General features: G+C 34.9%; 13 protein-coding genes across 16 annotated transcripts; 7 read left to right on the top strand and 6 right to left on the bottom strand.

The window, feature by feature from the left end:
- The first annotated feature begins 5,171 nt into the window (after window positions 1-5,171).
- Window positions 5,172-11,034, top strand: LOC132187333 (Mitochondrial substrate carrier family protein). The gene is made up of 10 exons (XM_059601618.2): window positions 5,172-5,408; window positions 5,892-5,966; window positions 6,147-6,272; window positions 7,197-7,256; window positions 7,387-7,557; window positions 8,921-9,020; window positions 9,212-9,303; window positions 9,416-9,565; window positions 10,306-10,361; window positions 10,550-11,034. The coding sequence occupies exons 1-10, from the start codon at window positions 5,172-5,174 to the stop codon at window positions 10,680-10,682; spliced, it is 1,200 nt and encodes a 399-aa protein (XP_059457601.2). The 3' UTR covers window positions 10,683-11,034.
- A 76-nt stretch (window positions 11,035-11,110) lies between these two features.
- On the bottom strand, window positions 11,111-11,890 carry LOC132187334 (arabinogalactan protein 41). Its single transcript, XM_059601619.2, has 2 exons — window positions 11,564-11,890; window positions 11,111-11,374 (listed from the first exon to the last, which is right to left on the bottom strand). The coding sequence occupies exons 1-2, from the start codon at window positions 11,697-11,699 to the stop codon at window positions 11,271-11,273; spliced, it is 240 nt and encodes a 79-aa protein (XP_059457602.2). The 5' UTR covers window positions 11,700-11,890; the 3' UTR covers window positions 11,111-11,270.
- Window positions 11,891-13,530: 1,640 nt separating this feature from the next.
- Window positions 13,531-20,136, bottom strand: LOC132187556 (tubulin gamma-1 chain). Of its 2 annotated transcripts, none has more exons than XM_059601903.2 (12): window positions 19,767-20,136; window positions 18,891-19,091; window positions 18,207-18,318; window positions 17,369-17,769; window positions 17,012-17,065; window positions 16,834-16,938; window positions 16,014-16,088; window positions 15,863-15,907; window positions 15,517-15,645; window positions 15,121-15,225; window positions 14,933-15,045; window positions 13,531-14,048 (listed from the first exon to the last, which is right to left on the bottom strand). In XM_059601903.2, exons 1-11 carry the CDS (start codon window positions 19,893-19,895, stop codon window positions 14,977-14,979), a joined length of 1,425 nt encoding a protein of 474 aa, XP_059457886.1. In that variant the 5' UTR covers window positions 19,896-20,136; the 3' UTR covers window positions 13,531-14,048; window positions 14,933-14,976. The 2 variants fall into 2 exon arrangements, with proteins under 2 accessions (XP_059457886.1, XP_059457887.1); XM_059601904.2 differs by having other exon boundaries at window positions 14,929-15,045.
- An 8,181-nt stretch (window positions 20,137-28,317) lies between these two features.
- Window positions 28,318-30,549, top strand: LOC132188576 (uncharacterized). Its single transcript, XM_059603073.2, has 2 exons — window positions 28,318-30,214; window positions 30,360-30,549. Exons 1-2 carry the CDS (start codon window positions 28,318-28,320, stop codon window positions 30,518-30,520), a joined length of 2,058 nt encoding a protein of 685 aa, XP_059459056.2. The 3' UTR covers window positions 30,521-30,549.
- A 1,286-nt stretch (window positions 30,550-31,835) lies between these two features.
- Window positions 31,836-32,513, top strand: LOC132186141 (uncharacterized). The gene is made up of 3 exons (XM_059599968.2): window positions 31,836-31,844; window positions 32,039-32,345; window positions 32,448-32,513. Exons 2-3 carry the CDS (start codon window positions 32,044-32,046, stop codon window positions 32,464-32,466), a joined length of 321 nt encoding a protein of 106 aa, XP_059455951.1. The 5' UTR covers window positions 31,836-31,844; window positions 32,039-32,043; the 3' UTR covers window positions 32,467-32,513.
- A 251-nt stretch (window positions 32,514-32,764) lies between these two features.
- ADNT1 (adenine nucleotide transporter 1) lies at window positions 32,765-40,303 on the bottom strand. 2 transcript variants are annotated; one of them, XM_059600927.2, is made up of 8 exons: window positions 39,932-40,303; window positions 38,755-38,803; window positions 38,492-38,655; window positions 37,951-37,988; window positions 36,678-36,787; window positions 36,290-36,403; window positions 35,204-35,551; window positions 32,765-33,177 (listed from the first exon to the last, which is right to left on the bottom strand). In XM_059600927.2, the coding sequence occupies exons 1-8, from the start codon at window positions 40,084-40,086 to the stop codon at window positions 33,094-33,096; spliced, it is 1,062 nt and encodes a 353-aa protein (XP_059456910.1). In that variant the 5' UTR covers window positions 40,087-40,303; the 3' UTR covers window positions 32,765-33,093. The 2 variants fall into 2 exon arrangements, with proteins under 2 accessions (XP_059456910.1, XP_059456909.1); XM_059600926.2 differs by having other exon boundaries at window positions 36,678-36,790.
- A 28,112-nt stretch (window positions 40,304-68,415) lies between these two features.
- Window positions 68,416-73,872, top strand: JAR1 (Auxin-responsive GH3 family protein). Of its 2 annotated transcripts, none has more exons than XM_059600554.2 (5): window positions 68,416-68,668; window positions 69,971-70,279; window positions 70,358-70,459; window positions 70,753-71,561; window positions 73,241-73,872. In XM_059600554.2, exons 2-5 carry the CDS (start codon window positions 69,987-69,989, stop codon window positions 73,777-73,779), a joined length of 1,743 nt encoding a protein of 580 aa, XP_059456537.2. In that variant the 5' UTR covers window positions 68,416-68,668; window positions 69,971-69,986; the 3' UTR covers window positions 73,780-73,872. The 2 variants fall into 2 exon arrangements, with proteins under 2 accessions (XP_059456537.2, XP_088373859.1); XM_088517733.1 differs by lacking the exon at window positions 68,416-68,668 and adding an exon at window positions 69,042-69,336.
- Window positions 73,873-81,285: 7,413 nt separating this feature from the next.
- Window positions 81,286-87,372, top strand: LOC132186330 (uncharacterized). Its single transcript, XM_059600245.2, has 5 exons — window positions 81,286-82,081; window positions 82,654-84,967; window positions 85,502-85,562; window positions 85,664-85,887; window positions 86,905-87,372. Exons 1-5 carry the CDS (start codon window positions 81,967-81,969, stop codon window positions 86,966-86,968), a joined length of 2,778 nt encoding a protein of 925 aa, XP_059456228.2. The 5' UTR covers window positions 81,286-81,966; the 3' UTR covers window positions 86,969-87,372.
- A 3,884-nt stretch (window positions 87,373-91,256) lies between these two features.
- Window positions 91,257-94,944, top strand: TBL26 (TRICHOME BIREFRINGENCE-LIKE 26). The gene is made up of 3 exons (XM_059600247.2): window positions 91,257-91,665; window positions 92,151-92,434; window positions 93,861-94,944. The coding sequence occupies exons 1-3, from the start codon at window positions 91,407-91,409 to the stop codon at window positions 94,644-94,646; spliced, it is 1,329 nt and encodes a 442-aa protein (XP_059456230.2). The 5' UTR covers window positions 91,257-91,406; the 3' UTR covers window positions 94,647-94,944.
- Window positions 94,945-99,100: 4,156 nt separating this feature from the next.
- LOC132187351 (hydroquinone glucosyltransferase) lies at window positions 99,101-100,691 on the bottom strand. The gene is given in 2 exon segments (XM_059601640.2): window positions 99,101-99,489; window positions 99,492-100,691. Coding segments are annotated over 2 exon segments (1,416 nt in total). The 5' UTR covers window positions 100,617-100,691; the 3' UTR covers window positions 99,101-99,198.
- Window positions 100,692-112,437: 11,746 nt separating this feature from the next.
- LOC132188221 (hydroquinone glucosyltransferase) lies at window positions 112,438-114,180 on the top strand. The gene has a single exon (XM_059602630.2). It carries the CDS (start codon window positions 112,603-112,605, stop codon window positions 114,016-114,018), a length of 1,416 nt encoding a protein of 471 aa, XP_059458613.2. The 5' UTR covers window positions 112,438-112,602; the 3' UTR covers window positions 114,019-114,180.
- Window positions 114,181-127,837: 13,657 nt separating this feature from the next.
- LOC132186978 (putative WRKY transcription factor 53) lies at window positions 127,838-130,569 on the bottom strand. The gene is made up of 3 exons (XM_059601109.2): window positions 129,856-130,569; window positions 129,633-129,761; window positions 127,838-128,826 (listed from the first exon to the last, which is right to left on the bottom strand). Exons 1-3 carry the CDS (start codon window positions 130,149-130,151, stop codon window positions 128,184-128,186), a joined length of 1,068 nt encoding a protein of 355 aa, XP_059457092.2. The 5' UTR covers window positions 130,152-130,569; the 3' UTR covers window positions 127,838-128,183.
- A 10,531-nt stretch (window positions 130,570-141,100) lies between these two features.
- On the bottom strand, window positions 141,101-142,278 carry LOC132188321 (transcription factor CPC). The gene is made up of 3 exons (XM_059602744.2): window positions 142,060-142,278; window positions 141,666-141,753; window positions 141,101-141,371 (listed from the first exon to the last, which is right to left on the bottom strand). The coding sequence occupies exons 1-3, from the start codon at window positions 142,268-142,270 to the stop codon at window positions 141,248-141,250; spliced, it is 423 nt and encodes a 140-aa protein (XP_059458727.1). The 5' UTR covers window positions 142,271-142,278; the 3' UTR covers window positions 141,101-141,247.
- Between the last annotated feature and the right edge of the window lie 326 nt (window positions 142,279-142,604).

Raw genomic sequence — 142,604 nt, forward strand, 5'->3', positions numbered from 1 at the left:
CAGTTTGAATATGATGAATTAAGAAACAAAAGTTTCTTTTTTTTGAATAAATTTGTCTGACATACTATTTGAAGTAACATGTGATGCACTATTCCGATACAGGTTTGTTTATTTATGTTTCTTTTTTTTGAATAAATTTGTCCGACATACTATTTGAACTAACATGTGATGTACTATTTCGATACAGGTTTTGTTTATTTATGTATTTTGGGTTATATTTTTATTGTTTTTAATTTTAAAAAGTATTTTAATGTGACATAAATATAAAATTTATTTTTATGTGTTTGAGAAAAAAAAAATGTTTAACAAACATAGTCATAATAAATTTGTCAAGCTTATTTACCAATTTAGAAGGACGAAGTGTAAGGTAGAGTGAAAAAAAAAAAAAAAAAAAAAAAAAAACTAAGGAAGAATACTCTAAGTATGGTTATGAATTATGATTAATGTTTTGTAATTTCTGTTTAGTTTAGGAAGTGTTAATAACGAATAAGTTAACTGCTGATTTATACTTTTTCATTGTTATCAATTAATTGCTTGTATGTAATATTTTATTCTAACCTTTGATTGTAATCAAAGATTCTTATCAACCCTTAATCACGGTCAATCCCAACTTAAGGATTCGGCCTTGATTATAAATTTATAGAAGATATTATTAGTAGTTTCTATGTTGTGAGTTGTGTTGATTTTTTTTTTGTAAATTAAGTATTTTATTGAATTGATGGGATAATGTCCATCAGTCGTTAATTTTTGTTTTCTTAACAAAGGTTGATCAAATAGTTGATAAACATTATCATATTAATTTAGTTATATGCGAGTGAAATAAAAATTGAATATATAACATTATTATAACATAAAATAAAAGTTTAAAATATAGCATTTCAAAGTATCAGCAAAATAAGGGCAATAACTTTCTTTGCTACCAGAGTGGGGGAGGGAGTAATGACTCCCTCCTCCCCGTCCCCTTTCTCTTTCACCTTCCATTTTCTCGCCTGTACCGTAGATTAATTAGGGCGTGTGTGTCAATGGTCCTCGAGGTGCTTTTAGCGGTACGTAGTTGGCTGGCAATTGCTTGTGGAACGCGTGAGAGTGTGTTGAGTTTTTGTTATTATATTTTTGTTGTTTTAAATAAAAATGTATTATCTCTAGATCTATTTTTAGTAGTGATTTATGGGGTGAAATTTTATTCATTATCTTAGGTTTTGATTTCACGAATCCTTAAGAATAAGGGAATTGGTTTTCGATCGGTCTTTTGTTTTCTTATGATTCATTTTCTGAAAACAAACCATACACCGATGACGGAGGAGTTATCAAGCATAAAGATTAATTGTCGTTATGGTAAAGGCAGTAAAAAAGATTGTGATTGATAAAGCACTAATAGCAGAAATAAAAAAAATAAAAAAAAAAAAAAATTAAAAAAAAAACCAGGGAATTAAGGACATGGCAGCGGATAGAAATGTGATTCGTCAAAATTTGCTGTAAATCTGAAACTAATTGAGATAGTGGCTTTTTTATAAATATTGTCTTATAATAGCCCGATAGACTATTGTCTATGTTATAGATAATGTTTGAATTGTAAAGATTCTAAATTTTTTTTTTTTTAAAAAAAAAAACCTTTCTTTGCTACCTGGCCTGGGTGCATCAAAGATTCATAGTTCGTCACACGCCAAATGTTCCAAAAGCCACCATGCTCCACGTGTGATCCATGCAGGTGCACCATGCCAACCAACATCATTGACCACCGACTCCCAACTTCACCCAAATACCCCGGCCGGCCTTGATAAAATAACCCCCAAAGGCCAAAATTAACCATCATACAATATTACACCGAAATGTTAAAGCTAGCACGTAGGCTTATAAAGGCTAAAACTATATGTAGTTTATAATATGAGTTCATGCCCGATTGCAGAGCAATATATAGGGCAAATTATATGTACATGGATGGATCATATTTGCTTGAACATGTATTTGGGAAGTTTAAGGTTGTCTAATTACCTGTCCAAATAAGTAGAACCCGCTTATACACTCACATACATAGTGGTTTTTGTTTGAAAAATATTTTGAAGGGGCATATATAAAAGTGAAATAATTTTGAATTTTTCTATTAAAAATGAAACATAAAGATACAAAAATTACTACAATATTCCTTGATCGCTTAAGAGTTTAAAGTCAACCTTCGAACATTGAATTTTTCGTTATTTTTAATTTGTTATTTTTCAAAAATCCACTTCTAAACTATATATTTTTATGAAATATGCGAAATGCAATAGTAGTTAAAGATATTAAGTAAGAAAAGTGGCTCTTGGGAGCTTGGGACAGAGGTGATACACAAAGAATTCAAAGGTTCTTCCAACATAAAGGACAGGAAGCATGTATTACCAAGAAAATCAAAAAGAAAAAGGGATTGGAAAATAACATTAAAACTTCAAAGTACTGAAAAGTGGAAAGAGTGTGAAGGAACAAGGAAGATATATACTCCGAAATACCCATAAAATCACAAGGCAGACTAATTACCTTTTGACTCCCTTGAATCTTGATCACTCACAAAAAAAAAGAAAAAAAAAAAAAAAAAAAAAAAAAGACTCCCTTGATCATGTGAATAGCATGTGGCTTCTGCTCTCAAACTTACGCTTATTGGGTCTGAGTGGGCCACGTAAATCTACTCAGAATAATGACAAATGAGCCCAACAGAGATCTTCAATAGTCATGGAATTTAATTCAATTTATAGTAAGGTATAATGCTGTTTGCTTACAACCTAGTATTAATTTATTGTCAACCTTAACAGGTAGGGTCATAAAGCCCATTTCACCTACCGACAGAATACAGAATAAAATAAATGTTATCAATCTAATGGGTCCTAAGTTGATGCGTATTCAATGGGATTTTTTTTTTTTTTTTATGTAAAAAAATGTTATTATCTCAAAATTTACCGACCGAACAAAAACAAAAAACTTCATGCCCTCTTCCATTCCCTTTGATTGTTTTCTCTTTTTTTTCTTTACAGGAAGAAAGAGCATGATGGTGTTTGGTGTCGTTGAATTTCGTCGTGAATTGAAAATGGTGTGGTCCTAGCTGCGCGGCAACGCTCCGGCCCGATGGCCCAGATGAATAGAGAGGGACACCAACCAGGCTGGGCCCAGATACTGTTCCAATCATTCCCTGTAACAACTTATGTTAAAGTCGTGCTTATGTTTGAGTATACATCGAAAAAAACATAAAGTAAAATAACATAGAAAAAATTTGTGAAAGTATATTTTGGAGAAAAAGAAGGGTTTAAGGGGTTCGACCTTATAGGTATATAGTATATACAAAGCTCAGAAAAGTCGCATCTTATTATATTGACTTGTTTATAAGAATTCCACAAGGCAAACATGATAGATAACAAAATAACTCTTACATATTGATTGGACATATTCTATCTTTGGTTATTGAGGGACATTAACACAATTGACAGTTTGAGGAAGACATTGACATTGAAGTGTAATTTGAGGAGAGTATCTGTAATATTTTTTATTTTTTTATTTTTACCTATTAACTGTTGATGATGTAGTCTTTGGATTCTCAATAGATAGCGGCGATGAAAGAGAAAAAATCCCTACAGGTCACATAGAAAATTGACTTTTTAAGATATTTGGTAAGAGATATACTAGATTCTAATAAAAACTCTATATTTTGCTCATAAAAGCCTGAAAAATGTTAAGGTCACAACATAAATCTAACTAATGGCCAACTTCTCTCCTACGTGTCATTTAAAAAGAAAAAATTGATAGAGAGGATTTTGGGATTCTGAAAATTTGGGAAAAAAGACAATTTATTTGGTTTAAAATTCAATTTTTTTTTATACGTAGGAGAGAAGTTGGCCATGAGTTGGGTTTGTGTTGTGTCCGTATCAAACCTCTAAAAGCCTATGTGGCAAGATGCCACATCATTTTATTTTTGTTTTGTCTTTTTTCCTCCACAAAAAAAATTATGTGGTATCTTATCACATGGACTTTTATAAACAAAATGTGTAGTTTTTATTAGATTGAAGCATTTCTCATTTGCTAAGGACTGATACCAAGATTCCTGCTTTAATTAGGTTTGTCTTTCTTTTTAGTGGTGGAGACTGCCCAGGCGTCTCAAAACTCTGGGCTGGCCCCCGCTAATATATTTGGGCTTTTCTCTCTAAATTGTTTTCATTTTTTTAAGATTCAGACCAAAAAAATAATATTTGAATAGGCCCAAATCTCCCATGTTTTCAACCAATACCCAAACCAAAAACATTTGTTTAGTTCTTTGCACTTCACGCTTCACTGAAGCAGTCAAGCTTCTCATTTCTCAAAAAACAACTTCTTTATTTGTACTAGTCTCAATAATTTTTAATTGTTTGGAGAGTCGTGATTGAGTTGCCCTTTGCCCACTCTTTATTTTTATTATTTATGTTGTAATTTTTCTTTTCTTTCCTTTGATTTGAGTATTAAAAAAAAAAAAAAAAAAGTTGAACCAAGAAAAAAAAAACATGTCTTTATTTCTTTACGGAAAATATCAAACTCATTTATGAGACCTTCCAAATTCATACCCCTTTGTAAAGACATATCCAAACTATCACATTTCAAATTGATGTTAATAATTTAGAAATTGGATATGCATGTAAGTTTCTGCTAAGTCTTTAATGGGTAGTTCAATCATTCATAAATCACGCTTTATGAAATAGAGGTTATTAGTTCGAATCCCCATCATTTTTTCTTGTGTGAACATATAAAAAAATAAAAAAATAATTCTGCTAGGAATTTTCATTGGATTGTTTAAGAAAAAAAAGAAGAGGTTGATAGATCACAAGCAGTGAGATGAAATGGTACACGTGAGATGACACGCATTTCTTTGGCGCTTTCGGTTCCACGCCACGAATCGCAAGACTATTATCTCTCCCAATTTCCCACGCAACATTATGAAATGAGAGAGGGAGAGAGCCTAGAGACGCCAACCAACCCTCCTTCTATTCCTCTGCTCCGACTATAACCGCCTCACTTTTCCTTCCTCGAACAATCAAATTAATCACACTTTTTGTTTGTCTTCTTCTCATAACTATTACCCCCTCAAGTAACCGCAATCCCACTACTGTAAAAGCTAACAAACGAAGCCCTTCAGTACCGAAAGTCATAGAAAACAATTTTTTTTTTTTGAGGAAATTGGAATGGTGGGCTCAAGGCAGAATCTACCTTCGTGGATAAGTGCAGCTGCTGCGAATAGGGTTGATTTTGAAGGAAACGTTTCGTCTATGACGGAAACGACGCTCAAGGAGGGTTCTTCTTCTTCTTCTTCTGAAAAGGGTCTCTCTGACGTTAATTTGGGCTTTGGAGAGAGGGCTTTCTCTGCCGCCGGCGCAGCTGTCCTCTCTGCAATCCTCGTTAACCCTCTTGATGTCGCCAAGGTTTTCAATTTTTACGATACCCATTTGTTAATTGCTTCATACTTTGAACGCTTTTATATACTGCTCTGTATTTTTTTTACCGGTATTTTAATCATTTTTGTCTTCTCTACTGTGATTGATTTTGTATTGGTTGTCTCTCCCATTATATATTTTTGTTCGAGTCATTTTTTTTAATAAAGAATTTAAGTTTGAGAGTTAATTGATGAGGGCATGCTTGTGCATTTTATTCGTTCCTAGTTCTCCCTTGTCTTATATATTAGTGGAGCTGTTCTATTGAGGATAGCCAACATCATTTGTAATAATCTGTCATGTCATGTTCAAACTGGTTTTGACCATTTAGAGTTTCATGCAGCATTTGTCATATCACAAATTTTGTGTGTAAAGAATTTCTAGTCTTTTCAAACATTATTGAATTTGTGGTTTTTATGATAGTTATTGATGGGTATTATCCATTTTTGACACGTTAACTCTTCTAACTTCCAGATAAGGTTGCAAGCGCAGGCTGCCGGAGTTCCTTATCAGGGGCTGTGTCGTATAGCATGTTTTGACACAAACACGGTATGTGTACAGCTTGTTTGTGATTCTTTACTTGCACAAATTTTAGATTAGGAGAATAATCAATCTTGATTTCCTCGCAAGAATGGAAAGGGACTGTGAAACTTTACTGTAAGTTACTTGTCTGCAAGTTTCTTGTGGTTGTCTTACTGTCTTGTAAATTTTTTGAGCTGTTTCTTTTAGATGCTTCCGGATTGGAGATGTTCTATATCATCTACACGTGCAGTTGTTGGTTCTGAACCAGTGTGCTCTCCAGAGTGTAATCAGTATAAAGGAGCAATGGATGTTTTATACAAAGTCATACGTCAGGTTGGTGGACTTATGAACTTATCACGTACGTGTATCTTGCCAATTTTTCTCAAAAACGGAAGTTATGTAAGTTTCAAAATGTTTCCGATGTACTTTCTAAATGATTAAAAGCGATAAGGTTGTATTTACTTTTCAAGGAGAAGACTTCTGTATGTCTACCCAAACAAATCAGTTTTTTGCAATCAGTAGAGAAGGTGATTGCTTAATGCTCCGGATCTGTTCTTGATAAATTAAAGCATCATTAGGTTTTTATGGAGCTCACTGCTTAAAATTATAAAGGGTAGAAAAATAGAAGTTAATTACATATGTCGGGATTTCTTCAGTTTGTGCTACTTTTCCAAGTCTGTAGCCTTTGCAGTAGCTTTATGGGTGTTACATACCAGATAAGTTTTTGATGTCAGTATCGAGGAAAATTGTATTTAAAACAATATCATTAGCGCCTTGTAGCACGTATGGCACTTATAATAAGGTTTCTTATGACATAATGCTGTTAAGATCATCTGACACTTATAATAAGGTTTCTTATGACATAATGCTGTTAGGTTTTTATGGAGCTCACTGCTTAAAATTAAAAAGGGTAGAAAAATAGAAGTTAATTACATATGTCGGGATTTCTTCAGTTTGTGCTACTTTTCTAAGTTTCTAGCCTTTGCAGTAGCTTTTTGGGTGTTACATACCAGATAAGTTTTTGATGTCAGTATCGAGGAAAATTGTATTTAAAACAATATCATTAGTGCCTTGTAGCACGTATGACACTTATAATAAGGTTTCTTATGACAAAATGCTGTTAAGATCGTCTGTCTATGTCTTTTAGATAGGCCTGTTATGTCCAGATTAAAGATGTAAATGTAAATCTGTATGATCACCTGTGTTTTGTGAGCAAATCATTTATCACAACGGGCTTCAAGGAGTGAATTTGTGCAGGAAGGATTCACTAAGCTGTGGAGAGGCACGTCTGCAAGCATAGTGTTGGCTGTGCCAACCGTAAGTCTCTCTTAGCTAGGAATTTTGCTTTATGGTTTCTTCTCAGATCCATGCGTTGGAGATGCAAGCTATTCTTTGCATCTTTCATATGCTATCTTGCTGAAGACCATTCTTTGTAATTGACAACCAGGTAGGCATCTACTTGCCTTGTTATGACATTTTCCGCAATTTAATGGATGATTTTACAACTCGGAGCGCGCCCAACTTGACTCCATATGTCCCATTAGTTGCAGGCTCAGTTGCACGCTCATTGGCTTGTGTTTCTTGTTACCCTGTTGAACTGGCAAGGACCCGCATGCAGGTAAGTTGTATTGTATATAGTGTAGTATTTGAACATTTCAGCGAAACCTAAGAGATTGGTTTATTGGTTTTAATGAGTTTGTCAACAAAACGTCTTTTCGTCATGAGTAACTACACAATGATGAAAGTTAGAATTTGGGAGTATGCTTATCTTTCACTCCTTGTACCTATTAAATGTGTAGGGAGATTGACTTGCTCTATATAACACAAAGGATCCGGCTTCTATGCGGTAGTGAAAACTACCGCATAGATGCTGTTGTAGGAAACGGTACCGTTTTGGTTAAAAAGTAAGTCACTTTTATGAAACCCACTACGTGAGTTCACGCTGTCACAGACGGCAAGTATTTGAAACGTCACACAGCAACACTGCAACTCCATTTGTGTTAAGGAGAAAGGAAGGGGATGAAGGAGAAGAAGATACATGATCTCTCCGGTAGACTGGTTCGGCTGTTGCAGTAGGCTTCATAACAACTCCATTTTGTGCCATCAACAGGTTGTGATTGGGTGGCCAGGTCCAACCCAGGAGCTTGGTTGATTGTTCAGCTTGATGTTTGCAGGCCCGAGTGATAGCAGCCATGGGAAAGCTTGAGGCATGTCGTGAACGTGGCATCAGAGATTCTGTCTGTTACAGATTAAGAGGGTGCAGCTTCTCATGTCAAAGATATTTATCAATGCTGAAAAGGGAGGAGAATTTTTCAAAGATACTTGCAAAAGTTGTTTGCCTCAATTACAGCTTGCGAGAAAGCAATTTGCCCTGGCATGACTTGGGGGAGGGTAGTTTCTTTGGAAATTAAAGCAAGTTTCAGAAAATCCCAAAATGGTGCTTCAGTAGAATTGTTGAAACTTAGTTGCCCATGTTTCCGTTTGCCGCAGCTCTGATGTTTAACCCAAGTTCGATGTGAAGCAACAGCCGAACCAGTTTACCGGAGAGATCATGTATCTTCTTCTCCTTCCACCCCTTCCTTTCTCCTTAACACAAATGGAGTTGCTGTGTGACGTTTCAAATACTTGCCGTCTGTGACAGCGTGAACTCACGTAGTGGGTTTCATAAAAGTGACTTACTTTTTAATCAAAACGGTACCGTTTCCTATAACAGCATCTATGCGGTAGTTTTCACTACCGCATAGAAGCCGGATCCTAACACAAAAACCAAAAAGAAAGAAAAGAAAAAGAAAGGAATAAAGGAATAAAACATTAGTATTTGGATTACTAATATTGATTCATTATAATTTGGTTTATTTGCTTAAACCATCTCATACCCCTTAACAAATTTTGGATGAACTGCTCTATGTTAACTGGCTTCGTATGGATAATCCCCTCTGATTTATGCTTTTCATTCTTGTCTTATCTTCTTCCTAATATAGGCCTTTAAAGAAACCCAAACTGGCGTGAAGTCTGCTGGAGTCTGGAAGACACTGCTTGGGGTCATCAACCCAGTGAAAAGTACAAACCTACTACAAAACTGTAAGCGTTTTTGTTGAGTTCTGTCTCTCCTCTCCTCTTATATAATTTGATTTGTAGTTGATGTTAAACAAGCTGATGTGGTGACCTGGTAATCCTATAAATGAAAAGTTCAAGGGATGGTGAAAGTTATATTTGCATACTTCTCTGTTTCTCTTTGATCAGAAATATGAACAGCATTCTCTTTTTAACAGTGCAAAACTATCGTGTCTTGTGGACTGGCCTTGGAGCACAACTTGCCCGTGATGTTCCTTTCTCTGCAATCTGCTGGTCAACCCTTGAGCCGGTGAGATATCATTTCTTTCAAACATTTCAATGGATCCTTATGGTCTCTTGTTTTCTCTTGCTCCTGCATGTAAATCCAACTCATTTACACTTTCTCTTGCTGCTTTGTGGAGATCCGGAGAAGAATTCTTGAACTGGCTGGTGATCAAGCCAGTGCAGCCAGCATCCTTGGGGCAAACTTTTCCGCTGGTTTTGTGGCAGGAAGTCTTGCAGCTGCTGCTACATGTCCACTAGATGTGGCAAAAACCCGAAGACAGATAGAGGTTTTTTCTCCAAACCAATCTTCATTTACTTGCATCTACCTTTACCCCCTCCCCCTTCCCCCCTTTATGCTTCTTTCCCTTTTCTTGTCTTTTGAAAATGTAAAGAGAAATTAAGTACACACCCAACCACCACATGCAATTGCATTTATAAGTCTGATGACGATTGAAGAGCTCCACAAGCCGTTGTCAACCTCTACTGAGATTTGAGGGTTTGCATATGCTAAATGACATATACTGGGTATGGATCCAACATTTGGCAGGTCGTAAGTAAAATAGTGCAATGTATGGCCATTAGCTTCTAGTAACGAAATTTTTTACGTGTTACAAAGTTGTCTGATGACATCTTATAGGTTTAAAAACTGTTCCTGTCATATCCGGTATATTCAACGCTTACAGGTATGCAAGTAATGGCATGTCATCAATCTCGGCTGAGGGTTGCCTTAGATTCCCCTGCCTTCTCCGGGGATAAGGATGAAATTGAAGGCATCAGAAGGAGATAGATGCTGAAATTTTGACTATCTGCAAAATTACTTTTTGTGCGTCCGCAGTTGAAAATTTTCTTTAATTCAACTACATATGCAACCGTCTCTTTCCGCTCTGTTTTACAAGTGAAATGGTTTATTTATTATTACTTTTTTTTTTCTGTAACAAATAACAGAATTTCCTTGCGCAAAATATAATTAGACTATTTCTATGTTTTGGCTGCTAATATAGTTTCCTTTTGTTGTAAATTTTATAAGGATCCTGCAAGGGCATTAAAGATGAACACTAGAAAGACATTGCTGGAAATTTGGAGGTATTGTAATGTATGATACAAATGTATAGAGATCAGTGATTCCTTTTCATATAGCAACCAAAATGTCCTTTTATCTGAACGTGGCATGATTCCTTCAAAAAAAACATGTTCCTATATCACTGTTTATCTTGATAGGCAAAATTGCTGCTGCACCATATAGTGACCTGAAAACGTTTTACTTGGATCAGGGGTGGTGGAATGAAGGGACTATTTACCGGAATTGGTCCCCGTGTCGGCCGTGCCGGACCCTCTGTTGGCATAGTTGTCTCCTTTTATGAAGTTGTCAAGTATGCTTTACACCATAGACACCTAACTCAATGATCTAGGAGAGAGACGCGCTCAAGTGATTGTTACAATTTTTGGGGATTGTGTTTTTCCTTTTACAAAAGCCTACTGTCCTTATCCTTGAAAGGGTAAAGTTCAGTTACACAAGAAAGAAGACTGATTGATCTTCCTGCCATCGCAGGATGTCATGGCATGAGAGCCAACAACTTTGGCAACAATAAAATTTGTTTATGAAGCCTGGAAAATACCCAGCCATGATTTTCATTTTTCGTTTTACACTTACAAAAGCCTGATGTTTCAGCGTTGTAACAGAAACTCTCTTCATTGTAAGAGGTGTAGAACCACTGTTATCTATTGCAGTTGTCTTTCAAATATTTAGTTTCGTTCATATCACTAGTTCGATATGTTAAAAGATGTAGTAATATACAAAGAAAGGGATTTAAGAAAAGATAACGAGAAACATATCATTCACCAAAACAATGAAATTTCATTCAATTAAATTTTCCAAAACATGAAAAAAGAAAAAGAACAAAATAAAAAAATCCCCCCAAGATCATTTCTATATGCACAAATGAAATCCATTTCCAAGCCCTGCATCAACCCTTCTAAAACCTAAACGACAGTCTAAAAGAGGCCGTAGGAAGAGGCGTCAAGAGGGTGGATGAGGTACGTGAGCACCAGCGCCACGAGCATCAGCACGTATGCAATCCCTTGGTCAATCGAAGTCCCTGTACCAAAAACGTCAACAGCTCCATCAGTACAAAGAGGGAGGAAATTGAGAACATAACAACGCCGCAGCCAAGAGTGAAACGGAAATATTCATCCACAACAAGTCTAAAAGAAAAAGAAAAATGAAACAAAGACAATGTCCAAGGTTTCAGATCTAAGCGAAAGAGATCGAGCAGGGTTTAGTTTACCATCGCTGGTAGGGGCAGGTGCAGGAGCTGGCGACTGGGCCTCAACTACGGCCTGGGAAAGAATGGCGAACAGTAGACCAAAGATCCCCACCACTCCGATAACAGCCATTGAAGAAGATGAAAAAGAACCTGCCATTTTCTCTCCTCTTAAGAAAAAAACTGAGAATTACACAAACAACAAACAGCTTCACAACGAGAGAGAGAGAGAGAGAGAGAGAGAGAGAGAGAGAATGATTGTGACTTGTGAAGGTGCGCAGGAGAGAGTATCCTTATATAGAGGACGCTTGGTATCCGTTAAAAACAACGAGAGGAAACCGGCAGGCCACTATGGGTGTATCCCCCGCAAACAATGAAATAATATTTGATGGTTTCGTTTGTTAATATTTTTTTAAAAAAAAAAAATTGGGTCCACATTATGCAATGCCATGTGGTGGTTACCTGTTGGTACAGTCAGGACAGACTGTCAGCCATGTTGTCGCTACGATACTCGGTTCAAAACGCAACGTTGGATTCTATAATCGGAGTCGTGGAGTGGGACCTGGCTGCCACTACAACGGATTTAACGGCTAATATTCGACGTGGTCTCTACTTTGTACTGTAACTCATCATTTGTTTAGCATTTGCATGTTGGCGTGTTCAAATTGAATGAATATTCAAACTCAAATATGGAAAATCAATGAACTGTAACGCCTTTTATTTGCTTGATTCAAAAGATTTCCAAATAAATTGATTGGATGTTCGCTGTTTCTTTGAAAATTTAATCAAACAATCACGATACTCTCCTAGCGATAATAAGTAATTTAGAATATAATTTTTTAAGGTTGTTCTTTTCTATAAAGAAAACAAAAAGGGTATAGTCTATATACCCCTTCAAATTATCACTAAATTAATAATGTTCTCCCAAACTTTTAATTGTAACAATATCTTCCCTAAACTACTAAAAATTGTCAATGTTTCCCCAAATGACGAAACTACCCTTAGTAAAAAAAAAAAACTAAAACTTCTAGAAAAAACTTAAAAAAAAAAAAAAAAAAAAATCCAAAGGATGGCAAAATGATTTACCCCAAAAACAAATCATGATTGTTATTGTGTAGCCTAAAAAGAAGATAGTACAAGCTAAAAAGAGAGGAATCACAATATATGACGGTAGTTGCAAATTGCGTTAGACCTAGTCACTCTTTGTCATTTGCCTATACCTAATCAAATAAGAATTTTAAAATTATGTGAATTCAACTCAGTTTTTGTATCATAGGGTTTGAAAAAATGCTACCTACAAAAAGGTACCATTTTACTAGGCACCAAAAAACAATTCATTTCAAAAGACTTTTTCTTTACATTTGAAGAAGAGATGCTTATTTTTTAATAAACTAAAAAAATAATTTTTTGAGCAAAACTTTTTTACAATATAAAGCACAAGAACTAAATAAAAACATACTTGATTCTCGTTAATCACATATCACATTTTTAATGTGTAGCATCTTTCACTAGGATGCAAGAAAGAAATCATGTTAACTCACATAATTTGAGAATTTATAATTTTTTTTTTTTAAAAAAAAATTGTAGTAAATCATAATTTTTTAGAAAATTGTTGTAAATCCTGGTCCACCTCATTGGACAACGTAACCTTAAGCATCGCCGTTGAAACTGACGAAAGTGTTCATTGCCAACCATATCGAAATACGTGATTCCTGGAACTATACAGATAAAAGAACTGTCAATTTGGAACGTCATTTTCGTTCACCTTGCAAAGTTCTTTTTCCCTTGAGCCTTGGCATCCTCAATCAATATATGGTGAATTTGAATTGGCGGAATTGAAAGTTCAAATTCAAACAACGGGAAAAAAACAATGAAGGAAAAAAAGAAGAAAAGAAGCCAGCTTGACATCTTTTTACGTCTTCATTTTCTAATATAGCAGTTGGAAGGCTTTTTGGCTACATTAGACAGACGAACTTTAGCACAGAAAAAGATTAAAAAAACCACACCTTTATAATCTAAAAGTAGGCAAAATAGCCTGTGTTTGAAACAGAAGGTATGGTTTATATAAATAATTTTATAGCTAACATATATTTAATTAATATCTCCAATCCAATCATGAAGAGCCACCACACAACAAGCCACGCTGAAGAAACTAGGTCTCCCACATGGGCCCGTAGCAACACAGTATTTTCTTCAAAACTCCAATACTGCGTATACTTTCTACCCAAAGAAAGCAAAGCATCTACCTAACGCCTAGAAGATTGAGGCCAGAAATCTGGTAAATCCCTTGATTCCAGGAGCATGGACCAACATAATTAGTCTGGCAGACTCAATACAGTGAGATTCTGTAATCTCGGATTTAAATGACAAGTTGAATAATAGACAAAATGGCACCCAAGAAATCATGGCAATACAAATCATTAGATCCTACAGAAAGTAGGAAGAGGTTAATATACAAGTATTCAACTTAACAATCTCTCCCCACGTTCTTCAGTCACGCCACTAAAACCTGCATTAAATTAAAGAAAACCCAGTCACCTTTCAGACTCCAAGAAGTAAAATAGACAAATATCTACACAAATGTAACCATGGACAAATAGAACAGTGCTGGCATCAAAGGGCCAAAAATAATTACTACTAAAGATGAATAATGAATTAAAAAAGTTCAGATTTTTCTTCTCTTTTGTGGCTAGGCCAAACTCCACACCCTAGCATGGGGAACAGGAGCTCCAACAATTAAAATTTATTCAAACATCCCAGAAAAAGGCAGCTGCTTCGTCTTTGTGTCTATACACTGGTGGAGAATGCTAGCCACCATATCTTGGTATAATTATGTTATTGATATTCAAAAAGAAATCATAATTCAAAAAAGAAAAAAGAAAAGAACAAGCACCATATCACTAAAGAGTGTTGCATCACCATTGAAAAAATTGTATTCCATAGATGACAGTGCAGTCTAACTTAGAAGGCAAAAAAGTAATTATGAAAACTCTATCTGCAAGAATACAATGTCAGTTTCTGCTAACTTGTTTCCATCAAATTATTGCCAGTTTCCACTAGAAAGGGAATATTAGCTGAATTGTTTGCATAGCTAGCATCTTGAGTAGCAGTTCAATATTAAGGAAAGAATAAGAATTTTTTTTGATAAGTAAATCAATCTCAAGAAGAAAAAAAAAAAAAAAATGAAGAAAATTAGACATGCAAAATGGCAAGATCCAAAGAGCAGAAAACAGAACTTCTTGGAATGACGGTGAAGAGATCTGCATTGAGGCTTATTTAAGAGGGAACTAGCATTTCAAAAACGAACTGGTGTATGGATGTTCTAGTTTGGGGTTAAATCATGTCTTGGAATCAGTGTCATGATTGAATGTGACTAGAGGGAAAGGTACCTACAAAAACCCCAGAAATTAGGAACTCTAGAAGACAGCTTGATGTGTTCACACTGCTAATTTTGGATCCACTGTTCCACTGGCATTTCCTTCTCCTGTTAGAACTTGGTCTGGATCCTGCCAAAAGAAAAAAACAATCATCAGGAAAATGCAAAATGAACTAAAGGAGGAGTTGAGCTAGCAGGAATCTACCTCCATTCCCCATTTAATGTAATCTGGGGACTCACAGGCCTTGTATTCGTCAACCAAACTCTCAATTATATCTCTTGATTCGTCAAATTCTGAAAGGTCATTGTCCTGTAACAGTTTTAAATTAAATTGAAATAAGATCCACATATAACACCAGAACTCAATAAAGCTGGCACATGCCCAAAGCAGTTACGTATCTATCACCAATATTACTTTCTAGCTACGAAGGTCTTATGGTGACAGGTAATATCCTGCTGCTTCACTATTTTAGGTAGTTCATTGGAAAACGTGAATATAATTTATCAATGAAGTAGAGTAATATTTTCCCATAAAACTTATAAATCGTGACTTTACAAATTAGATCTGAAATGGTACAAAGTTATAACAATGGCAACTCACGGCAAACATTGGGAACTTTCGGTAGTTGTCAAGAAACGCTTGCTTCTTTCTCAACTTCTCATACTGACTTAAACACTTGCTGAAAAGGTGCCGGATACTTGTATGGCTTGCTAGCATAAGACCGCTGACCTATGAAATGCAAAACACACCTTTAATGCACATTTGCTCATTAAAAAAAGTGGGTGTGTGGGGGGGGGGGGGGGGGGGGGGGGGGTGGAAGCCCATGCCCAAAACGGTTCATTAATAAAATTTCAAGTTTAAGAAATTGTATATTCCTGAAAAATTTTAAGAATAAATTATCAACACAAAATAAAACAAAAATTGAAAGACAAGAAATGGAGTTTACCCTATGAGCAGTTTGAACATATGGAGACTTTCTAGACAGAGCAACCTACAAACAAAAAAGAGAGAGATAAAGGATCGTATAATTCCAGATGATAAAGTTCAAAAGATTGGACTGAATGTCAGAAGTAATTGTTTGTACTCAGGAAAGAAACCTGAATGCTTGCAGGGCCCCATTCGATAAAGTTAACAAGCTTTCTTTCACGTATCCTCTGCAAACTTTCATGAACCTGATCACAGAGAAGGCAAACATCAAGATTCAGCAGCATTGAAAACTTCCCAAAAAGTGCCATTTAGAGAAACATGATAACTTACCACTGTATTTATTCCCAAGAACACCACATATTTGAATGAATATTACGCAATATAAGTACTAAGCAATGATCTTTAAATTGATCAAATGACAGGCAAATGGAATTCTCCCCTAGCCCCCCCCCCCCCCCCCCCCAACTTTTTTTTTTTTTTTGTAAAACCATGAAATTACTTTTACTTTCTTGAGTAACCCTGTAAAACAGAATTTATCTAGTAGAAGAAAAAGTTATTTAATTAGTAGAACACTACCATATTAGTTTTGTTATTTTATGTGCTAAAAACATTGATTTAGCATAGAAAGGCTAGATCCAACTAAATTGGTATGAAAGGGTTGGATCTTAAGTCTAAACCTAACATTTATACAAACTTTACAATAGGAGGAAAAGCAGTAAGCACATAATAGTGAATAAAGAGAACCTAGAGTACAGTATATGGCCCCCTAAAAGATATCTACCCTTGCAGACACATTAACTATAATCTATCATACATCAATTTAACATTTTTTTATGGCCAAAAATTATAATGAAAATGAATCTAAGTATAATCCATCCAATAAAAACATATAGCCAGCTTCTCCCTACTCAGTTACTGCTTCATCTTAATTGTTGTAGGGAAATATTCTCACAGAAAAAAAAAAAAATCTGAAGTTGCTGTGAACATTACCTGAGTAGGGTCCACTTCCCCTTGAATGATATTCAATATTGATATATACTTTGCTTGACTAGCCTCTTTTGTTCGAGCATATGAGGAAACCATGATATTCTTTGTCTGCAAAAAATATCTATGTCAATGGAGTGCTAAACCATGCATGGATGGAAAAGTTAAAAGCAAAGAATCTTGCCTGCAGAAGTCTTCTCATAACATCAAGTACAGTGGTTTTACGAATCACATTAGCCTGCCAAGAAAAGATATATTTGCATTATACACAGTGGAAGTATTTCTTTATAAGCATAACCCGCCTAATGCAAAATTATGCTGCATTATGAGACAGTAAAACTATCAAAATGAGAGGAAGAGAACAAGATCAAGTACATAGTAGATTGCTGGCTTGCTCAACTTTAATGATGTCAAATGTTTAAATAGAATTTTTTAACTAACCATGTTTTTTTTTATTTTTTTTACAGAATGGCTAATAATCCATAACATAATTTTCTACAGAGATGATACAAAATAAATAGCAGGCATATCTGAATCTTACCTGCCGCTCCACTGTGAGTGGCGTATATCCTGTCATTAGAAAATGGCATCTTGGGGTTGGAATTAAAGAAGCAAGAAGGCCAACCAAGTCATTGTTCATGTACCCTGGATATCGCAGAGTGGTTGTGCTGGCAGACATTACAGTGGAAACCAAAGAATTAGTCTGAGCAAAGGTAGGATTTGATAGATGTAGACGTTCCACAGCAATTCTATTCAATGCAGTGTTATCCAGAACAACAACACAGTCAGCATTTAATGTCAATCGCTTGAGCGTTAAAAGCGAGTTGTAGGGCTGGACCACCACGTCACTTGTCTCCATCTGATTAGGAAATACACTATATGTCTGAACCAGTTTTTTGCTGTAGCGATCATTTAGAGTTTCCAACAAATATGAGCCCATACCTGCATTATTTTAAGTGAGAGCACTACTCAACAAGTACACAAGCAAGGAAGCACTTTAAGCAGTCATGCACATGCCATCATGCAAATACTACAAAACATGAAGGTAAGTAAAAGATCCCCATCATTGAGACAAAATTTTAACTTGATGACCATAATGATGGTCAAGGTTGTAAGTAATTTCATTTTCTATTCATCTTTAAGATGCTAAGAGCAGTCTGAATTCAGTTCAACTTCAACACAAACAACTAGCAGTTAAGTTCATTCTCCAAATTTGAAATTATGAATCTAATCTTTAGCAACCAATGCCAAAGAATAAATGTCAGATTTTACTTAAATTAGTCAACAATGCTGTAAAAAGAAAGTGTTGTCACCAAACGCACAAAATATCTTTAAACCTTCATTGATATAGAAATGGTAAAGACAGAGAAGTACAGAACCTGAGCCTGTTCCTCCAGCGATAGAGTGGCATAAAACAAAACCCTCAAGACTGTCACTGCCATCTGCTTCTCTATCAATCATGTCCATTATATCCTCTTCAACACCCTTCCCCTGATCAGAAATTAACGATTGTATGAATGATATGAAAAGCAGATCAAATATGCCCTAAACATGCAGGCAAACCCTGAAAGTTTTTAAGCCTATATAAATGGAATTGCACATCATGATCTTTTTTGCAAACTCCAACAGAAAATGATTCTGCAAATGGTTGATGCATGGGTGACATAACAGATATTCTCACCATTAAAGCTTAAATTGGAAGTATGAATATGTGAAACAACAAACTTTAACATCAAAGAAATTGTAGTGTAGTAGAAACGTTTGACTGACAACCATGTATTTTATTAGTGGACACATTGGCCGCTTTTCTCAGCTTCACAAACCTTCACAAAGCACAATGTTTTTCTTCCAACACCGCAAGAACTTCAGCCCATTTACATGAAACTATCATAAAGCTGAATTTTGAAGCATAGATATTACAAATTCAAGAAGAAAATGCATTAAATTGCAAGTATACCAAACACCTAAGCGTAGAGCATCGAGTATACAAAGAACCCTTGAAGCATTGGCCCAGTGTCTAAGAAGACTGTATTAAAACCTACTAGGAAAACCAAGCAACAAACCTGATGGTAACCACTGGCCCAATTATTTCCTGCACCTCCTCCGTGATCTGAAACAAAGATGTTCTCGTGGTTGTAGAGATTTCGGTATTCACTATTTTGGATGCCGTTAATCACTCTGGGCTCCAGGTCAATCAGCAAAGCTCGTGGAATGTAGTGCTGATCATCAGCTTGATAGAAAAAAACATCTTTCCTGTCACCTCCCTGCAGCATTTCAAACTTTAAAATCCTATGTTCAAGATAAAAATGAACCATAATTTACATTATTCGGCATCCAAGTATGCCAAATTACCTCCCATCAGAACCTAAAACAGATGCTCGGTTTATTTTAAAGTGGACTGGAAATAAAATCCTCATCTCATCCTCAATTTTTCCATGGCAACCAAACACAGATAATGTGCCCAACAAAACTAACCCATCCAAGTAAACAATCCGTCCCTGTTTATTATTCTAAAATAAATATATAGGAAAAAAAACAGAATATCAAAGTAGGCTTCCGTTTATTAGCGCAATAAAGCAAAATTATTCCTCAGCTAATCCTAACAAGCCTACTCCGCCTACTTTAGGCGATTTTGAATTGCATTTCCACTCTCCCTTCACAATAAATACATTCTCATGTACATAAACTCTTACTTAAAACACATACGTAGACTCATCATACACAGTTTCGGCGACCTAGCGAGAATTTGGTCTAGTTTGATTAGGCGACATAAAAAAAAATGAAGATCAGGGCAAAAGTTTGGGTTACTTTAAATTAGAATTCCTTACACTCCTGACCAATTCTCTCAGAAGCCAATTAGCGACATGCGTATATACGTGTACTAGTACCATTTCGCATACAGACACAAATAGGCGTATAATGAAGAGAAAGTTAAGGACCTGAGTAGCGAAATCTTCGAGAATGCCATCCTTGCTGATCCCATGCTCCAGGCAGAGCTGCTTCCAGAACTCCATGCCGATCTGGTTCCCGCATTGTCCGACCTGGAGCGTGATGATCTCCCTCGGCATTTTCTTTTCTTTTCCTCTCTCTCGGGCAACTGACTAGGGTTTCAGATCGGAAAGGAAAAGGGAAAGGAAAAAAAAACAGAAGTGGGGATTCTCTTCCTCTTCCGTTGTTTCGCTCTGGCGCGGGGAGATTTTTGAAAGGAGAGGAAATGAGAGGGAAATTAGGAGGAAATGTAGGGAAGTGAATATTAATCCACGGAGATATTTCTGTTTTTGGGTGGCACTGTGAAAACTGAAAAGTAGAGACTACACTCGGTAGGTAGTGTTTGTGCCGGCTTATTATGGTGAGCAGGGAGCGGCTATACCGCGCGGCATGTTTAGGTTAAGGTGGGCCTTTTTGGGCTCCCAAACAGTGAGAGAACTGGGCCTGTCAGAGTGCGTTGGTTAAGTTGGGCTTGTTAAAATTACGCCTTTTTTTTTTCTTTGTTCTTTTCTACGACTCCCAAAAAAAAAATATATATTGTTCTTTTCTTTCTTGTATTTGAATAAACATGTTAGATATATAGTAAAACTAAAATTTCATTATTGAAAAATAAAAAATTATTAAGAATTTTATATTTTTTTATGCATAGCTATTCTTTTGGCATATAATAACAGTGATATCATATCACAATTGTGAAATCCAGTTTTCTCTCCCCCAAATACTACCGCTATAAAGTTTAACTCGTTCTAATGTAAACCCTTTTTCAAAATTTCCCATTTTTAAATATTTAATGTTAATTTATTAAATTAATATTTGAATAGTCTCTTCATGTGTCGATTCAAATTCATCATCAATCAATCAATGAGTAACGCCCAACTTATACTATTGTTCTGATATAATATTAAATTATAGGTTCATCCCAATCTACAATTTGAAATTCTATCCAAAGTTTAGAAGCCGCCCTCATAATGCATAAATCAGGAATAGTAAATAGAAAAGACTAGAAAAAAGTTGGGTTGAAAAGGGTCTCTTGTAAAAGTAACATCGCAAATAAAGTCATAAATATCATACTTGACTTAGGGAGTCACATGAATTGGCCACGTGGGTGCAACCGATTTGATTTGGTATTTCTAACCGTTAACGTAAGTGATATAGTGCTTGAACACATTGCAAGTTGTAATTGAAGGAAGAATGAAAAAGGTGTCATAGCCAAGTGAAATTTCTGACCACATGCATGGTATGATTTCAGAATGTCATTGCAATTGAAATTGACTCGGTAAAAAAGTTTTAGTGGCCAACGAGATTATTCCAGAATTCTACCTAATCCACCCATGCCCAACAAAGTGATGCCAAATACCAGCAAATTTCGTGGTGGAAGGATTGCAGCTTCAAAACATTTGCTCTTCTGTGATGTCACTTGAGATGAGACAATTCCACTCCCTCTTGGAATAGAACCTAAAGATGTGCCGGGTAGCCGCAGTAATTCGTGTTAATGTGTTAAATTCATATCGTATCGAGGTATTTATAATCAACTTATTTAATTAAATTTATGTTGAATAATAAAATTCGTGAATTCTATCAAAAATTTGAATTATGATTTTTTTTTTATTTAATTTGAACTGGAGAATATTTTATTAGTTATAGTAGATGAATATTTTTGTCATCTCGAAAAGTTAAAAAATAAAAATATTCCTCCACTACAACTAATTGAATTTTCTCCAAATTCATTTGAACTGAAAATGACCTTCACTCCAGAACTCCACCCTCTCTTTCCCCAAGCCCACCTCATAATGACAGAATGTTGCAGCTCAACTAAAAACCTATATATATATATATATATATATATATATATATATATATATATGTGTGTGTGTATGTGTGAATTTCGAACTTAGGCTGTCCATTTTCTATTCAATTATCATTGTTCTACCACGTGTTTCACTACTACTAAAATAATAAATATTTATTATTTTATTAGTAGAAAGACACGTGGCAAAATAATAACCTTTGGATAAAAAGTAGACGGCCTAGATCTGAAATTCTAGACACTGAAATTTTCTTATGAATTTCAGTGGATCCAAATCCTTCCAATTTTGTTTCAATTGTTAGGAATAAAATTTTAGGCGCTTCTTGGTCTCATCAAGGAATTATTTTTTTTAACTCATTTTATAAAATTGTCATATTTCTTACCTGCTTTTAATAATAATAATAATAATAATGATTAGTGCTAATATTCATAGAAACCTACATTCATAGAAATGCACACAAGTCCAAAATAAAAGGTATATTTGTATCCTGGGAGCTGATTTAACGAGAAAAGAAAAGGAGAAAAAGAAGAAGAAGAAGAAGAATAGTAATTCTTTATATTTATTTATCTCTTTTTTCATACATAACTAGTTAACAGCATTCAAGTGGCTAAACCATACCCAGATCACGGAAATCACCAAAAAAAGAGAGAAAAATACACCTAAGAAAGCAAACTTTCACATGAAGCATGATGATGATGAGTTGGGTAATTGCCTTAAAATAGAATCTATGATATTAGACAAGAAAGAAATATGATGAAATTCAATATGGCCAGAGGAAGGCTCCCATGGCAAACTTTCTCTTTGCTTCAACATCCCCAGTGATGGGCAGCCCATACTCTTTAAGCAAACAATCGAGCTTCCACTCGGGCATGGTCTCGTAGTCGCTTTTGTTGTACCTGGGATAGTGCAGTGGCATCTGAAACTGCCCGCACCGCTCCCTCCCCTCACTCCCGCCGCCTACGCTCGGAGAAGCCCTGTTTATTGACTCCATATTAATTCTCCACTCCTTTTTTTTTTTCTCACTGCTTTCTTTCTTTCTTTGTTTCTTTTCTCCCCTCTCTTTTATAGTCCCAAAAGTTTGTTGAGCAACTCTATGCTTGGTTTCCGCAATTTGGTGCCCTATTTATAGGGGGAAAAAGACCACCATGGTGCAAGTGGTCCAATTACGCTTATTTTAATTTGGACTCAACTTTCCTTAAAAGTAGAATCCGTTCTCTAAAAGTTACATGTGTCTTTCAAGTTATTGAAAAAGCACATATTACGTGCTTCTCAAGTTCAAAATACACATGTTATTTTTTAAAAAAATTGTTGTCCTTTCAATTTATTAGTTAGAGAAGATTCGATTTTCAACAAAATGTTGCTTAAAAAAGAAACAAAAAAACTAGAATATTCTTTCCGCTCTGATTCGAATAGACTTTGATCTCATAACCAAATAAAAAATAAATAAATGAAAAAATATGCAATATATATATATATATATATATAAAACAAAATAAAACAAAATAAAATCGATGTTCTCAATTTTTCTTTTTTCTTTTTTTTTTTTAATTTTATTTTTATATTTCATAAAATATGATTTAGTGAATTTTAGTATATGCTTTCATAGGGTTTTAGAGATGGAACGAAATGCTATTTTCATGAATGCTTTTGCTACAAGTCCTTAGAATTTCGACTTTTGGTAATGTAATACATGACATTAAAACAAAGGATCAAATTGAAAGCTACATAATATATATGACAAAATAATTCATAATTTTTGCCAAAGAAAGGATCCCATTGCAAACTTTCTCTTCTGGTCAACATCCCCCATGATTGGTAGGCCATACTGTTTGAGCAAACAGTCGAGCTTCCACTCCGGCATGGCCTCGTAGTCGGCTTTGGTGTACCGTGGGTAGTGCAGCGGCATCTGGAAGTGGCCGGGCCACTCCCTTCCGTGCTGCCCGTTCGGAGAAGGCCTAGTCACCGATTCCATTGCCCCCCTCCACCTATATCTTTCTCAATGCTTTAAATCTTTCTTCCTGATATCTCTTTGAAGACTTTGATGAGATCTCTAGGGCAACTATGTTGTGCACTGCTGAGTTATGTCAAATTGGTGACACGTTTATAGTATCGATTATTTGGTGTGGGGTGGACCGTGGAGGAATATTCCCCGGCCAACCGAGCATAGTCGAGGAAGGCATTCAGTATTGCAATTTATTATTGACAGTTATGTTAGTAGTTGATTTCCAAGAGAAATTATGAACACAAGTCTCTCCAACAATAATAATTTAGCATAATAACTTCCCCTACCACCCTTCGAAAATATCGTCAACCTAACTACCCTCCAACGATCTACTATCAAGCTCATTCTCTCTGCAATATTGGGAGCTGAAGATATGAAGGGGACCCTTTAGTCATTTTCTTATTAATTAGTAGGGAAACCTTCAATTTAGGTAACCATTAGAGTCGCTGTGTGTATCAAATGCAATCACCGGTACTTGTACTTCAAGCAGATGCAGTAATCCTGTCCACACATTCACTATGTGGAGTATCAGACATGGCAATGATCCATGATCCATCGCTAAGAGAGCATTCAAATAGTCATCTCCATTATTAAGATATCTTCAACCAACCATTACTAGTGATGAAGAATAAATTGCAGAACCCAAAAGAGATACAGACCACATATGGTGCCTTCACTTACAGGGCCAACTGTCGGTCGTTGGTGGAACGAACCGGCATTAGATGTCAGAGACCCACACAAAATCCTGTGCAAGATTCCTATCTCTTCTTCTTCTTCTTCTTTTTTTTTTTTTTTTTTTTTTTTTTTTTAACTTACCTTTTTTTCGTGTGTGTGTGTGTGTGTGAGGGGGGTGGGGGTTGGTGTGGGGAGAAAGGGAGGGATGGGGAGAGGGGTTCATCGGTTCCTGTCTACTTTTGATGTATTTCAATCTATTTCCTGGATAAGAGAGTGTTCTATTCCTTTAGGTTATTTAAATACTTTAATAATGTTACAATTATTCTTTCTTTTTTTTTTTTTTACACAATTTTTTCATATTCATATGTGATAATTAGATATGAGATGAATCTTTATTAAATTTTGATTTAATAGTAATTATAAAAATCACATATATGTGTGAAAAAATTATATAAAAAAAAAATGAGAGTAAGTATAACATTTCTCTACTCAAAATAAAGAAGCTTATAACAAAAAGCCTACGAGGCATAGCTACCTAACCGTTCATTTTGGCATGAATATAGTACAGGAATTCGTATAGAATTCCCTTCCCAAATTTTTTGGAATTCAAGCAAAAATTGAGATCGAGATTGTAGGGCTCGGGTGTGCCAAGCAACCCCAAGCCGGAACAGCAAGGGATGCCAGGCTCACTTGCCCGCAACATCTGGACTTAGCATCCCTTGATTCCCTTTCCTGAATTTTCTAAAATTCGAGTAAAAAATTCTAGAAGATACTAAGAATAACTTAAGAAAATTCAGGTAAAAAATTCTAGAAGATACTAAGAACTTAACTTCCACCATTAACGCCAGAGTAGATTCAAATTTGACATCATTTCAAACAATTCTAATAAAACCACTCGAGTAGCGAAGCAACCTCAAACTTTTACAATGATATAGTACAGCAATTCCTATAGAATTTCCTTCCCAAATTTTTTGGAATTAGAGCAAAAATTGAGAGATTGTAGGGATCGGGTGTGCCAAGCAACCCCAAGCTGGAACAGCAAGGGATGCAAGGCTCACCTGCCCACCATATCTGGACTTAGCATCCCTTGATTTCCTTTCCTGAATTTTCTAAAATTCGGGTAAAAAATTTTAGAAGATACTAAGAATAACTTAAGAAAATTCGGGTAAAAAATTCTGGTAAAAATTTCTAGACTAAGAAGAACTTAACTTCTACCATTAGCGCCAGAGTTGATTCAAATTTGACATTATTTCAAACAATTCTAATAAAACCACTCGAGTAGCGATGCAACCTCAAACTTTTACGCCAACGACAATCCCATGTGACCTATCCAACCTTAACACACAGCGCCATCATTTCCACAACCCTTTGTAATTGTGGGCGCTACATCACCAGTACCACCATACCATTGCCACATGCCATGCATGCACTTGTCAACCTCTGTGGGCCACGTCAAGCCTGACAAAATCTCTTCACGGACACCATTAATGCTGCATCACTCACAACTATAGGAAATGAAGAAGAAACCATTTTCACACAGCATGAAATTGAAGCCATTGATCGATCTAGAATACACATTAAAGAAGCAAAAGCAAAAACAAAATAGCAACTATTAGGAATTAATATTATAAGAAAATATAACCAATGAGTTTCTTTAATTCAAGTTCCGAAATAAAACTATGTGTAAATTAGCAATTATCCCAAGCAAAATATATCAAGGATACAAGTAGATCGAGGTCAACTAGGTACTCAACAGAAACTTATGAAGAAATGGAAGAAGAGCTCAGAAACTGACAACAGAGAGTAAAAGGAGTTAACCTTTACAATATTCTCAGCACACTTCATCAACCATTAAGCCAATTTCCAATTGGTGCAATCCCTCCGCCACCAACGGATTCTACCACTACGCATGCACATCAATCAAGCGCCTTCATGGCATTCGTTAGAGGTGGTAAAATCAGTCGGTGGGTCGACCTATTTACGATCCGTAATGACTCGAGACCCGTTTAGGGTAAACCCAAACACAACTCGTTTAGCTAACGAGTCAGCACCACCAAAGACACGACACGATAAGTTCGCAGGTCACCCGACATGACCAGCTTAACCTGTTTAGTTTAGTTTAGTTTTTTTTTTAATGAGAGTGATGAGTTGGGTCATAAACGGGCCAATTTATAAACGGGTCATTAACGAGTCCATTAACTTGTTTATCAAAATAAACGGGTCAATTGACCTGTTTAATTATGACCCAAACCCATTAAGGGTTTAAAGAAAAATATATATATATACAAATTGTGTATGGCGGGTCACCCACGACACGACCCGTCAAGAGCAAAATAACGGGTCGACCCGTTTATGACTCAGACCCAGTAATTTTGTGTCGGGTTATGTTAAAATTGCTAGCCTAGCATTCACTGCCACAGTTGACGTCTTCTATTGGTCATGTTAGATCTTCAATTTTCTCACTTCTTCTGCAGCGGATCTCTGCCGTTGGAACCTTAATTCTTTTGGTCTGTATATGGACATTCTCAAATTTGGTTGCAGTTTTTGTTTTGGTGCCTTCCCAACATCGATCCTTTACCGGGTTCCTTTTTGATCACTAGGATGGTGCTTCTCTTCGCTGGATTCGATCCAACCATCCATCTTCATGCCTTAATGCTAATTTCTTTATTGTGGTTTTCCTCTTCGATTGCTGCAATAAGCAAATAAGTGTTGTGATGACAGATTTCTTGGTTTTGCCTCTTCAAATCACCAGTTATGGCGGTCAATCCAATGAGCCGTGTTATTTATTTAACTAATTCCCAATACTTCTTTAGGATCTTTTGCATTGCTGTGATTGTTTTGATGTTGTTATTGGGATGAACATTCCTTTGTTTATTTCATTTTGTCATCCTATTAACCAAATAATTAATGGCCATGGCATATCTATTGGGTGAACAATTTACCATGTCATTCTCACTCCTTATTTCCTACCCTCTTAGGTTTTTTTTTTTTTTTTTTTTTTTTTTTTTTAGAAATGCTAGGATCAATAAATTTCTCATATTTTGCCCATATGTCTTTATAATCAATCATTAGACTTGTAGATTTATGTAGATTTCACATAAGTCAATGGTGAACCTCACAAATTTAATGATTGATTGTAATTAAGAGAATATGAGCAAAATACAAATAACTTATTAACCTCTTAAGTTTTTTTTTTTTTGCACGATGAAGTGTACATGTGGCAGACAGACGTGACGCGACTTCATGTTGACGTATGACATGTTATGTCAATCTAAGTGGCAGATGTGTTGTCAATCATTTAGACGGTAAACTAAAATAAAATTTGATTTTTGCAAACAAGTAAAATCTAAGAAACTAATAGTGGAAATTGAAACTTCAAGAACTAAATTGAAATTACGAAAAAACTTGGGATTAATTTTATTTTATTTTTTTCTAATTTTTATTATGTCGTGTATTAAAAATTGAAATCCGTGATGAACTCCACCCACTTTCCCAATTTCTTTCGTGACTAAAGACCAAACGCGTAGTCAGTTGCAAGGACATACGCTGTCAAAATTTAGTTAAAACGGTTAACTGATCCTTTACTATATTCTAAACCAGAACACCGAAACTCGCGGGAACAGTAATTCTACAACACAGCATCATCCACCGCAACAACAGTTAACCATACTTTCAAACAAACAAACAATTAACACAATTTTCCGGGGAATTTAATTTAATTATTATAATTTTCATAATAGAGGTCAAATATTCCGGGGAAAGAGAGATATACAAATTCCTTTTTTAATTACACTGAATTTGCTAAAAGTTCTGCTTGAATTGCGAGAATCTGGTGGGATTTTGTTTTCCTTGTACAACCCACTAGTTTTCGATTTTCGTAGGTAATTAAGAATACGGTGGGAATCATTTTCAAACTTCTATTTTTTTTTTTTTTTGGGTTGGATTTATCTTTTGTGAATAACCATGGAATTTTATATGTTTTGAATCTTTGACATCAGGGTAGTTCGATCAGGGGAGATGGAGCAATTTCGTCAGATTGGAGAGGTAGTAGGGAGCTTGAAGGCTCTAATGGTTTTCAGAGACAATATCCAAATCAACCCACGTCAGTGCTGTTTATTGCTTGATATCTTCAACTTCGCATACGAATCAATAGCAGAGGAGATGAGACATAGCCTGATATTTGAAGAAAAGCACGTGAAATGGAAAGTTCTTGAGCAGCCTTTGAGAGAACTCCACAAAATATTCAAAGAAGGAGAAGCCTATATCAGGCAGTGCCTGGAAACAAAGGATTGGTGGGCTAAAGCCATTACCCTTTATCAAAACACCGACTGCATTGACTTTCACATCTACAGCTTGCTTTCCTGCATTCCCATTGTCATTGAAGCAATCGAGAATGCGGGAGAGTTATCTGGGTGGGATCAGGATGATATGCAAAAGAAGAGACTCTTTAACATGAACAAATATAAAAAAGAACATAAAGATTTGAAACTTTTCCAGTGGAAATTCGGGAAGCAGTACCTCATCACCCAGGATTTTTGCAATCGATTTGACACTGTTTGGAAGGAAGATAGATGGATTCTTCTAAACAAGCTCCAGGAAAAGAAAACTTTGGGTTCCACAAAGCATGACAAGTGTCTCAGTGATCTTCTTTCGAAAAACATAGATGGGAAACTCTTTCCAACCTCAATCCTTGTCGGGTTTAAGGACTACCATGTGCGGCGGCGGATTGGCAGCGGCAGCCAGTACAAGGAGATCGTATGGTTGGGGGAGAGCTTTGTCATAAGACACTTTCATGGGGATATTGAATCCTTTGTTCCTGAGATTTCTAGACTGTTGTCTCTTTCCCACCCAAACATAATGCAGTTTCTTTGTGGGTTTACCGAGGAGGAAAAGAAAGAGTGTTTTTTGCTTATGGAACTCATGAACAAAGACCTCTCCAGCTACATGAAAGAGATTTCTGGCCCAAGGAAGAGGAATCCATTTTCTCTTCCTGTTGTAGTTGATCTTATGCTTCAAATTGCAAGAGGAATGGAATATCTGCACTCAAAGAAAATCTACCATGGAGATTTGAATCCTTCCAACATTCTTGTCAAAGCAAAAGGCATCTCAGCAGAAGGTAATATGCATGCAAAGGTTTCAGGGTTTGGGCTATCCTCCATTAAACGTGTGAGCCAAAAAAGCTCTTCAAATCAAAATGGAACACTCCCATTCATCTGGCATGCCCCTGAAGTTCTGGAAGAGCAAGAACAGACAAGAAGTAGTACAGCCAATTCCAAGCACACAGAAAAGTCAGACGTGTACAGTTTTGGAATGGTTTGCTTTGAACTCTTGACTGGGAAAGTTCCTTTTGAGGATAGCCATCTTCAAGGAGACAAGATGAGCAGGAACATTAGAGCAGGGGAGAGGCCTCTTTTTCCATTCAATTCACCAAAATACTTGACCAATTTGACAAAGAGATGTTGGCATACTGACCCAAATCAACGGCTGAGCTTCCCATCCATCTGTAGGATTCTTCGCTATATCAAACGGTTCCTTGCATTGAATCCTGACTATAACAGCCAGCCAGACCCACCATTGCCGTTGGTCGATTACTGTGAGATAGAGGCGGCGCTCTTGAGGAAGCTCCCTTTCATGGGAAGTTCTGATCCACCGCCTTTATCACAAATCCCATTTCAGATGTTTGCTTATAGAACTGAGGAGAAGGAGAGAACAAGTGCAAGCCTAAAAGATAATTCAGAATCAGGAAGTGATGGAGGAGCTTCAGCTTATGGGGATGAAAATTTGCCCATGATGGATGATCCAATCTTCTCACCCGCAAACGAAAGCAAGTCATTAGCTTCTTCACCCGACACTGCGAACAAGAAAACCTCATTGTTAAAGAAAACTCCTGATGTAAAAGCAAACAGACAAGCAGGTACTGTGCATGCATCATTATTTTCTCCAGAATAATTTAGAAAATCAGTTAATTGCCAACATTTCATATCCATCTTCCCTTTCTGGAGAATCTGAGATATTTATTTGTTAACATTATCCATTTTCCTGTTAATTTGGTTTCACAGGAACAGCAAAAGGAGGAAGATCCATAAGACCTCCACAGCTGACGGCTTGTGGGCGAAGTGTAAGAATGAGTTCAGAAAGCCAGCCAATGGTGAGTCCAAGAATAAGTCCAAGAATGCGGAGAACATCTTCTGGGCATGGCTCAGAATCCGAATTCTCCTAGACTTCTCCCATGTTACCAAATCATTTGCCTCAACAAAAGCTTCACTCTTTAATTTCAGACATGTGGATCATTGCTAGATCAGAAATATGTACAAAGACAACAGAGTTGGATGGCCAGAAAAGACTCATGCAGCTGATTCGAGCAATTGGCATTTTTGATTAGATTATAAAGATAGCTTTAAAAAGAGGTAGCAATACCTTGCTTTGACTGCTCAGGAAAAAAATATATATGTATATTACTTCTTGCATCAGTATTATTATTTGTTTGAGAAAATTAAGCACAACTTAATGTATAAAGGTTTTTTTTTTTTAATGAATAAATCATTCCATTAAGCTTTGATGAACAAAACACAGCACTACAGCTACTCAAGTTCAGAATTCCCGTTCTCAAGAGGTAGCTCAATCGGCTGGGATCACGCCTAATGAAGCGGAGGTCACAAGTTCGAATCCCTCTCCTCCCTTCTTGTGCAGACATGTCAAAAAAAAAAAAAAAAAAAGAGTTCAGAATTCCCTAAATAAAATGACCCTCCCCAAAGGGAACAACAACCAACATCAAAATAAACAAATACAGCAGAACTACAAACTCATTTGCCTAAAACTGAATTAGGGAATTTACCCCGTACGGAACAAAGAGCCTTATTCAAATCAAAATTTTTAGGCCCATTTTAGATGATACTCTAGTCTTCACATCCCATGAAATTATCTTCAAGGAATATATATATATATTCTTTATCTCATTTTACAAATTAATCATTAAATTTGTGGACTTACGTGAATCTCACACAAATTTATTAATTAATTTATGGAATTTGTAGGATGAAATAAAAAAAATATTGACGTAAATTATTTATCTTCCCAAATATGGGCCTACGCATCGGCCTAAACTCCTACATATAAGGAACAATTTATGATCATCCATTTATACAAAGAAAAAAATGTGGGAGAAATAAAAAAGATGCAGGGTCGTTTGTCTACTTCCATGAATAACAAACAATCTAACTAAATTAACGGTAATTACTCACGGCTAGTTTCTCGTCTCCTACAATATTACCCGCAATTTATTGGCCACTAACGCTCTCTACATTGCAACAGAGGTTTCTCAACCTTCATGGGCTCCGCCCATTTTGAGCCAATGTTTACTTCTTTTTTCTTTTCTTTTTTTCCCCTTTGGGGGATAAATGGGACACAAACGAATAAGTAATACCGGTTTACATAACTGTGAGAAAGGAAATATTCAAGACAAAAAAAATCGTTTATGGAATAACATTTACGCGTGCAGAGGTCATAAATTCAGCCACTTGCTTTGGTTATTCAGTTTTCGCCAGGTTAGTTTCTGTTATCTTTCATGTCCTGATTCGTATGATTCAAGATTTTCTTTTCAGCATCTTTTCTCAGCAACCAAACAGATTCCCATGGAGAACTGCATCGTCTTTTACCAAACAGTATTGTAACGATTTCATGCATTTTTCACGTTTTCTCATTATCGTCACATATTCATAATTCCGGTTGTTGCTGATAGCAAAAATGGCACAGCCTGCGAAGGAAACACATGAAGAAATTGAGATGGTGCAGGAAGAGAAAGTAAATGATGATTGGAACGCGTCTTTTCTGCCTGCGCTGAACCTCCTTATCGTGTTTCTTTCATCAATCTCTTCATCGGAGGAAGAAGGCTTACATTACGTGGAGATCGGAAGGAAAAGTGCAGAAGACGATGAAGCTAAAGCTTGCATATCAGGATTACAAAGCAAAAGGAGCAAAATAAATGGAGTCAAGCTCATGCGGCGAACACCAAGGAATAGGATGCAGACAACTATACGTGATTCCAGGTACAATTTTTTACGTCTTTTACGAAGATTATATAAACAACGAAAGCTGCATTTTTCTTGTTATTTAATATCAAGATTTTGATAATGCCTTCCTCTTACCAGGCATGGCAGAAGAATGTAAAAGAAAATGCATACCAAGAATCAAGAGAAGATCGCCAAGACAGAGAGAAATGTAATTCAATATATTGCATTTTTCTTATTAATATCTTGATAATTTTTTCTATTCATATCGTGTTCTCATAATTGACTATTAAGTTCTTTTGTTTTTCATTTTTCTTGTTAAATTGCCTTTTTTAAGTTAACAACATTATTCATCAGCATTATTCATTTCCATCTCTCCATGCTTGAAAAGTTAGCATCTATATTCATGAATCATCTCCATCTCTAATTAAACAACTGATTTACTGGGAGAGAGGGAGTTCAGGAACACATATCACAGCAAATATACTCAGAAAAAGCTTTCTTAGCTCTGCTAGAAAGGCATGCAAATGCGTTATTGCATTGTCGAAACATTTATTGACACAGAATATCAATGAGAAGCTGAAAGCTACAGCATGTTCATAAGGAAACATTGATAGGAAAACCGAAAACAAGGGAAAACAATATATAAACACAGGCTCAAACGTGCTTCTAACTCATTCTTGGAGAAACCAGAAGGAATAAACTATCCCTAGTTTACCTCTCTCTACCCCCCTTGCCTACAAAAATAGCACAATTGTTCAATAATTATCACGAAGTTCCCCACACTTCAGTCAGAGATTTTGATCTCAACTCCCATAATGTCCTTCAACGTCTCGTATGTCACAAATGCAATTGCTATAGATGGAACTACCTGAACAAGATAGACAGCACATCAAACAATGCCCTAATGCGGAGAAAGATATGTTCATTAAGCTTAATAAGTGAATATCAATTTGATAAACCAACTAAAAGATTTGAATCTTTATCAGCAACATTTAAATAACTTGATTTGAAAGGCAAAAAGTTTATGGCACATCTGAGGAGACAGCAAAAAGGGAAATTGGAAGAAATCCAAGCCTCAAGGTGAAACCAAATTTTAGAGAAATTGGGTAATTGTCCCATAAGGGTCTGGGTTTTACACCTATGACAAATAAGGATCCAAGTTTTTAATTTCAACAATAAGGGGCTGAGATTTTGCCCTATAACAAATAAGTTCAATCTGTCAAATTTTTGTAACAAAGAATCTGCCACTGTCATTTTGTCCACATCAGATCAATAAAATATGCCACATGTATCAAGATCCATATCACCATATCATATATAAGCAATTATGGCAACAAAAAAAAAAAAGAAGGGAATAGATATCTACCCTCCACCCCTGCAAAGGGAGCCGGTGGAGACCAACTGTTGGGATCAATTAGGGTTTTCAAAGCATGGTTGAATGATGGACACATGGGAAAGGTAGGTGACGCGGGTCCTGGTTAATGCATAAAAAGCTGCATCACTCATGTAGTGAGCTACACCCCCAACATTTAATTTCTCTTTTGACGCCCACATACCCTTGCCACGCGTCCATCACTCAACCGTGATTTGAAAACCCTAATTGATCCCAGCCGTTGATCTTTCCTTTACAATATCAGTTTAGATCAGTTGAAGGAAAGATCAACGGCTGGGATCAATTAGGGTTTTCAAAACATGGCTGAATGATGGACGTGTGGAAAAGATAGGTGGCATCAAAGAGAAATGAACTGCTGGGGGCGTGGCTCATTGCATGAGTGACGCATGCCATGCGGACAGGCACATTTAAATTGACCTAAACGAATTTTGAAGAGTTGGGCCCCGTTCACTACCAGTTACTGTTGGTCAACACACAACTTTTAGGCCATTTAAATTCAATTTTTTGATTAATCAAAGCCCATTGTTGTGGGATGTTTAAATTCAGAAGTCAGGTCCAGTTTGTAAGGGGATTTGTTCTGAAGTCTATTTAAAGAGTCCGAGAGGCTGAGAATGACATGGAAAACCTTCTTTGCTTGGTGCTATCGTATTGGAGGCCTGGCTACCTCAAATTAACATATCAGATTTTAATCCTTATTCTAATAAAATTCTCACTTACCTATCGTTCTGATATCCATACTATTATACTATTACAGTTTGAGGCACAACGACTGACCTCAACATAAAAACGCCTTTCACTTTGAACTCTAAACATTAATCATAAAGTTTTACACAACTACTCTACGAGTACTAGGACCCAAATTCGAGGCTACAAAGAATAAATGCCTCCATAAAAGGTATATATCCCGGCACTTCAGGGCCCACATCTAGATGCACATTATGTTGGGCATCCCATGGGCCACAATCTGTAAGACTAGAAGGTTTTGTCCCCAAGAGGTAGCTCAATCGGCTAGGACCACACTTTATGAAGTGGAGGTCACTAGTTTGAATCTCTATTCCCCCCTCTTGTGCGGACATGTCAAAAAAAATAAAAAATAAAATTTGAGGAATTTCCGGAGCACCCAAACTCTAAATCTCTAAAACCCTATCAAACAGTTCAAAACCTCTAAAACAACCCATTATTTTTATGCATAACCCATACACGATGGATACTTGGCTTGCCAGCCAAATAAAAGTTCACGACGACACAGAAATTTCTAGGAGGATTTAGAGTCTCTCTTTTCCCTCCCTTCTGGCAAGTGGATTTTTAGTCCTGAATCTCGATATTTCTCCATTTTTGTAGTGCCACAATCATTCAGTGTCAGGAATAGTGACCAATTAGCCAGGTGAGTTAACATTTCAATTTGGTGATCCAGAGTTCTACTTGAAAGTGTCAAACCAGTTTGACCTAAGGTTATTCCAAAATTTCTTAAAACATAGATCGCAGGTAATAGGAGACTGACCTTCACAGAATTGGGGATCAAACCCTTGTACAATGCCCCAAAGCCCTCATGCCGAACAGTTTTCCTGAATACGTCAATCATACCGGTATATTCGAGTTGGACCTTGCTCCTCCCATCACCAGTGACAACAGAGGCAGCATTATTCCATCCCAACATCTGCATTCGTCGACGTATAACATCAAGAGGATAAGCAACAGTTTGTCCAACAGTTCCAGCAGCAGCCCCACATGCAAGCTTTGTTGGCACACTCAACTCAGAGTCATCACTAACTAGTCCATACGGTTTAGTTTTAATCAACCAAGCCTTTAAAGATTCATACACACCAAAGTTGAGACCCGCATAAGGAATCTGCAAACATAACCGCATATCGTGTTTAGAGAAAGTATCTTCCCAAGGTTACACAAAAATCTGGAAATATAAATTAAAAGCACTAAAAAGAATATGATTAGTTAGTATTAAGCACAAGCAGCGAAGGGAACAAGAATATGTATCCAATATTTGAATTTCCTCTCCCTTCATTAAATTTCATCTTCCCCGGTCACCTCTCAACAGCCGAAGAAAATCTAGACCAGAGTGAGTTTTGACAATTATCCCATAAATAACAACTCAATACAAAAATCCATACCCCCCAAAAGAAAAAAAACAAAAAACAAAAAACAAAAAAAAAAACAAAAACAAAAGAATAGGAAAACAGTTGGGGGAACTGTTGATAACTTTGAGATTTAGAAGATACGAGGCCCTATTAGAAAGCTAAAATAGTAATCAATCAAGATAACCAAACTCAAGGTATACTTGTTCATGTTAAGGCCAAAAGTTTCTTCAGCCAATATTTTTCTTTTGAAGAAAATATAATACAATCATTGGTAGAGGCAAAAAATCTCCACAAGTATAATGTTTACACAATTGTCAAATCAACCAGGACTGTAGCCAAGTAGTAGATGAAGATATTATTAAACCGGCAGACATTTTGGTTTTTCTTTTTGCTGGTTCTATCCTCAAGGATCAAGAACAAGTATATGCAGTCATCCTGGTTGTAGTTATCTGGTCCAAAGTAACAGCCCAAAATATGAACGAAAAAATACTTACAACTCCAATAACAGAAGGAACCCAGCCCTTGTACAAAGCCCGTGGGCCTTCTTCCCGCAACACAGTTGATAGAGCATGTAAAATTCCTCTGTACCGGTAAGGAGACTTATCTGTCTGCAAATATAAGACCCATGAAAAATTTGATACTTAAATGCTAATTACCTATGCATGATACCATAATCCCTACTAATCACCAAAAGAAGGGTACCTTAAATGAAATGAATTTCCATTTATCTTGATAAATAAACTAACAAAAAATTTCCTCTAAAGAACTAAACCACAGCTGTAAATCTCTTTTTGCCGCTTAGTATAGATATTGATGATCCTAGCAGCTTCCATCTTAGAGATAGAGAAAAATAAAATGGATTGGGGTTAGAAGACCAAGTACCTGTACAGTTAGCCTGCCTCGTACCATGTCCATTGGGTAAGTTGCAGACATGCCCATTATTCCAGCAAATGCCCCAGCCCCAAGACGCAAAAGAGGAGTGAGCTCAGCATCTTCTGCAGGAATAACAAGAAAGTGCATTAGATAACTCATATGTCCTCCATCAAGTGCCATCTATCCATTTCTGAATCCTAGGACACACAAAATGAAGTTCATCTGAGTTAGTTTACAATCATGCCTTACTAATGAAGTTCATGTGTAAGCTGTAAGGATAAATTCATCAGTTCCAATTTCTAATATTAGAAGCATATGGAAAGCAAGCTGTCTCAATACATTTAGTAAAGGTGGACACATAAAAGACTCATGACAGTATAAAAAGGAAACACGAGTTCTATTACCATCTATTTGAGATAAAAACATTGACATGACCTAATTTAACCTAATTAAAATGTGGCAAAAAATAACCCAAATGTTGTGTAGTAGCAATGCACATCACATGGTAACTTAACCAATTAGGCAACATGAAAATTGCTAAAATTGCACAGGTAAATTGAAAGCAGCAACACTAGACGACAAAGCATGAACAACCATGTCAACGTAAATGATACCAGAAAAGACTCATAAAACTAGTTTAGCAATTAGAAAATTTTAATTACAGCAAAGCAGCAGCAGAGGTTCCAAAGCACTTTGCAAGTGAAAGATGAAAAACCAAAAGAGCCAAAAAAAAAAACCAAACAATATAAGCAGAGGAAAAAAAAAAGAGAGAACAACCGGTTTCATTCTTCATTTATCCTGGCATAATTATTATTAGTATTATTTGATAAAATTTATCCTGGCATAATTTACACATAATATGTCTAAAGTATAATTCACAGCTAAGCCATAACAAAGTACACAGTTTTAGAAGCCCTTGCAGGCAACAGCTCTGAAGCACTTCTCACATTTAGTAAGCCAATGCATTATAAAATTTAAAATGATGCTAAACGGGATTTCTTTTATGCCTTAATTTTCTTTATTGATTTATTACATGACCATGAAGAAGTGAAGAGGACCCATCTCATAGTTCTTTTACCAGGCACTCGGCCACCCGACAAAAAGAAAGGGGAGACAAATCATTATGTTAAAACAAAGTCTCCCAATGTGTCTAGTTTAGGGATAAACAATTAATAACCCATCAGGTTGACAAAAATGATGGCAAAGATGGACATACCATTGCCAGTTTTTTTTTTTTTTTTTTTTTTTGATAAGTAAAAAAATATTGTATTAGTGGACATACCATTGCCAGTTTGCTGCTGATATAGATGCAAGATTCTCCTGTCAGATAATAATAAGGCAAAAATATTAATCAATTGTCTCCACTAATACAACAAAGTATACATAACTAAAATAGTTACGTACAGTAGATAGGTGGAAGCATGACTCTCTCTTCTTTCCCAGACATACATTAATGAGAAAAGGTTTAAACATGCTCATGATTATATTACTCTGACTCATCATTAAAACTGAAATGGTAGTATAGTTCATCTCATGTTATCATTATTTCAAATAGTTTGATGTGATTTGGCATAGCGAATATAACCAGCAACTTATGACAGCTACATGTTCACAATCAACAGCACCATCAACCAAACTCAACAGACCATGCTTCCCAACAAATTCAGTTTGGCTAAAGAATCTATGTTTCACCCATTTTGCCAACAATACAAAATAAAATTTTAAAAACTGGGCCCCAAACCAAAAGCCAATAACACAATCAAAATCATAAACTACATACCAAGGTAATCAATTCAACATAGAGTTTGTGCAGAAAACTTTACTTTGAAGCGTGCTCATAGCTGAAGAACTTGATCGCAGAGTTTGGTACAATACGTGCACAGTTAGTACCATTTCCTTTGAACATTCCACGAAAACCCTCAGTTCTCCATATGTATTTCAAGCCTTGCATTGTTCCATTATATTTTATGTTATGGGGATTCTGGACCTGTATATTGCCAGAGCTAATTAACGCATCATTGATTTGATATTTATCAGTGTGTCTGTGCATTTGTAAACAAGCTTGAATAACTGAATATAAACCAACCTGTAGCAATATTTTCAACCTTTCCAAAGGAGCAACGGCTGTGCGTGACCTGCATAGACATGAAAACTTTTCGGTCTGTAAAATAAAAAAGGCAGTACCACGGATACAGGAATTGGAAAGGAATGCATAGCATGTTCTTGTAGTTACCAATCAGAAATGCCAATAAGAACAATATAAACTAGTACTAGAAATTTACACTGCAGCAAATTAAAACTTAGTGATGCTATAGACTGCCAAGGCAGCTCAATTTTATAAAAGTTGAATAATTAATCCTCCGCCCTGTAGGAAACACAGTTTTCGGGTCACTTCCTATGGAAAATCACACGGTCCATGGAAAAGTTAGAAAGCAACCAAATTTACAGAGTGGGTAACAAAATCCTTAACAAAATTTTCCCTTCACTGTTTATTTGGTATAAAAGATTCATATTCTAAAAAGTCAAACATGTAGATTGCATCATTTCAGTACACTATATAAATTTTCCAAGCCATCATGTATACAATTGATGAAAACAACTACGTAACACATGCTTAACTCTAGCAATAAACACATTCACAACACAAAAATTTCAAGTCTTCAAGCAAACAGTCAATTACTTCGTAAAGACAAGAAAAATGACAACCACATAGCAACAAAGCAGAGACTAGTAGACCTTATTTCATATGCTTTATATAAATTATAGGATAGTTGTATGAGCCTAACAGGCTCCTTTCTCTCTGAGGTCCAATATGACAACAACAACTAAGATTCAATCCTCGCTTATTTCTTCTCCCACATTCTCAGTAACCAATCAAAATCTTAGATTCAGTTAATTCTCCTACTTCATTCTAGTTCCTATCATACGAGGCTTCTAATGGGAGGAAAAAAAAAAGTCTCTTTTCTTTTCCTTTTTTCTCTTGCAACAACCAGACATTAAAGGTTCAATTTTTAAATTTTGATCACACACCCTCTCACAGCAACCAAAATGTCCAAAAACAAAGAAAACAAGGAAAAGTGCCCGGGAAACTTTACCAGGGATTACTATTTCCATAGTCAAATGAGTACATAAATGAGTATCTAATGAATAAATAAATAAATACGTAACTTTGATTTTTTCAGTAAACAAACAGACCACAAAAGAAATTCCATTTTTAAAAAAGATATCATATGAAAGAAAAGGCAAAGGAAAATACAACTCACACTGCTCCGGCAACTCCACCCGCGAACAGAGACTTGCAAATACTGAAAGCGTAGCTCTGAGCCCTCACGCCCTCTCTCGCCAGCTTCGCCTCTTCCGCCAGATTCACGATCGTCGACACCGCCGATTCGCTCGTCTTCACGTCCTCCGAAGCCATTGCGAGGAGAAGGACAAACAAAAAAAAACCCTTGGAAAAATAAAGAGCGAAAGAAGAAGAAGTCCTCGTCGGGAACCCTACGTCGTCTTCGCGCTCGATCTCAAAGTTTCGCGACGATCAATCGGTTGGGATCTCCAGCGATTATATCAAAAGGCAAGCCTTTCGCATTTCTCTGTGCAGTCGCAGAGTGTGGTAGCGACGGCTCTGAGAGCAGAAAGTGAGGGCTTCACTATGCAATTGCTATTATGTTACGGCGTTTGTTTATTGGGTGAGCATGCGCCACGCGCTCTCTGTGTTTGGTGAGTCACGTTGGGGTTTGGTTTTGTTTGGTTTTGTTCTTTTTTTTTTTTTTTTTTTTTTTAGCAAAAATGGTAAGCTTATCTGGACGTGACCATAGTAGTACCTACTTGTTGAGAACCGCATAAAAGGGGCGTAGATAATAAGCCATTGAACCACCACCCTTGATGGTTTGGTTTTGTTCGATCAATGAGATATTGGTCCTAGCAAATGAGACTATTCTATAAATTTTGTTTTTTTTGTACTTTTGATGGTTTTTTTTTTTTTTTTGTATTTAATGAAATAATAATAATAATAATAATAGATGATAAAATATGGATAATTCCTAAATTTTAGTGATTAATATTTGATACGATATGATAACAAGGGATTTTATCTACAAAACTTGTTGGTATATCTTTGGGTATCTTCAAATTTTTTTTTTTTTAAAAAAAAAAATTATCTTTAAAATTTTCTAGTCATTTTTTTTTTAAAGGAATTTTCTTGTCTTTTACAACCAAAGAAGAGACAATAGAAGATTGCATTTATAATATTTATAAAGAGTAAATAAAATAAAATAAAACAAAAGAAGCATCAATTTCATATTCACCACTCTAGCCAAGTTTTAGAAAGTGTGAATTTGGTTTATATTTGATTTGACCGAAAAAGCTATGACCTTTTGTATTTTATTTTTTTAATCCTTATTTATGAATGTTCCATCCCTCCTAACAATCATTGGCCCTTTTACTATCATCTTACTCGAATATTTTGGCTACGTAAATTGGCTGATTACAAGATTACTTGAAATATTTGGCACTGAATTACAAAAAATATAAAACAATGAAAAATAAATAAAATGAATACTTATAAATGGAAAGGTGTCAGACGCATGTCAATTGACATGGACACCGTCGATCAAACGCTTAAAATATTTCGAACAGGAGGCACCTAATCGTACCGTGTGTTTCCGTGTCCCAGGTCTATAACGGAAACCTAAATCATTTGACGGCGTTTCGCGGTTCATTTTTCATATTGGGTTTGTTTGCCAACCAAAAAATGTTCATTACTATTATCTTAAATTCAACTCTTGGGAACTCACCAACAGCGACAGGTACCTCAATTGGGTAATGTGAAACAAAGCTCACTAGGTACGATCATGTCCCAAAAAAAAAAAAAAAAAAAAAACTCAACTCTTAACAATTTTACTTTTTATATTACATTAATAAGTTATTATTATTATTTTAATAAAAAAAATTTTACTTTTTCCTATCAAACTTTTTTTTTTCTTCACATTAATCAAATCTTGCTATAGATCTATGCCACTAAACAAACAAAGTCCAATGCTAAACAATCCCATTGGTTCAACGGACCATTCGGTTTCTTTTCCTCCGTAAGTGATGGCGTGACTCTCTTCAATTATCGTATGTTTAGAAATTGTTAAAGCTGCCACGTGGTTTTGCTAAAATTTCTGCCAATTGTTCAAATTGTAACATTTTTCCATTTGGCTTAAAATAAACTTTATAACAAAAAATAATAATAATAATAACTCTTTAATTCTTTCCTCCAATTATCTCGCCCCAATTAGGAGGTTCAAATGATTGCATTGAATCAAAAGAAAGTAAGGATGGAGATGGAGGCATCCTCCGCCAACGCTCCAATCAAGTCTCTGAGCTTATCCTCATCTCCCTTTTTACTCGGACTCGCGATTTAGATCTTTCACAATAGAATTCTTATATGTAGTTTCTTTCTATTAGTTTAAAGAAAATGTCAAAAAAATCATAAAATGTCACCTCTAACAGACTCCATCAATCTCTCTTTGACATTAGGATCACTACAGTGCAAGCGATTCAACAAATTATTATAATCCTAAAAAGCGTCACACTCTTTCTCCTATCTCCTCTCATATCTCACGTCTCACGTCTCTCTCTCACTCACCTCTCTTTCTCTCTCTCACACCTCACCAAATGAACAGCAAAAGTACTCAATCATCCCTGCAAGCAAGGATGGAGCCAGGAAGTTTTATGGGAGGGAATCAAAGCAATTTTTTTTTTTTTTTAATCATTGGTACTTAAATACAATGAGGAATTGAGCTTAGAATTGTGTCATACTCTCCAATTAAATGTTTAAATTCTAACAAACAATATTCTCAATATTTAATAACCATAATATCCAAATTACAAGACCACTTAGATTAGAAATTGAGCTTAGAGTACTAACCTCAAAAAGTGCGACCTGCATTGAGTTATTTTGCACCTCATTGATTAACATGATATTCTCATAAGTGACATACAATCCAAGATCAAACTCCAATAAACTTTATGCATTTTTTCTTTTGAAATAGTCAAGTATTGTATTTAATTTTCTCATCATCTACAAATAAATTTACATGATCATTTTGAGTCTTTAGAAAATAAAGAAAAAATATGTGTAGGTTAACAATGAACAAACTCACATGAATAATATAATCATCACATAGACTCTAAGTTAAACATTACACTTTAACCCTATAATTATTATTCTCTTCCTATTCCATTGATCTAGCAACTTACCCCAAATTTATAATACTCATATTCACATACAATAATCAATATGATTATAATATAACATATTAGAACCTAAACCTCATGGGCATCAATTTCCATTGAACTGATGAAAGTTTAGAGTTAATTAACGCTTTAAATGTAATTAACACATCCAATTAGCAATCTTAGTGTTCACATATCAAAAGCCATAATTTAATTCATACTATACAAATTAGGGTTTATGTCCATACTATAAACAATAGAGAAATTAAAGCTTTAAACCCATTAATCCAACAACCCAGATCTTAAATCATGCATAGAAATTAACTACACACAAAAGCCCCTAGTTAATTTTAGGAATTTAGCTTCTTACTAAAATTTCCCAAAATTCGGACCTAATCATTATGATTTCAAACTTGAAATTCAATGGGTAGAACAAAAACTCAAAGATAAACTAGAGATTTCTCAATGGTATTAGTTATAAAAACCCATCAAAATAAAACCCATAAAAAATTCTCATACGGCCATACCAAATCAAGAACCAGAAATCTTTACAAAGAAAAGATCCAAGATTTACATACATACATAAAAGAAAATAACAACAACAAAAAACACAGAAATTTCCAAGTAGCAACAGAAATTTCCAAGTTTCTAAGCCGACATCCAATCTATGAAGGAAAAAATAAAAAATAAAAAATCAACTTTTCAGATTCTTAACCAAATTTTCAAGTCAAACAATAGAAAAATTAACCAAAAGAAAACTCCAAGATTAACCTAAGAAGTAAGAATCAACCGGTGGAGGAGAGTTGGGGGGACCGGGACCTATCAATTTATTTTGGGGGGACCAATATAATATTTTTTTTTTCACACCTTAAAATATCTCTTTTGAGAAAGTGGGGGGGGGGGGGGGGGGGGGGCGGACCATGGCCCCAGCCAGTTCCCCCCTCCCTTCGTCTCTGCCTACAAGGGCTTTCCTCGTGCAATGTAGCAGGGATGGAATTAAAAAGTTTGATTGGGGACCAAGGTATACGAAGAGAAGGGAAAGTAGGGGAGAGGGGGAGTGGCCAAAAAAAATTTTGGGCAAGGGAGGGGCCAATTGGCTTTATATATATATTTTACTACCTATTTATTTATTTATTTTTTTCTGAGGAATTGGGGGTCAAAATTTGTTTTGGGCACGGGCCAATAGGCTTTAAATAATTTTTTTTTTTTACTACCCAAAATATTTTTTCTCAGGAATTTGGGGGGGGGGGGGGGGGGGGGGGGGTGGGGGGTGGGGTGGGGCAATGGCCTACTCAGGTCCCCTAATTCCGTCACTGAGTGGTAGCACTCTGACTCGGCACTGCCGGCACTCGATGAGATTCAATGGTATTCGATGGCACTGAAATTTGCTGAAGATGATGGTTCGTGGGACTGGGGACATCCACCCACTAACTGGCATTCAAAAATAATTTGGTTCCAGTGAGTTATGCAACAAGATTCCGGTGAACTTATTCTTTTGGAGGCCAAGGTCTGTGAGACCCAAAAAAACTAAAAAAGGAAAGAAGCTTCATCAGATGGAAAGGTAGAGTGAAGAAGTCAGGGGGAGATATGTGGTTTGATAGCGAGAAAACGGAGATGAGGGAGATGGAAAGAAAAGAAAAATGTTTTTAGAATAAAGAAAAAATATTATTTTAATCATACGAGAAAAGGTTAAGAGAATTTATTATGGTGTATATTTAAATAGGAAAGCAAAAAATAGTTTTATACAGAAAAAATCAATTGAAAGCTGCTGAGAATACTCTAACGATTAGGTCATTTGCATCAATGATTCAGAAAAGCCATTTCAATTCATATTTGAAAATTATTATTAAAATGTAAAGATCTACCTCATGCTTTATACATCATAAAACACTTTATTTCTCATTTCAAAAAAAAAAAAAAAAAATTTTATTTCTTTAATGATCCGACAAGACAAGGTATAGAATAATTAGCGTTACTAATTACTATTATAAAAATAGTCTATGTCGTTCTCAATCATTAGTTGGCTCCCGCCTGAAACTTTCGAATTTTTTTTTTTTTTTAAGAAATTTATGTCATTTTTCTATTACCTAATATTACTTGGGGTCCCCTTTGAACTTGTTTCAAAAAATAGTAATCAACCAAGATATTGCCTTTTCAATTGTCCCAACCACAAAAATTGCTACTCGTTTATTTATTTAAAGATTTAACTCCTAAAAGAAAAAAAAAAGATTTAACTAAAGAAATAACATTGGATTAATGAGTTTTGTGTAAACTTGTTAGCACTTAGCAGACCATAATTAATTGACACGAGCAATCTAGATTGGGAGATGGTCATTGTGTTAAACTAAACAAAAACATAAAACATATCATTGGTTTATCTGTTCATTTCTTTGGTCTTTTATGGGATATTACCAGAAGAGGTTCTTAATGGGCTAGGTTATGTGATGTTCATATTCTCACAGGCCTAATTTTTTCTTTTAACCAAAACGGGCCAGAAAATAAACTGGGTAAATGACATTATTTTTTGGGCCAGAAATAAATGCTTATATGTAAACATGTCTGTCAAACAATCAATTGGACCGCAGCTCTCATGCCAGGTTAGACTTAAGAGTCATTGTTGTCCACCAAAGCCCATGATTCGAAACATATATATATATAACCATCTTGATAACACTTATTTTCAGCCCCCAATCATAAGCAAAAACATAAAAAGTATACAAAAATAAGTTTGACCAAAATACACTAGATTTTAGAGAGATAAAATCCCTAAAGGGTTAACTTTTTATCTCTAGGTTTAAGTTTTAAATAAAAAAAACAAGTTTTGAGGCATTAGAAACAGGTTTTGGGCATTATAAACAGGCTTTTAGGCATTATAAATAGGTTTTGAGGTATTAGAAACAGGTTTTGGGGCATTAAAAACGGGTTTTGAGACGGGTCACGGCTGGTGGGATTTGAAGCGTTTACCGCCGGCCAGACCCGCGTGGGTCTTGTTGTACCCACACCGTGGGTCTGGCCTAGGTTTTGCTGGCTACGAGTTTTTTTTTCTCTGATTTGGTTTGATTGTTTTCACTTTTATTTTTTACATTTTTCTTAAATTGATGATGTGTCACATAGTAATTGGAGGCTGCAAAATAGGTGTTATCAGGATAGATATGATAGTATGGGTTCTCATATATATATATATATATATATATATATATATATATGCTACTCATCATTAACAAGTGTCAATCTCTAGCATTATTATCGCGCGCGCGCGGGGGAGGGGGGTGGGCTCCCAAAAATTTTAAAAAAGGTTTTTAAATTTTTTTAAAAAAATTTGAATTTTACTTTTAAATTTTTTATTTTTGCACCCAAAAAAAAAATTTGAATTTTACTTTTAAATTTTTTATTTTTGCACCCCAAACTCCAAATGTTAGTGCCCCTTGATTATTGTCTATTGTCTATGTGACACATTTACATATACTTATTTTTTTAAAAAAAAGAAAAAAAAGAAAAGAAAAGAAAAGCAAAGACAAAAAGCAAAGGAACAAAGAGAATGTTAAGAGATGAACACTTTAGTAGTATTTCTTGCTCTATATATATAGGGGAAAAAAAAATCAATAAAACAAAAAACACTTTCCTTAATAGGATTCAAGGCAGAGCCTGTCCATGGTGCGAAAGGGGATCCAAGTAAAAAAGCTACTAGCAGCTCGGCTTGTAGTGGCAAATAAAACCATGGACAATACATAATGAAAGTCTCCTTCAAGAACTAAGTGGCAAATAAAACCATGGACATTTTTGTTTCTTTTGCAAAAAAGCAAAAATTTGGTATAAAATGTGTTGCCAAACGAGCCTTTATTTGTTTAGATGTGGACCTTATAGACAATACTTTTTAATTTTTACTCATTGGAAAGTACTTGTCAAAACACAAACTGAAAATACTTTTCAAAAATTTCTTTTAACAATAAAATAATTCAATAGTAAATATAACGGGGCCATGAATGAAGACAATGAACTATGAAGTAACAATGATAAGTAATCTTGGTAAAAAAAAAAAAGGCTAAAAACAAACGGAATATTGTCATTTGACAAACAAAATAAAAGTGTTTTTGGATACTTTAATTAGAAAGCATTAGTTCATTTACCCTATGGTAATTAAGTGATTAGAAGTGTTGAAATGATGCTTATCACTCAATTATCTTTAATTACCGTCACCAGCAGATTAACCTCCTATATATAATCACAGCAAATATTTTGTTTTTCAGACGTAGGACCCCACAGGGGGGCAAAAACACGTACTCATGGTCTTGGGGTACTAGTCCTTCAAAATTTTAAAAATAACTTAAAATTCTATTTTATTATTTTTTTTTTTTGTAGGATCGATGGACCTTCAAAAGTAATTTTTTTACCCCTAAAAAAAAAAAGAAATTAACTTAAATAGGTTAATAGTAAATATCTTGGTACAATGCATGAAGACGATGAACTATGAAGCAACAATGACGTGGATTCCTTGTAAAAAAGGCTGAAAACAAACGGGAATCTTGACAGACAAAAGTTGTTTGGATTACATTAGAAAGCATTAATCTGTCATAAAAAAGAATTACAGATCCTAATGGACGATTTTGGTTCATTAATTTACCCTGTGCTTATTAAGGTGTTGAAATGAGATGCATCTGACTCAATGATTACTGGTCATTATTAGACTAATTAACCACCTAATTAAGCATAATCGCACACGTGGAAAAACATAAGCTTTGGCCAAAAAGACAAATGTCGCACACTTTTTTCTTTAGGTTTAATGCATGCATGCTTGTGTTTATAGTAAAAGTCCAGTCATTAATTATGAGCAAAACAAATAGGACAAAGTGCAATTAACTAAAGTTATTTAATTGACAGATCAAGATTTTGTGCTAATTAAGAATAATCAACCTTACCATTACATTGCTAATTGGACTCTTTTCTGGCACTTTAAAAAGGTCTAGAAGAACTTTAGAGCCGATAATGTGATCATAATCCGACACTATAATCTGCATATTTTGGACCTTTTATATATGCCACGATTCCGATAAAAATATGTTCACTACCAATCAACTCATTGCATAGTTTTTAACTCAAATAGATTAGTAGTGCTAATTATAGCATCCCATCACGACCAACCCAATTTTCGGACTAATTCCTTGTCTTTGAGAAGTGAATTTTGGACCACCATCTCTCTTTCTGTACCTCTAGCTTGCTTATATGAGAAGCAATCAGGACATTAAGGACTCAAGCCGACTTACACTAATTAGAAATAAGGGTTTTCATTACGGGAGAAACCCATGTCCGTCCTAATGTTTACTAAATTCTTTGGAGATTAACTTGAAACCATTAAACGAGAGAGAATCATATATATATATATACACACACACCATTTTTCTCATAAGCCTAAGCTGATATGAAGAGATAAATTTAATTAGTTAATCAATATTTTATCATTCTCCCTCACCTGTGGGCTCAAACTCTCTTTTAATAAGTGAGGCCCAACACATAGAATATTTAATTTAAATGAGGGTAAATTGACGGAGTCAAGGTTTGATCTCTAGACTTTTAGCTCTAATACCATGTTAAATTACAATTTTTTTCAAAAGCTTAAGCTGATAGGAATACGTAAATTTAATCATTTAATCAATACTTTAACATATATAATATTTGATATACACTAGTCCATCTTTAATTATTAGCAAAAATAACACAAATCCAGTCACCAGACTTGCAAGTTGATCCAGACAATATCAGATTCATCTTATTTTACAAAATAAAGAAAATTCCCCTTTAAGAAATCACCCTAAAATCAAAGGTCCCATCGCAATTCTTTGTCGATGCTCCAAATACAGTCATGATTCAATAATATAAGGTGGATGAACTCATGGAATTAAACTACCTTGTTTTGTCTATGAAAAGAAGGTGCCGAAATCTTTTTCTTTTTTTCTTTTTGACATGCACCCTCGAAGCCACCTCGGGTAACTTCTCAAACAAGTTAAATAGGACAAGATTGTTTGACTTGGTTGGGATTTTTTTCTTGGGTTGTTGGATTAATTCTGTACGTGAAGAACGACTTACATCAATGGTGCACCAACACCTTTCTGTTTTCCTCTTGATTACTAAAAGTTCAAAAGGACAGTATTAATTATTTAATAGTTTAACATCTTTTTTTAATGAATGAAGTTTAATTCATAAAAAATAGTTAATGTAATCATTTAATTAAGTTTTGACGTAGTATGCAAGAAAAGTAAAATAGTAGTTTCAAGTTTCAACACAATCACACTCCTGGATGGGAAGGTTGGGTTGGAAAGATGGATAATATTAGACTTATCCCTCTAATTTGGAAGTTATGTGACAAATTAGGGCATTAAATCATCCCAGGGCCATGTTGCTTTCATGGGTGTGATGAAAGATTAAAAACTCTTTCCCTTGAACAACTACTGAATTATCACAAAGAAAGAAATAGAGGTGCTGTTTGGCAAAGTGCAAACAACAACATTACACAGCACTGTTTATAGTTAAAAAAAATTAAAAAAAGAAAATAATGATTGATATATGAAAGTGAAAAAGTGGTATTGAAAAGTATAAAAAATTTGTTTTGTAGTGATTTTTTTATTTGAATAGTAATAAAAAGTAAATGATGTGATATAAAAGTGAGAATTTTTTGATGTTGGGCCAAACCAAAAAATTTCAAAAATAAAATATTTTTGAGTTTGGCCATTGGGGGTGGCCAAACCACCCCCTAGAAGCCACCCTCAACCGGTCCTTTTGGCCACCCCCATACCTGAGTGGCCAGCCACCCCTTATGGCAAAAATGGGGTGGTTGACTATCCCATATATTTTTATTATTTTTTTATTATTTTGTTTTATATTTTTTTAAAAAAATTTAAATAATACTTTATTATATTTTAATTAGTGAGACACGTAGTAGTTTTTAGACCATTGAATAAGATTCAAGCCAAAACTAAAAAAAAAAATTGATGGACAATTTTCCAACTATTTCTTAGAACCTTGATTGGTATGTGAGAATGTGATATAGTTTAATAAACAAGGCTGTGAGTCACATTGTTTTGAGTGCTAATTAATTAGATGCATTAATAAGTCGAGATTAGGGGGGCCAATTTCTATCTCGTCATTTGAGGCATCTATCTCTTTCAATATTTATATATCTGCTTTGTTTTCAAGCCCTCAATCAATGCAAAGACAAATGTTTCAGCCAAGAAGTACATATCCCCGAGTGATATAGGCGTGTTGCGTCTTGGTTACGGGAGTTAGACATGGGTTTTCAGAATTCAGTGAACGGTGCAAAGCATGGGGGCTTAGGTGGCTGCATAGGGGTTCTGGTTTCAAAGGCTTATCTTTTCCACGGTGGCCACATTTCTATAATTGAAAACAAAAAACAAAAAGAGGAGCTCTATCCTATTCATTTCAAATTCAATTCTCAACTTCTTATAATCTTATCCTTTATATTATATCAATCACTTATTTAAACAAAAAAATTACTACAAAAAAAAAAAAAAATTATACTAAACATTCTTAATTTTTTCTTCATACAATCAAATATTGCTACAATTTCATAAACAAACAAAGTCCAATATCAAACCGCCCCAATAACTACCAAGGCTAAATACCAATAATAGTTAAATTTAATTTATAGTCCCTAGTGAAGCTTTTGCATGGCTATCGGTTGATTTGATCGCTTAATGATAGCTCATAACAACATTGAAGGCCATTTGCTAAACGATTTTGGTTTCAATACTATTCATCTTACTTTTTTATATCACATCAATCATTTTTTATTACTATTCAAATTTAAAAAAAAATAACTACAAAACAATTTTTTTTTTTTTTTTTTTCATTTTTTCATACCAAATATTATTACTTTTTTACTTTTTCAAAAAAAACATTCTTACCTTTTTTTTTTTTTTTTTTTTTTTCATTAATCAATTTTTGTTACATTATCGGACCAAAACCCTTTAACAAACACACTCGAGACTTTTTGCAACTCTTTTAATACAAGTTTTTTTTCAAAAAAAAAACAATTTGAATTAAACTACATAAGTATTATAAAGTGAAATGCTATGAGAATCATATGCATATACTTTAATTTAACAGTGAAAATCATCATTAAATTGTGATTTTTAATACTACGTTGGAGAGTATGCATTTGATTGCATGAGAGTCGATTGGAGACCGAATAACAAAAATACTAAAAGAAATTAAGGACGGTCAAGCCATCTCTTAAGAGCATCTCTAAAAGAATAGTCAAATCTTTAATAATAGTCAAATCTAACAATTATGGGTGTTTTCTCGTCTTCAGCATAATAGATAACTTAACTCTTTTTTCATATAGTGTGAACAATAAATTGGCTTATTAGTCTATTCATTATTCACACTATAAACTTTTATTATTATTTTTTCTCTCACTTTCTCTCTTTTACTCTCTCTCTCTCTCTCCTCCTCCTCTTTCTTTCACAATTCACACTCTCTTCCACACAAAATAATATTTAAAGAAAATAAATAGTAGAATAAATAATTGCTAGAGTGTGTATACAAAAATAAGTAACTAAAGTAAAAATTTGTACTTTTTTGATAATGATTTTGCCTAATTTTGCTGGAGCTAGCCTGGAGACATTCTAAGGTTGTTGGGTTTCTTGAGAGAGTAGCCAGCCACTCTTCACCTTTTGAAAAGGTGGTTTGCGTGATTTGCTCACCCCCCATATCTCTATCATAATAGATGGTCACTCCCTAAAAAGTAGTTGGGATTGTTCGCTACACTCTCACTCTAGCTTAGAGGGATTGGTCACCATTAAAATTTTTCTCTTTTAGGTGATTGATTATTTTCTTTGGTGTGAAAGGGTGGTCGGCCCATGCTAACCACACATTTGGAATGACCAAACATCTTAAGGATCAACCACTTCTAAAACTTATTTTGATTTTTTTTTAGCATTTTTGAATGCTCATGTGACAATCCAAAACGTTCATTTTGGATGAATGAATTGAATAAAACGAATTGCCGGCCACTCAATCCAATATACTTTAACGGTACTTAAAACTTGAATTTGTTAAAATTATTCTAAATTATTTTACTATTATAATATATACCCGTCCCCCACTGACTGAAAATTTTAGAGCATCACCGACCTTTATTCGCATTCCGATAGATTTGCATTTAAGGTCCTTTAATTTATTTTATGGACACGAACATGCATGCATGCTTAACAGCTAATGGGTGACAAAAATGCACATCTTAATTGGTCATAAATCTGTCCTATATGTTTATTATACATTTTCTTACTCAATGTCGTTTGGTTATGTACCTAATTAATGTTGTTTTTTTTGTTTTTTTAATTGCAAGTTGTCTCTTATTCTGGATAGGAAGGAACAAATCTACCACATTGAAAAAAAGGTGGGATGCTGCGGCAGAAAGGGCCAAGAGACTCCATTTTTGTACTTGATTGTAAGCATAAAGAATGCATTATGAACATGCAACAACAACAACAAAGTCATTTTAATTGGTCATTTACATGTCTTTAGCAAATCCAACCACAAACTACGTCTTATTCTTCCCGTAGGCCACAAAAAGAAGAAAAAAATTGACAAAGATTCGAGAAACCCTAAGCCTTGTGAAACCCTAAGCCCCCCTCCAGAGCGCTGCCGCCTCAGGGGAGGAGGGATGCCTGTTGCCTGCATCCCTCCTCCCTTCCTTGCTTCTCGATTTTTGTTTTATGTTTGTTTCTATCTTTGGTGTTTTCTGTTCTGTTGTACTTGTGTTCTCTCTCGGTGGGTACTGCTTTTGGGGGTTTTCACTCAAACTCTTCCCCTCCCTGTTTGTTTGTGTGTGTTGCCGATCTCCTCCGCGCTCGCTTCACTGCTCACCACTTGCTGTCGGGTCTTTTCACGCGCCCTTCCCGCGCCAAGCTTTTTGTGCCACCTTCCGCGGCGGTTTCTGGCCAGCTGGTGATCGGCATCCTCCAGCTGCCGTGACCCGCTTTGAGTGTTTTTCGCATTTATTTTCTTGTTTTGTTGTTTTCTGTTTTGTATTTCCTTTGAGTTTCCCTGTACTTTGTTTTATTTGCTGTAATTTCTTTTCCTGCATTAGTTTTATTGTTCCCTTTATTTTCCTGTATGGTTTTATTTACGCTTGTAATAAGGCTTTCTCCTCCTGCTTTGTTGCGCCCGGTTGCTGCTCGATATTACTGGTCCAAACCTTTGGGTTGTGGATGTGAAATTTATCCTGGTTTTCGAGTCAAGAAGGATGAGTATCGGCTTGTGGGTTTTGCTCTCAAGGCCGAGAAATAAGTATCGGCTTAGGGGTTTTGCCCTCAAGGCCGAGGAATAAGCGTTACCTATGCATTAAATGGTGTCTGTTTGATGCAGATCTGAGTTTTCAACCTGATATTTAGTCATAGGTTAACGGATGTTGTGTTTTGGTTGATTTGGTCTGTTGTTGACGACTGTATCTTTAGCTTTGACTACGATTTATTTTAGAGTTTTTTGCTCTATTTGTAAGAGCTTTAGACTCGCAACTTTTATCAATGAATGAGTATGATATGTAAAAAAAAAAATCTACTTGGAAGGAAAAGAAGACGTACACACGACAAACGACAGTCTACGAGCAAACTTTCTGAAGAACAATTATGAAGTAGAAAAAGGAGGAGCAAATTATGACAAAGTAAATGAAATAGTACTATAGCCCACTGCCCACGTCCCAGACATTACTATACCCTTATATTCTACGACATAGGCAGTTAGGTAAAATGTTATTGACCTCAACCACACTGATCGCAGCCGAAATTTTTTTCAAAGTGGTGGGACATATTTTAAGGTGATAGTTTGACTTTTTAAATGAAAATTCTCAATTCTATTAAATGATGTTACGATGGACATGGGTTAAGCTATGCTCTGGTCAAATTTGAAAGGGTACTTTCTTACCATTTATGTTTCTATGCGATTCTTTTCTATTTTATTCAATTGAACTTAAAATTGTGAATATCAAAAAAAAAAAAAAAAAAAAAGAGAGTTGAAATTATGTTTAGATTGTTTGAAGAATGTAATATATAATAATAATAAATCAAATTAATATATATATATATCGTCCGGTGGCAAACTGGAATTAGAGCTAACAGAAGAATTAAATCTCCACATTTTGACACACAAACTAAACTCAAAATCACACACTAGGTAAAGTCTTAAAGGATCTCATCCTAGGTACTTACTCACTGGGTAAACTTCCTAAACATATCCTTCCTAGACACTATATATATATAAAATGGGGTGATTTTGAATCACCATAGGGGTGGCCAAGCCACCCCCAAGGTGTCTGGGGGTGGCCGAGCCACCCCATAAACCTAATCGGGGGTGGCGCTCAACTAGTTTGGGGGGTGGATCGGCCACCCCGAGACTCTTAGGAGTGGTCCGGTTACCATCCCTAATTTTGTTGATTTTTTTTTTTTTTTTTTTTTAATTTTCTTGATTTTAAAATTTTTTTATTAGTTGGGTTAAAATTTTTTTTTTGAGTAAAATTGAAATATTTTGAGTTGAGTTGTGTTAGTACTATCAAATCAACCTGAAAAAAAGAGAAACAAAATTGAAATAAGTCGGGAAGAATGGGCTTCCCAAACAAGCCCCTCTCTCGCATACGTACCTTTCCTATACTTGTCTAAAAAAACTCAACCACATTTTGTTTGAGCTTCCACGTGGTGCTTGGAGTTGTATGTTCGAGCTTCAAATACTCTAAAAGTGGCTTCGCTTAGTGCTTGAAACAGCTTTTTTTTCTCTTCTTTTAGAACAAAGTAGCTTGCAAACCAAACACCATTAGCCAGGGCGTGCCAAACAGATTTGGGGCCTCCGCACGAAGCGATAAGCCATTTTGGTCGGTTATGAAACATGTCCCAAAAGCGTAAGGTGCGCAGCGCGGCGGCAAATGCCAACGTTTCTCACGTGAGATTGGTCTGGAGTGGTCCTGCATATCTATTAATTAATCCACGTGAAGTAAGCTGTAGAAGTATAGTTTGCCTTTCGCACGACAATTTTTTCGGCTGGAGAAAGCACTATTTATGTTCACATGGAGTGTTGTGTAGGTGTGACACTATGACCCTTTAAAGTTGGGGAAGCTAATAATAATATAATAAAGGCATGCTAGAGTATCGACCTAATTATTTTAATCCTTGATTATGTGTTTGACCTTGAATGAAAAAAAATATTGTTCTTCCATTAGGCATGGAAATTGTTTGTGAGTGCGAGACTTAGTTAATTATGTTTTGGGGTAAAATTCACTTTATCCCTTTAAGTTTTAGGAATTTTTTAATTTAAATCTCAATGTTTAAAAATTGGCAATGTACTCTCTAATGTTTCAAAAATTTTCAATTCATACCCTTCCTTACTAATTTTCATCTAATTGGATGGAAATCATCCAACATGCATCTCACATAAAATTTTGAGATGCCCTTCATTCCAATTTTGCCATTATTAAAACCTATGAAATTACGTAATTACTCTCAATTTCATAGATTTTAATGAGGGTAATTACGTAATTTCATAGGTTTTAATGAAGGCAAAATTGAAATAATTGGCATCAAAATCTCACGTGAGACGCACGTGGGATGATTTCCATCTAATTAAACGGAAATTAGTAACGGAGAGTTTGAATTGAAAATTTTTGAAACATTAGGGGGGTACATTGTCAATTTTTAAATATTGGGATTTGAATTGAAAAACTTCTGAAACTTCAGGAGGGTAAAGTGAATTTTTTCCTATGTTTTAATATTTCACACGAGTGTTTATAGCAAGAGTTCATTTTCACAATAACTATTTCCTTTAATTTCCCTCCCCTTATAATTGGGGTCATAAGGTTAAAAGGCTTAATCGCGGGAAACTCAATCGGTCACAACCTTTTTCCTCTTTTTTTCACATTTCGTGAAATATAATTTTGACCCGTAATCTAATTTTCTTTTTCTTTTTTTGTACATGTTATAAGTAGCCGGCCACTGCATCGCCACCTATCCATCACTTTTTTTTTTCTTTTTTTTTTCGTACGATATGAGGTGGCATTTTATGACTTCTAGCCTTGTTAATGACGTGACAATCAACTTATAAATATGATGTAGCATAGCGGGACGAAGGAACTAATTTGACATAGGATTAAACCTTAAAAATTGATGAATGGTAGTTGATATCATTTAATTTCGACCCAAGTGGCCAAGTTGCTTATGACAAGATCGATCATGAAGAACCTCTCAATCACTTACTACATCGTCAGGTACCGGAAATTAGGTCAAATATATCACACTCACTACTGTATATTGTAATTATCCATGTCACTTCTACATTAAATCTCAATACAACGACAATTTTTTCTTTTCCCATTGAAAGATGACACTGCAATAGAAATTTACACTTGCTTCAGCCTCATATTTTCTATTTTTGCGAAGATGAGTGCTTAACCATTCTTGTGATTGGTATTTGGGTAAAAGAACAGTCCCTAATAAATTTATCGATGACGTCTAATGACGAAATTAACTTAGATCTTCCTCCCCTGTCCTTTTCCATTATTCAATTAAAAAAAAAAAAAAATTACTTAGATCTTGAGCAGTTGCATTTAGCTAGTTCTATAGCAAAAAAATTCTCAAAAAAACTCGACGATTATTCAAAATAGTTAAGGTAAGTGTTTGTAAGTGTTATTTTGGTTTTATCTCTTCTTTGGGAGTAGTGAAAGTGGATAAAATAAAACTAATATTTTAAATTGAATAGTTAAAATACGAAGTCGATATAAATGCTTTGAACAAGTTGGTAGCTAAAATTAAAAAAAAAAAAAGTGTTCTTTAGTTAAATTTTTGCTAAATATTTGCTGAGCGGGATATGAATGCTCACATTTTAGGTAACCAAAATAGCAAATTAATAATAATAAAACTATAGCTTTCAAGAATTGGTGAGCATTGTAACTCAACAATGCATAAGTTAAATTAATAATAATAATAATAAAAATCTCATTTTCTCTCTTATTTGATAATAGTGAAAGTAGAGAAAATATATATATATATATATTAAATGAAATAGTAAAAGTAGATAGTTAAAATGATCATGTAGGTGCTTTGGAAAAGTTTGTAGTTAAAATAGAAAAGCGAAATGTGATATACCACATTTTTATCTTATAACTATCTCACAATGCTGATGTGACGATTCCAATCAACTCTTAAATTATTATTTTTTTAACAATGACTAATCCAAAGGTTGGTTGGGACTACCAAGTTAGTATTGTAGAATAAAAATATATTTATAACATTACTCAATAGAAAAATGAGTTACTTAGCTAAATTTTAGTTATACCTCTAAAAAAGTCCTTAGCAGAAAACATCCCCGCAAGCATATGGTGCAATTATGATTGGCTAAGTGCCATATCATGGCTCGAGGAAGAAGAGGATAAAGCTATTTTGGAATGGAAAATGACTTTTGAATCTTTCATAGCCGCTTGGCACTGAGTTGGAACCAGTTCAATCCACTATCTCCAGCTCATTATTATTATATCAGAAAAGAATAAATATAGTCCCGCCCATTAATTTGCTACATGGCCAATGGCCGCAAAAAGGTTTTTCCTAGCCCTTTTGAGTGCATCACAAGAGGTCGATCGATCATGGCATTTCCTGGCAGCTTCACAGTCTTTGGGGTGGGGGGGAGGGTCGTTAAATAACTTCTTTGAGTTTTTGTCTCTGTTATCCAATTGCTTTCCCTTTATTTATATTAAACCAATGATCATTTTGAGCATATTCTAAGAACCCCAAGAGTTTTCTCTGCATCCAAAACTTTATAATCTTTTTACTAAAGGCCTCCAATAATTGGATTAGACAATGCATTTCTACTATTTTTTGCTCCCTACTCTCATCAATAGAAGTTGGTTTGGCCGCTTCAAGCCAAACATGGGTCCACGTTGGCCTCTAATCAGAAAAAAATTAAGAGGACGAGGAATAATTTTATATTGCCCGTGGACAAGATATTGGGCATATTTATAAAGAATGGGTAACCATTTCCTATAGAACTAGTTTTATGAGATGAGTTAGGCTCACGAATTCCGCCAAAAGCAAATTTTTTTACTTTCTTTCAACAACATCCATATAGAATCCAAATTAGCATAAGTGGCCTGGTCATCTCTATTTATTTATTATTATAATTTTTTTTTATACTCTTTATTGATTACTTTTATATTTGATAGAGCCACGTAAAAAGAACCAAACACTATCTAGGGTGATGGTTCAATGACCCAATTTTTTTTTTTTCAAATTGATTAGTGTAAATTATCTTGGTTTCATTGATGCATTAATATCTAGGTAGAGTTGGATTAAGTTATGGCTCAATCATATATATATATATATATATATATATATATATATATATATAAAAAGAAAAGTCCAAAAAGAAAAATTACGGGTTTGAAAGGAAAAGGATCTTATCATAGACAGAAAAAATTACATCAATAAAATCGGTGGCTCTGCCATTTGGCTTCTTATAACAATATCCCTGTCCAACTCCTCGGACCCCATGTTGTGAAACATTTGCTGGGACATTTGCAAAATAATTTCCCATTTGCAGGAAGGAATTAAGCAGACAGATTAGGTGTCCATGATGAAGGACGTACATTTGATGTCAACAGAGCACTGATATATATATAGCCCAATGATTATATGAAATTATGAATCCAGCACATGTTTCACTCAACCAAAACGTTTTAAGGATAAGCCTCATTGTGAGAAGATCAGCCAATCTCAACATCAAACAGAAACACCATGTGATAAAGATGCTGATAAGGACAAAGGTTAGCTAAAGTTGATTGAGTTGTAGCCTCAGTTCCTATATATATATATATATATATATATATATATATATTTTACTCCTAAAGGTTTCACAACTTTTTTCACTTTTACCTTAAATGTAATCCATCCCTTAGCCATTTTCATCTTCTCTAATAGAAAATAACTTACATATGGCTGCATAAATCAAAGGATATATCCGTTACTAATTTCCTTATTTTATTCTCTGATGTAATGTCGTAATCTTAGCATATCTCTTAAGATCTCTCTTGCAATCAATGCAAAGATAATGAAAAGTATACATTGATCTGAAATATAGTGATCATGGAACGACAACCGCACACAATTTTTTGAGAAGAGTATTTATCTCAAATACTTTTGATCAGTGCAAGATAATGAGAAGTATACATTTAAGTTGTGTGGGTTGGAGTAATTTTAGAAATTTTTCGAGTCTCTCCAAGAATGATGTGACTATTAAAATTACCATTGGGCTTGTAATTGATCGATGTGACTATTAAAATCATCATTCGATCAAAATCTAATAATGATCAATTACGAAAAATCCCAAAACCCTAGCAGAGCTTAAGGAAGTGCCGCATAGCTGAGGGGGAGGGGTTTCTCCCCCTCCCCCCCTCCTCTCTTTTCCCCTCTCTTTCCTTGATCTGTTCCCCCATCCCTTCCCCATTTTCCTTCCTCCCCTCTCTTCCTCGATCTGTGTTTCTTTTATTTTTTGTGTTTGTTTTTGGATTTCACTTTCTTTTCCCTGTTGTTGTTCTTTGTTTGCTTGTTTATTTTTTTTTGCTAGGTGTTTGTTTGGGCACACTTTGTGGGTGCCGCTCATGGGGATTCACTCAAACTTCCCCCCAATTTCTTTGAGTGCACCACCGATCTCCTCCGCGCCAGCTTTGCCGTTTACTGTCTTCTGCTGGTTCTTTTCACGCGTCCCCACCGCGATGTGCTTCCAACGCCATCTACGCATCGGTTTCCGGCAAGCACACGATCGGCTTTTCTTTCGGCTGCTGTCACCCGCCTAGTGTGCTCTTATTTTTAAATTTTTAGTTGTATTGCTTTGATTTTCCCTGTATTTTTCTTATTTTTCTTGCTGCATGTAGTAAGGCCATGCCCTCTTTCTTGATCTCCTCGCTTGTTATTTTGGTCCAGACCCCTGGAGTTGTGGATGTGAACGATATCCTGGCTTTCGGGTTCAGGAGGATGTGTGTCGGCATGGGATACTTTTGATCCCAGGGTCAAGGAATAAGAGCTACCTATGCATTAGTTTGTGTCTGCCTAACGCAGATCTGTTATTCCAACTGAAGATTAGTTATAGGTTAGTGGATGTTTGGCGTCTTTGATGCGTAATCTTTTAGTTACGACTTTGATCTTTTAGCTTCGGCTATGATCTTTCAGAACGTTATGTTCTGTGATTATAAGAGTTTTAATGCTCTTGATTCCTCTATTAATGAGATAAGAATGATTTTCCTTCAAAAAATAAAAAATAAAATAATGATCAATTACAAGTCTAATAGTGATTTTAATAGCCAAATTATTCTTGGAGGGACTTAAGAGGGACACAAGAGGAACTTGTAGCATTTCTCATATGGGTTGGCTTAGAAAAATAAAAATAAAAATTTGTGTGGGTTGAATTTAATTTTCAGCCTATATAAGGTCAACCAAGCTAATAAAAATGAATGAATTTAATAATTTAATTTATATTTTATCAACAAATGTCTGTCGCAGTTCGATTTAAAAGAAAATGCCCCAAAAAACAGTTAAAAAAAAAAAAAAAAAAAAAAAAAGTTGGAGCAAACAAAACCATCCCTTAACCATTTGAGGGTCGCCGGCCACCTCCGTTTGGCCACCCTCAAGGCATTTGCTCTCTTTTTTTCTTTTTTTTTTTCCACGTGACTGCAACAGACGTTTCAAGCAAGAAGGCATCTCATCCGCAACAGACATTTCAAGCTACATTGGAATTTGAATTTCCATATATTCGCATCTTCTTTTTCTTTTTTTTCATAGTGATAGTTTAAAGGAGAAACTTCACTTTGAATTATTGAATTATTACCTATTTGACATGCTCTCTCAAAACTTCAAACTTTTTAATTTGGACCCTGAACTTTTAATTGCAATTAATTTGAACTATTTCATCAATTTTTTTCGTTAAAACATTTAAAAAGATAAAATTACTGTTCAATTTTCTTTTTATTAAAAAAGAAAAAATTGAAAAATTGAAAAAAAAAAAAAAAAAAAAAGGTCACAAGATGGCCCAACGTAGGTCACCTTGTGATTTTTTTAATAATAATTTTTTTAAAAAAATTTTAATTTGAAATTTTATAAAAAAGTCACGGGTATAAATGTTATTATCTAACTTTTAACATTTAAAATCTAACAGATGGATTTAAAATGATAGAAATTGAAAGTTCAGGGATTCAAAATGAAAAATTTTGAAATTTAGGAGAAACATATCAAAACATGTGGTAATTTAAAGATCTAAAGTGAAGTTTTCCTACTTTAAACAAGCATCTCCTCCCTCCTCTCTATGAAATGAACACCTGCTCTGTTTGGTTTTTCCATTTTTTTTTTTTGTTCCTCTTTGATGCTCGCAAGTATTGTTGAGAACCGCGTTGTCGTTTTCACAGACAAAGAAAAAAAGGAGGGGGTTTGTTGTCGTTTTCTCAAAAAGCCATTGACTCTGGTATAGTCCACTAATGCCCAAAATGAATAATACTTTTTTGGCCAAAAATTATTTTTTTCCAAAATCCCCTTGAAGTAATTTTTATTTTCCGATCGAGAACACAATCTCTATAATTTTTATGAAAGCTCTGACGATTTTAATGAATAATTCCTTTTGCTCCACAAAATGTTGGAAGTGGTTGCTGGTGCAGACTCCATAAAAGACGCGTATAATTTGGCATGGGAATTTCTGAGCTCCACAGAATACGAGGTGGTTCCGTTCCGTGTGCGGACTCCGAAAGAGACATGATAATTTGCTATTTGAAAATATAATGGTTTGTATTTGTAATGTCACTTTCGATGAAAATTTTCAATATATTGCGTTTGATCTTCTAAAGATTCTTGCCCAAATTCATAGGTAGCCCCGACAGTAACAGTGTAGACCTGCCAACCATTGGTTGTAAAGACAATTATACTTCGTGTTACAAATAAAATATTGTATATACCTATATGCCGTCACATAGGTCCGACCATCATTTTTCAGTTGAAAATACGTGTTTGGCTTCCTCCTTTTTTTTTTCTCAAAAAAAAAAAAAAAATACGCATACCCCTCAAATTATTTGACACTTTACAATGTTTTTCAAATTTTAAAAATAAAAAATAAAATAAAATTAGAAAACATATATATATATATATAAGTGACCCACCATGCCTAGCCATAGTGGGTCACAAAGACCCACAACTATCGTGATTTTTGTTCTAAAAAAGTAGTTCAATCGGCTGAGGCCACGCTTAAAGAAAGTAAGAAACGAAAATTACTAGTTCGAATCTCTATCCCCCTCTTGTGCAACCATGTCAAAAAAAAAAAAAAAAAAAAAAAAAACAAAACAAAACAAAAAAACGTATGGTGATTTTTCCCTTCTTGAATTTATAAGGGTATTTGTCTTTTTGAGAATTTTTGAAACTTTTTTTTTTTAAATCTTTTTGTGAGATAAAAAAGATAAGATTTAGAAGATATTATGTGTATTTTTCCCTTTCTTTTATTATTATATACACCTACCATGACTAAAGGAAATAGAATGAAAGACTATTTTGATTCATTTTGTAAGCCTAAATCACTAGTAAATGCCATACCATTTTAGTAAAATTATAATACACATACATATTTGGATACTAATATTTGAACAACACAGTTCACTTCTATTTCTTGAAGGAGCCGCTTGCTATTGAAATTGAATAATTGGGGTGGAGTGAGGGGAAATGACAAATGATGTCACATCTAATGTCCATGTTTGCCATAATTTGTAGGAAAGATGCCTCGTTAAAGTTGGATCACTCTGTCTCTTACAAAAAAAATAAATAAATAAAGTTGGATCACTTTTAGTAGAACGGCCGCAAAAGATAGGAAGAATCTTTAGCAGCTTGCCTGTCTTTTTTCTTTTTCTTTTTTGAACAGTGATTAAAAAGAAATTGCCAATCAAGTCCAGTTTTCTCCGTGAAGTACAAAGCAAATTATTCACTTGTGACTCGTGTTTAACTTTTACAACTAGTTCCAACTCAACTTTCGTGCTCTGTCTCTCTCTCTCTCTTTCACTTTCCCCTCCTTTAATTAATTTATTCATGGACTCTAAATTTAATTAATGGCTTTTTATATTTTCAACTCTTTTGATTCTTTTCCATCTCATCATTTTTTCCTCCGGGAGAAAACGACAGCACACTCGTGAAATTTGTAATGGGAGCATATATATATATATACATACATATAGTTTACATCGCAAACAGTATAAACTTGAGTTTGATTGAATGAGCTGAGGTTGATTAGAAATTTAAGATTGTTTGTTAAACTACCAGAACTTTTTATAACATGGCTTGATTTGTTTAAGGTTAGATAAAACTCGCATAACTTTATTTATTTATTTTTTTTAATAGTTTTGTTTTTAGAAAAATGTTGGTTTTCATCTTTTGCTAATTTTTTGTTTATCTCCGTTTAAGAGATGAACAAATCTATCATTGAATTTGTAAGACTACATGTAGGTCTCATAGATTTAATAGTGGAGTTGCAAAAGAAATAGACAATAGATGAATGGGTAATATTTATTTGGTTATATTTACTTTATAGTGAGAACATCTTAAATATTTAAAAGGGAAAACTTTACAAAACCTTATGAACTTCCATGCGTTTTGAAAGTACTTCCTATAAGTTAACAAACTCTCACTTAAGAGTATAAAACTTTCAATTAGCCCCTTCTGTTTGAATTTTCGGTTAAGTATTTTCAAAGTTTCTAAAATACCAATGTTTTTCATTATAAAGAAATAAAATAAAAAGATTTAAGTGCTTTTTATATATATATATAAAAAAAAAATATCTTTGCAATTTTTTATTATTATTAAAAATTGGGTATTTTGACCAAAATTAACGAAAAATCCTAATGGAATTGAGTAAATTGAAAATTCAATACCCTTAATCGAGAGTTTTTAAACTTTAGAGGATAGTGTCAAAATAAGTGAAAGTTTAAAGAAATTTTTTAAAATTTTTCCCAATTTAAAAAGATAAAATAAAATTCTTTCTAATAAGATAGATATAAGATTCGTTTAATATGTGAAATGATTGTGATTGTGAGTCTCGATATTAATATGTGTGTGTAAATTGGACTATTTTAAGATTTTCGATAAGATTATAAGATATAGTATAAATAGTTTTGATTAATGCGTTAGTGTATTTAAACAAAATCGCAATCAAATGTTTGATGACCCATTTGTAGTTGACGCAAATTAGTCATGCAAATAGTTGTTACCAAGCAAGGCGAGTGACGTGCTACTGTGCATTTGGGTGATCATTAATTCGAGTCAAGAATTCCAACATTTTTCTTTGTTTAATAATCATAATTATGAATTATCGGCAATATTTTCAAAAAATGGCATTCCCTACTCAAGAAAATAATTAAAAAAACATAAATTGAAAAAAAAAAAAGTCGTTTTCTGTATCACGTTATCCCGGAAATGCTCTCCATGTCAGCTGACCATCAACACATGTGTAGTGGCAAGCTTGGTCGTAGTCAAAGACTGACAACAGTCGCTCCCATTACCGGTCTCTCTGTGCCATGAAATAAAGTGGCCTTTATTTATTAGGGTTTTGGTTGTTGGTGATGACTTAGAAACCACGAGAGAGACTTCTATCCAATTCCACAATTTTTTTTTTTTTTTTTTCATTTATTTTCACTGGTCCATAGGAGCCCATTTATTATTACTCAATAGACTACAAATAGTTTTCTAGCTATGATTACGAATTATTATAAATTATATTCCTTTACTTTCAAAAATCCGTAACGACCAAAAATTTTACGGATTTTATCTTTAATTTAAATTAGAATGGTAGAATGGTCGACTTGTTTCATTATAAATATCACGAAATCCGTTTATTTGAGTCTTCACTCAACCGATACACAGTTTTTGTGGATGAGGTAGTGTAAAAAACCTAAATTAGAAGAAGAATTATTGAGATAATATGATTTACTCTTTACTGTTATAACATAATATGTTGTTGTGTAGTTTATAGTCGTGTCTAATCATGTGGAGTGGTTTTTACATACGCAACTAGAGTCTGAAATTTTGTAATGTGATATTCTCTTTTAACATGCCATAGAAATTGCTTACTAGCTTTTTATCACTTGAAAAATTACTTCTTTCATAGCTTTCCATTTGAATAGTTAACGGAGTTTTTGCCCAAGTCAGTCAAGTCACGTGTAGTTACCTAGTAAATTAAGAGAAATGTTACATATACTCTTAAGTGCTCACTGGTTAATTAGAAAAACCTTCTGACGTGTAATTTTTGACGTGTCTCAACGGTTAAAAAGGCGAGTGTCAAAAAATTCAAATTTTTGATGTGGCATTTTCACCACGTCAAAATTTGTTTTGACATGATGAAATTTACCGCTTCAAAATTTTTTTGACGTGGTGAAATTCACCACGTCAGAAATTTTTTGATGTGGCGATGTTGCCATGTCAAAAAAAATTTTGACATGTCACACCATTTGACACGTCAATATATATATATTCTAAATCCAGATTTACGTATTAATCTGATATCCAATACATTCAATATATATCTAATATATGCAATATACATTCAATTTAATACATTTAATCCAATACATTGAATATACATCCAATGTCCAATACATTCAATTCAATTTAATCCAATATCTACATTTAAATTATCCAATACATTCAATTCAATTCAATCAAATATCTATATTTACATTATCCAATACATTCAATTCAATCAAATCCAATACCTCAAACATATCCAATACATCAAATTAATCAAATACATCAAACATTTTCAATACATCCAATTAATCAAATATATCAAACATATCCAACCCCATTTCAAACATATCCAATACATCCAATTAATCCAATACATCAAACATATTCAATTAATCTAATACATCAAACATTTTCAATACATCCAATTAATCAAATATATCAAACATATCCAACCCTATTTCAAACATATCCAATACATCCAATTAATCCAATACATCAAACATATTCAATTAATCCAATACATCAAATCAATCAAATACATCAAACATATTCAATACATGTAGTAAGGTTATTGCATGTGAACCTTTTTTTTTTTTCTTTTTTTTTTTCTTTTTTTTTTTTTTTTAAATTGTTTAGATGATTATAATTGGGAACGCAAGAGACTGTATATTAATCTAACATGATATTATGGGTTTAGAGGAATCGTGTCACTATCCCATTTTGGTCAGACAATGACTTGGTGTTCTTCACCGCCACGTGTTTTAAAATCCAATTCACAGATAACTACAAGGCCCAAGTTGTGTTTGATTCATCGTAAAATGGATTACGATAAAAAAAGGTTTTAATCAAAAATAATTTTTTTTAAGTAAAATCATTGATTTTACAAGATTTGATTGAGACCTTGAAAGTAATATAAATATATTTTTTTTTTTCTGTGTTGTTTGCTTTGTATAAAAAATACATTTTTGTACTAAACCTGAAATCCAACCGAAAAACTATCCAAAATTATCAGACAACGCCAAATACCGCTGCCGACAACTTTTTTGTTTTTTTTGTTTTTTTTTTTTTAAAAAAAAACGCAGAAAACTTTCAACTTGGGAGAAGCCGAGAAGGAAATTCGATGGAAAAGAAAGCTAGAATTGTTGTTTTGTTTTGTTTTTTTCTTTTTTTTTTGGCTGGGGAAGTGGGGTTGGGAGGGAAGCCGTTAGGGGATAGGCCCATCGTGAGGAGTGAATGGAAAATGTCGTCATTACGGTTAAGATTTTGAGTTAAATTCGGCGGTAAATGGGTAAAATGGCCCTTATATATATTCTTAGAAATTTATTAAATTATAAAATTACCTTAATTAAAAAGAAAAAAAAAAGAAAAAAAAAAAACGCAATTGTATCCCAATTTAGGTCACAAGGTGGGATGTGCATTTTTCTTTTTTCTTTTTAATAATTAGAATTTTGAGAATTTTTACCGCTTTTGTTAGAATTTAACAAAAATATCTTAATGGCGAGTGTTATTACAAACTTTTGGATCATCCTTTTCGTTGTGCGTTAGAATTTTGATCTTCCTTTTTGTTATGGGATTGAAATTTTATAGGATAAAGTTCATATACATTCTCAAACAATTACTCAAATGACAATGTTCTCCCAAACTTTTAATCGTAATAATGTTCCTCCCAAACTATTAAAACATTGTCAATGTCACCCCCCAAAGCTAACAAAAAGATAAAAATGCCTTTATATATTCATCAAAAAGACAAAAATACCCCATATATAAATATATATATATATATATATATATATATATATATATATATATAAAACAAAAATTTTAATTTTAAAAAAGTAATAATTTTCTTTTAAACACAGAGTTTTTTTTAAATCGATTTTTTTTTTTAAAAAAAAAAACAAATTTGGCCAACCCTTGATTTTTTTTTCAGGTATTTTTTAGAAGTTTTAGTTTTTTTTTTTGTTTTATTTTACTAAGGGTAGTTTCATTGTTAAGAGGACATTATTAATTGAGTGGTAGTTTGAAAGTGTACGTGGACTTTCAATTTTGTTGGTGTATGTCTAAACACCACACTTCCCATACTTCCCTTGAAATGGGGGCATGACACTCATCTCCTTCCAATATAGCCCCATAATTTCATCCTCCCCAAATCGTCACTCCCAAGAAAGACAATCTTCCCATATGATGTTCTTTTTTGTTCCTATGAAGCTTCTTTAGCCTCCATTGTTGTCTTCACCAAGCCTCTATGGAACTCCAATCTTCTAGATTTTCCTCAACTTAGCGATTAGACCCTCACCATGCTTGAAATTAAAAATGACACCATTTTTGAAACTGTCTCATCAGTAGAACCAAAGTGAGCTCTTGAGTAGCATTGATTCCATTTAGTATCCTTGAAGCAATGATCCATATTAGCCATCTAACTTAGCGGCCCAGCTTCTTGCCTACTTGGCCTTTAAATGCAAATTATTTACCAAGAGAAAGCTATGCGACAACAGCCATTTTTACCTTCTAATCTCCGATTAAGGGTACAGATTAGAAGAATAAATAATATAATCAGAAATTTCTAGTAAAACAAAAAGAATATAGAAAAACAAAACCAAAGGGGGAATCTTTGCGTTCCCACGAGGGTCCACATAAATCCTGCCTTTAATCTCGACCATTTCTGTAACTTCCGCTTTTTGTCATACAGCGATAAAAAGCCAGAAATGGTAATCCCAGACGCCAACGCACAACCACGGTCCGTAATTCCCCCACAAAACCCAAGCCCACGACCGTCATTTCACGACCGAACGCTCACGACCGGTCGGCGTTCCCGTAATTCCCGCGCAAAACCATGGGCAAAAACGGAACTTGCCGTAACGCTAATGCTGTCATGCAAATAAGTGGAAAATAAATAAATGAAATAAAATAAAATAAATGAGAGAGAAATCTGGACGGCATTGGGCAAGTGAAAGTAACGCTTATATTGTTATATATATAACAGCGACTCGAGGAAGAATCTTCATTCAGCTTCCAAATCCTCCATAGCCATATAAAGCGCATCGAGTGTCTATAAGAAGCACTTCTTCATCAACGGCTCTCTAACTTTCTGTGCATACTTGGTACTCACAGAGAAAAGAGAGGTTGGCACTGAAGTCGATGACTCGTTAACGCTCTCTCTTAACCGTTTCCTCTTCGTTGAGATCGAAACCGCTCTCTCCTTTCTTTGTCATTGTTGTGTCCTCTCTCTCTGTGCGAGTCAGAGTACGGTTTCAGGTAAAGTTTCTAGTACTGGGCTCCTAATTTTGCTAATGAACTGTCAGTGATGTTTGGAAAGGAGACGAATTTTGAATTTCAGAGCTTTTGCTTTGCTTTAGTTTTTTCCGTGTTTACTTTCCCGCGAGCCAAACGGAGCGCAAACCGGTGTTTCTTTGTTCCGGACTACCCTCTGTAATTTTCATCTGTTTCTATTCACTTCTCACAATTTGTGAATTGGGTTCATTGCTTTTCAATTTCGAAGTAGTGTTCTTTCTCCAAGAGCCACTCTCTGTCCGTCTATTTGCGAAGATCTTTTTTTTTTTTTTTTTTTTGGACAACTTTCTAACTTCATCCTTGTTGCTTTTTCCCTGAATTTTTCAGTCAATTTCAAGTTTTGGAGTTTATATAAGCTAGAAGTTTAGCTTTGAGGCAATAATAAGATCAATCGATTCATCGTTCTGTTTTATTTATCTCAGTTGTGTTTGATTCAATCGACGTACTTGTTGCTTTTAATTGGTTTTCAATCTTTGGGTCTCTCTGTTCTTTCCGAGCATCTGCTTCCGAGGAAAGTTCTGGTAGTTGACCAAGTTGACTCTTGTCAAAGAATAAAAGATGAAACCTTCGAAGCTTCGTTGTGGCTTTGCGCTTTGGGGAGACTTGTTCTCAGGGACTGGTTTTCGGGTTTGGTAAAACTCCTTTCTTTCTATGTGACTTTTCAATTTTTGAGTCGACAACTTACACAGTTAATCACTTTTTTTTCCAATCTTTCTCTTCCAATTTCCACGGTGTAGCTGTCCAAATATTATTATTATTGTTATTATTTTACTATTTGTTGACTTTTAGCTTTTGCTAAAGGATTGCAAATTCATTTAAGAATTTTCATTTCAACTCTGGTTTGGTTGCTTGAGAAGCCGAGGGAAAGAAACCATGAGAAAATAAATTTGTGAGTCTTAGGTTCTAAAATTTTAGATGCTATGCTTTTTTTTTCCTATTTAATTTCCACTTTCTGCAAAAAATTTAATGACCAGACCCAACTCTACCATGCCAGTTGGGAGGAGCAGTAAGCTTTATCGACTGGAGGTGTTGCTTTTCGGGAGAGCCAGATGTATAAAATTGTTTTCTTTGGCTTTTTCTAACATTTCATATGCAACCAAAAGGAGGGGTTTTTCAGTCCGCTTGGATTCCTCATCGATATTTGATACACGCTTGGAGCATGTGCTGGGGCATATTCGATGAATTTTGTTCTTATTTATGCAGTTCAGTGAATGCCTTTGATGTATTATAACATGTCTTTTCATTTTCTTTTTTAATTTGGTGTAGTCAAAGCTTTGTGAGAATGTTAGAGAAGATGGCAGATTTTAACCAGGAGAAGGTGATAGAGGAATTTGAAGCAACAACAAAGGCTGCTGAGAGGGTTCAGATAGATACCCTCAAGAAGATTCTGGAAGAAAATGGATCAGCAGAGTACTTGCAGAATCTTGGTCTCAATGGAAGAACCGATCCTGAGAGCTTCAAGAATTGTGTTCCCCTTGTCACTCACAAGGAATTAGAACCTTACATTCGGAGAATTGCTGACGGTGACTCTTCTCCCATTCTCACCGGAAAACCAATCACAACCATCTCACTAAGGTATTCTGATTTGACCTGAGTTTTAAATTTATGCTAGCTAGAGAAGTTTTGAGAATAAATGTTTAATTTATGTTGCAGTTCTGGCACTACTCAGGGGAAGCCAAAGTTCGTACCTTTCAATGACGAATTGATGGACTCCACCATGCAGATATATCGGACTTCTTTTGCCTTTAGAAACAAGTAATAAACTCTTATTTAGTGAAAGGGATTCTCTGTTTATATTTTGTTTCAGAAAACCTTTTTGCCAGTTGATGAGCATAGACTGTTATACCTTATTGGACTATATTATATGATATCCGCGCCCCCTTTTAACCTTCATATTACGCTTTTCATTGCATGAAGAAGTTGAAAGAATCGTTTTCTAGAAAAAGGGAAAAAAGTTGGAAGAATCATTTGATAATAAATAAATTCATAATTTGATTAGGTATCATTGCTTTTCTGCTGATGCAAAAACCTTTACTATTATTCTGCAGAGAATTTCCTCTTGGGAATGGAAAGTCTTTACAGTTTGTTTACAGCAGCAAGCAGTTCAAAACAAAAGGGGGTCTACCAGCTGGAACTGCTACTACTAATCTCTTCCGTAATTCACAATTCAAAATGTCGATGAAGGCAATTAAGTCCCAACCCTGCAGCCCTGATGAAGTAATTTTTGGTCCTGATTTTCCTCAGTCCTTATACTGCCATCTCTTATGTGGGCTAATTTTTCGGGATGAAGTTGAATTTATATTCTCTACTTTTGCCCATAGCATCATGCATGCATTCAAAACCTTTGAACTTGTTTGGGAAGAACTATGCACTGATATTAGGGAAGGGGTCCTCAGCAGTCGAGTCACTGACCCATCCGTCCGAACAGCTGTGTCAAAACTGCTCAAACCAAACCCTGAATTGGCTGATTTGATATCCAATAAGTGTTCAGGTTTGAGTAATTGGTATCGATTAGTACCCGAGCTTTTTCCTAATGCAAAGTACATATATGGGATCATGACGGGGTCAATGGAGCCTTATTTGAAAAAATTGAGGCACTATGCAGGGGAGCTGCCTCTCTTGAGTGCTGATTATGGGGCCTCTGAAGGATGGATTGGAGCAAACGTTAATCCAAAATTGCCACCTGAGTTGGCCACTTTTGCCATTCTTCCTAATATTGGATTTTTTGAATTCATCCCACTGAGGGAGAATATTGAGGATCAGGAGCCCAATTTCCTCTGTATGGAGCCAAAACCAGTGGGTTTAACTGAAGTCAAGATTGGTGAAGATTATGAGATCATTGTCACCAATTTTGCAGGTACGAAGTTCTTCTGATAGGGTTAAATTCCTTTTTGAAAATGGTAATTGAGAAATATATAGTTTGCTCCCTCCATCTGCACAATGCAGAGAATTGCTTATAAAGTAGAAAATTAATGAAATTCACAATAACCTGTTTCGGTCCCATATCTTCTGTTATTTAGAATTTTATAGTTGGTCTCATAGAGTTTTATTATTTTCTCATGCACTGAGCCAGTGATTTAATTGACCTGTTGCCTTTTCTTCCTACCATACATTTAATAACCCAAAATTGCTTTGAATGCTCACCATGTGACTGTAGGTTTCAAGGAGAACAGCTTCTATCCTTATTCAGTATTCCTCCTCCCCATACTGTCTTTTTTATTTGATTATTTTCGTTGTTTATCTGCTGTGTCAGGAAATTTTTTTTTTTTGATGAATATGCAATGTCAGGAAACATATTCTTCATCCACTAGTTGACAATACCAAACCAGCTGGCTAAGACATGCATCTATAATTGTTTGAATTAATCATATGATCAAAGACATATTCAATGAATTGAATCTTCCAAGGATTCCTCAGCCATAGCCCTTTGTAGGTTGTGTTGGCATCTTTATTATCCACATGTAGAGCACGACAATAGGAAACTGATTAAATCCTTGTGTACTCTACTTTACATATCAATGTTTCAAACATCAAGTTTTATTAAATATGCAACACTGTCATTTCCTCTATATATACAGAGACATTAGACATTTTTGTTTCCCTGTTCAGTATGCATGCCACTAGTTTATCAGATAATCTATGATATTGCATTTATTTACTCAACTTGTTTTTTACTTTACATGACTATTTTGTTTAATGCATTTTTGTTCTCAATGCTTTCTTCTTTCATATCTAGTTCGAAACCCAATATTTTCCTACACTGTTTAGCTATTCATCTAGGTAGCACAAGTTGGTTCTTGACGAGTAATTTGATTCATTCAATGTCTCGTAAACTCACACATGGCTCACTTAAACATATTGATTTGAAAATGGTTATTATGTTTGTGTCAAATAGTAGTTGAACTATTTGCATCTTGTACTTGCTGAAGAAAGTAGGAAAGATGGAGAAGTATTTATGGCTGTAGGACGTGTATTATGAAAAAGAAGAACCCAATGCCTTAATTTTCCAGTTGTTGGCTAATGTAGAATGGAAGTAAAACATATCTACAAAATGGTACTGTACTTAAAAGGATGTTTGGTCATCTTCTCATATGTGTGCAACAACCTCTGTACTTCTATGATATTGACACGAGGGATTAGTTATTAGCCACTAAATCCTGGATTTGCAAGATCATAATGTATATATAGTCAACTTTGGACCTTGACTTTTTCTACCCTTTTCTTTTGGTTTTTAGTTGTGATGCATTAGCATATTCCTTTTTATATTTAGTCACATAAATTTGTGCATTTTATTAAAATTCAGAGATTTGCATTCTCTCTCCCTCTGTCTCTTTCCTGTTGTCCAACTACCAAGATAGCTTTAGTATTCAGTTTCTCTGATACTTTTTGAAATGCTCCTTTGACCCTTTGGTGAGAAAACTGACTTGGATAAGTTGGAGAGACATATGAAATGCATAATTGTATATACACACACACACCCATGTGCTTGTTCTCAATGGAAATATAAATGACATTTTATTTTGAATGAAATTGCAGGTCTCTACCGGTATAGATTAGGAGATGTGGTAAGGGTAATGGGGTTCCATAACTCCACCCCAGAACTTAAATTTGTCTGCAGGAGCAATCTTCTGCTCAACATCAACATTGACAAGACGACTGAGAAAGATCTACAGCTTGCTGTGGAAGAAGCAGGCAAGGTGTTGGGGGAAGAAAAAGTAGAAGTTGTTGATTTCACCAGCCATGTTGACTCATCCACAGAGCCAGGCCACTACGTTGTGTTCTTGGAAATAAGTGGTGAAGCAAGCGAGGAGGTTCTCAAGGAATGCTGCAACTGCTTGGATAGGTCTTTTCTGGATGCAGGGTATGTCAGCTCACGGAAGGTGAAAGCCATAGGGGCGCTGGAGCTCCGAGTTGTTCGGAGGGGAACTTTCCAGAAGATTCTATATCATTATCTAGGATTAGGGGGTGCTGTTAGCCAGTTTAAAACGCCACGTTGTGTAGGGCCGACCAACAATTTGGTGCTGCAAATCTTGTGTGGCAACGTTGTTAAGAGCTACTTCAGTGGTGCTTTCTAGCTAAGAAATCATGTTATTATATGGTTGGAATTGCAATTTCATCTTTTCCTGTTTTAAATCCATATATATACGCTTCTTGGCGGCAATTATATATATTTTATATCCACATCACACACATATATATATATAGTCCAAAATCTTCGTTAGGTGCGGGCAATGGCGCTATGCTGCCCCACGCTTTGACTTTTGTACCAGCTATAGCTGCCCGGGGCTGGCCCACTCGCCCGACATCACCCCCTCTCTCTCTCTCTCTCTATCTCTATCTCTATCTCTTCAAAGAATACTGCAAATTACATGATAATTAAGGAAAATTTAACTACTCTTCCCTATATAAATTAATAAATCCACGGGGTGACGCTTGTTTGTAAGGAGAAAGAAAGATACAAGTAAAATAAAGTATTGGGGTGAGTGGCATTTTGTTGAAGGGAGCTAATGAATAGCAGGACCACGTCTTGGAAGAGACAAAAAAGGATGCGTAGATCGAAGAAGATGGAATCTGACAGAGATCCCACTCAGCTCGATCATATGGTTGGTTTGAGATATGAAGACCTAATATTAATAAATGTTTATCCATCCATTACGTGTTTCCATCTTTCTGTCACCCGTGCCATCAGCGCTTCATATGGTATGCATCTTTTACGTGTCATGTCATCTATATATTTTCGTTTAAAACAAATCTAACGTTATCAGCTTGCGAGATCTTAAAATTTGCGTTGACGACAACCAACCAACAAAACACAAACATTATTGTCTCCTGGTGCAGAAGTGGTATCTATCTCCTGTCAAATTTACATGGATAGATACCACTGCTGCCCCAAGAGAAAAAATGGGTGTAATAGCAAGATCACGGAGGCGCTTAAAAAATGGGTTGGGGAGGTTGATCTTGGGCTGTGGACCTGTGGTGGAGCAAAATATTTATTATTGTAGGGGTTAAACTTGATAAACACAACGGTAATACTTTTTGAAATGTCAATTTCTATTGTTTCGAAAAATGGATTAATGGTTTTTAACTTCCTTCCACGTGATTCATGAGCCTAAATTAACAGTTCTGCGTGGTTAGTAAAAAAAACAAAACTACCCATTTGTTTTACACAATCGAGAAAGCATGAAAAGACGAATTGGGGTCTCTCTCTTAAAAGTAATTAAAAAAAAATAGAGACCAAGTGGGCCTTTCTCTTAAAATGACAAATATGTGAGGATCATTAGTAAAAATCCAAGTTTTTTAAAGGGGTTTGTGGAGGCACGACGCAAACTGGCCTCCATGGGCTCCCCTCAAATGAAAAATAAAATATATATATACCTATTAAATCATATCTACAGTGTGCTTTTACGGTTCTTTGTATCAGTCCATATTAATTTTGTTCGTATTCAATGGCGATGACGGCATGTCCAAGATATATGTAATTTCTTCCACAAATAAATCATTGCTCCAACGCGCATGCGAGAGTTCGTGGTTTGAAACTAATTTTAAATATTTTTTTTATTATTATTATTTATCAACTTTATAATCTCATTAGTGTGGGAGTTAGTTGAACTTGAGTCCTCAACAGCCAAATGTGACAGGTAATTGAGAGAGCCCATGAAGAAAATATTAACTTTTTCAACCAAATCGGGTATTTAGTGGATCCTTTAATTAGAAGGGAAAACTCTAGAAATTGAGTACTAAAAGATAGGCACTTTTTGGAGTGGAATGCTTTTTTGCACTTTGGGAAATAACTAGGCACTTTTCTTTTTATAAGAAGCCTTTTTCTTTTTCTTTTTTTTTTTTTTTTTTTTTTTTGAGTTAGACAAAGAAAAAAAAAAATTACAAGGGTGAATCCTTTGTGCTTTTCAATGCTTTAATTTTTTTTTGTAATATCTCAATTTGACATTGAGAATATGAATAACCAATATGGAATAAGTGAATTATGAAGGTTTATAAGTGATTATAAGAAACTTTAAATTAATTAGTCATTTTGAAGTGATAGAACATCTATGACTAGCGTTTTCCCTCAATCGTTACAAATGATATGATTGAGGGAAAGCAAACCTTAAGGATAACACTTCAAATTCAGATAGGGCTTGTAACACCCTACTTAAACATGTGGCAATTATTTTAAATTAATTACCCATTTAAAACCATGAGACTTTTTAAGTAATTTTAAAATTCTTTTAATGTAAAAACTTCTCTAATATGAGTCTCTCTCTCTCTCTCTCTCTATATATATATATATATATATATATATATATATTAGTGACACACACAAATACACACATGTGCAGGTGTTCTATGACTTATGTTTAAAAAGAGTTTTTAAAACTATTATAATTAAGTACTTCGATTATTGATCAATCTATCCCACATCCATCAATTGATGCACATGGTACCCATTGATCGATTAATGATTTTGAATGATCGATTGATGCCCTCTTGCATGTTTTTGAGAAGTGTCTTATTTAAGGATATAGAATAAACCTTGTGTCCCATTTGGATGCTTCTTGATCCTTGTTGAGGCTTTTCATCCATTCATCATTGTTTGGGTGTTCTCTTGGTTTCGTTGGGAATTTGTTTCAAAGGGTTTTTCCTACCTTTAGATAATGTAATGAATTTTAAGAAAGTTGAGAAATAAGCCTATAAAACACTATTTTATTTATATTTTGAGAATTACGTTCTCAATGAGTGAATTATGAGACACCCATCAAATAATAATCAACATGGCCCACGTCTCACCAAAATACAATACAGGTGTTTGCACGACAGAACCAAGAATTAATTACTTCACCACATCTTGGGATTCAACTAATCTCCACCGACCAAGCAAGAAGTAATTCCGCAGCTTCTTGTCCTTGATTCAAAAACACGCACAGGATAAATTAAGGAAGAAGAAAAGGAAACAGAGAGAAAGGGGAAAGAAAATCAGAAGAGAGGGAAATAGAAGAAACAGCTGAGTCCCACAGCCAAAGAGAAACAAGAGTACTGGAGTCTCACCAAACAAAGAGAAAAACAATTCTTATAAATTTCAAGTCCCATTATTCAATTGAGTGTATTACTTATATTGTCTAGGATAACACTCCTTTATTAGAAAAAGAAAAAGGAAAAATCAAATCCTTATTGAAAAATTAAATTTATATAAAAAAAAACATGCATAATACTAGAAGGTGCTGAACTGCTGATAAGTAGTAGAACAGAATTGTTAACTTTAATTAAACGCCATAAATCCATGGATTTAAATGAATAACTATGAAAAACGTATTGTTAGAAAATTAATCATATTCCCCAGAACTAGTGATTAAGAAGAACGCAAAAACAAGCTATCAAAAAACATAGAGATTTATGTGGTTTACGTCCACAGAATTTCAGCGATGTTTTACTATTTTCGAGAAAACAATAATATTTATGGAGTATGGACTAAGCCTAGGAAAGAAATCATTTAAACCGTAAGCTTTTCAACATCAAATCGGGTTTGATACAAAAAAAGGGTCCTGAAATTTTGAAGGAAAATCTCAATCCTAAATCCGTGTATTATAAGCGAATCTCAGTCAACATGCGTGAAAAGGTAAACAATCTTGTATGTTAAACTATAACATCAAAACACTTACCATAATAAAAATATTTGTCGGAGGACAATGAGATATAGATCATAGTATTAAAATATGGATATTAGGTACAAAGAAAACATCATGCATTTGTGAATTCTGATCATTTTCGTGTATTCCCACAAGGCACTAAAAGTTGTTTTTAGCGCATTTAGCATCTCCCTGATTCAAAGACAGCTAATTCAATCAAATTCCAATTATATATATATATATTTGGAGCTTTTGAAAATGCAGATTATTTATGTTATAGGTGGTGTCATTATGAATGTGTAGCTAAGCAGGTATTCTTGTTGAAAGCCAATATTTAAGCAAGATGGATCTGTCGTATTCAACACCAAACACTGCGAGAATTCTTTTGTTTTCTGTAAATACAGGGCACCTTCATGTTCAAGGATGACAAGGACAACATCGTCCCCATTGAATGCTTATTCAGCTCCTTGCTGTAACAGGGTAATTTGGTAACCTCAAGGATTTGTTTCTCATAAATAATTAATATGAAATGGCACAAAAGAAACGTAAGGTTTTCTGTCTCTCCGTTTCTTTAGGAAACTCCCTTTAAACCAAAATCTGATACAGAAAAGAAGTTTGAATTTTGAAACCCAGATGCAAAAAACATTGGAAGGGAAAGATCAAGATGAAGAAGAAGAAGAAGAAGGAGATCGGGGTTTAGCCATATGGGATTGTGGCAGCCCTCTGTATGACTCTTATGAATTGGTTACACTTGGTCATATCATCGATCGTCATCTGATGGCATTGCCACATGTCGGCGGATCAAAGCGTCTCAGCGCCCCATTCCCTCACGCAAACAACGTTGTCGTCACCTCGATCGTATCGAGCCCCCCCGGGGGAAGTTTCAGAGGGTCTGCCATGGTGGGCAGAGTGAAGGAATTTGATGTGATCAGGAAGATTTGGAAGAGGAAGGTGGTGACAATACGACGATGGAAGGAAACGAAAACATGGCTTTCAGCCCTTCGTAAAAGGATTGGTTTGTGGAGGAAATAGAAACACATATCATATGATCAATGGAACAGGTAATCATGATATATCAGTACGTATATGGAAATCATGATGATTTATTGTATAATTCGGATTTTTTTTTTTTTTTTTTTCGTTTGTATGGATTGTATCGAATTGAGTAAATAACGTGTAACTATGTTTTTTAAAGAACACTCTTTTTAATAAATCTATTGAATATCAAGTGTATTGGCTTTAAACTTTAACATGACACGACAGTTTTTGTTTTTGTTTCTTTTTTTCCTTTCTAACCTTTTGTTCTCTGATAATTTTGATCATATCCATATGCGTGACTCAATTTGCATTTCTTTATTTGATCCCTCAGCAGTCTTAATTTTTGTTTAAGGCGTTAATCTTTATGCCTTAAACGTTCAATGTTTAAATAATGATAACAAATAAAAAAAATTAAGCCGATGCGTATTAAATATTAAAATATTAATTAAATGATTAAATTAATTTTTTCTTACTAAGTTAAGCTACAAGCCTATTATCATGAATTTTAGCACTTTTTAACTTAGAATATTTTTCAATAATTTAATATCTTTGAATGTAATACTCGAGGTGGATCTCATTGAGAATTTTCTTTCGATTAACTATTTCAAATGAGATAAACAAATTAACGTCTCATCATTTGTCAAACTAACACTTTTGGCAGCTTGATTGATGATGGTGGCCACCACTATTTGATCTAATGGTAATCACCACTAGACTTGTGTCGGCCACTAGATTTGTGGTGACTAATGTCCGTCCACTTCCAAGTCCACCATTTCAGAGTTGGCACGATTCAAAAAACGGTGACAAATGTCAATTACTCACAACTCTATAATGGATTATTATAAATTAAAATTCCAATTAAAACTTTTGGCCTACCTAAGGATCTGCCGCTGATCAAATCAAGATCTTCAAACTAGTATTAAACCAAATATTGCAATAATCAAACTTAATTAATTATTCCTATACCAAAGCTGCAGACAAATTCATTGAAAAATTCAGAGAAAAGAAAATATTATTATTTGGATTAATATGAAAACCCCATTCGTCCAAGGTTTTCAAATGGGTTGAAATTGAATCACAACCCAGACCCAACCCCGAGCCCATCATATCCCGCCAACCATGTCGGGTCAAAACTGTGTTGGATCATGGACAATTCTTTTGACTTGGAGCGGTCCAAATAACTCCCCCAACCCATTCTAGTGTCAACGTTTATGATTCCTAAGCTGGATTTCTTACAGCTGTGGCCGAAAGAAACTGGGCTTTGCTGAATGAGGAAAGGTCAGTGGAGATCCGACCCACTTAATCATGTATCTGGGTGAGCCCAATTGAACAAACTCGGATGGCCCAAATTGAACAGATCTTGGAAACTTTAGACTCGCAGCTTCAAGTAAGCCCATTTCGTTGTGAGCTGGGTTGAGTTAGTTCTGTGATGAGATTTTCTCAAAGCCCATTCCAATAACTCATAAATTTTATTAGTTCAGCGATTTTCTCCTTTTTTTTTTTCTTCAACTATTATTTTTATAAAATTTTATGCATTATTATAGTTAACTCTCTTACTGTTAATATTCCATTATTTAACATTTAAAAATAATCAATAATTTTTAGAAAACCAACTTCATGAGGGAAATCCACCTAGCTACTCTAGGTTGCAGGGTAGGTTCTGGTGCAGACGAGTACGAACCTTATGCATGCCCATGGAGACTTGATCATGGATCCTACAGTAGCTAATTAAAGCTTGTGTGTGATATAATGGTTCCTTATTTACTTTGATACCATCATTTGTAATAAGAATGTTCATTGCATGCTTTGATGATCGATGATACCACTCAACCAACTTTTCAAAATGTAATTTATGTGTTCTTTGATCATGTGGTCAAAGCTTCCATTGCCAGTGCTACGAGCTCGTTACATCCGAAGAGCTTTGTACAATCATTGCTAACATGCATGTCAAATTATTCTGTATAGTCGTTGCTAATGTACAAATTAGCAATGACAACTCAGAATTGTTGTGGCTGATAACTTGATAATAGCAACGACAAGTTGTCTCATGTAAGGTATTTTTTGCAACAACCTATAATGCTATCAATGATGAGAGATGTCGTCACCAATAGTAAGTTTTAGTAACGACGTAAATGAATATTTGCGGTTGATTATATGAAGTGGCAATACTTGGATCCATCACGAGTAAAGACCATCCAACTTGGTTTTGACCTTATACTTCATACGTATTTGAATATACTAGTTGCGGAACCATGCCAAAATATTAATTCCATTCAAAGTCAGAAAATTGAATCTCAATCAAGTTTCTTGCTTGGAGTGGTTAAACAATGGGTCTTCTAGATTTCTTTCCAATTTTAAATTGCATTAGAAAAAGATCATATGTTGACTTTTAATTTTTCGTTCCCAATTCAACGCTTACCTAATGGCAACTAGTTCGATCACCATCATCTTAATCTTAATAAGGCTCTTTATAACCATAATATAATAATACTTCATCCGCAGAGTATCTTTTTTAAATTGTGTTTGAGATTATATTTAAGTAATGAAAATTGCAGATATGCTTCAGGCAATATTTTAGCAGAGCCCATGCAGATAAATGATTTTGATTTTTGACAAGCTCAGCCATTGCGTAGGTTGTCCCGTTGATATCAATATGAACACGAGGAGTTGAGTTGCAAAATGACATCAATGGGGGCAGTTGAACCACAAACAAAACATATAATCTGAACAGAAGAAAGAAGAAAAGCAGGGGAAGAGAGAAAGGGAGGGACCACAGCAGAGAAAAATGGTGGGTGGGTGATGGAGCGTGGTCAGAAACACAGACTTGTCAGCCTAAGATTTTAAGCGGCCACGTCTTTAACTCTTTTCACTTCTTTTCATAACGGCCAAAACCGTGCTTTTTTGGCACTAGTCGCAAACAAGAAACACCCAGGAAAACGAAAGAGAGAAGATAAAGTGAGAGTCTCGCTGAGAGAGAGAGATATGGCGAATAAAGTTAAAGAGAAGAATCAAAGAGAAACTGGTCTTCCACTTTTTTGCTTTTCCTCTCTTCTCTAAGAGTAAAGCTGGAGGCCAACGACCCTAAATTAAGGTTTGTTTTTTTAACTTGGTAATATCTCATTTCCCTAAATCATTGGAAAACGATCCCCACTGTCTCTCTGTCTGTCTCCCCGAAGCCTTCTCACTTTGATAGAACAACCTCCTCGAACGTAGTTTCAGAACATTTCACAAATTCTAGGCGTTACCCCGGTCTTTTTCCGAAATATTTGTCTCCACGAAAATCCTTGCCTCTTTCTTTCCCCTCTGTTTGGTTCCTGAGAAAGCTGAGGTTAACCCTTCAAAGAAGTATCAAACAAGTTGTACGGACTTTGGATTAGATGTGATTCTCAATTAAGACAACATTTAGCTGAGCTCATACTCTGTTGTCCTTTTCTCCTGTTTTTCTCAGCTGTCAATCGTTGACTATAAATATTGCATCTTTTCTCGTTTTTAAGATTTTCTACTTGCTCCTAGAAAAGGAAAAAAAAGGGATATTTCTGCTTGTTCACTTGTTCTTGTTTGGTACGTCGTCGTATTCTGTTTGGCTTTCTTTGGGTGTCTCCAATGGCGGACTCCGGTAAAGTACGGTTGGTTCTTTGCCCAAAGTGTGAAAATCTTCTCCCGGAGCTCGCTGATTACTCTGTTTATCAGTGCGGTGGTTGCGGTGCTGTTCTTCGAGGTATTTTTCTTCCCTTTAAATGGTAATGTAAAAACCGTTTGTTTAATTTTAGAGACAGAGAGAATGAGAATGATTTTTCGAATTTTTGGAACCCTTCAACCGAAGTCGAAAGATTTTTATTATGCTTCACAATCAAAATGTTACTTTGTTTTATATTATCTAACCCTTTCTGAGTAATCAAAAGCTGCATCGCTGTTTATTTTTTCTCGTTATGCTAATGATAATTCAAGAGTGGAATTTTCGTTATTGCATTTCACTGAGAAAATGTCTTTCTAATTTGTGAGAAAAACATTAGAAACGAGATCAAAATCTGAAGCTTTAAATTTCCATTGTATAGAACCCAAGAGCAGGGAAAGCAAGCAACACAACCATTGGGCGTAGGGGTTGAGTTTTTTTTAATATTTTTGGATGCCGAAAGAAATCTAAGCATGAGGTTTAACATTGCAACTAGTGACCATTTCCTTCGTTTTCTCTGCAACAAAATAGAACATCACTTGATTTTCTTACCCCCCTAGAAAGTAAAGTTCTAACTAAAATTTGAGTATAAGTATTCTTGTTAATTAAATTTGCAGCAAAAAAAGAGAATCGCGAAGGGGATGGGTTGTCCGAGAAGTCAGATGAAGAAAGGTTATGCGAACTACCTGCTAAATCAGAGAATTCCTCGAATAAAGGAATGATTGATTTGAGTGATGCTTCCGATACAGATGTTAAGCCAGATGGTGACTCTTTGAAATGTGTTCAAAGGGATTCAAAGAAGGATGATGTTGCATATGCTGAGCGATATGGGAATGAATCTAAGGTTGCAACTGATAATTGGGTAACTGAGACTGGTCTCGATATGAACACAAAAAGAGATGAATTGGGTGAAGCAATGGGAAGGGAACAAGGAGAACTGAATTCTGAAATTGGATCTATGGAAAGATTCCAAAGATCGGGTCGGATGTCTGATTGGAAAATGGGAGAGAGACGTGAGATGGAGGGGTTTCGAAGAAACCCAAGAAGTGATGTCGAAGGTGTGAGGTTTTCGACTTCAAACTATCCTGATGAGGGCCCGTCAAATTACAAGTTGGATTCTTCATATAGTTTTGGGGAATCATCTAGGAACCCTGATGACCCAGATGGGGCTAATAGGGTTAAGTATCTTGAACACGATCGAGCTGAGCTTTTGAGGAAGCTGGATGAGCTAAAGGATCAACTTAATCAGTCTTGTAATGTGGGTGAAAAACCAAAAGAGAGGGTTCCTCTTGATGGCAGGATGGCTCCTCCAGATCCTTATGGTGGCCCTGATAATTGGTTTCAAAATGGTTCTTCAGTCTCAAATAGGGCTCCAATGCAGTTCTCTGGGTCCGATAAACATGGTGCAGGCCACCCTTGTTCCAATCATTGGCCTGATCTATTTCCTTATACCAACAGGCATGAAATGGCCATGCATAGCTTCTTTCCTCAAATGCATAATCCAAATCATAATCCTGGATATGGAGATCCTTTTGGACCTGAAATGCTTAGGAGAGCTCCACACCAGTTACCTGGTCAATACCCACCACAGCCATTGCATCCATACTTTTCTGGACAATATATTGACTCTAATCCCAACTCATTTGAGCCATACCCAGCTAACTCAATGTTTCACCAGCCTTCTTGCTCTTGTCTCCATTGTTATGACAAACTTCAGCGAGTCTCAGCACCAGTTCCACCCACTTCTTTTTGCAATAAAAGGTTTCCGGATGTCCCTAACAATCCTGTTATGTACCATCATCAGAAACCTGGGGCATTTGGTCCACTTGGTCATAATTCTAGGTCTATCATTCCTCCTCCATCAAGCATTAGTGATCCACAACGCCATGCAAGATGGCCGAGTGAACTTAATTCTGAGATGGGTGGTTTTGTTCGCTGTCATCCTCGTAGGGTGGTGTTAGCCAGTGGTGCCCACTATTGCCGTCCCATAGCAAATGGTGCCCCCTTTGTAACATGTTATAATTGCTTTGAGCTACTGCAACTGCCCAAGAAAGTACTTCTTACCGTGAAGAATAAACAAAAAATGCGATGTGGGGCATGTTCTGCAGTAATCAACTTTGCTGTCATCAACAAGAAACTAGTTCTTTCAGTTCATGCACAAACAAAGGATATTCCCATAGATGTTGATGGTAGCTCTAATGAGGTGGTGAAAGACAGTGCTTCGCATTTCCTCGGCCACATGAACCTGAATAGTTCTAATTTCTCTTCTGATGATTATGATATTTCTGGTTACGATTTTCATTCAATAGATAGAGAACCTGTTTCATTGTCTACTGGCCCGGGTTTGAACTCAATCAATGCTCAGAAGATGGGAAGCTTTCTTTCTTCATCCCCCAGCACCTCTGAGGATGAAAATGGTCCAGAAGTCTTAATTGCTTCAAAAGAAGTCAACAACTCCAGTCAGCAACCAACCAGAGCTGTTCTGTCTCCACCACCTCCCGGTTCACCTCTTCAAGAACATTTTGATTATTCTTCTAATAATAATGCTGTGGACCGTCTTGGGAAGGGAAACCAAAGTAGTCGTTCAGATCAAGAGAAGGCGAAACCTCACAAGGCTGCCACACGCCAAAATTCTTTGAAAGAGGCGTCACTTGCTACTGAGATGGAGGTATCATTCAATGAGTACTCCAATACTGGGGTCTCTCAAGATTCTGGGGATGCAAGCAGAGAAGACGATCAGCCAAGAAACAACAAAGGGGGTGAATCATTTTTTGCTAACATTATCAAGAAAAGCTTTAAGGATTTTTCTAGATCTAATCAAACAGATGAACGTCACAGAAGTAATGTATCAGTAAATGGTCATCTCATACCAGAACGTGTGGTTAAGAAGGCTGAAAAGCTGGCTGGACCAATTCAACCTGGAAAATATTGGTAAGTATACATTCATAAGCCTATTTTGCATCAATCCTCCAGGCATGCTTGCTTCAAATTAACATTGCAATTTGTTATTAGTGCTATATCAAAGTTGTGTGATCAGACATGCATGCTTTAAATTCACAAGCCTATGCAGAGTGAAGTAGTAACAGAGATGCATGATCATTTATGGTAAAGACAAATAACGGTTTTGATGAAAATGAGTTCAATAGCTTTATATCAACTTTGTTGTTGTAAAGAATTTGTTTTTAACATCAACCATATTTTGGACCTGATCAGAATATTTCGTGCATTTAATTCTGCTAACTGGTTTCTCATTTGGATATAGCCTCATTTGACATAAATCCATCTGCCTCACATACGTTCTTTTTAATTCTCTATATGGAAATCAGGATGTTCATCATTAAAAACTTTTTTTCTAAACTAATTGTCTCCTTTGCAACTGTGCTTTTGATAGAATTGGGTGCTCATCTCTCATACTCCGGTTGTATTAATGGATTTTTTTTTTTTTTTTTCAATTTGTTTAACCAGGTATGATTTCCGAGCTGGATTCTGGGGTATAATTGGTGGGCCTTGTCTGGGAATAATACCTGTAAGATCAACTAATTCTGACAAAAGCATTAGTCCATCACTCATGTTTTTCTATTTTCTTCCTAGTCGTGTTGCTCATGATGACTGGCATTTCTCTTGCAGCCATTCATTGAAGAGTTCAATTATCCCATTCCAGAGAATTGTGCTGGAGGAAATACTGGTGTTTTTGTAAATGGGAGAGAGCTTCACCAAAAAGATTTAGACTTGCTCTCTAATAGAGGACTTCCCACTGGTAGAGATAGATCTTACATCATTGAGATTTCTGGGAGAGTCCTGGATGAGGACACTGGTGAGGAGCTAGATAGCCTTGGCAAACTTGCTCCAACGTAAGTGCCTTTTTTTTTCTTCTTAATTCTTCCTCGGTTCTGTTTACCTGTTAATTACATGAAATGTAGTAAACTGCTAAGTGAGTTATTTATCATCCAAGTATTTTTCTTATAGCTAGATCCAATTTCCTGGTCCTTGTGGAAAGGAAAACGAATTTCAAGTTCATCCTAAATCAATAACTTTGCATATTCGTCTGCTGTTGCATGTCAGTTCTTATTCCACAGATCAATTTTTAGTACTCGAAAGTCCAATGTAGCATTCATTTGTTTCATATACTAGACAATAGCTAGAGGGTGTCCTAGGTTAGAGAGAGAGGCAGGTAGCAAAGTAATGGGCAAATGATTATTGGTTAACCAGGGATAAGCATTACATGATGACCTCAAGGGCTCTGGAGATGGCTTGTGTAATATGATGTGTGTGTGTGTGGGGGGGGGGGGGGGGGGGGGGGCTTAAGGTGTACAAGGTTAGTAAAGATGGGTTGTGCATTGAAATGGGTACTAGAGACAAATTTATCACTGTTCTATAATCTTCTATATTCTTGCAAGAATTTTGCCTTGTTTGAAAAAAAATAAGCAAAGCTGGGGGATATACATTTTCTAGAAGATACTGTTAGCATGCATGCCAATAAATCTGTGCTGTATATGCATTTACCACATGCTGCATCATCTGTACTCAACTACTCCGTAATCAGTTAGCACCCACGGCTAGAAAACCAATTCCACTTCCCCCTTTTGATGTTCGTCAGCCATGTCCTGGGCTGAGGTGTTGGAGTATATATTTCTTCTCACAAAACACTCTTTCTATGTTTCGATTATATGGAAACACTCTTTCTGTCTTTGAAATGAGTCTTTTCACAGAATGACCTCCTCTCAATTTCTATGTCTTGATAAATCTATTTTACCCTTGATTGTGTTTCCAGTTATCATGATGTTTTCATTCATCTAATATTTTAATGCTCAGTTTGTAAGCATTAATTCATTCATCTAATACCAAATCATTATTGACATTTTGAACAGAGTTGAGAAGGCAAAACATGGATTTGGTATGAAACCTCCAAGAGGAGCCACTGTTAATCAATAGAAATCACGAAGTTCTATCATCAGTTTGGACATGCTGGAAATATTAAGACATCCTGTCCGAGAGTTGGAAAAACCATCTTAACAAATTCATTTAGAGGATCTATCCTAAGTTTTCTCACCTTGACGGATATGAATAATATGATGTTAGATGGTGGGTATGCCGCTGATGTCCGAAAGCTATATATCTGTTACTAAACATACCCTGATTCATCTGAAAGGGATTGTCCTGTTGCACACCCAAAGTAAATGTGTGCTAATGTTTTGTATTTTTATATGTAAATCAAGTAATTTTTTTTTTCCTTGATCTGATTCCAGTTCTTACTGTATATGGAATTATGTTCTTCGTAGTTATTGAGGTTGAAATTTATTTTGAACTAATATAATAGTATGGTTCATAGTACTCATCCTGTTGCCTAGTTATTTAATTAAAAGCTCTGTTCTAGCAGCTTTTATTTTTAATCTTGCAATTTGAGTTTTGGTGTTTATTGGCGTCAAAGTTCAGAAACTATATATGCCATTTTCATCAAAACCCAATTGAGACAATTTCTTCCACTTTAATTACCCCCAAAGACTTTCTCGCTTATTTCCTGGCCTCTCTGATGACAAGTTTATTAATATTTTTCACTTTCTGTATGTATCCTTTTCTAAGGGGCAAGAATTATCAATGGGGCTAAAGCTTCACTAGGAAAATCATTTTGGGTGGCCCAGGAACCCAAACTTCAAACAGAAGTGCTTGAGTGAGCAGTGAGCCTCCCTAATATTAGATTACATAATTTTTTCTCTATTTATTTATTTTTTCTCTTGTCCATAAATACCTTTAGGATATAAATTAAAGTTTGTAGTATATTCTTACAAATCAATCTAATAAAGGAACATATATGCCTTAGCTCAGATGTGGAGTTAGGAAGTATCGGAAAACCGCCAACTGGGAGTCTTTAGATTCCATCTCAAATTATATACAAATTTCAAAATTTGGGTCTCGACTTCCCAATTTCGTATATGTCTTTAAACAATTTGAAGTATCCTTATCATGCATGAAGTTTTTCTCTTCGGATTAAGGTTCCCTATAATTTCTTTAAACTTGTAGATTATCAAATTAGTGATTTAGGCTGTTTTTATGTATCAAGGAAAAAAAAAAAAAAAAAATTGCCGCAAAATAAGAATGTAGCTAATTAATAAGTCAAGAGTATTTTGGATCGAATTTCTAAGGAGATTGATCCGACCAATCATTACCGTATATGGTACAAAAGCACAAAGACGTGCGCTTCGGATGGAGGGCCCTAAAGTTTTATGGACAAGCGTTGGTCCACAATCAATTCATGAGGGCCACTTACAATGGGCCCATACTTTCTGAGCCTAGTGCCCTCTGGAAGGGCACCTGGGCCACTACAAACTGAAAAACTGAGATTGGGTTTGGTATTTTTTTTAGTTTGTTCGTGACGTTCATATAATATATTTCACTTGCTAAATGAATAATTTTTTATTTATTTCTTCACTTGTTTTTCCAACTATTTAGAACGAGGCCGTTCAATATTAGAGTCAGTAATTTTTGCCGCAACTTATAATTTTGACATGAAATTAAAAAGTTACTGTTGATAAATCTAACTTATTTAATTAAATTATCGAATTAAAATTTATTTATATAATTTTATACTTCTACATTAACACGATTTAAAACCGACACATAAATATAAATTACTTTAATTCTTCTTATCTATTATTCTAGAAAAACACGTGTGTGGGCCCAGCTATAATATATATATATATTTTATAAATCTGAGCCTTTTTGCTATTGTTTCTTTGTGATAAATAAATGGAGAAAGGTCAAAAAAATAAATAAATAAATGGAGCACATCTCTTCCGGGAAAAGACAGTGGGTTGCCTTTCCCTTTCGGATTGAATACGTGACTCATGAGGCTACAGGCCAATAGACATTTCTCACTGAATAATAGATCCAATTTTATTTTTATTTTTTCTGGTCAAATAATAGATCCATTTAATAAATGTGATTGAGACGGAAAGCCTTTCACTTCAAAGCTTTTGCGTTCCCATTAAGAAGATAGGACGGGAGTCCCTGTCACACAATGCCCTTAATAATAGCATTCATATTTACATATTTTTACATAAATTAAGAGCAATTTAGCCCAGTTTAAGTGTCTTAATCAATTAATAAGGATGCTTAAGCCCTCAGATTGTTTCACTTTCCCTTCCAAATATAATTATGTCGGTGGGAGGGTTGGTTTTTCATTTTGACTGATATGAACATAATACCAAACGTTGTACCTTAATGTACATTAACATCTGGTTAATCTCCAAACAGGTGTAATAATTCGACACAAATCACATACTTATTAATGAAACAAACATTTGGAGTGATCTACGTAAAAGGGGAGTCTCAGCTTCCACCTACCTCTTGAAGAAATGGAATCCCCAAAAGGAAGTAAAAAGGAAAACAATGATTAAAGTAGGAAATTAGATTTGGTTAAGCACAGTATTTAATCACCATGATGTGACTAATTGCACAAGTCCCACTCAAGAATGGAACATCATGCAAAAATACAGAGAAAGCACAACAAATTCTAGAGAGAAGCTTTTTCCTTTTTTTTTTTTTTTTTTCTTTCTTTCTTTCTTTCTTTCCTTTATTTTGCTTTCTCTTTTTCTTTATTTTAAATACAAAATATGAGTGGATAACACTGCAAATATTCAAAGAAAATAATATATGAGTCATTTATTTTGCGGATTGACTAGCTATTTTCTTTAAACAAAAAACAAGTATTATTGAAAATGAGAATAAGTGAAATAAAATAATTATTCATATTTTTTAGTTTGATAACTTAACTATATATATATATATATATATATATATATGCTTTTATTAGAATTGAACCAAAATAATTTTTTTTTTAAAAAAAAAACACTACATTGTTTTTTTTTTAAATACTCAAATAAAATTTAAAAAAGCAAAAATATGAAAATGCAGTGGGGTGACCGGCTATCTGTTAAATGACCAGTTATCTTAAAAGCTTAAGCTAGTAGAAAGAGATAAATTTAATCACTTAATCATTATTTTAACACTCATCCTCACGTGTAAGCTCAAACTCTCTTTTAATAGGTGAGGTCCAACACGTAGAATTTTTAATTTAAATGGGGTGAATTGACGAAGTCAAGGTTCGATCCTAGTCCTAAGACCTTTAACTCTGATACCATATTAAATTACCAGTTATTCCAAAAACTTAAGCTAGTAAGAAGAAGTAAATTTAATCACTTAATCATTACTTTAACACCACCTATTACAAAAACTAGGTGTGGCCGAGACCACCCCCAAAACCTTTTGGGGGTAATCTTAGTCACTCCCAAATGCGTCAGGAGGTGATTGCACCACTTCTAGAACGCCTTAAGGGCCTACTATGAGTGATTTGAGCACCCCAATTTCACCAATAGATACCAAGTGGGATGAGGAACAATCTTGAAAGCCATGACAAGAAAAGGGTATTGAAGTATTAGAGTTATTGGACCGTACTAATTCATTTGTTAATGTTCAATTTTTTTATGGTACTGTGTTAATAGTATTGTGCTTTGGTCGGGACTTTTTCACCCCTTTCTTGGTGTATTTTTGTTTTTATCAAATTTATGTTGCCTAGAAAAAGTTGTGAAGATATATGTATTTTCTTAATTTATTAGCTTGCCAAGATTTGCATGTGTATGTGTGAGTGTACTTGAGAGAGAGAGAGAGAGAGAGAGAGAGAGAGAGAGAGACAGGTCGCCACATTAGCATACGATGTAACAGCACTTTAAAGCATGATGAGTAAGTAAAGTTCGAGCCAGCTGTAATTGAGCTATCCATCCAGTACTACCCAATAGAAGTTGAAGGAGAAGCACAGGGCATGTGCTTCAGATCCATTTGTGTTCTCTCTCCAACTTGCAACCAAAATCTAAAATAATCAGAGCTTGAAATGTTCAAATCTGGACCGATTGACATTTATTCTCTTTTCTCCCCTGCACTCTGCACATGTACCCCATTACCTTACACCAAATATACATTTTTGTCTTTCTTTCCTATTTCTTTTTCACTTGGATTTGGAGTCCAACCATATTTTAAGGTAAGATTTCAAAAAAAATATGTTTATTGAGGCGACATATTTCCGTCACAATAATAATAAAAAAGGTACAGACAACACGTACCTGTCTGTAATAAACTTCTATATTTATATCCACACGGCTACTGCCGCAAGCAAGCGTATAGAGAATAGACAACAAATAATCTTCTCTTTTACATCCCACCTTTAATAATTTTCATGCTAAAACACCGTTTTGTGTGTGTTGGGACGGGAGAAAATTAAAAACAAAACAAAAAAAATGTTATTTTAAATTCGTCCTCTAATCTTTCTCTTTTCTCTCTCACCGCTCAGAGATTTTCTTGGTCTCTTTTGACACCAAAAATGGTGAAGGAAATGAGGTGGGATTCGAAGCTGTCGTCACTTCACAAACTCAATCATGTCTTTGTGAAGTTTGCTGTCTCATTTCTCTTATTGGGTCTCGCTTTTCGCCTTTTCTCCTCTGATTCATTCAGAATTTCTTCAGTGGTAGAGACAGCCCCTCTTGCAGAGCAAAATGCAGAGTCCCCTGTAGTTTCTCTTCCTATTCAAGCGTCCGTTTCTTCTGTTGATCCTGAAAATGAGACCCAGACATCTGACGACGGTGAGAAATTTTCCATCTTTTTAATGTTTGTTTATTTGAAGCCATGTTGATGTTGGTGTTCTTTAATCTATTTTTCTTGTTCTTTTTTCCTTTGAGAAAAAATCAGCCTACCTTTTTTTTTTTTTTTTTTTTTTTTTGTTGCTATTTAGGAATGCTTGAATACGCAAATTCATAACTCACCATGGGAGATTTCGAATCTAAAGAGTTTGATCTTTTTCACTTTGTCGTCTAGCTAGATCTTTCAACTCAGCTACTTCTTTGCTGTTCAGTTGTTGGGCACTCAGAAACTTTTCTAGTTTGAAGCTTGAAAGCAATATCGGAGAATATATACAATGTTCGTTTTCTACACTAAAAAGCAGATCGATAAATAAGCATAGTGAATTCTTTTTCAGTTTAATTTTTTGTATTGTGCTTCCTTAGTTCTGCTGACCACTACCTACCACGATCTTCCATCATATTGATCATCTTGTTTTACACAAAAATAGTTGCAGCAAAATGTGATATATTTACGGGAGATTGGATAGCTGACCAATCAGGTCCAGCATACACAAATGAGAGCTGCCACGTGATTGAAGGTCATCAAAATTGTCTCAAGAACGGGCGGCCAGATTTCGGTTACCTTTACTGGAGGTGGAATCCGAGGGACTGTGAATTACCCAGATTCAATCCTGAGAGATTTCTACATCTTATGAGGAACAAGTCATGGGCCTTTATTGGTGATTCCATCTCTCGTAACCATGTGCAGTCATTGCTTTGCATCCTCTCTCAGGTACACTTTAAAAATTATAGTTTTTAAGTATGTTTAGAAATCTCAGATTCTTTTTTGGACAGGATTTGGTTTCTTTTTTGTTTCTGTCTGGAATTTTGTGTGCCATTTTTTCTTCAAATCAGGTTTTGCAATGTTCTTGATTGTTCATGTATATGCCTTTTTCTCTTGCTCAAGAACTGGAATCATCAATGTGTGCTTTATTCTATGTCTTGCAAGGTTATTTGTACAAACTAAGCATCCTTGATTCAGTCAATTATTACAACTTTAGCCACTTTTTCGTTGCTAATTAAATAGGTGACCCTATGGACTGAATAGAAATGGTGGGGCATCAGTTGTTCATGTGCCAGCCCATAACTAAGATTTGCCTCTATCTACAGTACCTATAGCACTTCTACATTGACTTTCTATCATGTACATTGTGGGGGCGGGGTCCCAAGTATGGATTGGGATCCACAACAATTCGGGCAGGTAATGTAAAAGAGCCTATATGAGATCCATTTGCCCAAATAAATTTTGGGTTGTTCAGCTACTTACCCAACATGTGAATCCCATTTCAGTTTTTTCAAATTATCTATCCAAATTGCTAGCAATTCGAATAGGTAATTGCCGTGGATCCTTATCTAGTAACTACTCCCATAAGGTTCTGGTTAAAATACGGGTACGAAAGCATGCTGGCTTGTACCCCATTTCTTAGCGTAGTTCTTTTTGGTGCTGCTAGATCAATGGGGGAGGGAACTCATAGTACAACTTCAACCATCAATGTTTATTTCATCTGTGGAGGAGAGCTGCCACTTCTATGGTTAGACTACTGCCCCTGAAGAAGTTGTAGTGTCTTGTCTAAGCAGGTTTAGCTACCAATACCATATGGCTTCTCTTGAACGTTAATAATTAGTAAATAGATACCTTACTTACTGTTGTTGGCTTTTTCTATGTTTGTGGTCTAGCCAACACCAATTAGTGTAGTTTGTCTTATCACCAACAAGTGAATTCTTGCAGTAAAAAAGGGGAAGAAAGAATGGGTAACAGTGTTCTATTTTCACCAATCGCAAATATGAGAAAAGGAATGTTTGCTGCAATATGTGGACAATGTAAATGGATAAAATTAATTATCTTTGTCATGTTCTGTTTTGTTCTTATCATATTCTCTTGCATCAGTATACCCAGCTAGGGAGAAAATGCCTAGTGGAACAGGTTTCTATAGTATTTTTATTCTAAATCTAGACCCTCCGGTGGTACCCCATGACCTCAAATTTTAGAAAGTTTCAGTATAGATATACTAGGGCGTACCGCCACCTGACATGCTTAATTAAATTCTTTTGTTTGAAATTGTTTCTTTTGGAGCATTGTATGTATCCTCTGTCGGTATTCAACAATTTGGTCCTACATATGGTGTTATCAATCAAATTTTGGTGATTATGCCCCACAGGTGGAACAAGCTGTTGAGGTCTACCACGATGAGGAATACCGATCCAAACGATGGCGCTTTCCTGCTCACAACTTCACCCTTTCAGTAATTTGGACCCCATTCCTCATAAAAGCAGCTATCTTTGAGGACATGAATGGAGTTTCGTTGTCGGAAGTCCAGGTTTATCTTGATGAACTTGATGAACAATGGACCGATCAATATAAGGATTTTGATTACGCGGTAATTGCTGGTGGAAAATGGTTTCTCAAGACGGCAATTTACCATGAGAACAACACCGTCGCAGGCTGTCACTACTGCCCTGGAAAGAATTTAACAGAGCTAGGATTTGACTATGCATATCGCAAGGCACTTCGTCTTGTTCTCAACTTTGTCACACGTAACAACCATAAGGCGTTCGTTTTCTTGAGAACCACCACGCCGGACCACTTCGAGAACGGAGAATGGTTCAGCGGGGGGTACTGCAATAGAACAGTACCATTCAAAGAGGGTGAGATTGATATGAGAGATATAGACTCTACAATGCGTAACATTGAGTTGAATGAATTTGAGGAGGCTGCGGCCGTAGGATCCAAAAACGGGGTGGTCTTGAAGCTATTAGATACAACCCGCCTTTCGGTATTGAGGCCTGACGGGCACCCTGGACCATACAGGCAATTCCAACCTTTTGCAAAGGATAAGAATGGCGTAGTTCAGAATGATTGTCTACATTGGTGCTTGCCTGGGCCAATAGACTCTTGGAATGATTTGGTGATGGAATTGCTGGTGAATGGTGAAGAATACAGATGATCAATTTTGTTGGCCTTGGGTTATCTGGGTTGTCAAGATCCTTGACTCTTTGATTTTTGAAAATTCAAGGGGATTGTCTTCTTGCCGTCTGAAAATATCCTCTAGTTGTGTCTTCTACGGAAATTTTTTCTCTGCAGGCTGATTTATCTGCAGCTGCATCGACTGTTGCGGAGCGAAGTATAAAAAGTAGGTTGTAATCATTTTATTGTATTACAGAATTAAATACTTTTACCATAACTTAAAAAGTACAGTACATATCATCGGAGTAAATTGATGTGAATATTTCTGGTTCGTTGAATTTAGAATGTTGAAGGTTGACAATCAAGACCTCCAATCATATGTTGCCTGCGTGAGAAGCTCCACACTTTTTTTTCCACGAGCAGAAGCTCTTCACTTTTTTTAAATACAAAATGATGAAGGCCAACTCTCCACCTCCTTTCTTTTGAATCAAAAGACCATGTAATTGAGTTTCTTTTTTGTTTTTGTTTTTATTTTGTCTTTGTTTTTTGAGAAAAAAACAAACCTACGAAATCAAAACTTACAAGACAATTGCTCACATTTTATTTAAATCTCAAAATTATTCGAATAAGAATTTGGGCCTCAAACTGCAACTTCCATACAAGTCGGCTATGTTTGCGAAGAGGCCGGGCCAGCACTGTAGCTGGAACGGCACTGTTCCAGCTACAGTGCCAGCAGCCTTTTCTGACTTTTTGCTCTCTTTTTTTTTTTTTTTTTTTTTTTTTTAATAAAGCAAAATATTAAAAAAAAAAGAGAAAAAAAAAAAGAAAAAATGAGGAGAAAGGGGTGGTGTTCCAGTCACCCCTTGGCCAAAATGGGGTGGCCGGACCACCCCATTTTTGGCCAAGGGGGTGGCTGGAGCCACCCCTGGCCGATCTGGGGGTGGTTCAACCACCCCCATGGCCAAGGGGGTGGTCCGGCCACCCCCTTGGCCAAAAAAAAAAAAAAAAAAATGCGGACTGGGTGCATTTGGGGTGGCCGGACCACCCCCAAGGGGCTGGGGGTGGTTTCGGCCACCCCATACCGGCCGTATGGGGTGGCCGAAACCACCCCCAGCCCCTTGGGGGTGGTCCGGCCACCCCAAATGCACCCAGTCCGCATTTTTTTTTTTTTTTTTTGGCCAAGGGGGTGGCCGGACCACCCCCAAGGGGCTGGGGGTGGTTTCGGCCACCCCATACCGGCCATATGGGGTGGCCGAAACCACCCCCAGCCCCTTGGGGGTGGTCCGGCCACCCCAAATGCACCCAGTCCGCTTTTTTTTTTTTTTTTTTTTTGGCCAAGGGGGTGGCCGGACCACCCCCTTGGCCATGGGGGTGGTTGAACCACCCCCAGATCGGCCAGGGGTGGCTCCAGCCACCCCCTTGGCCAAAAATGGGGTGGTCCGGCCACCCCATTTTGGCCAAGGGGTGGCTGGAACACCACCCCTTTCTCCTCATTTTTTCTTTTTTTTTTCTCTTTTTTTTTTAGTATTTTGCTTTATTAAAAAAAAAAAAAAAAAAAAAGAGCAAAAAGTCAGAAAAGGCTGCTGGCACTGTAGCTGGAACAGTGCCGTTCCAGCTACAGTGCTGGCCCGGCCTCTTCGCAAACATAGCCGTCTCTTTTTTTTGTTCTTTTTTTAATTTTAAAATAATAAAAAAACACTTTATCCTTGAGTTAACCAACTTGAGATACAGTACTTGATCAGTACTCACATTTAGCTTCAGAATAAACTATTATTTGAACAAGAATTCATGACCCAAACTGCAACTAGAAGTTAAGTTTGCTTAACAGACATACTCAACAAAACAGACCCCGATACAGCCTTAAAATCACATCAATGCCAACTTCCACCTCCTTTCCTTTACTTGGTTGCTGGTGGTGCATCTAGCTTCTTTTGTTCTGTTTTACGGAATAGATCCTGCAATTTGAAATATATGAAGATAAAAGAATTGATACTGAACACTATCTCCCAAATCAAATTCAGCAGGAGTAAAGCATCATCCAGCATAAATAACGGTACAACAAATAAAATGAGCAGGTAGGTAAACTGTGCATAAACAGCCATTCCAGTTCAAATGCAAAGGGAACACATTTCGAAGATTGTTAAAACGTTTGTAAGAGGTCATCGCAAATGATTCCTGACAGAAGGAAACGGAAAGTACTTACCATTTGAATGTGGTATCTTTGTCCCTAATTCATCTTTCAGAGTTCTCTCACGGTTGTTAGCTGAAAAAAGTTCGCTTTTTTTGATATATTTTCAATCTAATTCAAAAATCAAAATCTGTGAAATAGTGAGTTCGATAGGCTAACAATGACCTCAGTTAGGTGTGACAAGGTAAGAAAAAGTAGAATAGAAAAGAGAGGAAGAGAGAGACAGCGATTTAAATCTTGGAATTCAAGAAACAACCATAAAGTTGAGCGCCTGAGCCAGATGTAACTAGCTGACTTTTTTTTGGACAAGGAAAGTACTATGTCCAAATAGAAATCTGTACAACCACACGGGCATACCCAAGACAACCAAATTACAAGAGCAACCGGAAGGAATTATAACGACTCCTATCCAACACTACAAAAGAAGAAACAACCATAACTAGCTGACTTCATTATTCATAGTAAGGAAACTACAACATGCTCATAGTTTTAATTTCTTCCAACTTTCTGAGGTTTTCCAACAACCAACAGAGCATATGAGGCTCCATTTGCTTCCATGGAAGCCAAAAGTTTGCAAAACAAATGTGGTCGGCAAGCCAAACAAGATTGGTCACTAATTTGTCATTCTAATAGAAACGTTGGCAAGCCTTATAATCAAGAAGATCTTAGAACAGAAAAAAGGACATGGTTAGGATGCACAGCCTGTCTCCAAATTAAAAAGGTAACACCCTAAACATATGAAACAAAGGTCACTTTCTATTGTTTCCAAACCGGTGCTCCTATCAAGAAAATACCTATCCTTTACAAAATCCAATACTCTTAAGCACCAAAGGAAATTCAAAAAACTTTTCCAACGCATTTTTTCATCCTATGTTTGTGAGGAAACCAAAATGACATGGTATAGCTTATAATTCAACTAAACTACAATATCCATTTACAAAGTCGTGCACAAATTTGAATACATTAAGAGCTCACTAGATCCTACCAATCCCTGGAGCTTCTTCATCTATGTAGATAAATTAGATGCAACAATTGTTTTTTAGGGAAATACAAAGAGCCCAACTCATTTTTTGCATAATCATCAAAATTAACACCAAAAAATGATCGAATAAGATATTCAAGTTCATCATAGCAAGATGCAAATAGTCTGGTCATCGTCAGGAAAAAATACTCTAGTGCTACTCCATAAAAGTGTGAAGCTTTTACATTTCCAATGACCCAAACACTGAAAATCAAACAATCCAACCCTAATTTTTCTTTTCCTCTCGATCAAAAATTTCGGCACTCGTCGAATAAACGGTACTAAATTTTAAAACCCTAATTTTCTAATCAACACTTGTAATCCCGATCTAACCCAGTAATAGCAGAACCTCAGGCACACACACCAATTTATAGAATCAAGCAAAAACTCAAAAATCTGAAAAACAAGCAGAAACATAAGATTTACACTAAAAAATAAAAAGTGATAGAGCATTTACTTTCTCGATGAAGAGGATGTCGGCAACGACCACAGCGCCGACTATGCCGCCGAAAATTGCAGCAGGACCAGTAAGAAGACTCCATTTCCTGTAGATCATCTTGTTCTTCTACTTGTTCTTTGCGATTTCTCTTATTCTGAGATTTGTGTGTGTACGGTTCGTTCAGGTATTCTTTTGTTTCTTAAAAAATCCTGGAACGAATAATTAATTAATTAAACGACGTAAAAGGGCCAAAGGCCCAACGTAAGATTTGGGCTTTTCTTGCTGGATAGCATGAAAACTCTTCGGCCCATCTAAGACAAGTGATGAATGGAGTCGCTCTAGAGTTTAACCCTTAACGACTGCTCTCCTTTTACAATCACTCTCTTTTTATTTTATTTTTCTTGGGGTCTAATTATATAATAAATCTCATAGTTTGAGTCTAATTGGAAAATTTCATCAATAATAAGTTCAAAATATAAGAAGTTTGAGATTTAAAGGGGTTGCGGATTATCCTATTTCATTATTTATAACGGATTTTTCATAATATTGTAACATGATGAATGAGTCGGTCGCACAACAAATCCTAAATCGAAAGAACCTGCAGATATGGAGATGTCGTTTACTTATGGTCTATGAATGAGTTAAGAAATCCAAAACTTACTGTTTGGCTTAATATTTATAATCGCCAAATCTTAGTGTTTTTATCCATCTCAAGGATTTTCCAGAAGTAATGAACTTTCTGTATCTTTCAAAAATTAGCTTTTCTATTTTAGAGAGTTGTCCTGTGTACTGCTAATGTACAGTATTGGGTTGTTCCCATTTCAAAAGAAATGCTATGAATCTGGAAACCCAAGAGACAAATTATATCATTCTATGTATCCTGAAGAGGAATTTTTATTAAGCAAATTTCACGAAAAAGAAGAAATTAAGAAATTAAGCTGATTCTAGTGATTCTTCCACTGGAGCACCAACTCAGAAAGAGATTTTGTGGAAGAACCGTCTTTACTTAAGGCCTTAACGGCAGCTTCCTTAAAGCGGTTCATCTGGTCGCGAATCCTTGTCCCTTCTTCCCCTTCCATGAGAGCCTTCACAAGCTTCGCTATCTCCATCCGCCCCACCAGCCCATTTTCATTTCTTTCTGGTCTGAGCGCTACCTTCAGAACCTCGGTTAACGAGACCGCGTTCAACTTCTGCTCCGCATAGAGAGGCCAAGCTATCAAAGGCACGCCATTCACTGATTCACAACGCTCTCGAGGATCGAATTCCAGCCGCAGTGAGTTATGAACCCACCCGTCGAGCCATGGCTAAGGACCTCGATTTGTGGTGCCCAGGATGGCACCACTAAACCTCGCCCTTTGGTCCTCTCCAAAAACCCTTTCGGTAGGAAATTGAAAGGGTCTTCGTGACTCTGGGCGCTGAAAAATGAGGCGCTGACGGATCCATCATCTGGGCTTCTCACAACCCACAAGAATTTTTGCCCGCTCATTTCCAATCCCAGAGCTAATTCATTCAACTGAGCATACGACAGAGTTCCGCCACTCCCAAATGAAACAAACAAAACAGATCCGCGTGGCTGAGCATCCAACCATCGCAAACACTCTGACCCACCAACCCCACTACTCGAACCGATTTGTACAAGTGGTCCGATCGGGTATACCGGCGGTTCACTGGCGTCTGGCAAGGCTTGTATACACTCTGCTTCTAACTCCACGAAGCTATTCAACACGATTCCCGCTGCTAAACTGCAACGTTTTGAATGGTGAACGAACAACTTGTACGCATCATTCTTCCGGTCTTGTAAAGGTTCCGGAAAGTCTCGTCCGTGGACAGGGGAGTCCACGCATCCTGGCAATCTAACCGGTTCAGGCATGTCTCTGTATTCGCAGGAAACCGCCTCGTCGAGGCTTGGCAAGTAAAAGAACAGCGATACGGCAACAGCCATTGTCGGGAAAAATAGGTAGGAAGAAATGTCGAATTCCTTTGCGACATCAAAAGCATCGGTGCCAAATAAATCAACAACCAATCCCACAAGCCTAGTAGTTGAGACTAACGAGTTGAGCGCATCCCGTATAGAAGAAAGAGAACGAGTGACAGACAGAAAGATTTTGATTTCTTGCTTTACGCCATGTGCAGGTAAGTCGTCGAAGCTAACTGGGGAAAGAAAGATGTGGGTTATGGTAATGGGGAGGGATTGAAGGAGTTCCAACTGAGCTTTAGGGGGAGGGCCGAAGCTGGGAAGGATCAAGGTGACGGTGAAGTCATGGTGGAGAAGGAGGCGTTTGGCAAATTCAACGAGTGGGATGAGATGACCCATCCCTGGACTCGATATCATGGCTATGTGGGGTGTTTGTGTTTCTTCCATTGTTGAGAATTGTCTTTCTTTGGTGGAAGCTTTGATTTTAATTTGCTTTGGTTGAACGGTCCGTGGTAGCTAACAGCCAACTCTTTGCTCCATTATGGCTATTTTATTTTTATTTTTCGTGTGAAATCTAATTGTTTAGTCCGCGGTACGCCGGTTGCTAAAGAAACCAACACGTTTGTGGACAAGGATGGACTGGAGAGCTCCTAAGGGTATCAACCCGCCACGTGGTGCAGTAAGAAATTAATATTATTTTATTATTTTGATTTTTACAAATAAATAAATCTTTTTTTTAAAAAAAAAAGGTGGCTGACCACCCTATGTTGGCCATAAGAGGTGGCCAACCACCACATTTTTGGACATGGGAGTGGCGTCGCCACCCCCATGGGCTGGTTGGGGGTGGCTTCGCCCTTGGGGGTGGTTCAGCCACTCCCAAGGGCCAAATCAAAAAAATAAAAAAATTTGATTTAGCCCTTAAAGGTGGCTTCGGCAACCCTCAACCGGCCCATGGGGGTGGCCGATCCACCCCCAAAGGCCACCGCTTGGCCTTTGGGGGTGGATCGGCCACTCCCATGGGCCAGTTGGTCCCATGGCCCTTGGGGTGGTTTGGCCACCTCTATGGGCCAAATCAAATTTTTTATTTTTTTTATTTGGCCCTTGGAAGTGGCCGAACCACCACCAAGGGCCATGGCCACCCCCATGCCCCAAAATGTGGTGGCTGGCCTCCCCCTGTGGCCAACATGGGGTGGTCAGCCACTTTTTTTTTTAATATATATTTGTTTTTAATTTTTTATTATTTTATTATTTATTTATTTTAAAAAGTAAAATAATAAAATAGTATTATTTTTTTAATGCACAATGTGGTGGGTTGATGGCCTTAGGATCTCTAAGGAGAGATCCTAGCCATCAACTGGATAATCTCTAATTCAAAATGGACTGATGTCCCACGTTTGTGATAGAAAGTAATAAATGCTACACTCACCAAATTGTTTTTTAAAAAGTTAATTTTCAAGGGACGTGACATTATTCTTATTCTATAAGATGATAAAATGTATTTTAAAGTAATAGATTTCATAGACACATTATTTGAAAATTAATTTTTTGAAATAAAATTTAATTTGTAAGTAGAGCTGGGCAAAAACCCCCCCAACCCGTAGACCCGACCTGGCCCGTCCCTCCCCGCCCCGCCCCGTGCGGGTTTAGTGTTTATTTTCGCTGGTTCGGGTTGGGAATATCCAACCCGTGCGGGGCGGGGCGGGTTTTGGGTTTACTAATATTTCTTATGCGGGTACTCGCCCCGACCCGCACTTCAGGTTATAAAACACAAAAAAGAAACCCAAGAGACCCTCAGACCCATAACCCATTCGATTTTGGCCTTTCTTCCCTTTCACTTTCACCCAGCAGTGAGCACTCAACTGGTTCTCAACACAGCCGCACTGCACGGAGTGAGGGATCGAAGCAGCTGAGTGCCGAAGTGAGGGATCGAGAGGTTCTCAGCGCCGAAGTGAGAGATCGAGAGGTTCTCAACACAGCCGCACCGCACGGAGTGAGAGATTGAGAGGCGAGAGCGAGAGATCCAGAGGCGAGACTCGAGAAATCGTTTAAACCGCGCGGATCTGAATAAAAAAATGAAGGAAAAATCGTTTCTCTTCGATCTGAATCACCTCTGCTGCTTTTCTGAGCCGCCGGAGACGAGTTTCCGGTGAGTTCTTCCCCCAGAGCTCTTCCCCCTGCGCCACTTTTCATGTTTTGGCATTTTTTCTTCTTTTTTTAAGTTCCTCTTATAGCATCGTAGTAAACCTGACCCAACCCGCAAACCCGCACCTATTTAACCCGCACCGCAAACACCCAACCCTCGCGAATCTTGAATATTGGGCTCGGGTGGCGGGTTGGAAAATCCTAAACCCACAAGGTGCGGGGTGGGTGGGAAAAACCCGGATACCCGACCCGTGCCCAGCCCTATTTGTAAGTAAAGTGTTCTCCATATAAGTATCATTATCTCTCAAATTATATATACTCGTATAACGTATAAATATAATTACTTATTTCAAAAGTTTAAATCGATTAAAAAATATATTAATTAATTATTTAATCAACATTTTTCTCGTCATTGACTTTTTGAAATACAAATACAAAATTCAAATAACATTTAATCTCCATAAATATTGTGACGTCTAAAATATATTAATTAATTATTTAATCAACATTTTTCCCGTCATTGACTTTTTGAAATACAAATACAAAATTCAAATAACATTTAATCTCCAGCAATATTGTGACGTCTCAGATTGCCTGAGCATGAAAAATATGACGTATTTATATGGAATATACTCTCTCTAAATGGTATGAAGTCATTTGGGGGTAAACCCAATAATAAACCGTGTAGGCACTTAGCCCAAAGTGGACAATATCATATCACTTAAAGCAGAGGTGTTACATATGGTATCAGAGTCATAGCCCAGCCTGAGATGGGGGAAGCATGCACAAGCTTATGAGAGTTGTCAGCGAGGACGTTGGGTCCTAAGAGGAGGTGATTGTGGCATCCTATATTATCTGGGCATAAATAAGATGATGTGTTTATATGAAATATACTCTCTCTAAATAGTATAAGGCCTTTTGGGGGTAAACTAAATAATAAAACTGTGCGAACTTGACCCAAAACGAACAATATCATACCACTTAAAATAAGAGTCTTACAAACATTGTTGGCTATAAGGGCGGCTCATGCAGGGCTTAGGCCAATTAGGAGGTGGCCTAAGGCCCACAATTAATAATTATGTAATAAATATTTTTTTTTAAAAAAAAAAAAAATTAAGCTCTAATAGGGTAAAAACTTCTTCCATAAATATTTATTGCTTTAACATTATGGTAAAAAAAACAAAAATCTATAATTAAGGCCCACAATTATGATAAAAGTAATTAAAAGTCTCATTATTCACATTCTTTGAAAGTCTCACACTTGTGCACTTTTTTGAAAACCTCTTTTTACGGATCAAGATCTCTTACAATTTTTTTAATATTGTAGATTTTTAAATTACGTAATTAGATAATTTTTAGGCATCGAAACACTTGAAAAATACTACCTATTAAAAATGTGGCATGTTATCAAGGTAACAAAAAAGATTTTTTTTTTTTTTCTCTCTCAAAATGATTCATCTTTACTTTTGTAGCTGTGCTTATTTTTTATAAAATTAAAAGAAAATTTGTGGCTCAAAGTTTTTTTACAACATAGAAAGGAAGAATTATATAAAAATATACTCAATTCTCAACCGTATCATAACATATTTTTAATATGTGACCATTTTCAAGTGTTTCGATGCCTAAAAAAGGTTAACATTATGTAATTTAAGAATTTACTATTTCTTTAAAATTGTAGGGTGCCTAATTTTTTTCCCCTCATCCATTTAAATGCTTAGAAGAATATGAAAAGTCTTCAAAGTGCATAAATTCTAATTATTTGAAATTTGGATTGTGCATTACAGATATAATTTTACAAATAGAAAAAAGTGCTATAATTGACAGTAAATTATTAAAAAAAAAAAGAAAAAAAAAAGGCTTAATTATTCTCCAAATGCATGTGATTGGAATAAACAAAAAGAAAGAAGCTTTGACAAAAATGACCAGTTGTCTTTAGCTTGACAATTACACATTAATCGAGTTCGGTAAGCCTTAATATTGTACTTTTTGGTAGATGCAGCTACCTGCACGGCTGACGGCATGCAGTAAGAAATCTCGCACCCGTACGGCGAGAGAATTGCTACACTTTTTTAATTTATTATTCAAAAGTTGCTTTTTAAATATTACCTTACAATTTTATGAAATTTATTATTTTAAAAAATATGTTATCATTTTATTAGATTGTGATACATTATTAAAATATTAATTTTAAAAAAAATAAAAAAAATATAACATATGTGATTAAATATAGGATAATACCTCCTAAATAATTAATAAATATGAGAGGATATACTTGATAAAAGTAATATAACTATTGTGTTTTTAAGAGACATTTATGACCATTCTCTCATTATTTTATTTTTTAAAAATTATTATTGAATATGTGGGGTTCATATGTAAGACTCACATGAGCTGACAGATCAAATAGTAATTTTGAAAAGTAAAAAGACGGAAAAAAGACCATGGGAGCTCATGGTCCCATTTAGAGCTCTATGATTTCGATGTTTTTTCTCAACGAATTGAATGAAAGTTTATTCTTGGATTAAAAAAAAGAGACTCAATTAGTGATCTCATCATTAGGTGCTCAAGATTATGATCTAATCTTGATGTGGCTAATAGGAGATTTATTGCGGTGGCTGCTGTTGTGATTAGTAATTCCATGGAGAACATTATTCAGGCAGCTACTCTGAAGCTCCCCTCCACGAATGTCCTTCTTGGTGAAGCCTTCGCAGCCCTCTTAGGCTCCCAAGTGGCTGCCTTCATTGGTTCTAGCAATTTCTTCCTGGAGGAAGATGCTATTTTGATGATTTCAGCTATTAATAGTCATCTTCTTTTTCTTTTCTTTTTTCCTTTTTTTTTTCTTGGAACTTTACTAATTTTATTTTTGATATTAGCCTAGTTTTAGTATCTTTTCAAAGTTGGAATGCTTTGAAAGTTTTTCAATGTACCAACTTTAAAACACATGTTTTAGATCAATGGCCCGCTTCTCATCTTATATTCGAAAGCATTCTCATAAGATCTCTTATTATTTATTCTATTTGAATCAATAATATGGAAAATATCCTCCTATATATGTAATTTTTTTTCCCCCTTTTCAATTAGAAGAAAAAAATGACTACAAGTAAACCGGAGCGAGTAAACCATCACTAAAAAAAATGTCATAAAAGTAATATAACCATTGTTTTGTTTTGTTTTGTTTTGTTTTTTAGAAAAAAAAAAAAAAATCAAACAAGCTATCTTTCCCAAGTAAATAACTAGATTCTCTTTATTTTTAGGCGTCTCTTCCCACCTTTTCAATTAGAAAAAAAAAAAAAAAATAATCACAAATGTGCCAAAATATGATACTTAATCTACTCTAGCTTTCTTGTGGTTGACACATACACATCGGGTATTTGAGCACTCTACATCGTACTCTTCCTTCTATTTGAAAGAGGGGGGAAATGGTGAATTTGCGGTTTAGGCTCTATTTGTTGTAGAGTAAAATAATTTTTGTAAAGTATTTTGAATATTTTTCAGTATTTATACTATGAAAAATAATAGTTAATCGAAAACATTTTTTATTTGATCGAAAATGTTTATTTAATTTTTGTAAAATATTTTCTCTTTTTTAAAACCATAAATCATTTTTCGAATTTGAACTTCTCATTTTCAAATCGTCAAACTTTGGCGGACCTCCGCCAAACTACGGTTGGAATTCAAATTTTTATGTTAATTATATATATATATATATATATATATATGTTGTGAATACAAATTAATTTTTGTAGGTTAATATGATTGAATGAAAATATAGAAGATATTTGTAATTTTTTGTACACGCCAATCATAAAACATTTTCACTAAAAGTGATTTCCGTTAAAACATTTTGGGGAAAAAACAAAAAACTTGTGACATTCCTTAACTAGGCATAGGTTAAACCTTAGAATAGCCCAATACGTTGGGCTTAGAGTGTGCAAGCCCAACCTAACCGGTCTCTTATTCCATCGGTACGTAGAGGAGACATCATTCATGACTTCTTTAGACAATATTATAATATTTTCTTAATTAAATTAGCTTACATCCGGATAATCTTTTGGTTGATTGTATGAAAAGTAGATAATAATTATCTTATTTTATTATTAAATAATTTATTATGAAGATCATAGAATTTTAAGATAAAAATTTATAATTTTCTAATAAGTTATTTAATCTTTTAATTAACTATTTTGGGTTATCTAATTTCAGCTCTATGAGAAATCATCGAAGGGGAGAGCTAGTGTGATATATAGGTAGAAGTTCTATTCTCGTTTCTTAAGCTGAAAAGTTGGAAGAGATCTACCTGACACGTGTGTTGAATCTAATGGTGAGGTTAGCCATGATGAATCTTTACTTCTTTAGTGACGCCCAAGAGATCAAACGGAGTTTTCAATCATCCATCATCCAAACTTCATTAAATAAAAATTCAAGTTTATTGCCTTAGTTTGATTACGACCCATTATCTAATTAATATTCATATACGATATCTTTTTATTATCATTGCCTCTTTGGTCATCATTCGAGATGTCAAACGTTGACTATGACTCTTAATCTTTATTTATGTATTTTTTTCTTGCGTCATGCTTTCGTCATAAAAGTGTCATTCGATCTTGTTCGGATTGTTTCATTATGCACGGATTGCTACGTCTGCAAACGTCCCTAAAGATTAACTAAGAGTGCATAATTTTGCGGGTATGCATGTGTAGGTAGGTTAAGGATACAGCTCTAATTAATTTTATATTAATTTGATCTCATTTTTATTGAGATTTCCGTATGGACCGTATCATTTTAAAGTATGACAGTGTTCCCCCAAATTTGGGATTTGAAGACAATGACGCGTCTGGCCGTCAGCTAAAGGATTCCTTAATTATAGCCGGCTGGAAGACAACTTAGGTATTTCGACTTTCCGCTATATATATATATATATATATATATATATTAACGAATTATCTCTTCATTATTGATATAACAATTAAATGGAGTAAAATGCTCCCTACAATGCTAAAGATATAATTTAGAATCCTCACAACTCAAACATTATTTATGGCATATACAATATCCATAGATAATATAAGACAATATCTGTTAAAAGTTATAATCTCAATCAATTTCAAATCTACAGCAAATTCCGATGAATCACGTCTTTATCTGCTGTCAGGTCCTTCATTCCCTTGTTTTTTTTTTTTTTTTTTTATCTCCGCTACTAGTACTTTTATCAATCACAATTCCCTTCTATGCCTTTACTATAATGATAATTTTTCGTTATACTTGATAACTCATCAGTTATCGGTCCATGGTTTACAAAGAACAATAAGAAAACAAAAGACCGACAAAAAACTAATTTTGTTATTTTTAAAATTCGTGAAAACAAAACCTAAACAAATGAATAAAACTTTACCCCATAGATCGCTATTAAAAGCAGATCTAGAGATAATACATTCTTATATAAAAACAACGAAAACACAATAACAAAAACTCAACACACCCTCACGCGCCACCGTTGGCCAACCACACGCAGCCAAAAAACACCCCGAGAACCATTGACATACGCGCTCTAATCAATCTATGGTGGAGGCAGGAAAATTGAGGGGGAAGGGAGAACAGAAAGGGGGTGGGGACGAGGGAGTCGTAACTCCCTCCCCCCACTGTACTATGCTCTCTCTCTCTCTTTGTGATAGGAAGAGATTTTCATATGCAATAACATTTCTATTGAACTCACTTTTTTTATTTTTATAATTTGAAGAACTATTTTTATAAATCAATCCTTGTATGTATTGATCTAAAGATTGGCTAGTACTACCATACCAACATCGTTTGATAATTATGGGAGAAAAAAAATGTAATTTTTAGCATTCTTCTTCTTTCTTTTCTTTTTTCTTTTTAAAGAAAAAATGTTGGTTATGACTGTAGTAATATTGTAGGATAAAATTATAGTTCCTATCATTACTTTTTTTAAAAAAATATATAAAAAATGCTTAACAATCCACTAATCCACTTTGATTTAGGCTCTTTGACAAAGGTGACATCTATAAGGAATCATATCGAGCAACTCTTCAAGGAGTAGGTCGTTGTGTTCGCCATGGAGTGGAGGAGGAGCGTCTGATAGTAGGATGCATGACCGCTAGATTTTGGAGGAGGTGCAAATTACTGTGGTTAAATTGTGGAACTGTCCTTTTAAAGTAGTAGTACAGATGTAGCTAATATTTTTTTTAAGTTATTAGAGTAAAGGGTGGCCCATGGCCTCCTCCAATCAACCACCCAAACTTTTTTTTTTTTTTTTTTTTAATGATAATTATATAATATTCTTTTCATGTCAATTATTATTATTATTATTATTTATTTGAGGACAAAAATGCTAGATGTCTTAAATTTAAAATTTTTGTAGACTCAAGTATTAAATTGAAAAAAAAAAAGAAAAAAAAAAGACAAGAATATTATAGATTATTTCCACAACAAAATATGGTGATTAATAACGCCTTTTTTGAGAAATCCTTTTTGGAAGTTGGAACACATACAGTTGGCATATTTATATGTACAAAATCGTCTGGAATCAATGTAAAGGGGACCCACTATATATACTTTAAAAGAGTTTCAAATAATTATCTCTTCAAAATGATATGTGGACTCAATTTAAGAGGAAAATGGAAAAAGAAAACAAAACAGCCTTCAAATATCTTTGCCCAAGAGGGAAAAGGCAAAAATACAGTTACAAGACAATAATCACTTTTATTTGTCACAAATCCTTCACTTATTAACCCACTTGTAAGATTTCGTTGCTTCTTTCGGATCATATACAGTTATCACGTTCTATAAATACAAAAGCTCATATCCTTGTGAAAATGACGTACACTAACGACCTCATGTGGAAGGAATTTTAAAGCTGCTGAGGGACCAAAACAAAAGATAAAAAAGATAAAGCATATAATCTCTTTAAAACACGTGTCTGGATTTAGGGGTAATAAGTAACTAATTAAAGCACTTGCGGTGAATATTGTACGTTTGAATAAAAGGAGTAAAAACATTCTCAACACTTCGACCAAGTGAAAACAAAACTGAAAAAGATATATATATATATATATATATATATATATATATATATATATATATAAGGGTAAATATCTTATAAATCTTAGAGTTAATGTGCCAAAACAGAAAACTCCTAAATTTTATTTATTTATTTTTTATTTTTATTATTTGGGTCAATCCAAAAGGCAAAGTAACATTTTTCCCCAAATGTTTAACGTTCGTCAATCCCAATTAAACACATTGTTTTGTCACATTAGTATATTAATTTTTTATTAATTTAATTTCAAAATTAAATCTAAAAAAAAAATTAGTATGCTTACGTGACAGAAAGGTGTGTTTCGTTGGGACTGACGGGTGTTAAACATTTGGGGAAAAATGTAATGGTAGGAGTTAATTTGCCTTTTTGATTAACCTATGGACTAAAAATTCGAGGAAAAAAAAAAATTAGAGAGTTTTTTATTTTGGCGCGTTGACTCATGGATTTATAAGATATATACCCTAAAAAAAATTATTTCCTTTTATCTCTGGCATAAAATGAAAAATTAAAGAAAGAACCAAAAAATAAAAAACCAAAAGTTTCACTAATCACTCATTGAAAAATAAAAATAATTAATCACTATAGGTTGTTATTGTTATCTAATTGCGATGCATCAGCGATTTTCATATATTGGATTTATTAATAGCTAGGTTGAAGATGTCCTCGGTAGAGATAACATCAAAAATATATTGGAGAACTTCCTCTAAGAAGACCTGTTCCTCGCTAAGATTGAGTGCATCTTTCGTAAGATGATGGGCCGCCTCATTGACACTACGCTTGACATGAGAAACCGTCTACTATTAGAGATTGCATAGTACTCCACGAGCCTCCTCAATCAAATGACCATATTTATTCAAGTTCGTATCTTTCTTGCAAAGAGCGTGCGCCACTTGAAGTGCATAGCCTTCCAACTCGCTCTCTATTAAGTAGGATCATTTTCATTTAAAACAAGGAGATATTCATTATTTTATAACCTAAATTTTATTTATTCTATTTAACATTGTATATAATTGTCATATTATTCAAAAAATTTAAATGACCTGACAACATATTCACTGTATAATAACATTATATCATTAAATCTATAAAAATTTAATATGAATTAAAATGAATCATCACCATTTAATTTGAAATATAAAAATCCGATTTCCTTTTCTCGTTTCCTTGTTAAGGCATATTTATTAATATCATAAATTCACAAAACTTCTTGTTTTGGGGTTTGCCTGTTTAAGAGTTAAGTAAGTGCCAAAAACTAAAAGCAACGAAAAAAGAAACAAAGAGACATGGTGTCATGATTGTCACGTTATTGGTTCCCTCAGCGTTATTTTACGAGAAAAAAGTGTTTGAGAAGAAAACCGAAACAATTGGAAAAATAAGGAAAGAAATAAATATAAGCATCCAAAGCGAAGGAGATAAACTATAATTTTATGATTGTTCAATTTAATATATTGTTACATTATTCAAAAAAATTAAATAATGTGATCTAAATCTTCTTCTCATGATTGTCACGTTATTAGTCTCTATTAACTAAAATCCTTTTCATTTTTTAAAAAATGGAGATAAATAATTATTTTATGATTTAAATTTTATTTATTTATTTATTTTTCCTACAATAACGTAAGGGAGAGGAGACAACTACAACATATAAAAAAGTCTTTCAAAAAAAAAAAAAAACACATAAAAAAGATGGATAGCCAACAATAAACTCAATTACAACCATAACAATGCAGAAAAAACATAAAACAAAAGGGAATTGACCAAATGAATGACCTAACCCTATAGATTATCGACACAAATGCTAAAAAAAAAAAATGGTCGCCTATGAGGGCAGTTTGAGAAGGCGAACCATAAACAAATATGCCCGAACAATAACCACTCCAATGAAAGGAGCATTGATGGTGGTCAGATCGAAGCCTCTATCAGAAGGTACCATCATGGTGGTGGAGGGGTACCTTGCAAAGAGACATGATTTTGTTGTTTTTAATAGTATATATGATTGTTGAGTGATGATATTACGCACGCCAGTGTGAGTGCACAGCGCCTCACGTTGGTGTGCCAGTGTAATCAATATTTTTTTAATATTTTTCTGGTTACTGTTCACGCTAGCATGACACACTGTGCACTCATGCTGACGTGCGTAATATCACTACTCATGATTGTTAGATAATTTAAAATTTTCCGAAAAACCATCTTTAGCCCTTGGGCTTTGAGTGATGATATGCAGAATGCCAGGCGTGCTCACGCCTGGCTGATTTAATATCTTAAAATAATAAAATAAAATATTTTATTATTTTAATTATTAAAAAAAAAAAAAAAGGCCAGGCGTGCATGAATAGTCATGCACGCCTGACGTTCTGCATATCATCACTCTTGGGCTTTTATTTGATTTAAATTTAGTCTAGAATTTTTCAATTTTAAGAATACAATCATGAGGTTTTGCTTAATTAGTTTAAAATATGTAACTCTATCACTTAACTATAAACGTAAACGTTAACGATTTGTCATCTATCATATGTATCATTTGACACGTCATGAACACCCAAATACAATGCCGTAAAACCCCAATAACAAAATATTTGGTTCCTTTGACAATAAAAATAGTCACCGGATGACCTTGTAAAAATAAAAAAAGATTTTCATTATCGCATCTTTCCAATTATATCATAGTCCATAACAATTTACTAAATAACACCCATCTTTATTAATATCACAAATTCACAAAAAATAAAAAATAAAAAAATAAAGAGTTATGTAACTGCCAAAAAAAGAAAAAACAAAACAGGCATGGCGTCATGATTGTCACGTTATTGGTTCCCTTACCAAAAGCGTTTGAGATGAAAAAGAAAAAAAGAAAAGGATATAGCATCCAAAGACCAAACCAAAGCGTGCGAGAAATCAGAAATGGCTAGGACTATTGATAACATAAGGCTTACGTTAGAAATGACGTCATCACCCCCACATAACATTACAAGCATCATGCCCATGCCAATCTCCCTCTAGAAATTACCGTCTCAGTTCCAGATCCTCCCCCCCCCATATTCTTTGTACCCCACACAAGAACTAGACAAACACCCCCCCGTAGACAATTCCACGAACCTAAATTAATCAACCAAACACCTCCCAATTGGCCTCCCCACACAAACCCTCTATATAAATCGCCACATCTTTCCGAACTTTATGCTCCACTCCCCATACAAGTGAATTTTTAGATAAAGAAGAAAAGCCATAGCTGCCATGGAACAACCGCAAGGATCCCACGTGGCTATTCTGCCGAGTCCCGGGATGGGACACCTCATCCCACTCGTTGAGTTCGCCAAGCGACTCGTCCACCACCACAGCTTTATCAACGTCACCTTCATCGTCCCCGTCGATGGGCCTCCCTCCAAGGCCCAGAAGTCCGTCCTAGACGCCCTCCCCAGTTCCATGAATTACATCTTTCTCCCGCCAGTCAACCTCGACGATGTCCCCGAGGGCACCATGATTGAACCCATAATTTCTCTCACGGTGGTTCGCTCTCTTCCTTCCCTGCGCGACTCGCTGAAGTCGTTGATTGAGAGGACAAAGGTCGCGGCCTTGGTTGTTGATCTATTTGGAACCGACGCGTTTGATGTTGCCAGAGAATTTAATGTCTCGCCGTACATTTTCTTTCCCTCGACAGCCATGGCTCTGTCTTTGTTCCTTTATTTGCCAAAGCTCGACCAAATGGTTTCTTGCGAGTACAGAGACCATCCTGAGCCGCTGAAAATTCCTGGGTGTATTCCAATGCACGGTAAAGATCTGCTTGACCCGGTTCAAGACCGGAAAAACGAGGCCTACAAGTGTGTGCTTCACCACGCGAAACGCTACCGTTTGGCGGAGGGAATCATGGTGAATAGCTTCATGGAGTTGGAGCCAGGAGCTGTACAAAATCTGCAAGCAGAAGAAGCGGGTAAGCCACCCGTTTACCCTGTCGGGCCGCTTGTGAATATTGGTTCGAGCGGCAAGGTTGATGGGTCCGAGTGTTTGAAGTGGTTGGATGAGCAGCCACATGGGTCTGTTTTATTTATCTCGTTTGGGAGCGGTGGCAGCCTGTCTTATGATCAGATTACCGAGTTGGCTTTGGGATTGGAAATGAGCGAGCAGAGATTCTTGTGGGTTGTGAGGCCCCCAAACGATAAGGTTGCCAATGCAACCTTTTTTAGTCATGTCCAAAATCAAAAAGACCCTTTTGATTTCTTACCAAAAGGGTTTTTGGAAAGGACCAAAGGGCGGGGCGTGGTGCTGCCATCGTGGGCACCCCAGGCCCAAATCCTGAGCCATGGTTCAACCGGCGGGTTCCTAACCCACTGCGGCTGGAACTCCGTCCTCGAGAGCGTTGTGAACGGCGTACCGCTAATTGCTTGGCCGCTGTACGCGGAGCAAAAAATGAACGCCGTTATGCTGACGGAGGACATAAAAGTGGCGGTAAGAGCAAAGGCAAACGAAAATGGGCTGGTCGGACGAGAGGAGATTCTCAAAGTCACCAAGGCTCTCATGGAAGGTGAAGATGGGAAGAAGCTGCGGAGCCGCATGAAGGAGCTGAAGGACGCCGCCGCAAGAGTCCTGAGCGAAGACGGCTCCTCCACAAAGGCGCTGTCGGAGCTGGCCCTCAAGTGGAAGAGCAAAAAGTAACTTTGTTTGTGTATGGTCAAGAGCACATGATTAATGTATAATACTGTGTTGTATGAATTACACGTGCTTTGCATACGACAATCACTTTCTATGTTTTCCTCTTGCTTATAATATGAAGTAGTTGAGAAATGAGAAGGTTGTGGCCACGGGGCATTTCGTACAGGAGCAACATGTTGTTGAGCCAAAAGGGGATGGACCCAACTGCTTTGAAATATCGTTACCTCATAATAATGCAGTGAGAAGGAAGTAGGTGGCTGGCATTGACGTTACAAGATTTAATTCTCTAAAAACTAATTAAATAGAAAAGAAACGGAAATTAATAATGGCGCCCCCCCCCCCTCCCCCCTCCCCACCCTTATCCCAATTAGATTTCCTAGAACAGTTTTTAAGTGTGATATGCTGTCAAAGTTGACCATAATTTATAATCTAGAAGCATAGACTCCCACATATATCTTTTTTATAAGTAATGCTACGTATTTTATTTTTTTTATGTAAATACTTAAAAAAAAAAAAATGTAGAAGTATGAGCGTGAAAGTGATTGTAACATTATTATTATTATTATTATTTTAAAACATCATAGACTCCCATTTGGTAGTTGATAAGTGGTCCTTGCTAATTCATGACGGACAATTAACATCAACAGCATAAAAAGAACCCACAACAATTTCACATGAACAGAAATTTCATGTGAGACATGGCTTTTTTTAATAACATTAATAAAAGTTTTTCACATGTTTAAATGACATTATTGAATTACGTCCTTTCCAACTTAGACAATACGACATGATATTAAGAACAAGTACCCAAAAAAAAAAACTCAGCGCTCCAACCTGGCCAGCCAAGGATGCATGTGTTTTTCAATGAAATAATTGAAGTAATTAATTATTAAACTGATAATACCCTCTCTTTTTTTATGCCTTGGCGGCAGAAGACTAATAATATAAATAAAAAAAACACAAATAAAAGATGAGGAAGAGGAATAGAACTCAATTCTGACCCAAACTAACTTTTGAAGGGAGAAAACGAGGAATTTGGGAATGTTTGTCCCACCAAAGTGTGGATGAAATTCTTCTTTTATGTTAACCAAAAAGGTAAGGAGGCACTGCCACGGGGTCGTGAAAATAGCCACTGGAATGTGACATCTAACTACCCAATTTGGAGCCATGTAACTTTACAATAGTAACGCCCAAATTCCAAATTCTCTTTTTTATAGCAATGCTATTTTGCTAATTATTTTATAATTAAGATGACGTGATAATAATAATTAGTTTTTAAATTAATAACTAATTTTTACTATCACGTTATTTCAAATGCAGCAGTTTAAGAAATATATTTTTTTTTTCCAACCTCTCATTTGCATGGAAAGAGTTCAAGAATATATTCAATTGAGCGACATGTGAATCGTTTGTGTGACACAGCTCTTTGCATGCACATTTCACTTCTACCAACGTGTTTTGCATTGAAGAAATGTCATATATAACTCCCTCATGGCGGTGTCACGTTTTGTTTAGAGCATTTCTAGCAGAAATTGTCATTTTAACTATTAGAAATACTTATGTTTTTTTTTAAAAAAAGAATTTAGCTATTAATTTTTTACTACATATTCTAATATAATATTTATTTTAACTCTTTATTTCAATTAAATGTTATTTTATTATTTTTAGGAAGAAAGGGAAAAAGAGAGAAAAGATAAAAAAATTAAAATATATATATATAATAAAATATTACTTAAAAGTTACTACAACTTTAACAAATTGTTGAAAATTTTTTATTTTACGAGGTCTGGTGGAGCATGAAAAGAACATATAATAGCTAAATTTAACTCAAAACACCTATTTAAAAGCCATGAGGGAGATGCTATCCTTAATTTTAATTCCACACTACAAAATAATTAAGGCAACAAAATTGATACGACAATTAAGAAAATTGAATAAACCAAAATTTTGTTTTATTATTTTATCAATAATAAATTGCCGAGTCAATTTGTAAATAATTTTGTTGTAAATGTTATAATATTCCTAACACCAAAAAATATAGTAAACTTTATAACATGTTGAGTGAAATTTTTATTTATGTTATGTGACGACTGGAGTTTTATTGAATGGATGAGGATGAAGGAAAATATTTTTATTAACCATATACTGTCCAACTTGGATGAGGGGTCATTATCCTTGACCTTTTAAGGCATAGGTTCCAGCCTTTTCCGTCCACTCAAACTTCAATAATTTTAGTGTAGCCTGTAATAGTTCCACATGGACATTGGCCTGTACCATCACCATCAGTAGACAACTTTTCTCCCTCCACCACAAAGTGGTGGATAATTTCAACCCAATAATAAGGTTCAAAAAATAAAATAATATCCTCGAAGTACAGCAATAGCCAATAAGCATAAGATAATCATAATTATTTACCAATAATTATGTTTAAATCCGCACGTAATTATTTACCAAAAAATAAAATAATATCCTTGAAGTACAGCAATAGCCAATAAGCATAAGATAATCATAATTATTTACCAATAATTATGTTTAAATCCGCACGTAATTATTTACCAAAAAATAAAATAATATCCTTGAAGTACAGCAATAGCCAATAAGCATAAGATAATCATAATTATTTACCAATAATTACGTGCGGATTTATGTTTAAATAGCCAATAGGATATCGTAGAGGACTGTGTCAACAAGTCCACACTTTAGTGTCTCCCAAAAGCTGCCCATCTCGGCAAGGGCAACACAGTATGGGATTTAATTATAGGGTTAAATACTAAATTAGTCCCTAGGGTTTCACAACTTTATTTTTTTCCTCCTGGGTTTTCATTTTTATCACAGGAGGTCCCTGTGGTTTTGATAAGTGACCAAATTAGTCCATCCGTTAGTTGACCGTTAGTTGACCGTTAAACTGGACATGTGGACCAATCAGACGTCGACACGTGGCACATATATTAATTTTTTTTTTTAATTTTTTTTAATTAAAAAAAATGTTTTTTTTTTTAAAAAAACATTAAAAAAATATATTAAAAAAAAAAAAAAAAAAAAAAAGAAAAATCGGAAAAAACTGGGGGTGGCTCTCGGCCACCCCCTTGGCAATTTGGGGGTGGCTCGGCCACCCCCTTTGGCCATGGGGGTGGCCAGGCCACCCCCATCTGGCCGGATGGGGGTGGCCGAGCCACCCCCTGGGCACCAGGGGGTGGCCGAGCCACCCCCTTGGGCCCCAAGGGGGTGGCCGAAACCACCCCCGGTTCCCACTGGGGGTGGCTCGGCCACCCCCATCCGGCCAGATGGGGGTGGCCTGGCCACCCCCATGGCCAAAGGGGGTGGCCGAGCCACCCCCAAATTGCCAAGGGGGTGGCTCGGCCACCCCCAGTTTTTTCCGATTTTTCTTTTTTTTTTTTTTTTTTTTTTTAATATATTTTTTTTAATTTTTTTTTTTTAAAAAAAAAACATTTTTTTTAATTAAAAAAAAATTAATATATGTGCCACGTGTCGACGTCTGATTGGTCCACGTGTCCAGTTTAACGGTCAACTAACGGATGGACTAATTTGGTCACTTATCAAAACCACAGGGACCTCCTGTGATAAAAATGAAAACCCAGGGGGGAAAAAATAAAGTTGTGAAACCCTAGGGACTAATTTAGTATTTAACCCTTAATTATAATTATCATCATTTTAATTTTTTAATTTCTTTTAAAAAATAAAAATAAATACCAAAGACATTTTAATTTGTCGTTAACTAATAACTAACCCTTCTCCAGTGATCCTTTGTATTCCTTAAAAAAAAAAAAAAAAAACTGGCCTTGTTATTGGGCAGTTAAGTGCGGACCACGATGTGACGTGTCCGTATTTTCCACACGGTCCACTACAAAAAGTTAGCCTTTTGTTAATGTGATAGATGAGAGAAAGGACAAGAAGGTTCAATTTTTATTTGTGTATTAAAATAATTGTGACCGACAGAAAGATGAAGAGGTGGGCATTGATTCAAATACTTATCACGTTTACTGGGAAGATCGTTTTTTCCTTTCTTTGGACATCCTATTTATCACTATCAGGTTGTCTCTAGGAAGATGGCTAAAATCTTTTCAAGTGTAACACGTAGACGTGATGGACTCTTCTTTCTAAAACGATCAGAGCAAAATACTCCATTAATGAGGTCATGTCATCTTTCTTCTGATTAGATGTTTCCAGCAAGCCAAACATGACAATTTCTCTTAAATTATATTTGCTGGGATTTGGCTCATTATGATAAGTTCTTTGAATTTTCTATTCTTATAAAATATACTATATGCTATTTTTATTACTAATAATAATAAGAATTGGCTCATTATAATTATAACTCTAAAAAATGTTTTACATACAAAAATATTTTACGTGGTGGTTTAGTGATTCCAGAAAAATATTTAAAGTGGTTTGTTGTATACTAGAGCATGAGTTTAAATTCCGCAATGAGAATCTTCATGTTTAATTAGATTAGTATAAACCATCATGGATCGCATTGATATTTGTTAGGATTATGGTTAAGCTATGACTCAAATCAAACTTTAGGAAACGCTTACAATCCTCAACGTTTAAATTCCTCTTGTGCGCTTCCAAGCGTACTTTTGCTATCATAGTTATGCCAATGTTGAATAGTCATTCTGATTGCCCTCTCAGGCCATTTCATTAGAAAAATAAAAAATAAAAACAAAAATAACAAAATATCTAATAATAAGACTCGAGATTAGCCTAACTGGGTAGCGTGTGGACTCCCTTGGGTCGCTTAAATTGAATTCTGCAATAGAAAATTTCATATTTAATTAGTGTAAATCATCATGGATTTCACTTATATTTTGTTAGGATTAGAGTTAAGTTATGACTAAAATCGAACTAAAAAAAGCATATGCAATTCTCATTGTCTAAACTCTTTTGGTACGCTCTCAAGTATACATTTATTAACACTCATATAAAATAGTCAATATGATCCCTTCTCAACCCCAAATCCCAATCTCTAAAGAAAGAAACAATCAAACAAGAGCATAACAAAATATCTAAAAATAAGGTTGTAGTTTAGGCTTGGGCAGCCTGTGGCTTAATTGGCTCCCACAACAATAAGGATGTGTTTGGCAAAGGACTTGAAAAATGGACTGGACTAAAATTATAGCAGATTTGATTAATGTGAGAAAAAAATATAAAAATATTTTGTATGAAAAAGTGAAAAAAAAAAAAAAAACGTTTTATAGTAATTTTTTATTTAAATAGTAATAATAATAAAAAAAAAAAAATATTTTAATCAGATAAAACGGTGAGTTTTGAGTAGACTAACGGAAGTCAACAAAAATTGACGGTATGGAGTTTTCTTATAGTTTCGAGTTACCCATGGACTAAATTTCCGAAAAAAAATACCCAGGGAGTTTTTTAAAAAAGCACGTTTACCTAAGGATTTTATATATAATTTCCCAAAAAAATGATTGATGCGATGTAAAAAAATAAAAAAATTAAAGTTAATTTTGAGGCGAATTTTTTTTTGGGTATTTAAGTTCGATCCAGGCTAGTCCTCTTTGAAATTTGGGTTGTAAAACGCGACAAATGATCACCTACTCATCAATGAGACAACAACAATGCTCCAGCTGGATCATAAGCAATCAATCAAAAGTACAAGTGTTGGGATCCCGTGACAAATGGGTGGAGCTAAAGTGCTGATACCTCAATTCGTTAAAAAATAAAATGTTGATCGCTCTCAATTCGTAGCCATGTATAAAGTTGCAGATTCTTTTACTGTTTAACAACAAATTACATGGAAAGAACAACAGTTTACTCTGAATGATGTGTTTTTTTACCCCAAATTCACCCACATTCAAGAATTCACTCTCATTCTCTTGAATTAACACTTATATACAGAGCTTCCTGCAGGCCGGAATTCCCAAAAAAATAATTAAAAAAAGGTTAAATACTAAAAATCCTCCTAGGATTTGGAAATTTTATTTTTTTGTTCTCTAGTTTTTGATTTGTATCACATAAGATAATTTTGATAAAGATCAAATTGGTCATTCCATCTATTGACTGTTAGTTGACTTAACAGAAGTCCACGTCATTGACATGTTAACCAATTAAAATTCAACACGTGGCATAAGTAGCCATGTCATTAGTGATGACGTGACCAACTAATTAAATTTTTTATTTTTTTTAAAAAAATTTCTAAAAAAAAAATTGGGGGTGGTTCTTTGGCCATCTGGCCGGATGGGGGTGGCCAAAACCACCCCCAAGCCACCATTGGGGGTGGTTTCAGCCACCCCTTGGCTCCATGGGGTGGCCGAGCCACCTCCAATACCCACTGAGGGTGATTTCGGCCACCCCCTTGGGCACCAAGGGGGTGGCTCAGTGGGCACTAAGGCGCCAGATGGGGGTGGCCCAGGGGGATGGCCGAGCCACCTCCCAAATGGCTAAGGGGTGGCCCCAATTTTTTTGTTGAAAAAATATATATATATTTTTTAAATAAAAAATTTAATTAGGTGGCCACGTATGCCAAGTATCAAATTTTAATTGGTCCACGTGTCAGCGACGTAGACTTCCATTAAGTCAACTAACGGTCAATAAATGGAATGACGAATTTTGTCTTTATCAAAACCACAGGTATCTCCTGTGATACAAATCAAAATCTATAAGATAAAAAATAAAGTGTCCAAACCCTAGAGGGTTTTTAGTATTTAACCATTAAAAAAAATATTATTATTTTTTAATAAAATAGACCTGTAAAAGTTTATTATCTCCCCTCAAGTTATTTATTTATTTATTTTTAAATCTAGTCCCCTCACAATAAAAGTTTTGGCTCCGCCCCTAGAGCATAGGTTTGGTTTGGGCCGTTTGGCTACCAAATTGGACCCAAACATATTTTAAAAATTTAAGTTGATAAAAAATAGTAAATTTAATTATTTAATTTATATTATAACGCATCATTTCACGAGTAGACTCAAACTCTTGAAATTCTTCTAAATTTTTTTTAAAAAAAATTATAATTTAATTTATAATCTAACACTTTTCTTTCTTTCTTAATTTCTAACCTACTTAGTTTTTGTTTTCAACAAGAAAAAAGAAAAAAAGAAAAGAAAGAAGACCAAGACCTACTTAATTAGTTCCAATATCATTACATTTTTCTGACTTTCACATTCATAAAGCGAAAGGCGAGCGAACAAAAGAGAGTAGTTGAATGATTTAAGAATAGCCGTCAAGGTGTGAATATTGAAAAGCTTGGATATATTTCATCATTTCATCATGAAGATAACTTACACACTAGCTTCCTTTTTGTCCCTTCAACCAACTTATAATTATTTACTTTTTTTTGCTTTTTGGTAGGCAACTCAACTCTTATGGTTTCATCACTTTTGGGGACAAAAACAATGATTCATTATTATTATTATTATTATTCCTTTTTTAACCTCCATAATTAATACATTTTTCATTTTATTTATACGTATATATAATAATATGTGTGTTCTCATCTTCCCTTTTCCCAATTCCATTATGGTACTATTTATTGATTTTTTTTTTTTTCACAATAAACTTAGAAGGGTTGTGTAGAAATGGAAAGATGGAAACCTAGAATACCTAATCGCAGAAGTTGGTAATTTTTGTTGAAAATGATTCTCTTTCACAAATAAAGAAGAAAGACAACATGTGACAAGGTCCAACACGAGAAAGGAATGGCCTTTGACTAAAGGGCACTCATTCAATCACTCACTTCTGAACACTCATTTATGCAAGAAATTCTTCTCATTTAGAGGGATGTCCGACAATGTTATTGACTGACTTAAGCATCATAAGTATTTTTTATGACCCACTCTAACGTTTAAACTATAATTTGTTTCAATAATTTTAGATTTTTTTTAGACGCCATCATCTAGTTCAATGTGATTGGGCTGCCTGCCTTGTGACAACTTTAATGGGATTTATTATTTATAGGCTTGTTAGTAAACCTTGTGGCTTGGGCTTAGAGGAAAGCCATATATTTTACCATTGGCCTCTTTTAGTCCTGAATTTGGGGCACAATTGGGATTAGGGTTTTCTTGAATTGTCTACTTTTAAAAGTATTTTCAAAATAACTTAATAAAGCTATATAAACAATAAATTTCGATCAAAATTAGAAGAGGTAGCTCAATCGGTTGGAATCACGCATAATAAAGCGGAGGTCACTAGTTCGAATCTCCCTCTCCCCTCTTGTGCGGACATGTCAAAAAAAAAAAAAAAAAAAAAATCTAATATGAACATAAAAGGAGGGGAGTAGTGATTTTTGCAACACCGACGTGCTTAAACTTTAAGCACGCCGATATTAAAATATTATTTTATTTTATTTTTTTATTATTTTAATATTAACATGCTTACTGTTCAAGCTGCCGGTATTTGCAAAAATCACTACTCAAAGGTGGGATATCTCCCCCATTTATTATTTTGCCTATTCTTAAGTCAACTAAGCAAGAAAATGAGCAGTACGACAGACAATGTAAATTAAAAACCTTAAAAGCCATCTGCTCATAACCCAGTTTTCTGTACTCCAGATACAGAGCTTCAGCAAAAATCGTTTTCAATGGTGAGCTGGAATAAATGTGAACACTTCTTCCCCAAATCCAACTTCTGGCAATCTGAAAATCTTTAAAAACCAAAGGAATAACTACCAACCAACATATGTTCACATTCATGCATGATGTACCAGATAAGGAATTCATTTATATAGTTTCAGTGTTTATCATTATGTACTTTTTGCAGTTCCTGGAGGGCTGGACCCCTTCTTTCTGTACTTTTTTTTTTCATTATTTTAATGTAATCTTATCCTATCTTAATAACACTTCATTATTTAATGCCATCGGCCAAAATGAAAAAAAAAATTAAAAAAATAAACAATAACGTGTCTTTTCTACTATTATTCTTAAGGAATTCATTTATCTAATCGAGACCGACACAAGTGTTTGTCTTGACACTGGACCATTCTCCTTTGATGAAACTCGAGATACCTACTACTTATAATAAATCCAGGGTGCAGGATTAATAAATGCCAGAATGACTCATCAAGGAATGCAAGCAAGATCATGTGACTATATATTATAACTAGCTATAATCTTGTCTATAGCTATTTACAATTTGAAAGAAATTTCTTGATTGATAGCAAACTCTATCAATTTGGTTCTACAAGCAACGCAAAGAACAGAAAAAATGCTAACTTAATATTGGCTTGGCGACTATCCTATCATGAGGATATCATGAGGCTACGTATCATGGTTGATGTGTAACCGGCTGTCGGGCAATGGCTGTCGCAAATGAAGGCTATTTGGGGGGACAAAGTTTTCCTCCAAACTAGGTTGGAGGAAATTCTTCCAACCTAGTCTCTAAAATTGACATGTGTCTTCAAACATGTGCATCTCACATGTTTTTTTGAATACCCTAATTTCCACAAACCATAGTTAACTCCACCGTTAGTTTCTCTCTCTCATGTTCTCTCTCTCCAAAAAGAGGGCAGGTTCTAAATTTCAGCAAACAATTGATAATAATAACTCTACTATGCATTTTAGCAAGCAATTGATGTGCAAAAAAAAGTTCTTAAACTTCAATTGCCATTCATGCATTTCAACAAACACGTTCATACAACACTTTTTTGTTAAAAAAAAGAAAAAGAAAAAAAAGAACTCTCAAATCCTCTTCAGGTAAATTTCTCTCAATACAAACAACAACGGTATAAAATCATCCCCACACTTCCCCTGCAACCATGATTCTTCTTGCTTGTCATAGTGGCGAATCTCCATCTAGATCTAGTCACAGAATCTCAAAAATTGATCACATAAACCATATCTGAAAGATGGGTTGACGTCGATTGCTCCTTCAAATTGGTCAAATCTGAAAAGTCGGCAAATGAAGGCGTTGAGGCTTCGAGGACGCGAGGGCAATGAAGACATTGAGGCTTCGACGACGCGAGGGTTGATGAAGGAGTGTCGTGCTCTTCTTTTGCTTTGAAACTCTCTATGGAGAGATTTTTTGGGTTGGAAAGACAGCTTGGTCTCGTGCAGGAGGGGAAGGAGAGAAGAACATGAGAGAGAGAGAGAGAGAGAGAGAACGTGAGAGACAGAAACTAACGGTGGAGAGTTTGTGGAAATTAGGGTATTAAAAAAAACATGTGAGAAACACATGTTTGAGGACACATGTCAATTTTAGAGACTAGGTTGGAGGAATTTCCTCCAACCTAGTTTGGAGGAAAACTTTGTCCTATTTGGGGTGTTCAAGTAGGCGGTTAAAAATTGCTTTGCATTAGCTGTCCACCTGTCTGTATGAATTAGGATACTCTCTAATTCAATATCCAGTTAATTATAGTATAAATGTATTTTTGTCCATTCAAAAAGTGAAAAAACAAAAATACCTCTTCATTATAACTAATTGAATATTCTAAAGAAGATCATGTTCTGGTCTACATGGGTTACGAGTGTATTTTTAACCCTTAATTTCAAGTAGGCAAATAGCTGAATATGAGTAGGCAGAGGCTCTTCTTCCGCTTAGCCATATATATATTTTTTAAAAACAAAAAATAGATGCTTTGTTTTATATTAGAATTCAATTGTTAAATATTTACATTGCCCAAAGTTTACAACTTTTTGTTTCGCAGAATAATAGGCAACACTTAATGTTAAATTATCACTTATCTCAAAAACTTAAGTTAATAAGAATGGCTAAATTTAATAATTTAATCATTATTTTAACACATAAATTTCAGATGAATTCTCTGCTAGAGAAGATAACAAAAGAAATCTAGAAATCACCAATTGCTATCGACAACATTACCCAGAGTTTCATGCAAGGCAAGAGTAAGCAGCATTGGCATAATTCGCTCTCCATGAGTTTTATGAAGCGTTTTTTTAGCATCAAGCAGAATTCTAAGTAATTTTTCCTTTTGATATTGGGTTTCAGGTGTTTGGATAGACCAGAAAGGAAAATGGAATGGGGTTCCACAAAGCTCATTGAGAAAGGTTTTGTATACAAATATGATTTCAAGATTGTAATAGATTAAAGCATCAAGCGTGCAAGGTGGATGGTCTATCTCTAATATTAATTTGCTTTTCCCTGTGGGTTGCTGAGCTCAAAACATTAAGTATCTTGCTTTCTTCTGTTGTTTGGTTTGTTGAACCTGTTGCTTGCTACATGGAGAAACTACTGTGGATGTTTCAAAAGATTGAGGTGATAACATTGTTGAAACTACTCTTGGGAAAGTTTTTTTTTGTATTTCCTTAAGCCAAAAGTGGGTTAAATTTCTGCACCATGTGGCCTCATCCTTTGGCAATTTCATCCAGGCAACTTTGCAATTAATACAATGTCAACTATACAAAATAGGAAAGAAAAAAAAAAAAAAAAAATTAGCGTTCTGAATGCACTTGTAACTGTTGTGTCCTATATTAAGAAAATATAAAGAAAAAGATTAATTAATATACGTAAATAAACTCAAACCCATTAGCTTAAGTATTTGGACTCTAATAATATTCAAATAAGTATATTAATATACTCAAAATACTTGCATTAATTCCCAATGAATCAAGGATTCTCCTAAGGAAATTGTTAGGTACTGAAGAGTCAGGAAGACGAACACAAAATATTGGGTCCATGAACTTAGTAGGCCGAACATGAAATTGGACCCGCGGACCCAAGACCCAACCGTTTTGGGGGGAGGGTGGGTGGGTTATTTGGGCTTAGGGCCCACTGACCTGAGAACATCCTGCTACAACCACATGGAATTCCCTCTCCCGGCCACCTCAACAACTCTTCCCATTATTTCCAGGAAGGTGTGGTTTGGTTTGTTAGTTTTATGTTAGTTGAATTTGTTCATTGAAAGAACATATATATTTAGCGTATTCAAGACGATGAAATTCATAATTATTATTTTGGACATAATATAAAAAAGGGTAAAGTCCACATACCTCCCTCAAACTAACACCTAATTGACAATGTCTTCCATAAACTTTTAATTATGACAATGTCCCTTCCAAATTACCAAAACATTGTCAATGTCCCCCCAAGACTAGTAATAAGACAAAAATGCCCCTATAGATTTCTCAATAAGACAAAAATACTCCTATAAATTCAAAAAAAAATTGATTTTTTTTAAAAAGAAAAATTTTAATTAAAAAAAAAAAAAAATTTAAACGGAAATTTTTATTTAAAAAAAAAAACTATTTTTTTTATTTAGTTTTTTTTTTTTAAAAAAAAAATTCATTTTATTAAACGAAAATTTTATTTTTTTTAAACGTAAATTATTATTTAAATAAAATTATAAAACAAAAATAAAAATAAAAAAAACGAAAATTTTCAATTTTAATAATTAAAAAAAAAAATCGAATTTTTTTTAATGTTTTTCTTATAAAATTGATTTTTTTTTTTTTTTAATTTGGCCAACGTTTGTTTGTTTGTTTTTTTTTTTTGGTTAGTTTTAGGTTTTTTCTAGAAGTTTTTTTTTTAAAAAAAAAATTAAAAATTTTACTAAGGGTAATTTCGTCATTGGAGGGAACATTGACAATTTTTGGTAGTTTGGGTGGGACATTGTCACAATTGAAAGTTTGGGAGAGACACTGTCAATTGAGTGGTAGTTTGAGGGAGTTATGTGGACTTTCCCCTATAAAAAAAGAATTCAAAAATTTATTAACAAATGAAATTTAAACTAATAGCGAAATATTTTTCAACCATACTTAATTATACCCCGAATACAGAATACAAGTCATCGACAACAAATGTCGGTGTTAATTTTCAACAAGTCATCAATAACATTTTAAGAATTTCTAAAAAGTAGATGATACTATTGAAAAATGTCCTTTTTAACGAAATTATAAACGCAGTGAACAAATCTTGAGCTTGCTATTTAAGACAAAGGTACTATAAAGTCTCTAATGGGCCTAATATGAAAAGACTTCGTCATGTAAATATAAATCTTAAAGCATTTTGCACGCGTGGTTGTCATACTCATTACTCATGACCTTGTACTATGTGATGTGGCCAATTCTTGTCCATAAGCTATATCTTTCTTTTTAAGTTTTACAACATAATCTTTTTTGTTTTCTTCATATTAGATTAAAAGCGAGGTTTAACTCTTAAGTCACTCTAACAAACAAATTGGAAAAGTTGGATTAAAAGTGTTAAAAGCAATAAAATTTCAAAGTCCGCAAATGAGACATGCTTGTTGCAATTAGCGTAAACAAGCGAAGATTCTAAAGCAAAAAGTGAACAACATAAGAGATTGAATAAGGACCTTAGTATTGTAAATAAATTAAGTTAATGAACACAATGTAGCTTTTAAAGGTATTCCGAATGGTGAACATGAGTGTCTAACACCGAATCACTTGTAAATTCTTTGTGTTTATTTTTCATATTGCTTCTGCTCATATTTTCATATCATCATTATTTCAACGTGATATCAGAGTTATTTCAACTGTTTTGAAATCTTATTAGTCAAGACTATTTGGTAATGATATATTATTTGTTGTCAATATTGTTAGGAAATATATCTTATTTTCAGTGATACGTGAGATGAGATGCAAAAATAAGATTAAAATTAAAACAAGCAATCATAGAACACAGAGATTTACGTGATTCACCACTAAAGGCTCAAGTTATATTAAAAAATACTTAATTCTCTTTAAAAAAAAAGTGAGAAAAACAATTTTCAAATAAAAATATAATATTAATATTAAGAAAAATATTATTTAATAAACATTTAAATATTAAAAAAAAAAAAAAAAAATCATCTTTCTTCGTGGTTGTTCAGGCTTGTGGAAAATTTGGATGTAAGATTTATTTTTCGTTTGCCAATTAATATTAACACCGGAAATGAAGATTTGAAATTTATTACATTTTACTTGAGGCAGGAACACAATCTTCTTTCTGATAACAGAATCTCGAAAAAACCAAAAAAAAAAAAAAAAGGAGGAAAATTGACTAGCCAGAGATGCTACAGCCTACAGCTACTCATTATTTCCTAGACTTCTACATTTCACAAAGCTAATGGCACGCAGTACAGTGGTTTTCACATGCTACTTACAATGGCCATCACTGGGATGAACTCTCTTCATCTCTCTTTTGTATGCTGGCTTGGATAGACAAGAGAATTGGCTAATTAATCTGTCAAATTTGCGATTTTTTTTTTTTTTTTTTTTGGGGTGGGCTGAAGGTAAACACTAGGAGAAGAAATCTGGGTTGTCGAATGGGTAATTCGGGTCAAGCTCAACCTTATCAAGTGAGAAATCCAAATTCAGAATTGGCGAATTGGTGGCGGAGGTTGGGGCAGAAATTATGTCGGTGTGATCAGATTCCGAGGGTCCATAGCAGTTCATATGGCATGGAGACATCGGAAACATGTTGGAATCAGATGTCGCCGGCGACAAAAACGTCGGAGAAAGACTACCCATGAAATTGTTCTCCAACATGGACTCACAGAAAAGAATGGCGTCCTCATTTTCGGATCCAATTGGTGTTAAAGAAAAGGAAAATGACGGAAATATGTCATCCTCCTCCCTGGCCTCCAACCCCTCAGTCTTAACTGTAAGCCGAGCTGCAACATTGCATCCAATTTCCTGTGCTGGTTTTTCTTTGAGTTTTTGTTGTTGTGCGTGATGATGATGATGATGATGATTATTCTTGTTCTCTGTTAACCTTGGACTTTTCAACGGTGCCGATGCCACGTTTAAACGAGAGGATTGGCTACACGTGTGCCGCCCTCGATATGTTACCTCGAGGATATTTGGGTCTTCATCCGATCTCTGAACTAACTTTGTTGCCAAACACCCCTGCCCATGTCGATGTGTGCATCTATAGTAGCCCCTACAACAGAAACAACTTGCGATAAGAACAAGACGTACCCATTTTTTTTATTTTGAACTCTTTTTTAATAATAAAAGTAAATGTTTAACATCGAATTAGAGAAAAAAAAAAAAAAAAAACGCTAATTATATTTACCCAAAATAAATTATATGAGATTGTACTATTACAAAACCACCCATAAAAATTATATGAGACGCCGGACATATTGGACCGGGGACCAAGGTTTGATATTTCTAACGTTAAAGAGTTGCGTGGAAATTGATTGAAACCACAAAAATTAACTTAGCTACAGGAACAATCAAGTTGTCAATTGTCAACCCCCCACCAGCATCGACCAAATTGTCAGAAAATATATGAAGAAAAAAAATAAATAAATAAGTCCGTACTTTTAATCAAAGCCTACGGCTACAATGGACAGAGTGTATCGGTTGGATCTAGATAAGTTCAAGTACTGTACATTTTTGTCCTCCTTTACTTTCCAAATAAAGAGACAATACCCTAAAATATTAACAATTTTTATTGCTTTATATATTCACAAAATACTTAAAATTAAAGTTAATCTTATATCAAAATATTTCTCAGTTAAAAAACGTCATGAAACAAGGCCTAAGTTAACCGGCTTATGAATTTTAATTCTATAATTCACTTTTTATTTTAATTAAAAAAATATTAAAATATAAATTAAATTTTAAAAAGTATTAATTTAACAATTAAAAAGCGTCCTGAAACGTGTCCAATTTTTGTTGGCATACGTTGCGCACTCCCAATTATGTTGGTAGTAAAAATGGATGGAAAAAGGTTCTCACCTCGGAAAGTTAGCTCCGAGGATGTCCTTCTGCCCATATTTTCTCCAGCTGTAACCATCGTCAACCGGCCCTTCCACCCCTGTTCCAGAGCAAACCTTTACTTGCTCCGTCCATCGGGGCAATGTCTTCCTATATAACACACAAATCCCAACAATCTCAATCAAAAACCACATCATATTGATTGCCGGACCCCTAATTACCAAGAACCACGAATTAAATTTACCTTTTCTTGTAGACATCTCTGTGCTTAGAATCCTGGTCAGAACCCGCACTTCTCGGGCTGCTGTTGGCAAAAGAACGCGGCGATTCCAGGATGCTGGTCATGGGCTTGGGCTGCTCTCCCCAATTTAGCGATGAAAGCGCTTTCTCATAGCAAGAAAGTATCTTCGAAACCAAGAATTCACGTGTTTCATTCGATGAAGAAGGGTGGAGATGGTTCAGGAGCTGCTTTGCTAGCTCCTTCCCCTGATTCAGCTCACTGATCAGAGCCGTTTGCTCCCAATCAACGGTCTTTTCCATTTTGATAATAAATTTTTTTTTAAAAAAAAATAGCACAAACTATAGCTTGAAGAATATAAATGTCCGAAATGGAAGTGACAAAAGGGTTATGGAGAGGCTGAAAATTGCTGTAGAATCAAAGGCTGCAAACATGAAAGTTGGGTAGCTTCAATAACACCCAACTGGGTATTGGAAAATGACACTTCTTCTTCTCTATGAATTGCGCCTTGTTGAAATGTCCAAGAAAAGTAACCTGAAACCCCAACTCTTGAATCAATGATTGATGATGCTAAGTGCTTCCTGAGCAAGATATAAACCTGAAGAAGGAGTGAGTTGAAAGACACTTTTCCTATTCTTTTTTTTTTTAATGGATAAGCGAGATAAGCGAGAGAGTTGAAAGCTAACGTATTATAAGGAAAAGAGCAAAAGCCTTAGTCTTAGTGAAAGAAGGTGGGAGGAAGAGGGGAGATATAAGGGAGAGAAAAGAGAAGGAAAAGAGAGAAGTTTGACCAAGGAAAACCGAGTAAGATTTATTTATTATTTTTATTTTTTCACTAAATGGAACTGTTTCTTTTCATTGATTATAAAGAAATAGTGTGAGAGAGAAGGTCCAATTGCTGACCACTTCAAACCCCAACCCCTAAGATGGTCACAAAACGCGCACAACGAGGTCACTTTCTCTCGTTTGTGCCCGTTTCGAAAACGATTTGTTTTTTTGGGTTTTGATTCTATTTTATAGCAAAAATTCATTGACGTGCAAAAAAGTAAAAATATTTGAAATAAAAAAATTAAAATAAATTTGTTTTATACTATTTTTTTATTTAAATAGTAATACAAAATTATTAATGTGATGTAAAAAATAAGAGAATATTAAAAAAATAAAAAAGTAAGATAAATAGTATCGTGTCAAAGTCATGTCAAAACCGTTTATCAAACATACCCTTAATCTTTACTAATTTATTGTCCAAAATCATTAGCAACTTAAATTTTTTTTCAAAAAAAAAAATTATATATAAAATTCTCATATTTCAAACATATTTATTGTCTGAATTATCAATAAAATGACCACTTCAAACCCCAACCCCCAAAGAGGGTCACAAAACATACGCACAACAAGGTCACTTTCTCTCATTTGATCTTTACTAATTTATTGTCCAAAATCACTAACAACTTAGATTTTTTTTTAAAAAAAAAAAAAGCTTATAAAATTCTCATATTTCAATCATATTTATTTATTTTTTTTTTTTTAAGAACACTTACGATAAGAAAAATGATTGGATCTCTCACTCATAAATTTTTTTTTTTAAAAAAAAAATAGTCCTCTCTCTCTCTCTCTCCATCTACCTCGCATACAAGGACAGAGCAACAACGCGGAAGAAGGTTTGAAGATTCCTTTGTTACGATCCCTTTCCGCTTATCTCTGACTTTCCCATGAAATCTTTATTATATACGCTCACATGGTATTAAGGGATAGAGATTAATGTGGCTTACGTAAAGTCTCAAGCGTCACGTCCAACCCATGGATTACGTTGATGTGATTGGTTTTCTGTGGACCCCAAACATGCATCGTTCATCATTGATATTTGATATCCTCTGTATTTTATTCTAAATCCAATATAATATAAATGTGAAAAGTTCTAACACCTAACGTTGTATTGTATCCCATGTAAACAAAATTATAAAGTTCATAATTACTTTTGAAATGTCTGTCCTTTTATTTACGACTGTAACCCGATGAATGCTACAATGCATTCTACCCACCATCTCCCCACCATCTCTTCTCTCTTTACTTTACTTTTTTTTTTTAAAAAAAAAAAAGTAAAGTAAAGAGAGAAGAGATGGTGGGTAGAATGCAAAAAAAAAAAAACATTTCTTAAAAAAAAAAAGTAAAGTAAAGAGAGAAGAGATGGTGGGTAGAATGCAAAAAAAAAAAAAACATTTCTTACTGTAACCTGACTCCCTCCAATCACAAACTGTAAAACTAATATAAGCACAACGATAATAAACGGTGAGAAAAAGTGTGATGAAGGACGATGGGGGAGAAAATGTCAGAAAAGAAAAAAACTCACTTTTGAGTATACCTTTATATACCCTATTATACACAACATCGTATGTGGTATACGTTATATACATTTTTAAACACAAAGACGTCATTTCATATATATAAATAGACGATTAACGATTAGCAATTTTTTTCAATCACCTTCAAAAGCAGTTAGCAAATGATTAATAACCGTTCGCATTTTTCACCCCTAATCTCAAGCATTGCTTTACTAATAATGTTTTGCGGAAACACACTACATCCATGAAGCCCATACTTCTTGAGCCTTAGAATATGTCATATTCACCTAACTCATTTAGAAAATCTTAAAATGTTTTTCCTGATGTTCCTACTGAAACTTGTGTATCGGTGAATTAATCTCCTTACACAGAGCTTTAGATAATGGGAAGACACTTATACTATACATGGTAATTGCTTGGACCACATATTTCAATAAAATCTATTTCCATGCTTATGAAAGAAACTTCATTTTCTAGTTGTGCAATTTTTTTCCGAGCTCAGTCTTTAATACCTTTAAACGCCAGTGTTTTAGATTTTCCAGTTAGAGCATTGGACCACATATTTTAATAAAATATATTTCCCTGCTTATGAAAGAAACTTCATTTTCTAGTTGTGCAACTTTTTTCCGAGCTCAATCTTTAATACTTTTAAATGCCATTGTTTTAGATTTTTCAATTAGACCCGATAACACAAATGTTGGAAGTCCCACATTGCCTGGGTATTAAGGAGATTGTCCATTTATAAGGTGAGGGGAAACCTCAACTCTAGAGTTAGCTTTTGGGTTGAGTTAGGCCCAAGACCCATTTCTAACATGGTATCAGAGCCTAACCCAATTAATTGGCTGTGGCCCACAGTCACCCATTGTCGCACGTGTTGGCTTGGATGTCCTCCCGCCACACGTGAGGGGGCGTGTTGGAAGTCCCACATTGCCTGGGTATTAAGGAGATTGTCCATTTATAAGGTGAGGGGAAACCTCAACTCTAGAGCTAGCTTTTGAGTTGAGTTAGGCCCAAGACCCATTTCTAACAACAAATACTTGTCATATTTTTGTGTAGCTTGTATACCTGAAATCTCAAGGATTTGACTCTTGATCTCTTGTATTTCTGCTAAAGAAATCTGCTAGAAGTGAAAAATGAATAAGATTCGCTAAATGTAGATAATATGTACATTTTAGTTAATCTGATAAAGATACTCTAGCATACAAGTTTAAAATAAAAATAAGACTCATATTTATGTATGTATTTACTTGATAAATTATCATAGCCAAAAACATGGATAATTAAGAAATTGGAGGTACAATGAACTTGACCACCTATACGTAACAGTACTACTACTTTTTCTTTTTTCTTTTTTAATAACCTCATCTCATTTAATTATTGCGAGACGAAGAAAATATCTAGAGCTTCTCTATTGCCAGCACCTCTTCTGAGACTATGGAAAATGTCAGTGTGTAATTAAGTCAAGTTGTGCTTCATGAAATTGGAGAATTTAATATCTTTCCAAAATGCCCAACAACTTGCACTATAAAATCTCAATTCTCATGTGCTAATAGTACAAGCAGGAAGAGATGGATTTGAATCAATAATTTTCGTTTTATTAGATGAATCACTTTTTGAAGACTTCAGATGTATAATATATTAATTATTTATTTCTGAAGATTTTGGGTTAAATATTCATTTAAAAAAAAAGAAAAGAAAAATTGGGTTCAAATTATAATAGAACGTGGGGAGATGTACAAATTACCAACTAGTGGCAACGTTTATCTATTTTGTTTTATAAACCGTGGAACCACTGGGCACCACTCCCGCGGATCCGATTTATATGCTGTTATTTTAATTATATGCTGTAGTTTAATCAATGGTCAAGATTGAATTTCTCAAAATTTTACTTCATTTTCTCTCTCTTATTAAAAGCTTCTAAAATTAAGTCAACTTTGAGATTTAATCTTAACAATTGATTAAACTAGAGCATGTAAGCCAGATCTCGCATCCACGGTGTCCATCATTTTTGTCTTTTTTTTTTTTTTTTTTACTGACACAACACAAACTTAACTCATGGTCAACTTTTCTCTAAAAAAAAATTTGAATTTTAAATCATACAAATTGTCTTCTTTTCCAAATTTTCAGAATCTTAAAATCCTTTCCGTCAATTTTTTTTTTTTTTTTAAATGACATGTAAAAGAGAAGTTGGCCATAAATTGAATTTATGTTGTGACCTTAACATTTTTCATTAAAAATAATAAAAAAAAAAGATTACATACGGCCGGATAACGATTTCAATCTTAAAAAGTCAAAATCCTTTCTAAGAAGATTTTTTTTTTTTTTAAGGAAACAACAACAAATTATTGGTGACGACAACAAACGAAGGGTTAGGCAGTCCAATAAAAAGCTTCTAAACTATTTTAATATTTGAAAAGGAAAGTGAAAAGGAAATAACGTATATCTATATTTTTTTAATATTTAAAAAGTAAAATGTTATGTGTTTTTTTAGTTTTAGGTGAGTATTATTTTTTTAAAATAAAAGCTAATTTTTTTTAAAAAAAAGAATATATTTTTTCTATTTAAAAATTGTAACTATATGCTTCGTTGACGAAAGAGAAAAGAGGATTAATTCAACTTCGATCCGTTTCTGAAATCCATCTAGAAGAAGCTTTTGTACTCTACTACAATTGAGATTCCTATGAAATTTCTTGTCTAGATTTTAAGAATTTTCAAGACTGCTTTGAAACTTTATCCAGATTTTTTGTACTCGACTAGAATTAATATTCCGTTGAAATTTCTTGTCCAGATTTTATGAAATTTGGAAGATTGCTTTGAAACTTAGCTTAGGTGTTCTTAAAAATAAAAAATAAAAAAAACTACTAACACATCTCCTATATATATATATATATACGGTCTATATCTAGTTTCACTCTTTTCTCTATTTATTATAAAAATATTTAAAATTAAATTTAAACCCATTAAAAAAATTTTAAAAAAAAAGACTATAATTATTATTTATTATTATTATTTTTTACGGCATCTAAGTGGAATTTTGCGGAATTCGTAAAGGAATGGAGAATAAACAGATTTTGGAATGGAGTAATGACATTGACATCACTCCCAGCTTTCCAAAATGCTGAAGGTGAGGGTTTGGGCAGTCAAAGATGGTGTCTTCAACCAGAAAAGCTTCCAAAATTAATTGGTTCTTGCACGTCATGGGTTTTTCCGACAGATTTGGCCCACAAAAAAAAAAAAAAAAAGAAGTGCACAATCAAAAGGGAGATTTAAGTTGGAAATATGTACCACCAATAATTTCTTATCTTCATGAGTATAGTAATCAAGTGGGACTTGTCAAATAATACTTTCCAGGCATATTCAGTCCACCTTTCTATATGTCTACATCACTGTTTATAAATTTATAATTTATGCTCTTTTTAGTCAAGGGATATGACAAAGAGGGAGGGACCAATATCCCTTTCGAATTTTTTTTTTTTTTTAAAAAAAAAATGGAAGATTCTCAAATTACAAAATTTAAACAATTTTATAGAAAATGTCACCTAATATAAAATGGTTGAGAGTAGAACATATTTTCATCTCATTTTGTACATGAATTGAAGTCAAAAACTATTTTTTGGTTTTCTAAAGAAGAAATGTCTATGCAAACTGAGGAAAAAAAAAAAAAAAACTTTTGTAAAGTTTGCCTCAATAACATATAATTTTTTTAATATACAACACACTTTTCAAGCGTTTTGATGTAAAGAAACGGCTTAAATTTTACAATTTAAGAATCTACAATTTTTTTTTTTTTGAAAGTATAAGAAATCATAATCCATGGCGGGAAAAGGAGTTCATGCTTGGTTTTTCATTAGAGATAAGAAAAACCTTGTTTTTGCTAATAATTTTAAATTATATGAATAGAGAGAAAAAAAAAAAAAAAGCGTATTAAATGTGAACTCATCCCCTTTTGTCGATCCCGGGCCTCCCGGCCCCCATGTGGACGATCTAGATGCCAATCAATCAGAGTCTATAGCTCCATGTACAGAGCCAGGAAATGATAAGATTTCCTGGCTCCGTCCCTGTCCATGTAGATGTAAACATGACTTGTCAATAAGGGACAATGGCCCAACCAACTAAATTTGGTTAACGTCTATAAACTTTCCCAGAAGTTACAGCCAGATTCATCATCCAGAAGAATGCAGAAAGTGAGAGTGAAAGGATGTGGTGCTCCTTAATTTTGACCCCTCTTTCCCCTTCTAGATGCAAAACGCGTGACGCGTCAGGGCGCGTTCTTTTTAATTGGTCCAACTTCTTTTTCCCTTGGTTTCCATGTATTCTTTTTCTTCTATGTAGAAAAATAAACAATAAAAAATTGTTTACACGGTGTTTAATTAATTAATTGAGGGGCTAAAACCAGACCGTGCCAAAAGGCTTTAATTTGGGACCAATGATGATGTTTGGTGGGAAATAGACATATATATATATTAACACTTTGTACGTGGTGTTTGTTTTCAATTTGATTTTCAAGGTTTCAGACTTTTCGTCAATACACGAGGGGTTCAAATTTGTTGCTGGGTTGCTTCCAGTGTGAATGTTCACAATAAAGGGGCATCAAACGACATAATGGAAGCTTCTCACTGCTTACGCCAATTTTTTTTTTTTTTAATAGAAATATGAGAATTTTATTGATTAAAGATCACGAGCATAAAGTTCTTACAGTATAAAACATAAAGTTCTACAAAAATCATAACCACATGCTATGGGCAGGGCCGGCTCAATGGCTAGGCCACTGAGGCGGTCGCCTAGGGCCCCCAGTTGGCAGTTAGTAAGGCCCAAAAAAAATTTAATAAGGCCTAAAAATTTTTTTAATTTTATTTTAACTTAAGGCCTAATTTTTTTAAAAAAAATAATGCCCAAAATTTTTTCCTATAAAAATTTAAAGCCTCTAAAATAAGGCCCCAATATAATAAACCTATTGTAAAATAAGATAAATTAACTCAAAAAAACAAATATGCCACATCAATTTTTTTGGTAACTAGTTAAAAGTTAAACTTAAAAGTCATGAAACAACAATGAGAATTGAAATAATAATAATATTATTAAAATAAATAATGTTTAATTAATATTTAAATATTAAAAAAATAAGGTCCAATTTCAAAATTTCACCTAAGACCCCCAAACATATTGAGCCGGCCATGGCTATGAGGTTACAAAGTTATGGATACAAACAAAAATTTTTATAATTATGTGTTATCTATGATTTCAATCTTCCACTAACCCATGTACAAATACAGTTAAAGAGCATATTTGCTCCTAGCAAACTAAATCTAAGACATAGGAAGCCAAATTTCCTAACAAAATTTATTTAAACCAGCTGTGAGATATAACCTTTTACACCTAATTATCCAGGTCATGAGAAATAACCACTCACACCTAAATATTTATCCTCACTCATGAGAGTAGATCTAGAGAGAATAAACATCTTATTTGAACAAAAAACACAAACAAACAATCAGTAAGCAGCAGCAGCGGTCGGGGATGAGATGAATGACACAACACGGTAGAAGGTGGACACACGCATAGTGGAGAGGCTGAAGCTGCTAATCTGGTTGGAGAAGACCTACAAACATAATAATAATAATTAAAAAAAAAAAGGAGTGGGAGGGTAGGAGCTGGGAGTAGAAAGGCAATGGGAGAGGAGGAGGGAGCAAATTTGTTCCCTCCTCCTCTCAAAACTGTTTTATGAGGAGAAGGGCCAAGAGATGGCTTCTAGGGTTTTTTGTTCACTGCTTACGTGAAATTAGGGCAGTATATATAGACGGTTATTAGCTGCAACCAACCCGATTTATTAGCAAATTTATCAATTATATTTTTTTAATTTGTATGTTTGTATTTTTTTTTTTAAGTTATTTTTAAGTTGAAATGTGAAATCAAGATATGAATTTCATTTAAAACACTAGGAGCTTAAAAAATACACTAAAAACAAGCTTAAAACATTTCCAAAATCATTTAAACCCAGAGAATACTCAAAAGGCACATTACTTGATATGCAGATGGTTAATAGTTGCCATTCAGTAATCGCAATAACAGTGTAAATAGTGGTTAATAATCACATGATGTAAACGTAGTTACCTAAAAATTATAACCGCACCTACGTTAAACTCGTAAAACTTTGTGCTTTTTTTTTTTTAAAAAAAAAAAAAAAAAATTAATTAATTGGTGCTAAGCTCATTCTATCATAGGCAAGTTAATAGAAAACGTTGGTGGAGGGGGAAAATTCAAAGTGTGTAGCAATTTTTAGTGAGATGATTATGAATAAGACGTAAATTTGAAGGGTTATGTGTACTACATAATATCACAATGTTAATTTTCGAGTTGATTTACAAATGTCTTCTTGGGTTATATAACTTAATAAATTAATAGATACCATATCTTGTATTCATCTTCAAATGCAATAATTGACATCTTGTAGAAAGAAATTTGTAAACCTAATCCTTCAACGTTTTATTTCCTAATTTCTACAATTTTGAAGATGACCGATTGCAATACACAAATGGGTTTGTCTCACCTCAACCAAATAGCTCAACAATCTAATTATTAAATTACACTCAACAGAACTTACTTTCGTCATTTGAGGTCTTACCATATAATGCTACACACATTCTCAGTTTTTTACACCAAATTTTCTACGTTTGTAGGTAGCTTTTAAAACTACAATTTAATTTGAATTGAATCTTTATTGAATTTTAATCCAATGATAATTATAAAAGTTACATATGAATATAAATAAGTGAGAGTATGTATAGCATTACTCATTATAAATATGAAAGATAACTATGTTTTATTTGGTAATCACTAGTTTATAGCAATGTCGTTGGTTGTCAATTATATAATAAATGTTGTTGACTTTGAATAAAGGAGATCAATAACCATTACATCGTCAAGATTAAATTTAACAGAATCAATGGTGTATATGTTGTCGTATGGTAAATACGACTTACGGTTTGATGTGGCAACTAATCTTCATTTTTTTTTTTTAGGGGAATCTTTCATATCTATTTCTTAAAAAAAATAAAAAAAAAAAATCAAAAGCATAAAGCATAAAGCTCTGATAAATTATAGCCAAAGCTATGAGGTTACAATGTCATAAAGACAAATATAAAAATCTTACAATCAAATCATATTTATGATAGCTTAATGCAAAACTTAGTATATAATCCTCCTTAACTAATCTTCTTAATCTTGATCTAATATATACATAACTCCAATGGACAATGCAAGTACACGGACTGGGCATTTAGCCCAACTGCGACTGTAATATCTATTATTCTAAAAGTTTAATTTTTAAACTTTTGGGTTGAAAGCCCATTTAATACTATCTCTAGCCCATCAAAACCAAACTAACTATACCCATATCACATATTCGGCCTAAACTATTTATTTATTTTTGAAACCTAATTCAAAGAAAAACAAGAAGCCTTCTACTAATAAAATGTTGACACAAACAATCATAGAAGAGAGATATTACACTATTAGTGAAACTCGAGTTGTAGATTATGTGAGAAATTTACTAGAAATTTTATTTTTATTTTTCTAAGCAAAAAGGCACATGTGGGAGATCAATTATAGTTATTTTATTTGGATGTGGTCATAGTAGCACTTATCCGCTAGGAGCTATACAAAAACAGCCTAGACGGTGAGAATCGTATGCATTTTCTTAATTTTAATTGAGCTATAGCCTGACCCGAACCTATTAGAGCACCAATAAGAACTAATGTAATTTACATATTCGAACTCTTGCCTTACCTAATCACTTTCTTGAAAGACTAAAACTTTGATTAGAATGCACCAACACCAATGCTACAAATGGCTCTGGTTTTGCTTTGTTTCCTATTGAATCTTTCCTTCGTTATTGTAATTATTTTTTATAGATTTGGTTGCCAAGGAAATCTACAGTGGGACATTGGTCTTGGACAAAACTTAAGGTGCGAACGGACCAATTTAGAGAAAGGTCCAAAAATCAATACTTTGTGACAGTGATCTGATGGGTCCAAAATCAAAAGGAAAAATTATAATTTACCCTCCTAAAGTTGACAGCGTTTTTCAATTTGAACACTAAGGTTTTAATTTTTGTAATCCACCCCCACAAAGTTGTAATTGTTTTCAATTCGACCAATATTATTCCAAAATTCCCATATTGCCCCTAATTTTATTTTATTTTTTATATAAAAAAAAAAAAAACAAATTTGGGAGTACAAAAATGGCCAGATGGCCAAAGGGGTGGCTACAGCCACCTCGAATTTTTTTTTAAAATTTTTTTTGTAAAAAATAAAAAATAAAAAATTAGTGGCAATATGGGAAGTTTTTTATATAATTGCTCAAATTGTAAAAATTTGGAACTTTGGATAGGTGAATTGCAAAAATTGAAACTTTGGTGTTCAAATTGAAAAACGATGTCAACTTTAGGAGGGTAAATTGTAATTTTCCTAAATCAAAATTCTAATAAGACCCAAGCCGACTGAAGCAACCGGTATTGCACCACCGGCCTCGGAAAGTGGTTTTCGTCAAGATTAATCGTCGGACTAATGCCGATTCAGGTGTGTTTGTCGAATCAAACTTGCCATTATTTTACTTCTCATTCATCTCTTCTTTTAAATTTGTCAGTATATGATAAATTTTTTTAAAAAAAAAATACGAATAAAAATAAATAAGAGATAGAAAAAGAAAATTAAAGAAAGCTATTTATTAACTTAAAAAAAAAAAATTATGTGAAACAGGAAAGTCACAAGATATATGAGCCAAAGGACAAGTTAAATACACTGTGACGTACGTAGGCAAGCAAGCGTTGGAAAGGGGAAAGAAGAAAAAACAAAGACAGACAAAAGAGGAAGACAAATGATAAAGTGAGTCACAACAAATCACTGCTCATCAGAAAAAAGAAGTCACATTAAATTAGCAAAATAGGATAAGTTACAACTAACTTACGTACCTCGTCACATACATATGAAAATTAAAGGAAAAAATAAAAATAAAATAAAATAAGAAAATCTCTAGACTAGTGAATATAAAGGAAATCATTAGGAATTATGTCTCTTCAGCTCTCTTCTTTTAGTGGCAAACACTTCTTCATGTCTCATTATCCAAAACCGCTCTATTTCTTCTGGTTTCCGCCCTGGAATCCGACCCGCGATCAGAGCCCACCTGTACACGTTAATTTTAAAATCAATTAAAACAGAGATTTATATATATATATGGACATTCAAACAAAATCGCACCGAGCCAATAATGAGAAGCATAGGAATTAGAAAAATAAATAAATTCCTAAAAAAATTCGGAGCCCAAATGATGCACACATGCAACTCTTTGGTAATATCTGTCTCCATCGTCAGAATTCAGAATGGGACAGAGTTTGTTAAAAAAAAAAAAAAAAAAAAGTTATTTTTTCCTGGTGACAAAAGAAATGTTTTTTTTTTTTAAAAAAAAAAAGGGGTTTACCTGTCACCAACCAGCTTGTACATTCTATGGATGAGATCTTCTTCTTGTTCCGACATCTTAATGAACTCCCACTCTATACTGCTCACCTCTGCCAAAACGAGAGAGAGAGAGAGAAGCGTTAGATATTTAACTTTGAAATGAAAATGGGGAGGCGAGAAAATAAAATGAAGGAAAAAAAAAAAAAAAAAGATAAAAAGAAGGAACCCAGATTGAAATATGCAGCAGAAAAAGGAAGGGAATAAAATCCGTAAAGAAATTTAACCAAAAAAGAGAAGAAGCCGGACGGTATTTTAGTGCAACATAAATGGAAATGACAGAAAATTGAAGGAAAAAGAAGAGGAGGCAGAATGGGATTTGGTACAGAAAATGACAGGGAAAATTGAATGGAACTCACCCTCAGAGTAACAACTACTGGTCTTGGCTTGCTTTCTGCGACGCTTATCCATAGCTTTCAAGCAATGGAAAATGGGGAGAAAAAAGAGATGGAGAGATCGATAAACAGAGAGTGAGAGAGAGAGAAACCCCGGTGGAGTTCGTGGCGATTCTATAAGGGAGGGAAAAGATTTGGCATTTAAGAGTTTCCAAAAAGGGAATTTGAGAAACATAAATTATATGGGTTTTATTTTTTATTTTTTTGTTGTCCTTTAAAATGGCATTGTAAGAAGAGCTTGAATGAATGCTTGGGAACAAAGCAGCAAAGGAACGGCAGGTCCTACCAAACAAACAAAATAAAATTCCGTTGACCCGTAGTTGTCCCTCACCCCCTCACTAAATCTAATTCTACAAGGTCAAAGACTTCATCCGGGCACTCTCTTCTAAAAGACACTATTACCCTTTCATTAGACCAACAAAATTCCCATTTCCTAGGTGCAAAGTTGTGCTTTCCAGGTGTTAATAAGGTTTTCTTTTGGTCAAACTGAAACATATTTGTGCAACGTG

Source organism: Corylus avellana, chromosome 6, assembly GCF_965113065.1.
Source record: "Corylus avellana chromosome 6, dhCorAvel1.hap1.2, whole genome shotgun sequence".
Taxonomy (NCBI): Eukaryota; Viridiplantae; Streptophyta; class Magnoliopsida; order Fagales; family Betulaceae; genus Corylus; species Corylus avellana.

What these genes read in the sequence shown, in the direction of transcription:
- LOC132187333 (XM_059601618.2), top strand. Translation starts at nt 5,172, where the DNA reads ATGGTGGGCTCAAGGCAGAATCTACCTTCGTGGATAAGTGCAGCTGCT. An exon ending in CATGTTTTGACACAAACACG is followed by an intron (nt 5,967 to 6,146) that starts GTATGTGTACAG and finishes TGTTTCTTTTAG; the next exon opens with ATGCTTCCGGATTGGAGATG. An exon ending in TACAAACCTACTACAAAACT is followed by an intron (nt 9,021 to 9,211) that starts GTAAGCGTTTTT and finishes TCTTTTTAACAG; the next exon opens with TGCAAAACTATCGTGTCTTG.
- LOC132187334 (XM_059601619.2), bottom strand. Translation starts at nt 11,699, where the DNA reads ATGGCAGGTTCTTTTTCATCTTCTTCAATGGCTGTTATCGGAGTGGTG. An exon ending in ACCTGCCCCTACCAGCGATG is followed by an intron (nt 11,375 to 11,563) that starts GTAAACTAAACC and finishes TTTTTGGTACAG; the next exon opens with GGACTTCGATTGACCAAGGG.
- LOC132187556 (XM_059601903.2), bottom strand. Translation starts at nt 19,895, where the DNA reads ATGCCGAGGGAGATCATCACGCTCCAGGTCGGACAATGCGGGAACCAG. An exon ending in GGGAAGTGGACCCTACTCAG is followed by an intron (nt 16,089 to 16,833) that starts GTAATGTTCACA and finishes CTCTGTGATCAG; the next exon opens with GTTCATGAAAGTTTGCAGAG. An exon ending in GAAAGTTCCCAATGTTTGCC is followed by an intron (nt 15,226 to 15,516) that starts GTGAGTTGCCAT and finishes AAACTGTTACAG; the next exon opens with GACAATGACCTTTCAGAATT.
- LOC132188576 (XM_059603073.2), top strand. Translation starts at nt 28,318, where the DNA reads ATGGAGCAATTTCGTCAGATTGGAGAGGTAGTAGGGAGCTTGAAGGCT. An exon ending in AAAAGCAAACAGACAAGCAG is followed by an intron (nt 30,215 to 30,359) that starts GTACTGTGCATG and finishes TTGGTTTCACAG; the next exon opens with GAACAGCAAAAGGAGGAAGA.
- LOC132186141 (XM_059599968.2), top strand. Translation starts at nt 32,044, where the DNA reads ATGGCACAGCCTGCGAAGGAAACACATGAAGAAATTGAGATGGTGCAG.
- ADNT1 (XM_059600926.2), bottom strand. Translation starts at nt 40,086, where the DNA reads ATGGCTTCGGAGGACGTGAAGACGAGCGAATCGGCGGTGTCGACGATC. An exon ending in AGCTATGAGCACGCTTCAAA is followed by an intron (nt 37,989 to 38,491) that starts GTAAAGTTTTCT and finishes ATTATCTGACAG; the next exon opens with GAGAATCTTGCATCTATATC. An exon ending in TTCCTTCTGTTATTGGAGTT is followed by an intron (nt 35,552 to 36,289) that starts GTAAGTATTTTT and finishes TTATGTTTGCAG; the next exon opens with ATTCCTTATGCGGGTCTCAA.
- JAR1 (XM_088517733.1), top strand. Translation starts at nt 69,263, where the DNA reads ATGAAACCTTCGAAGCTTCGTTGTGGCTTTGCGCTTTGGGGAGACTTG. An exon ending in GGGACTGGTTTTCGGGTTTG is followed by an intron (nt 69,337 to 69,970) that starts GTAAAACTCCTT and finishes AATTTGGTGTAG; the next exon opens with TCAAAGCTTTGTGAGAATGT. An exon ending in TCTTTTGCCTTTAGAAACAA is followed by an intron (nt 70,460 to 70,752) that starts GTAATAAACTCT and finishes ATTATTCTGCAG; the next exon opens with AGAATTTCCTCTTGGGAATG.
- LOC132186330 (XM_059600245.2), top strand. Translation starts at nt 81,967, where the DNA reads ATGGCGGACTCCGGTAAAGTACGGTTGGTTCTTTGCCCAAAGTGTGAA. An exon ending in TTGCGGTGCTGTTCTTCGAG is followed by an intron (nt 82,082 to 82,653) that starts GTATTTTTCTTC and finishes TTAAATTTGCAG; the next exon opens with CAAAAAAAGAGAATCGCGAA. An exon ending in ATTCAACCTGGAAAATATTG is followed by an intron (nt 84,968 to 85,501) that starts GTAAGTATACAT and finishes TTGTTTAACCAG; the next exon opens with GTATGATTTCCGAGCTGGAT.
- TBL26 (XM_059600247.2), top strand. Translation starts at nt 91,407, where the DNA reads ATGGTGAAGGAAATGAGGTGGGATTCGAAGCTGTCGTCACTTCACAAA. An exon ending in GACCCAGACATCTGACGACG is followed by an intron (nt 91,666 to 92,150) that starts GTGAGAAATTTT and finishes ACACAAAAATAG; the next exon opens with TTGCAGCAAAATGTGATATA. An exon ending in TGCTTTGCATCCTCTCTCAG is followed by an intron (nt 92,435 to 93,860) that starts GTACACTTTAAA and finishes TATGCCCCACAG; the next exon opens with GTGGAACAAGCTGTTGAGGT.
- LOC132188221 (XM_059602630.2), top strand. Translation starts at nt 112,603, where the DNA reads ATGGAACAACCGCAAGGATCCCACGTGGCTATTCTGCCGAGTCCCGGG.
- LOC132186978 (XM_059601109.2), bottom strand. Translation starts at nt 130,151, where the DNA reads ATGGAAAAGACCGTTGATTGGGAGCAAACGGCTCTGATCAGTGAGCTG. An exon ending in AGAGATGTCTACAAGAAAAG is followed by an intron (nt 129,762 to 129,855) that starts GTAAATTTAATT and finishes TGTGTTATATAG; the next exon opens with GAAGACATTGCCCCGATGGA. An exon ending in CTCGGAGCTAACTTTCCGAG is followed by an intron (nt 128,827 to 129,632) that starts GTGAGAACCTTT and finishes TTTCTGTTGTAG; the next exon opens with GGGCTACTATAGATGCACAC.
- LOC132188321 (XM_059602744.2), bottom strand. Translation starts at nt 142,270, where the DNA reads ATGTTTCTCAAATTCCCTTTTTGGAAACTCTTAAATGCCAAATCTTTT. An exon ending in CAGTAGTTGTTACTCTGAGG is followed by an intron (nt 141,754 to 142,059) that starts GTGAGTTCCATT and finishes TCGTTTTGGCAG; the next exon opens with AGGTGAGCAGTATAGAGTGG. An exon ending in TACAAGCTGGTTGGTGACAG is followed by an intron (nt 141,372 to 141,665) that starts GTAAACCCCTTT and finishes TAACGTGTACAG; the next exon opens with GTGGGCTCTGATCGCGGGTC.